We start from the raw sequence: 135,708 nt of genomic DNA, 5'->3' as shown, positions 1-135,708 counted from the left end.
TTGGCTGACTTTACAAATCTTCGCTTTTTTTTAGATTATACCATTTCACATTATCCTGTAGCCTAATTGTCACTTGTGGTTATGATGGCTATTATTCAGCAGAAGCCTGTAATTTAATTCTGAGTGACACTGAAAATGTGTCAGTGCAGCAGCAATGTGGGCAATTGTTTGTACAATGTTATCATCAATTTCTATAACAAAATCATTTTAATATTTACAGTCTACATCCATCTTTCTATTATCGCCCACTAAGTTTTGGGGTGATACTGAAATAGATAATCTAGGGTTATGAAAATGAAATCATAATAAACTGGCCAATATATATACAGTACAGGCCAAAAGTTTGGACACACCTTCTCATTCAATGCGTTTTCTTTATTTTCATGACTATTTACATTGTAGATTCTCACTGAAGGCATCAAAACTATGAATGAACACATGTGGAGTTATGTACTTAACAAAAAAAGGTGAAATAACTGAAAACATGTTTTATATTCTAGTTTCTTCAAAATAGCTACCCTTTGCTCTGATTACTGCTTTGCACACTCTTGGCATTCTCTCCATGAGCTTCAAGAGGTAGTCACCTGAAATGGTTTTCCAACAGTCTTGAAGGAGTTCCCAGAGGTGTTTAGCACTTGTTGGCCCCTTTGCCTTCACTCTGCGGTCCAGCTCACCCCAAACCATCTCGATTGGGTTCAGGTCCGGTGACTGTGGAGGCCAGGTCATCTGCCCCAGCACTCCATCACTCTCCTTCTTGGTCAAATAGCCCTTACACAGCCTGGAGGTGTGTTTGGGGTCATTGTCCTGTTGAAAAATAAATGATCGTCCAACTAAACGCAAACCAGATGGGATGGCATGTCGCTGCAGGATGCTGTGGTAGCCATGCTGGTTCAGTGTGCCTTCAATTTTGAATAAATCCCCAACAGTGTCACCAGCAAAACACCCCCACACCATCACACCTCCTCCTCCATGCTTCACAGTGGGAACCAGGCATGTGGAATCCATCCGTTCACCTTTTCTGCGTCTCACAAAGACACGGCGGTTGGAACCAAAGATCTCAAATTTGGACTCATCAGACCAAAGCACAGATTTCCACTGGTCTAATGTCCATTCCTTGTGTTTCTTGGCCCAAACAAATCTCTTCTGCTTGTTGCCTCTCCTTAGCAGTGGTTTCCTAGCAGCTATTTGACCATGAAGGCCTGATTGGCGCAGTCTCCTCTTAACAGTTGTTCTAGAGATGGGTCTGCTGCTAGAACTCTGTGTGGCATTCATCTGGTCTCTGATCTGAGCTGCTGTTAACTTGCGATTTCTGAGGCTGGTGACTCGGATGAACTTATCCTCAGAAGCAGAGGTGACTCTTGGTCTTCCTTTCCTGGGTCGGTCCTCATGTGTGCCAGTTTCGTTGTAGCGCTTGATGGTTTTTGCGACTCCACTTGGGGACACATTTAAAGTTTTTGCAATTTTCCGGACTGACTGACCTTCATTTCTTAAAGTAATGATGGCCACTCGTTTTTCTTTAGTTAGCTGATTGGTTCTTGCCATAATATGAATTTTTTAACAGTTGTCCAATAGGGCTGTCGGCTGTGTATTAACCTGACTTCTGCACAACACAACTGATGGTCCCAACCCCATTGATAAAGCAAGAAATTCCACTAATTAACCCTGATAAGGCACACCTGTGAAGTGGAAACCATTTCAGGTGACTACCTCTTGAAGCTCATGGAGAGAATGCCAAGAGTGTGCAAAGCAGTAATCAGAGCAAAGGGTGGCTATTTTGAAGAAACTAGAATATAAAACATGTTTTCAGTTATTTCACCTTTTTTTGTTAAGTACATAACTCCACATGTGTTCATTCATAGTTTTGATGCCTTCAGTGAGAATCTACAATGTAAATAGTCATGAAAATAAAGAAAACGCATTGAATGAGAAGGTGTGTCCAAACTTTTGGCCTGTACTGTATACTGTATATAAAACAGCTTAAAAGTAAATCTGTCTTATTTTAAATTATTAATCACATCACTAAAACACACAAAATATAGCATCTTACCATGAAAGTTATACTTAGGTCTAAATGAGTGGACAGCCAATCACATAGCTGGCTGCGCCCTATTAGTCTTTACTGACAGGCAAAAGGTCATGTATCATCATGTATCATTAGAGGTGTCAGTTTCTCATAAATTATCTTAAAAATGATAATGAAGGTGAGCAATTTATGCTTCAAGTTGGTTGTGATGGCATACTGTATTTAAAAGTATTTAAGAATATTTAAGAATTCTGTATTTAAAAATATTGTATTTCTATTTTTAAGAAGTTTTTTCTATGTTGGCCACATGTGCTCTTACACTCTTTTGAATTAATATTTCTATGCATGTCTCTATGTATTTTCTATGCATTTCTATATACCTTTTTCCATGTATTTTTTTGCCAAACTGGTTAATTGGAGATGATCAAAACAACACAAGTGTTTTTAATGTTTGGCCACACCTGTCATCACTTTGACAGCTTATTGGTGAGCAAAAAGATATGTATAAATATGGGTGTGTGCATCGTATGAGCACTGTTTGACCTGGCGAAGATCCAGAAGGGATCGAAACGTTGTCCTAATAAAGCACAGTTGTGACTTGGAGCAGTGTGCAGGCTTTTTTCCTTTTCTCTGACGCTTGTTGATAGCCTTGCACCTACCAGTGACGTGCATATATCTCCTCCTCCTCTACAGTGTATTTACTTATTACCATAATCACATCATTATATTCCAAAATACACATCCATTGCTGTAGCTGTGACTGTCCTCACATTGTTTCTGTCAACTCTCCTCTTATTTAGCTGTAACAAGCACCACATTTGTTGTAGCACCACTGCTGAAGAATAAAAGCTTCTGACAACAGGACACATTGGAAATTAATTTTCAGTTTGAAGTCAGATACTTTCACTGTAGCTGATCTGTTATCTAGCCCTCAGTCCAAAACCAGACCTTTCCAGTCCCCCCAATCTCTCTCCCTCCTGTCCAGTCTCATGTTCACCGTCTGACACTGTTGGTCATGTGATGCTCTGGAGCCCACTGTTACGTGAATCGCAGCATGCACAGAGAGGAGGTGAAGAGGAAATGTCATGGCAAGTTCACTCGTAAAGGTTTGAGCTGCCTCAGTTAAAGTGTACAGTTTTATCCCTCAGTAGCTCTAATTTTAGTCTAAATAACTGCTGTCAAATTTACCAGACAGCTTCAAAAGAAAACTATGTAATTATATTATTCAGTCTCAAGGCAATTAAACTGTTTATACAATACAAGAGTTGGTGATCAATAGTAATGATTAAACAGTTACTTCACCAGCTCTACCTTCAAATAGGTACTCATAGATACTCATATTCCTTTGTAAACAAATCAATAGACTTTTTTATGAAGACAGAAGTGATATAAAATTGTTTTGAATAGTTATTTTTACTTTCTGGCATGTGTTTCGTGTTGTTCTGTGATACCTGGAGGCCTGCTGGGTGTGTTTGATGAAGCCTAGTCTCTGTGTTGTAATCAAGGAGCAGTTAGAGCAAACACTCGGCTCCCCTCATACTGCGCTTTTTTGCAATAAGCTGTGCTCAGTCACAATAAGTGTATTTATTTTTCTGCTCATGCAGCAGTAACAAAAGGTCCTGAAGTGATGAAGACACTGTACAGGTTGTACAACAGTGAACAGAATACACTGTTGTGACAAATTCATACAGTACCTCTTTTTGAATCATGTCAAACAAGCCCAGTCTCCCAACTTTTAACAAGCAAGGTGATGTGGTGAAGTTAAGGTCAAAAGATGTCTAGATGTCGAGGTTAAAGCTGGGTTAAACTTGGTTGTGTACTGTTTTACAACAGACTTTAGTCTAGCCTATATCTATGTGCTCGCAAATCACCAAATCCACAACACTTGATTTAAATAGCTGCCTGGAAAATAATCATCTGCAAAATCAATTCATAAACAACCAGATAATTTTATTTCAGCGAAACCGAATGAGGCCGATGACAAATGATGTAATGTGTCTGTTGATTGAAAGCCCATGTCTATCTGAAGCCTCCTGTGTATTCTTCACAGAGACACTGTCCAAGTCTATTCTTGTATAATCAGTCTGCTGGCCAGATCTGCACAGATCATAACTCACATCCATTATAGTCTGTCGACACGCTGTTCAACACAATGGAGCAACATCTGTCCAGTCTATTATTGATGGTGTGGGCAGGGCAGTTTATTAGACAACATGGCCGAGCTGAGTGCGCCAAAACAAACTGAGGAGTTTTAAAATATCTCGTCATTGTTACACATAACATTTATTTTAAGGTCTTTGCCACACAGAACACAACCACAGACTGTATGAAATTCTTGACATAGCCACTGTGACATCCCACGCTGGTTTGTGGACTCGTGTTTTCAAGCCTTGAGTTTGGCATTTTGGCCGTCGTCGTCTTGGATTTGTGGAGTGGAAACATGTTTGGACGCAAGGGTGGAGCTCACTCCAATGCTACAGTAGCTGTGAGCTTGGCATGGTGCATATACAGTCAATGGTAAAATGTGCTAATGCTAATGCTAATTTTCGCAAGCAAAAAACAGGCTTAAAGCCATAAAAGCAAATTGTACTTAACAGAAAAACTGAATCTTTGAATCCTTAGAGGGTCTTTTCTCTACAATCACTGAACAAGACTTTTTTCAGCAACCAAAATGTTACAATGAAGTTAAAACACACTAAAATAGCGACAACTATGGCTATGCCCATCTATGAATCTGGGATTATGCCATGTTTACATTATCTAACCAACATTGTTACCACTTGTCAACAGACAGCACACATATGTTACTCAAAGCCACCACGCCCCATTCATGCAACTTTAATAACATTAAAACTATGAGTTATATAAAAATTCACCCCCTAACAGTTGTCAGAGCTGTGAAATTGGCCATAGAGACCAAAAACCACTTTTCTGTACCCGGCTGTAAACACGATTATTTCTGCTGTAGAGCTGGACATTTTAGGGATTGACTCTCTCTCAGAGCCAGCCTCAAGTGGTCATTAGAGGAACTGCAGTTTTTGGTACTACCACATTGGCTTCATTGAGATTGCCCCAGAGTTTGCTGCTTGAACTTAAAACAACTAAAGTCCATCATACAGTCAGTATCTTTTGGGCCTTTAAAGGAATACTTCACCCACAAAATGATAATTTGCCTATCAGTTACTCACCCTGTCTTACCTTAGTTTTGTGATGAAAAATTCTGGCATTCCTCCATGATGAACAAAGATTTCAAAACAGAAAATTCTAGATGAACTGGTGTAAAAGGGGGCAACAGCAAAACTATATCAAAACATCTGTTTACAAACTCTCACGAAACTCATACAGTATAATCCAAGTCTCATTTGCTCAATACTTCCCAAACACATAAATCCTGGCTAAAACCTTAGGCTACTTTTTTAAAACATTTCCACATATATGGAGCATACCTGGGTAAGCACTTGCTTTAAACGCTACTTGTGCGGTCCATTGAGCAGAGTTCAAATGCATACTCTTGTTCAGGTGCACTTCTGGCTCATGCATGAGACTGTTTGCTTTCTTTATGTTTCAACAATGCTGTGATTACCATGTGGTTAGGTTTAGGCACAAAAACTACTTGGTTATGATAAGAAAAGACCATGTTTTGGCTTAAAATGGTTGGTTTTGAGGGCACTATCTCCGCTGGAAAGGCAGCAATGTTTTGGGAACAAACAAAGGAACTTGTAACACAGTGATAACTGGCTAAAAAAACCCAGATTTTGTTGTTTGTTGGTCTCAAACAGTGGTCTGCAGCTTGGCAGGCATCTTGTCTTGCTGTCACACCATCCACCATCGCCTCAACCTCCTGATGACAGTCAGCTCATGCACTATGTCACTTTAAAAACCTTGATTTGATATGTATGACACATACAAATGTAACATATTCATGGTGCAGAACTCTCCCATGTTTTTCTATGGCTCCACTCTCATTTAGATATGGACACTTCTGGCTCCAAAAATCCAGGATGTTTCAAAACTGGAGTCAACAAACCAATTGGTGATGTCACAGTGGCTACGCCCATTACAGTCTATGGGGTTGGTACCTACACAGTGACTGTAAGTAGCAAAGAATCATTGTTGGTTTTGAGAAAACTATAGAATATTGCCAGACTTATCCTTTACAACAGACTCGTGACCAAGATTTTCGTCTACACCCTTGTAAATGAACAACATAAGCCATGTGTGGGATCCAAACCTGAGCCTCTTTGAGGCCAGTCTGAGTGCTCACAATGCTGCAGGCCAATGAACATACAGTTATTTAAGTCAGCCAGAGCAGGGTGAAGTAAAGGTTAGCCTATAAATATGACATCCAACCTTCTCATGCACCAAGCCTGAGCTCTCATCATATAGTCTTAATATGTCAAAGGCTGTGACATTTGGTGGGACGAAATGTTGAGCCGGGCATCACCGGTCAGGGTCAAAGGTCAACACTGTCAGGGATGAGAACGTCTGGAGAAGAAAATGTGACTGAAGGTTAGTTTGGATGTTTGACTAACAGCCCACAAAGAGAGTAGAAATACTGAGATAAGATAAATTCTAAGGTTCTTTTGTGTGCACATGCATGTTATGTTGTAATGGTGTACATATCTGCAGTTTATGTAAAGTCTAGCTTGAGAAACTGTCATTGTCATTGGTCAAGGGTGCATTCCAGCTGCACTGATAATTCCCATCATCCAGCACAACCATGCTCTATCAAAAAAAGGGAACCTGGTTGCTATGACAACTCCCATGGTTACACAGCTGGTTAGTAATTCATGTCTCACCCTCTCCTGTCTGATATTTGTCTTTCTGCTTCTCTGACTGTGTGAATGTGTTGGTTTCTGTTGTTGCTGCTGCTGTTGTTTTTTAATTACTTAACTGTTTTTTCTGAATGCTTAAAGAAATACTTCACCCACAAATCAATGAGTCATGCTGTGGTCCTTAAATTTGTGAAGAAAACTTTGTTTTTCTCACATGCCCTCACAGAAAACAGCAAACATATTGATTTATTAATTAACTGGGGCCATTATTAACAACAACAAAACTATATCAATCTATCTTGTAGAACACAGTAGTTGCTGGTCGACCACTGCCTTGATCAGTTAGTTAGTTTTTAGTTGGTTTGTTTTTAAGCCTCTGCGCTGTAGCTGGAGGCATTATGTTTACAAGTTGTCTGTTTGTCCCATTCTCTCCCATAATCTCTGAGGGAATTTCTTCAAATGATGAACTGATTAGAATTTGGTGGTCGAAGGTCAAGGTCACTGTGACCTTGTATCCATCTCATTCGCATGAAAGCGATATCTCAGGAACACCTTGAGGAAATTCCTCAAATATGGCACAAACATTCACAAATTAAACTGATTGGAATTCAGTGATAGAAGGTCAAAGGTCAAGGCCAGTGTGATCTCACAAAACATGCTTTTGGCCATAACTTAAGAATTCATAACCTAATTATGACAGAATTTCACACTAATAGGATAAAATGATGAAGTGATGACATTATATATCCAGAAGGTCAAAGGTTAGTTTCACTGTGACATCATAATGTTCTGCAAAAACGCTTCTCTGGCCATTACTCAACCCCATATCTCAGGAACAGAAGCAGAGACATTTGGTCAGATACTGAATTGGTGACTCTAATCTTGGGTGCCCACCCCGAGAGCACGGTTTCACTCAGAAGTCTTCGAAATCTGGCACTTGGGCAGTGACTTGCGGCGTCAGAAACCAATGAAAAAAGCCATCCTTTGACGTTGGCATGATACGTGGCCAGTTGCCGTTATACTTCAGCGGTGCCTGGCGGTGTCAGGAGGAAACGTGGCGGGACAAGGACGAAAGTTAAAGTGGCGAAAGTCCGAGTGGGGCAGGCGGGAGGGGTGGTGGAGGGGTCCAACAAACCCTGACTCTCACCGGAGAGAGCGGTGTTCGGGTCTCATAAGATTCTAAAGCCAAACTCTGTTCTTTTTTCCTAAACCTTACCACATGTTTTTGTTGACTAAACCCAACCATGTGTGTTTGTTGTTGAAGGGTAAAAACACATAAGTTGGCGGTGTTGTACCGACGTAGTGCATTTAACATACGAGGGACTGCATGTAAACGTTAAATTTCCTGTGAAAACGTGTATCTTGAAATAATAGAACTTGACACGCGCGGTGTCCCAGAACATCAAGAACCAATGCACCCAGGGTACCTTGCATGTCACATGTGGCCGTGGAAAGTCCATGACCAAAACATCAATGTGTGGCGAGGGTGGAGTGAGAATGTGTTGACCCTGAAACTGTGCTGGATGTATAGATCGTCTTAGCTGCTGGGAGAAGATGTGTGTGAAGCATCCATGTTTTCACAGACATGGATGTAAACTGTAAGAAGCTTGACTGGTGCATGGAGACATACAACAACAGTTCTGGTTTTTGCTTTTTGTTTGCTTGTTTTGTGTGATATTGGTGAATCCAAACTTACCCTTTAAAACACCAAATCACCCAATAACACAAATTAAGGAAGCGGCAGACCAGCAGCTCCGGTGTTCAGCAAGGTTATTTCACTATTTTTATCAATGGAGCCTGGCTTTGGAGAGAGTATATTTTCAGTTTCAATTTCAGTTCAGTTCCCTATTAGAAATGGCTGTCTGAGAGCATGGTAAAGTAGTAAAAATATTCTAAATATAGCATACAGTTAAACTAATATTGATTTTTTTTAGGCAGCGAAAAAATGTTTAACTGCTGCCCCTGTCCACGGCAGTGCATTGCTTAGCTTCCATGTTGGTACTCCTGTCTGCTTCTCCAAACAGGGGGCGCACCATCTAACATTCACTGTAGGTAATACACTGACTATCGATAAGTATCTTATACAGCCCCACTTAAAAAAAAAAAAAAAAAACTGGCTGACCGCATACTCAAGTGGCTTGTTTGCTGTCATATCAAACATGTTCCCATGATAAAGAAACCATTGCATTAAAGTTTACGTCACTGGTAACAGAAATAAGAACCCATATTCAAGAGCCAAAAGGTAAGTAAAAGGCAGTTTGAGGGACAAATAAACAGACTTACAGCTGGCAGTGTGCACACAGTCAGACCAAATGCAACATCAGTAACAGGTGATCAGAACAGGTAACAGAGTCAGACAAGACAGATGCAGGCAATAATAATAATAGGACAATAATTCAGTAAGATTATATAAAATAAAAATCTGCAGCCACAAAGTAGGAAATCAACTTAACTACTTTCATATTGCTTTCTCATTGTTCTCTATGAAATGATTGAATCTGAATCACCCTAGGAGGCTCAAACTGTTTATGGAGATGACCTTTTATAATTTCATATTAAGCTGATGGCATTTACTGTGTTTGTGCTTCATTAAAGAGTGGATGTGACAGTGGACGTGGGAGAAAGAAAAAAAAGAAGGACGCACCACAAAGGTCAAGAAGCAGATTTGAGTCTGGACGAAGGGAGTGGGCGATAAAACCTGCTGAGCCACCAGGATGCCAAAGAAAGATTCTGTTCTAAATGTCTGCTCACATCTCCATCTTAGAGGAAGAAGCATGTTGGTGAAGTGTGATAAGATAGGCATTTGAGTTTAAAGGAATCACCTGTGACTTATAAATGAACGTTTGCTTTTCAGTTCTCACTGTCAAGCTCTTTATTTGGTAAACACTTTCAGAATGCGTGGCTCTTTCTTGGTGGAAAAAAGTTGAAGAGATGACATGTTTTATGCTTTTGGGGTTTAAAGAACTAAAACAAGAAGAACTGGGTAGTTCAGTGACAGCCACCATGCCTGAACAGACACTGACACAAACTTTATTAGAAAATAAATGAATACGGGTCTATAGCCAAGCTGATTTAACAGGTGTATATTTTGGCGAGTGACAACCGTGACATGTTGGCGATAATACTCCACTCGTTTGCAATTCAATGAGCAGAAGTCAAATTGTGACTGACATTTCTGGTAAGTGCACAGTGGTCATGTTTCATTGGAGACAACACTACCCAGTCAAAATCTGCACACTACACAATAAGTACAGCAAAATAATTGGACACCTTAAAATTTTGACACATTTTGAGCCACACCACTAACAAAAACAAAATTTGTACAGTTCTTTTTAACTGATTAAAGGGATTAGAAAACATCTGATCTGAGTCACATTTAAGGGGAAAATAAGAATTGGGCTACTTTAAGTTCCAGTGTGAGCATCAAGAAAATAGAAGGCACAGCAGCTATCACACACACTTCAAGCTAAATTAATATTCCCTCTGCACTGGAGATTATTTCATTAATAGCTGACATGTGTGTTGACATGTGTGTTGTTGTTCAAACCTCTTTTTCAGTGTGTAGATGTCTCACATGTGATCTCACAACCTGAGGGATAAAGAGAGAAGAAGGCTCAGAAATAGGTGTGTGTGTAAGAGGAGGGAAGAAATACAAGAGGAGTAATGAGAAGAGAAAAGAGAAAAGAAAGATGCTGAGGACAGTAAAACTCTCTAACTGCAGACACTTGGTCTTCAGTAACAGAGACAAAAAGAGTCTTTCCAGTCCAGTTAGGTAAAGCACAGCATTCCCTCTCTCATTACTGAGTTGCGCCCTCTAGTGAAGACATCAGGAGACGTTCCATTAACAGTTTGAGCATGAAGTTCATTCTTTGTTTTAGGGAAAACAAAATGTGCAACAAAATAATCTGAGATCACATCGAGACTCAAACACCACAACTAAACCAGTCACAGCAGCAAATATTTAATCTTATGATACTTATGTTATTTGACTTCAAACCAAGGTTATTATTTTCACTAAAACTAGACAAAAAACTAAAACTAGGTGTGGAAAAAAACATTTTAGTAAAGTGAAATAAAAATAAAAACCAGACTTCAGAAAAAAACCCTGAAATGATATTGAGAACTTACAAAAGTAACTGAAATAAAACAAAACATTATACAGGAAATGTCTGGGACAGAAAAATATATGAAATTAATATTGAATCAATAGTCATAGACTCAGGTTCTTGGAAATATTTTCCCTGTCAGCAGCAGCTTTAAGCCATAATTTATTTATTATTTATCTTTTTATATATTACGTTATATGTGCAACAATAATTCAATTGTGCCATATTTTCTTATTTAACTCTTACCAGTTCCATTCGTGCATTTATATTTGGCACACTTATAGTTCAATACACTTCTTACATACACTGTGCTATATATAGTAGCATAATACACTTTATTTTCTTGCATACTTATTATTTCTGTTTCTATTTTCTCATAATTTCTCTAACATGTCTCAGTTTACATCAGGGCTTAATAAAGTACCTCTGATTTCTGAAATGAATAAAAACTAAACTCAAATAAAATTTTTTAGAAATAAACTGGAAAAGGTGAACCTTCTCAGGAATCTGAACTGAAAACAAAAGTTAAAAATGAAATAAATATTATTTTTAAAAAAAGAAAATGGAAAATACAATACCTTAGTTGTAACAGAGTGTATTTATAGTGCTAAAATAATAATTAATAATCTGAATACTAATACAACCAGGCAAAGAAAGAAAGAGAGAAAGATGTAAACAAGCATATTTTTTTCATTTCCAGAGGTCAGTTTACATTATGTTCTCACTCATGATAAACTGTACAGCTGTTACCATGGGGACAATAAAACCATGACATCATCTATTAGGTTGCACTTTGACATTTGGTGCTCTCACTCTCACATGGTCAAATAAGCCAAAATTAAAGTAAGACACAAACATGCTTAATGTGAGCGAAACAGACAATAAAACCACAAACTACAGCTGTTTGTGATGATCGTATTAAACAAAGTCCTGTGTGACTGTGACCTCACAGGCCGCCATTTTAACCCACCTTCTGCTGGCAGGATTAGACCATCCGTCTTCATCGAGCTGCAGCCTCTGCCTCGGCCACAGCAACTAAATCTAAGAGCTTTCCTGGCAGACGGAGAGGGCGTCGTCCTTGTCTTGTCCTCTGTTACAGGAAGGGGCCTCTAATCAGCTCTGCAGAGAGGACGCCGGGGTAACTGGCAAGAGACCAGGTGAGGAGAGGTAAATGAGATGGGATGGATGCTGCTGAGGTGGGCTGTGTGGGATTTCTCATTCATAATTCATTCACCAAGTTATTTGTTAGTTCACACTGCAAGAATGTTGTTTGTTAAATCAGTTTGACAAAGAATAATGTTTTTTTAAATTGTTTACTCGGATAAACAAGTGTTTTAAATAATCTTATAGTTAAAAATTGTGCTATACTGGTAAATTATGTTCTTGTTTACTCAAATTAAGCTTAATATCTTATCATTTCTTCCCCTGTTTCATTGGAGTCATTTTAAATCCACTCACCTTCCTTTCCTCTTATTCTTTCATCAATTCATTTGTCTTTCTGCTGACTCATTCATCATTTTATTCATTAATTCTGCCCCTCTATACTTAAGTGGCTGACACTTTTTGAGGTTATGTTAGGTTACACAAGGTTATCAAACAATTTAATTCTGCCTTTTCATTCATGAATTAATTCAACAGGGTAAAAAGAGGGCAGAAAAGCAGCTGATACTGAAGATAGTGGGGGTGACACTCTGTGGGAGAAAAATGTCATGAGGAGAAAAGTAGTTTTAAAAACAGATTTTTATCATGAAAGCTCCTGAAATGTATCAGGTGTAGTTTTAATGTCTCTGTTACTGAGGCGACTGAAAATTCAGATTGGCTGTAAGGTGAAAATAACTAAACACTCATACCATAAACAGCTCCTCCAGTAACAAAGTCACAGTTGTAGGTGAGACTAAATGTGGAAAGAAAAAAAAATCCCAACACAAGGTCTATTTCCTGGCTTTTTTTTTTTTTTTTTTTTACAGAGCTTGTATGTTTTAATCCTGATTTCAGTGCCTACTCTTCCCAATTCTGAGTAGTGATGCTGAAAACACTCATAATTAGACGCTCATCAACACTACACTGCAATCAGTTGTGTCACCCTTCTATTTTCTTAAGGTACTTAATCAAATAATTGTATTTTAGTCCCTTAAGTGTTTTGTTTTCTTTAAGCAAATGAATAAATATACCAGAGAAATGGCCGTGCACCTTACAAGTGTATTTATTTTGAGAGTGCTTGCTTGTTCCTATGTGATTTAGAAAATAAAACGGAACAACCTAAAAGCATCGAAAGTATTTTTCAATCTGCAATGTAACCGCTTGGGGATGTTCATGCTGTCAATATACGTCTACTAAAAGTGCTCAGATTATTGTTATTCATTGTTTCTGATAACATATTGAAAAGGATCCCTCAGTGGCATAAGGTAGCTATCATGGGCCCCAGTGCATGCATTTTTGTATAGCCTATGACAAAAAACAATACCAAAGAAAACAAGAAATGAAGAAATTATTAATTTGATTTAACAATCTTAATGTCATATATCATTTGTTATAGATGCAATTGACTGTTTTACAAATAACGAAAACATAAACATGACAGAGATGGGTTTTCAAGGTCATACATAGCAAATGGCACTGTTTTCTAATTTAATGACAGTTCTTCTTTGTACACAGGCATATTTTCAAGGTAGCAATCACCTGTAACACATTGTTGGAGGGTCCACTCTCTCTATGGCCCCCCCATCTCACGTGCCCCCGTGCAGTTTATGCCCCTGATCCCTGCAGAGAAAGAGGGACTTTTTTGTTAAAGATTAAGATCCTTTATGTTTCACCAGAAACAGCCCCAAAATCACCATTGCAAAACTTACCACACTCAACAGATGTATACTTGTTTAAAAGTAAGATGTTTCTTATTTAGCCAGAATCTGTCCCTAAATCACTATCGCCAAACCCACCAGACTCCGGGCCCAATTGTTGAAAAACGCACGCTAAAGTGTCCTCCTGGGAGCCAAAACGCACGCTAGAGTGCCCTCTTGGGAGCCAAAATGCCCTCCTGGGAGCCAAAACGTGCGCTATAGTGCCCTCTTGAAAGCCAAAGTGCCCTCCTTGGAGCCAAAACGCGTGCTAAAGTGCCCTCTTTGGAGCCAAAAAACACACTAAACTGCCCTCTTGGCTGGTTAAAACATGATAAACTGCCGTCTTGGGTGGTAAAAACGCGTGCTGAAGTGCCCTCCTGGTTGGCAAAACACACTAAACTATATCTCACAGAACCAGTTTGGATTATCTGGTGCTAATATGGTGTTAAAATGCACTAGAATACAGGAAATGGCATCTACTTAAATGAAAATGTTCCCCCAGACCCCCCCAGGGATTTATTTATTTCATACATCCATGTCTCTGTGTGTTCTTCACAGTCCAACATTGAATCTACACAGTTCTCGTGGATGCTGATCCTAACTACAAACTAACTTGAGTAGTCTGTCTAGTTAGTCTGTTTTAAGGCTATATAATGTGCCATTTGTATAACATATAAACATGTCTAAAGTGCCCTCTTTAGTGGCGAGAACATGCTATATGTGCCCTTTTTTTTCTTTTCGCCCCTGCCCTTCAAAAAGTCTGTGCACGCCACTGCTGTAACAACTGGGTGAATTAAGGGTTTAGTTCAACCAAACCAGAGTTTGTTATTGTGGGAACAGTTGGAAGAGAAACCAAGACAGCTTTAGTGAGTTGTATGTTATCTCTGTTGACTTTGAATGAAGGGTGTTTTATTACAGTAAAATTAGTGTTAATTTAAATGGAGTCTGGCAAGTTTTGCAATGATTTTGGGGCTGTTTATGGTTAAACAATGATGATCTCCTCTTTAACAAAAATCTCAGTCTCTGTAGGAATTCTTTCCATAATGTTGTCAGACACCTAGAATTACAATCTGAGCCTGTCCGTGGCAAAAACCAGAGCTATTGATGGCGCAAAAATGCAGAGTGGTTACATTGCAGCCTGTTTTGCATCTGCCAGCTGCAGCACTCTCTTCATACAGGGCCAATTTTAAAAATTGTGGTTCACATTTGTCACTTAGACACAAAAACATGGCAAAACAGGGCCCAGATTGAAGTTACCCTTAAGTATTTTGTAAAATCATGATTTGAGCACAGCTCAGATCTTTTAGCAAAATAATACTGAAATTGAAAATGTCCATGTTTATTTTTTCTGGGGCTTTTTTTATTGCATCTCTTGGTCTTCATTAGCAGATGGAGTTGGCTCAGCAGTTGTTATCTGGCCCAAGTGTGCTCAGGTTCACTTTTCTTGATTAAAGTGCCTTTCGTTCTTTCTTGTTTTCAGATATAGACAGTTATATTTAAAAATATGTTCTTATTACACTGACATATTTGTGGAAAATAAGGTTTAAAAAACAGATAATGACTTGCTTGTAGTGGGATGAAAAAGATAAACATGTGACTCCTGCAGACCTGACTGACCGGAAAGACAAAGTGAAAGACTGATGGGCTTCCAGACAACATGAAGAGAGTGAAAGCATCTCAGTTACATCATCTCTATGAAACACACACAGCTGCTTCTAACTGCCACTCTATATGTGTCACCTGGGCTTTGTGCTGTCTCAGACTCTGCCAGATTTTTCTGCTGAGGCGTCGAGGAGTTCGTCACCTCCACAGCTTATCTGCCATCCTCTCCTGACAGCAGAGACTCAGGGCTGATCTGAGGTCTGCTGTTGTCGCTCTGATCGCTGCTTCAGCTTCTGAGAGGACAAAATGAGAAATAAAACCTCTGGGGAAAACTGTTCATATATATTTCATTGTAATGAGAAGAAAAAATATTATTTCTCTTTTTTCCTGTTTTTTTCCCAGGCAGTAGTTTTAGTGTGTTTTAGAACAATAACAAACTGGGAGACAGAGGTCTCAGTGACAGTTTACCCTCCAAAGCTGCAATAAAGGCAACTTTGCAAACTAGTAGGGCCAAATATATCAAGTTTGAACTTTTTTTAAATGCAGAAATCCTGTAATACATTAAAAAAAAATATAATGCACACTGCAAAGTTATATTTGCAATGCCATAGTGGAAAAATATAAAAGAAAAATATACTGCATTCAAGAGTTACATTACTCGGAAATTGTATTAAAAGGACTTTGGAACAAAATCAACAGTCTTCATTTAGTACAAAAATATATTCCAATCATTTACATTAAATTCCCATTAGAAAATGATCTTTTGATGGCCACTATGAACAGGAGGAATAATTATAGCAAGCAAAACCTGCTTCAGTGCACATATTGGCATGTGAGCATTGTTTTCAGACAGATTTAAAGAAATGTGAATGCTTCCCCACAGTTTTCACAGTCTGACAGCTCACCTGTCTTTTGTGCCTGTAGCTCTAAGTGTGGGTAAAAGTGATGATGAGAGTGTGGAGAGAGTCGAGCTGATGTGATCGGATGTTTATTTCAGGAGTTATAGCTCATTCTGCAGTGTATTTTATTGATTGATTTACTGATGATGATTGAATGCTGATTAGTCAGACTGTTCATGTTTTTTTCAAGGGACCAACTGTCCCTTGAGTTAGTGACACACAAGCTCTTTTTACACAGATATTTAATCACAGAGCTGCTATGTAGTCCCTTCTTTATGCCGCCTTTGCATTTTTACACAGAAACAAACCGCGGCAGTGCTTTATTAACATTAACAATGGCATTACTTGTCAATAACAATCATTTACTGTCCCAGTCGTATGGCAGCTGATTTCATCTTCTGCTCAGACTGTAAGGAACTCCTGAATCTCATTGTTTTCTCAATTTGTGCACATTTTCGGTTGCTGTTCTTCTTTGAGTTAGCCGCTAACTGCTATCAGCTACCTTTTGAATCTCCTGCAGTGGGTCACACACATAACACGTCATCAAAACATCACACCCGTGCCACCCATGATTCCATCCATTTTGTAGACACTAGAGTAGACATTTCAGGGCTGTTACTACTTCCAATGCCACGAGACAACTCTGTCCCCCCAGCTTTGCAGTTGTACTTTTTATACAGAACTGCAAGGTAGCATAACGTCAGGAAATTCCTTCCTTGAAAGACAATGTACAAGGGGCTATGGTCTAAAAGTGAAAATGCTCCTCAATCCTCAAAATTAATTTTCACACATTGCAGCAAATACACCAACTGTTAGTCAATTGCATTTATTGTTTTTTTTTTCTTTAAAATTTATTTTGAGAGGTGGAGCTCTCGCGAGCCCATTTTATACAAGCTTATACATATATTAGTTAAAAAATATGACACATCAGAGGCATTAAGAATCATGACCCAGTATCCAATAGATGGAACCCTCATATGACGCAGCTGAAGAAATAATCAGAGCAAAGAAATTTAGTTTTTCTTCTCACCAGCTGAGCGCTCTCAGAGTTTCCATTACATAGCTGTGTTTTCCTGCTCTGCACAGAGGCAGTGAACTCGACCCTCAGGAGTCATTTGTTTAGGTTTCAGAAGCCTGGCGTGCAGCCTAAATGGGGCTTCAGAGGCCTTTTCACAGCAGCGGGGAGCCGAGCAGCGGGGCGACGCTGTGAGCAGAAAACAAAGAGTATCGATTCAGCTGGACTCAAGTGTGGGATCAATCGTTATGGCATTTACTGTGAGCTCTGTGAAGCCCCATGAGCTGCTGCAGGACTTTGTGTCTCCACGTCTGGGTGTGTGTTAGTATGTGACTATGTGAGGACGTCATCATTCACGTCGGGATGCTCCGGTGCTGATCTGATGTGTTTGTGTGTTTTTAAATAGTCACATTTGCACTAAAGTTGTGGCAATTACCGGCAACAGTTCAAACAGGGAATGACCAGGGTGTGAAGTGTCCTTTATAATGTTCTGGGCTTTTTTGAAACAACGGGAACTGTGCAGTTCTTCCAGAGAGAAGAGAGGGCAGCCGACGATGTTCTGAGCCGTGTTTATGATCCTCTGGAGCTCTTTCCTCTGAGCCACTGTGCAGCTGTTGTACCACACACATACAGTATGTCAGGATACTCTCAATAGAGCATCAATAAAAGGACACCAGCCGTCTCTGGGTGATGTTGCTCCTTCTGAGCACCCTCAGGAAGTACAGTCTCTGCTGGGCCTTTTTCAGCAGCTCAGGGGTGTTCACGCTCCAGGTCAAGTCCTCCTCAATGTGGACTCTCAGGAAGCGAAAGTCAGCCACCCTCTCCACACAGTCCCCGCTAATGAGTAAAGTTCTGGTATGTTGATATGCCTACAACAGCTGTTAATGTTTTCCCCCCTCTGCATCACTGCTGCAAACCCAACAGTAATGTCACAGAGTACTGACACACCCTTGAGTACATTTCTATCACTGCTGCAAAGTGAGAATGTTAAACCGCTGAACAGTAAAGACAAGCTCTTCAAAGTGAGACAGCTTTATATCATTATCAATATTGAATGTTACCATCACCAGATGTAATTGTAACTGAGTAATTACGTAACGTGTCAGCCTCTGCCCTGCCCCTCCTGTCCTGCAGAGGAAACCCTGTGTGTAGAGGCCTCTTTAAGCAGTCAGGGTGAGCAGTTAAGGAGTGAGTCCTCCTCTCTGGCTGCCAAGGACAGGATTACCCAGCAGAGAGCCACGCTGCTGCTGTCACCTCGTCCTGACCCGCCTCGCAACCACACACACACACACACACACACACACACACACACACACACACACCTGCACAGATATTTCTAAGGGCGGTCAACACCAGCTTTTACTCAGCACCACCTAACCTGAAGCTAATCCTAAAGCTAACCTTAAAGCTTCCAGATGGTCGCTAGAGGTGACTGTGTGAGTTTAAATGTCAGTCAATCAGTCTGTGATGATTTATCGCAAAATGAACAGGAAGATAAAACAAAGACTAACAATAGGGAATCCAGTCAAGGGTAACATATAATTTTGTACCAAATAAAGGTCCAGTGTGTAGGATTTAGGGGGATATATCGGCAGAAATTGAGTATAGTATTCATAACTATGTTTTCATTAGTGTATAATCACCTGAAAATAAGAATTGTTGTGTTTTTGTTACCTTAGAATGAGCCATTTACATAGGGAGCAGTTCCTCTTTCACTAAGTCCGCAATGTTGTCTCTACAGTTGCCCAGAAAGGATGAACCAAACACTGGCTCCAGATAGGGCTATTTGCATTTTCGCGTCAGCAAATGTAGTTCTACTACATGCTTGACACTCGGGAGAAGCTTCAGTTGGTTGCAGTCTGCAACCTTACCATTAGATGTCACTATATCCTCCACACTAGACTTTTAAGTGAGTTAGATTACTTTGATGTGGTAACCAGAATTACTGCCCTCACGGTTGTATGCCTCCGCACACCAGTCAAGTTTCTCTTACAGTTTACATTAATGTCTGTGACATGCTTCACACACATCTTCCCCCCACAGCACAGATGATGTAAACAATCAGCACAGTTTCAGGGTGGGCACCCAAGATTCGTGTCACCAGTTCAGTATCTGACCAAATGCCTCCCCTTCTGTTCCTGAGTTATGGCTTGAAAAGTGTTTTACGGAGAACATTATAATGTCACAGTGAAGCATACAGCGATACAAAATATCATCACTTCATCGTTTGATCCTATTAGATATCTGTGTGAAGTTTGGTCATAATTAGCATAAGAATTATTTTGTTATGGCCAAAAACATGTTTTGTGAAGTCACAATGACCTTGACTTTTGACCACCAAAATCCCAATTAGTTTATTCTTCAGTCCAAGTAAACATTTGCACCAAATTTGAAGAAATTCCCTTAAAATGTTCTTGAGATTTCATGCTCACAAAAATGAGCCAGATTCAAGGTCACAGTAACCATGACCTTTGACCACTAAAATCTGAACAGTTCATTGTTGAGTCCAGTTGGATGTTTTTGCCACATTTGAAGAAATTCCCTAAAGGAGTTCGTAAGATATTGCGTTGATGAGAATGAGACGGATGCAAGGTCACCTCTGACCTATGACCACCAACATCTAATCAGTTCACCACTGAATGCAAGGAGATGTTTGTGCCAAATTTGTAGAAATTCCTTAAAAGGGGCTCTTGAGATGTTACATTCACAAAAATGGGATGGATGGAAACACGGACGAACCAAAGATAGAATGTCTCCTGCTACGGCTATCACCGGAACAGAGGCATAAAAACATGATCATTTAGGTAAAGTTAGCAATAGTTACTTTCTCAAACCTACAATGCCCCACTGGACTTCCTATTTGACTTGATTGTAAGTTAAAGGTTCTCTAATGAGTTGCTTTAAATTAAAAGTACTGGACTGTTGCAACAAAATGGAGTACATTATAAAATATTTAATATATATATATATATTTCCCCTTCCACGGTTTAACAGACTGAATTTTGTCCCCAAGGTTTTCTTTGTCACTTTTAAAATCCATGGATAAAAACTGACAATTAATTAATCTGCCACTGAAAATAGTCCCCTAAAAATGCATTATTTACTCCTGTTTCTATATTTACTATATATTTGTCAGCTGTTTCTAAAGATTCACGTCGATAGAAGCTTCTTCTTTGTTGACAAGAAGCAAAAAAATATGTGTATATGCACCTGCCTTACTTCTGTCCCATACACCTGAATGATCGGTGATTTTCTTCTTCTTCTATCCTGGTGAGGATTCTGTTCTGCAGAATAAAGAAAGGACAAAATATATATATATATATATATATATATATATATATATATATATATATATATATATGTATATATATTCTCATTCTTGTGATTTTCCTGTTTGTTTCGTAACTAAAAGCAATTTAACAGCTATTGTCCACTGAGGAGCCTTTCATCATTTGCTTTTGTGCTCATATGTCTCCTCACAAACACACAGACACACAACCAACCAGCTGTACAATTATGCATTCGTGCACACAAACACACACATGCACACTCACAGCTATAAATAGTAAGCTATGTGTTTGTCTTCATATCCAGACACAAAACATTTCTCCTTCTTGTCAGCTCCCTCTATTTTTCCAGCTTCTTCCTACCTTACCTCACCCATGTCTCCCCCTCCTCCTCCCCTCTTGTCTTTCTTGTCTTTTGTCTCCACTCCCAGCCAGAATACTAATAAATCTCCTTCTCGCAGGCTCCCTCTTTCTCTCCATCTCAAGTTCTTTTTTATTCCTACAGAAGCTCATATTCCCCATAAATTTTCTCTGCTTGAATTCATCCTCATCTCTCAGTGTGACTCACAGACTTTACCCTCCTCCCTCCTCTTCATCCCTCCATCCCGCCACTCTATCCTGCAAGTTTTATTTGGAAAGAATCCATGGTTGCTTGGGTTTTACCTCCCTCTTGCTCTGTGTTTCTTCCTCCCTCCGATCCCTCCTTCTTCTCTACTCCCATCCCTCTTTTTTCTCTCTTTCATACAGACACAATATTACTGTAACACTGCCCACATGCTCTCCATCTCATCATGAAAGACAACTTTGAATGACTAAATCTGAATCACTGTTTTTACTGTGATCAGAGTGAATTTCTGTATTTGCAAATATTCACGGAGAAGCCATCAGTTGGGATCTCTGTCCTCAGCGCTACAGTACATGTATGCAGGACGTTGTCATGGTGACGCCTGTCTGTGAATTTAAATGTTCCATTCATCAACTCATGGACAGGAGGCCTGCTCTTGCCATAGGCTATGTAAAAATTAATGGTGTCCTCCCCGGATGAGCTGTAATGTTAGTGCTAGTGCTCGGCAAGCTAGCAGTAGATACACGTTTCCTTCTGCGCAGTGATACGGCTGGTGGGTGTAGTTTGATAGAAAGAAAATAGTTCCTACAGTGTATGAAACTTCTCAAAACAAGGTTTCTGGAAAGACATATTGCAGCTGATTTTTAAATGTATTTTTTGGTGCTGTGAAGTCGAGTGTCGTCTAGTTCCATTATATTGGAGAGGAAGCAGACATCGCTATGGTTGATACCTCCAACACTCGATGACTCACACCAAAACACTCTGGACTGATAAATAGCACTACAGGTAAGAGGACAAATATGTACATTTGATTTTGAGGTGAACTGTCCCTTTAAGGTTTAAAGTTATGCATAATTAGGGCCGTTGCTGCTTCGAGAGGCTGCCTGTGAGGCGTCAACAGTGGGTCAGATCCACCCTCTCATTCAAATATGGTCACTTCTGGCAAAAACAAGATGTCAAAGGCCAAAATGGAGGACTTGAGACTTCAGAACTCGAGTCTTTAAACCAGTTGGTGACATCACAGTGGCTACATCTATTATTTTATACAGTCTGTGGTTGCCATGTAATTCTAAGAAAGACTGCTTAGTGCTGTGCCTGCAATTTTCATAGCTTCTTCTTGGATGAGTGCTGCTCACAGGCACCTGGTCACTACCTTTTTATAAAGTCCCAACCTCACCAGCACACAGTGCACAGGAACGTCCTGAACACAGCCAAATAAATGCACCACCACACACTTCTAATGGGTCCTAATTGATGCATGAGAGGGATTACTTTTGTATGACTGTTATTTTTGTAGGAAATCCTGCAAAGTATACCTTTAAAAACTCACAAAATTAGTTACTTTAGTTTTAATTTTATCTAAATTGAGAGTTTAGTGTGACTTCACTTGGAACATGGAACACACAGCCCAGTTTAACAGAAATACATGAAATACACGCAACCTTTTAACAACATATTACGTAATGTTGAGCACAAAATATGTTAAAATTCTGTGCTGGCAACATGAAAACAAAGTCAATGCAAAGTCAATCACAAATTGTCACAGTTATAAACATGTCGTTAACGTGGTTAAGGTTCGAAAATGGTCGCAGTTTGGTTAGGTTTAATGAAAGAAAAACACTTTGATAGGTTTGGAGAACAAAGAAAATACTTGTGTATGTTTAGAAAAAGATTGTGGTTCCACTTAAAATAGCTACATTTGGAACATATGTGATATAAACTTACGTTCTTTGTGTAGTTATGTAAAGTAGCTACATAAAGTGCATTCTTAATGTCACGTGACTATACTGACTTTTGGTTTCAGATGGGACATAAGTATTGGTCTCCTGGTTGAAAGTCCATGTTTGTTTGACCCATCAACTGACAGTCTGATTCCTTGCTCTTGTTATTTAATTGTTTGTCCATCGCAACAAAACATCCTCACTGACTTTTCATTGGCATCGTTTTTGTGTGGCCAGCACAGAATTTTACCACATTTCGTGCCCACCATTATGTAATGTGTTGTCAAAAATGTGTGTGCATTTCACATATATATTTCCATAAGACTGGGCCTGAACACGTGTCACTACATACAAACATCTCTTTGATGATCTCTTCTGTGATTTTGATTGAAAAAAGAGGCATGCATTACCAATTTTTTGGATATTACCACTGGAGAAGCCGAAGTGGAAATTTCTAGTTTCTAGTTTCTTAAGATACAGTACAGGCCAAAAGTTTGGACACACCTTCTCATTCAATGCGTTTTCTTTATTTTCATGACTATTTACATTGTAGATTCTCACTGAAGGCATCAAAACTATGAATGAACACATGTGGAGTTATGTACTTAACAAAAAAAGGTGAAATAACTGAAAACATGTTTTATATTCTAGTTTCTTCAAAATAGCCACCCTTTGCTCTGATTACTGCTTTGCACACTCTTGGCATTCTCTCCATGAGCTTCAAGAGGTAGTCACCTGAAATGGTTTCCACTTCACAGGTGTGCCTTATCAGGGTTAATTAGTGGAATTTCTTGCTTTATCAATGGGGTTGGGACCATCAGTTGTGTTGTGCAGAAGTCAGGTTAATACACAGCCGACAGCCCTATTGGACAACTGTTAAAAAATTCATATTATGGCAAGAACCAATCAGCTAACTAAAGAAAAACGAGTGGCCATCATTACTTTAAGAAATGAAGGTCAGTCAGTCCGGAAAATTGCAAAAACTTTAAATGTGTCCCCAAGTGGAGTCGCAAAAACCATCAAGCGCTACAACCAAACTGGCACACATGAGGACTGACCCAGGAAAGGAAGACCAAGAGTCACCTCTGCTTCTGAGGATAAGTTCATCCGAGTCACCAGCCTCAGAAATCGCAAGTTAACAGCAGCTCAGATCAGAGACCAGATGAATGCCACACAGAGTTCTAGCAGCAGACCCATCTCTAGAACAACTGTTAAGAGGAGACTGCGCCAATCAGGCCTTCATGGTCAAATAGCTGCTAGGAAACCACTGCTAAGGAGAGGCAACAAGCAGAAGAGATTTGTTTGGGCCAAGAAACACAAGGAATGGACATTAGACCAGTGGGAATCTGTGCTTTGGTCTGATGAGTCCAAATTTGAGATCTTTGGTTCCAACCGCCGTGTCTTTGTGAGACGCAGAAAAGGTGAACGGATGGATTCCACATGCCTGGTTCCCACTGTGAAGCATGGAGGAGGAGGTGTGATGGTGTGGGGGTGTTTTGCTGGTGACACTGTTGGGGATTTATTCAAAATTGAAGGCACACTGAACCAGCATGGCTACCACAGCATCCTGCAGCGACATGCCATCCCATCCGGTTTGCGTTTAGTTGGACCATCATTTATTTTTCAACAGGACAATGACCCCAAACACACCTCCAGGCTGTGTAAGGGCTATTTGACCAAGAAGGAGAGTGATGGAGTGCTGCGGCAGATGACCTGGCCTCCACAGTCACCGGACCTGAACCCAATCGAGATGGTTTGGGGTGAGCTGGACCGCAGAGTGAAGGCAAAGGGGCCAACAAGTGCTAAACACCTCTGGGAAGTCCTTCAAGACTGTTGGAAAACCATTTCAGGTGACTACCTCTTGAAGCTCATGGAGAGAATGCCAAGAGTGTGCAAAGCAGTAATCAGAGCAAAGGGTGGCTATTTTGAAGAAACTAGAATATAAAACATGTTTTCAGTTATTTCACCTTTTTTTGTTAAGTACATAACTCCACATGTGTTCATTCATAGTTTTGATGCCTTCAGTGAGAATCTACAACGTAAATAGTCATGAAAATAAAGAAAACGCATTGAATGAGAAGGTGTGTCCAAACTTTTGGCCTGTACTGTATATTGATTTTAACCATCATTGCTACAACCCTAATGATAAAAGTGATAACATAAATATCGTATTGACTAACTCATGTGTTAATTAGCTTAATTATGATCTTAGTATTGCCTTAAATCTGATATATTTTGTATGGTGGAAAATTGTGCGGCTGAAGTGCATCTAGTTTGATTTTATGTTAATTGTTACAGGGTCTCTGTTGGCTCTATCAGTGAACAGCATGGGTGCCACTATGACGAAACTACATTCACAAGGACTCCATACAGTGTGGAGTGGGGCGGTGGGGGTTGGTATCCATTACTGTGCCCTGCTGTCAACATCTCAGCCATCATAATAAGCCGGCAGGGGAAAGCTGCGGCATCACAGGGCCAAGAATCCACGAGCAACTCTCAGCTGATGAATGTGTTGACTGTCAACTCAAAATAAAGACATAGAGACTGAGGACAGATACAGAGGACAGATACTGAAACAGACAAAAAATGATTTCTCCAAATGAGATTATGCACTGTTTGAAAGAAATAACCTCTACTCCTGAAATATGACTGCTGTCATGGAGGTAAATCAGAACTTTGGTTCATGCTGAGTCAATGGAGCAAAAGTAATTATCTTTTTTGTCCCCATTGGATGACGTCAGGATCACGGTGAAGACTGTAAATCTGTCAAATGTCTCAGCCTGTGCTGGTACAGCTGTGACGACAGAGGGAGGATGACACATTTTGGCACCGTGTGCTGGCGTTTAGCAGAATTTTACTGCCTGATCTGATGGAGCGGCTATAATTAAAAGTCAAGATGAAGAGCTGCCACAGCAACAGGCCGCTTTTAATAAAACCTGAGGGGATGATGCAGCTTTTTACTGTAGAGTTATCGGGGGAAGACGGGACTACTTTAAGACAGAACAGTTTGAGTCTGCTGAATTAAATCTTCAAAATTAATATTTTCTAAATGTCTATTTACAGTAAACACTGCAAACCATGTATCCATAACATTTGTATATTATTAGGTAGCGGATATGTTGAAACTTTATGTGTCTTCATGTTTCAACAACGCTGTGCCTCACGCTTGGTTAGGTTTAGGTACAAAAAACACTTGGTTATGTTAAATACAACAGGTTTTATTAATTGTTGATCTCCAACAGTGGTCTGCAGCTTGGCAGGCGTCTTGTCGTGGTGTCACGCCACCCACCATCCCCTCAACCTCTCTGATGGTAAATTCAGCCTATACACTATGTCACTGGAAATCACTAACAATACTTAGGAAATGTACAGTGTAGCATATCCATGGTTTGCAGAAATGCACAATGCTAAGATCTTCTTCTGGTGACTGGACTGGAAAATTTTCACCCTGGACAGAGTCTTACCAAAGGTCAGCTTTTGGTGACATGAAATGCAATTTGCTTGTGGACAAAAGACCAAAACACAAGAAAAAAAAATCCATTTTCAAAATGGGCCTCAGACACAAAAATAAGGTTCTAAGTGAATGGATGAGTCAACATGGCTTTCACAAACCAAAAAGCTTTTGTGCCCAAACCAGCCCAGTCACCAGAAGAAAATGTTGGCATCGTTCATTTCTGCAAACCACAGATATGCTTCATTTGTAAGTTTCATACATATCACATCAATGTTTCTTAAGCGATGTAGTATATGAGTTGACTTTGTCATCCAGAGGTGGAAGGGACGGTGGATGGTGTGACACCTCAGAGGCGCCTGCCAAGCTACAGACCAACAAAAAAAATGGTGCCACCAAAGCTGGGTATTTTAAGCCAAAACATGATAATTCCTAACTATAACCAAGTGTTTTATGTGCCTTAGTCTAACCACATGTTAACCACAGCATTGTTGAAATATAGAGTTTCAGCATATTCGATATATAATCGCATACAACTGTGATGCATCTGTGGTTTGCAGATATGCACAACATTTATTTTACTGACTAGGATGAAATTTTCAGAAATTTTGTTTGCAGTGTTTTTCCCTGTAGACAGGGAGAAAATTAGTTTTTGGCTGGAGACGTCAGAGTGTGCAGCATTATCTCCTTTATGAGGTGTTACAAAGGAGGCGAAATTTTGTCCAATGGCAGATGTGACTAAAATAATGCTGACTCTAACCTTGCTAACTCGGCAGCAGTAGCTCAATCTTTAGGGACTTGGCTTGAGAAGTCCCTGTACAGACCGAGTACGGAGCATGGACTAGTAGCTGGAGAGGTGCCAATAAGCTTTATGGGCACTTCTGAGGTGCCCTTGGACAAGGCACTAAACCCCCAACTGCTTTTCATGTTCACACATAAAGGTTCAGTTACTGTTCCATTATATTGAGGAACAGAGGCATCAGAATACGCTCTGGTCACTGCTCTGGGTAGTTTTCCGTAAATTTCCTTTTCCAGTCGTCTGATTGGCCAACATCATCTTCTTCCCTCCATGGACTCTTGACAGCGCAGTGACAAAGCAGTGATTTGACTTGATTTCTGAAGGCACAGAGAAATGACAAACAATGTATTGTAATTTGGAAGAATTTCAAAGTCGTTGTGTATAAAGAGAAGGAATTTTTGAAATGTTTTCAAGCTGAAAAACTCTGCGAGTCATTGTTGTGTCTCTGCAGCCGAGTCGTCTGTACATTTATGGAGTGTGCAGTTCACAGCGTGGAGTTCAAGGCTGTACTTCTGTTCTCCGTCAGAGATGGAGATCGAGTTAATAGAGTCTGGAGCGCTGTCCTTCCTTGCCTGCACTCCTTAGAGCTGAATAATCACTGTGTTTTCATATTCATATTGTGTGACAGCAAGATGGAGGGAGGCAGAGAGGAGGGCAGGCATGTTTGGAGGAGGAGAACAGCTGTAGTGCGTTGTTAGAGAGAGGAAAGCCCAGCTGCAGACTAAGACAGGCTGAAGTGTGATACATATTTACATATTACATGCATTAGATATCGCTCCAATCAACGCTTGCTTGCTTTTACTGGAGCAGAATAAAACATTCAGATCCTGCAGTGGTGAGTCTAAAAATTATACATCAGACAGATCATCAGGAGGCAGAGGCTGAGAGCATAAGATCTTGCTGTAGGAACTACTTTTCATGTAGTGGGACTAGTTTACAGTAATATGAGCGGATTTACATTTCAGGCCGTCGGCTGACACTTTGGCATGGTGATGAAAACGAAGGGTTCCTAAGAACACCAAACATCTAACTCACCAACATTACAAACAACTGAAAAATATGAGGGTAAATTGGTCAGATGTAGATGATGTGAAAAAACAGCTGATGTGAGACCCTCACCAACTGTCACTTGGAAACAAACAACAACAGCTTCTTTCTTGAATCACCATTTAGTACCAGGATTAAAAACCATCAGCCCAATTGCCAGAAAAAAAATGTTGGCATTGTACAAACAACGGATATGTTACATTTGTATTTTATTATGTTATTGATACTTTGAAACCTTATATTTCTTTACATTTCAACAACACTGTGGTTATGTAGAGGCACAAAAACCACTTGGTTATGGTTGGAAAAGATCATGTTTAAGCATAAAATACTCAGTTCTGGGGGCACAATCTCAGCTGAAAGCACAACAACATCTCTGTGAAAAACAACTGCTTTTTGTGGCAAAAAACATTCTGGTATACTGGTATCTTATTTTAAAGTTAATGCTATTAAATATCTAATTTGCATAGACTAACATTTGTACAGATTACATTTTGAGTTCTACAACAATCCTGTTTAAATGCATTGTGTATCTGTAGACTACATAAGTAAGGAGATCCATTGTTCTTCAAATAGGCTCATTGCCCAACACAAATATCATCACTTTTCCTTGCCTTCCTTGCCTATGTTCAAAATCACTACTTTTCAGGACGTGAGCAAAAGAACACAAATGAGACTTGAATTAGCCAGTTTGCACACCTCCCTACACCTCACTCCCCACTATTACAGGAGAAGAACAGACAGTAGCTCCGGTGATGGACCATCAGTAGCAGCTGTAAAAGCTTGCATACAGCCAGCGCAAACTTCAGCACTGGGGGTCACAGTGGACTGGTGGCAGAAAGTCACATTAGCCTTCATAAAGTTTTTCCTGAGCAAAGAAACCGATGAAAATGTCTGGTTGCTGTTTGCCTTTAGCTCCACTGTGTGCGGCAGGTGCTCTATCAAGGCACTTCATGCAGTGGAGGTGGGTGGAGATATGAGGTTTTGCAGACAGATTGAGGATCCACTGGAGTAACAAAATGTAGTCAAAAGCTCTTTTTAATACTTTTCATTGCTTAAATATTGACAAAACCCACAAAACTCCCAAACTTAAAGGGTGTCCAAAGACAGTGATTTATGAAAAAAAGACAAAAAAATCTATAGCTTATATTTGAAAGAGTACACTGTTAAGAACAAAACAGTCACTGGGATGAAGCCTTCTGATCTTAAAAAACACCACACAGAGGCCTTCCAGTAGTGATGGCCAAATGAGGCCTCATGAAGCATCTTCTTTACTTTATAAGCCCACTAGATGGTGCTTTTTTTTTCAACAAAAGGTTGAATCCTTTTTGAATCAAGACCGCCATCTAGTGGGCTCATAAAATAAAGAAAATGCTTCATGAGGCTTCATTTGGCCATCACTACCTTCCAGTATTTTTGATGATTTTTGCAAGGAGGGCCAGCGATTGTATCAGGGTGGCTGTAGCCCACCTTGGCTACCCTTTATCGGTACCACTGCCTTCATGAAGGAAGGATGTATTGAAGGACTGTTCTATCAGACTTTAGATTTTAGTAGGTTTATATAAATAATAATTAGGGGTTCAAGCTCAAAGGGCTGAATTCCTATTGTCTCTGCTTTGACTTTGTTTTTCAAAAAAAAAAAAAAAAAAAAATTCCCAAGTTTCTGCGAGATGGTTCATGCTGGACACATGACATTTTGAGCAGTGATTGTAAGTTGTGTGCAAATGCTGTTCAAGAAATATGATGCCAGTTGGCCATATGAGGGCACTATAATTAAGGCTCAAAATTCTATTTTAGAAAGGACGGGTCCCTCGCACCTTAAGTCTGGCTGACTTCAAATTTGACACACTAGTGCAGCTCTATGTGCTGTATGAAAAAGCCTCAAGAACCATAATGGCACCACTGTGAAATTTTCCGCCATTTTGAATTTTTTTGAAAAACACATTTTTTCACATCTTCTTCTAAATAATAGGTCCAATTCATAACAAACTGTCTGTGGATTATTACTGGTCCAAGCTTATGAAAAGTTAGCTCCATAACTGTTGAGCCAATCATTACAAAACTTGTAGGTAGCTAATGTTCACATAAAAACCTAAATCATACCCTAAAATTTCATTTAAATAGACCACTGGGGGGTGCTACAAATGCAAAAAGTTTATATCTCATAATCAGAAGAGACATTTGTAAGCATATCGGTTTGCATCATCTAGGGTCATGTAATGCATACATCACCAAACTTGGTGGATTTTTTAAACTGAGCCGTTGAAGCATCGCCCAAACTATTTCTGCAGTGACCAACAGGAAGCAGCAGTGTTTCCAAAGAAGTGGCCCTGTAGAGATTTGTACGTTCATAAATGAGCATCTGTCCGATCGTCATAAAACCTGTTGGTAATGCAGGCATCATGAACTGTCAGGGGTCTTGATACTACCCAGCTTTCAAGCTTTAAATGTTCATGCTGGTTTGAAACCGGAAATTGCTTTACTTTTGCAGAATTGCAGAATAACTTTATTTTTATTTTCTTGTCTCTTAGAGAATTTGTCTGTTGAGACCAGAGACAACAACTTGCAGGTAGCAACAACTTTTTGATGCACAGAGACATAAGATCTGAGGGAAATCAGTTTTCCATAACTTTATGAAAATCAGAGCATGTTTGATTGAACATCTGCAAGTAATAAAAAACAATCAAGAATGCATGATGTTATCAAATAACAGGACACACACAGCTGTGAAACTCCACCCAGTTTGTGTTCATGTTTTATTATGAGTGTATGTAATCTAGCTTTGACAGCTTGATTGTATTTATATGTGAGACCGTGCGTGTGTTCATACACGCGTGCGTGAGAGCCAGAAGAGGAGAGAGAGTGATAGAGGGAAACAGGAGTGTGTGACGACGGCGGATAGAGAGAAAGAGAGAGAGGGGGGAAGCGACGCGGATGACACGCACATACACACCCTCTCTGTTTCTCACATACGGAGGAGAGGAGAACAGTGAAGAAGAGACAGAGAGAAGGAGGAGAAGAAGAAGAAGAGGAGGAGAGGGGAAAGCGCAGAGAGAGAGAGAGAGATCCGGGGAGAAATGCCCGCTGGACGGATGGATTTTATTTTCCCCGAGCTGTTCGAGCCTCTGTAAAACAACATGGGCTGCATAGGATCCCGGACGATCAGTAAGAACACACCGCTTTATATTCTGCCATGTGTAGGGATGGATGGAGGGAGGGAGGGAATTAGAGACAGAGGGATGCGTGTCTGTGTTTTTGCATAGCGGAGATATTAAGAAAAGGGTCAGAAGAAGAGATGAAGCTGGAGCAACGAGGCACCGGCAGAAATAAACCTCCAATATTCCTGTAATACTTTTAGAATAATCCTGCAGGGAGTTGCAGCGCTGCAAATGTGATTTGCTGCTCTTTTCGGTGACATTATGAGTCTGTTTTTGGGGTGTAGTGTCTGCATAGTTTACTACAGGGATTACAGCTCAGTGTGTGTGTGTGTGTGTGTGTGTGTGTGTTTTGAGTGTGTGTGTTGGAGCGGAGACGCGGAGAGGGGAGAGGCGGGACAGACAGGCAGCAGGGATGTGAGCGGAATAAGATGCGGCTTGACGTCCTCGTGTCCACATGGATGACACCGGACAGGCAGTGTGTGTGTGTGTGTGTGTGTGTGTGTGTGTGTGTGTGAGAGAGAGAGAGAGAGAGAGAGAGAGAGAGAGAGAGAGAGAGAGAGAGCGACCTCCGCCTTGACATAAAACTAAGGTCATTGCATGCTGGGTGTCTGAGAAAATTCCCCTCCCTCCTTGCACCCTCACTCCTTTCCTTCCATCCTCTCCTCCCTCTTGTCTCTCGCTACTATGCGTCATGCAGCGACGTAATAAACTGAAGACGCAGGCAGTGCATACCGGGTATCACACACACACACACACACACACACACACACACAGGAAGCTCGGGGCATGACTCGTGCAGGATGAGTCAGAACCGGGCTCGGTTAAACTCAGGTGTGAGTCTGAATGCTCTGCACATGTAGGTCAGTTTTGCAAAGTCAACGGAGCCGGTAGCGACACACACGACTCTGTGCTATACTCGTGAAGACCATTGTTGACATAATGCATTAACTTTCAGTCCAACTGAAATTAGAATGTATTGTGGCTGAAGAATCAGTAGACTTTCTCTGTGTGTCTGACTTGAAAATTGGAATGACCTAAAATGAGAAATTTCAGTTTTAATTGTTTTCTTGAAGTGACAGCGCCCCCTACATTGGTGTTGGGGGAGTGAGCTTAATTCACTGAATTATAGGGTACTGATGATTTGATTGGTGGAATATCAGTATGGGTGGGTGACAACCCAATCTCTGTAGGAAAATGTTGGTGTTTCTGCAAACCATGGATATGATAAATTTGTACATTATTATTCAACTGATACATTGAAACCTAATATTCCAACAATGCTGTAGTTATTGTGTGGTTAGGTTTAGGCACAAAAACACTTGGCTACGGTCAGGAAAAGATCACGTTTTGGCTTAAAATAGCCAGTTTTGGCTGCACCACCCCGGCAGGAAAAGCAGCAATGTCTAGAAAGCAAAAGGAAACACAGTGATGACTCGCTTAAACACAACCGGTGTTGTTTTTTGGTCTCAAACAGTGTTCTGCAGCTTGGCAGGCTTCTCACTGAGGTTTACTACGTCACCTTAGAAACACTGATATGACACGTATAAAACAGACACATGTTACGTTTTCATGGTTTGCAGACAATGCCAACATTTCCTTCTGGTGACCAGGTTGCACTAAAATATTTGATAATATTGCTTAAGTTCCCCACAAGCAGTTAACCAACATATCCCCATGTCAAAGTGCCCTTGAGTGCAACATTGAACCACAAGTTGCTCCCAATGGTTTGGACAGCGCCTCGATAGCTTGCAGCCGTAGTTGTGAATGAGGAGAAAATTGTAACATTCTTTCGATCTCAGCACTGTATATAAATCTAGTCCATTTACCAAAAACAGCACTGAGTGTGCCGGGAATTGAAATAACATAAACAAAAGGTAGTGGGCATTAGTGCTAATGTTATCAAGCTGTGCTATGTAGTTTTCACCTTCTAAGTTAAATACAAGCTTAAACCACAAGGGAGCTTTCCAACTGTTGAATGTTGTAAAGAGGCAGATGTCCGGAGCTGCTAAAGGCACATTACCAACATTATAGACCAAGTCACCGCTAACACGGCAACAGCAGTCACTTCCAGGTAGACAACTGGCAATTAATTTCAACTGGAGGTATGCGAAATGGCCAACGTGTTTATTTCTGTTGTAATTTTCACCTGCAACTGTAACGTTTAAAGATAAATAGTTTAATACAGTGGTCCGACCTATCTGACTTTTCTGCTGTGCTTATCATATGTACTGTGTGACTTTGATGGCGTCCTGAGAAACTAAATCTACTAGCTTGGAAGCTTAACAATGTACTGATGTGGATGGGGGCTGCAGTAAATGTATTTAAGCAACCTAAAAAGACTTAGTATTAGATAAAGTGTATGCTACATTTGAAATACTTTCTCCACTTTACACACTACCTGATGGAGACAGTGGTAGACCAGCAACTCACTGTTATGTTCTGTGTTTTTGTCAATGAAGTCTGGTGGCTCGTCGGAAAGAGCTGTTTGACGACAAGGTAAAGTGGTGAAAATATTATAATTACAGCATACACTTAAACTGATATTGATATTTTGAATGTGGGCCTTGTTTTAGGGGGCAAAAACTCACCAAATGAGGCACTGTTTGCTCAGGGCCATTCCATTGTATGTATGTGAGGTAGGGATACTCTACATTACAAGTAAATGTAAACAAACATTGTTATTTGGTCTATAGGAGAAAAATAACCATCTTGTATCAGAACACAGCTTAGATGTGCCAGTCACCAGCACTTAAATCGGCGGCGCATCTCTTAAGAACGCCAGCTCTCAAACGTCAGTTAACCAGAGGCCTGAAGCTGAGACATGGTTTCCTCAAATATGTCCAAAAACTGTTCCATCCTTTACTGAATATTGGAAAATTACGCACAATGGCTGCAGTATTATTCTAGTTTATATTACTTCATACAGAAAGTCCCTTGAACCCTTGAAATAACCAAAGTCTTTGCAGGAGAACAAAATGTCCTCACTTTCCAACAATGTCCTCAGTCTCAAGGTCTAACACTGGTCCTCATAAAGATGGAAGCACAGCAGCACACATACACACAGCTTTAAACCTTCAACAGAAGCCTCTTCACTACAGACACTAAGACCCACGAGACATACTTCAGACTGTTGTGCTGTCTGTTTCAAAGAGAGCATGGTCACTCCTCTGTGTGTGTGTGTGTGTGTGTGTGTGTATCATCACTCTCCATCAAGTGAAACATGCAGCTGGTGCATCCTGCCTTCACATGCTCATGTATGCAGACACACACACATTGTACCAGAGGACAATCAACTCCCTCTGTCTTTTAAATGCCCCATCAAAGCCTCATCAGCTCCTGTGAGAGAACAGATAGAGGCTGCTGGGGATTTCACTAACTAAAGGGAGGGGACATTTGACCTTTGATTGTCATTGAGCCAGGCGAGCGGACAGAGAGGGATCAGAGAAGGGACAGAGGTGGATAGTGAGGAACGATAAGGACAGGGAAAGAGTGGAGGGTTTTCCGTGAGCAGGAGCTTGAGGTGTGAAGAGCCAACAAAAAAGTCCCGGTGTTTTTCTGGTTTCATAAGTGGGTGTGTTCCCTGTTGTGTTTCTCCTCTCATCTTATCTCCTCTGGCTGTCTCTCTCCCTCTCCCTCCCTTCCCCTCCTTCTCTCTCCATTATTTGCGGTGTCAGAAGTAGATCAAAGCATATTACGCTAGCTGTGTGCCGGGCACATTATCTCACTCTGGCTGATATTCTCATTTTTGTAAACGTGCTCTTCAGACGCCGCAAGGAGTGAGCTGAGAGTGAGGTCGGCTGAGTCTATAGCAACGCTCCAGGTTTTCTTATAAATCAGGACTAAACACAGGGGAGACAGAGCAATAAAGTGTGGTGTTATTTGAGGAGGGCAAAGTCAAAGTCAAAAAACAAAGCTGGTTGCAAAACATCTGACTATTTGTATCGGATCATAGGACAGTTGCTAACTTGACAATCCTGGACATTTCATGCAAATGTTTGTTTTGCTTCTACAGCATCTGCTTAATGGTGTGTTTGTTGGAAATGATAGTATAAACGGAAATGGATAGTTTGCACAGTTAGCAACAGCCACCAACTGAAACTGAACATTTAACAGAAAATCAAAATAAGAAGACACTCTTATATTGATAGATAGGAAAACCACATCACTGAACACTTTGTTAGAGAGATGGAGACATAAAACAACTTTTATAGATGAGTTTTATGTGACCTTGATCAGGGACACAGTGGCAACATTGTTGGAACCAGTTCATTAAAGAACTGAAGGAGAACACACATTATTGCAGTGAGGTGCTGGCGTGTTGCGGAGAGGGAAGCGGTCCATAAAGATATTGATATGAACATTGTTACCATAGTTCTGAATGGCTTTTTGTCGAAAATAAGACATGGATGAACTCCTCAAGGACACACAAAAACCCTCCGAAAAGTCAGGCAGAAATGTCTCTGCAAACCACAGATATATTACATTTGCATGTAATTATGTAGCAGATACATTTAACCTTGTCATTCCAACAACATTGTGGTTAACATTTGTTTATATTTAGGCACAAAACACTCAATAATGGCTAGGAAAAGATCATGTTTTGGCTAAACCTAGTTTTGATGGCACAATACCTGCCAAAAAAAACGGACAGTCACCCACATTTGATGACTAAAAAGCAGCTGGAAACACAGCAATGACTCATGAAATCACAACCGGTTTTGTCGTTTGTTGGTCTCGAACAGTGGTCTGCAGCTTGGCAGTTGTCTCGTCGAGGTGACTGACCATCCACCATCCCCTCCACATCCACATGACAAAGTCAGCTCATATACTACATCACTTTGGAAACATTGATATGATATGTATGAAATGTACAATGCCAACACCTTCTTTTGGTGACTGGGCTGAATGCTTCATCATCAGTGTGCTGGAGTACAGAACCAAAACAATATAAAACACATAACCTGCTCTGTACTTTGTGACTACCCAATATGCACTTATTATAAGGTCAAAATGCTAAAAGTCTCAGATTGGCAATATAAAAAGGAACGTGGGTCAGAATGTCCTTGAAAGTTCATAAAATGCCCAGTCTGCCCGGATTATTGCCTTTGTGAAATAGTGATAATTTATTTGGAGTGTCTCTATTATGGATCCCACTGTGTGCAGTGATTAGCCAGTACTCATCACATTGGCGCTTCAAGGTAAAAAGCGGCTAGGATTAGGACAAAGAGGTCATGGTAATGGCCAGTAATTGCCAATGTTGAATATTAAATTAACGATGTAAACTGACATCTAAAAACTCACAAATGTACGCCCAGAAAGTTAGGTGACGTAGTATAAAGAGCGACACAGTCCATGGCTGATGTATGACATGGTGGGTAAATGGGTCAAGCACAAGACATTATCCAGAAGGGTTTTGAGTCCCGTGTGACTCAATGTCGCCTTATTATTTTTAGACTTGGATGACGGTTATTTTCAGTTTTTAGGGTGTGTAAAGCTTCTGACTGCACACTGTGTACATACACTTTAGCAGAATAGCCAAATAGTTTGTTTTAACGTCATATTTCAGCGTTGCCAGGACACCCAGGAATACATAACCGGGTGTAAACAGCCAATACCCCCTCTACAGTTTCTCGAAGGCGGGAATTTCATGCAATTCTATCACTTTGTGGTTCTGTGTAAAAGGTACAATCAGGAATCAGGAGTTTTCTCTCCTTTAAACCAGCAGCGGAGATAGTAACAGCGCCGAAACAAGGTCTGTATAAAAGGGACAGCCTGCGGGATGGGATCACGAGTGAGACTGGTGTGACGTTTTGAAGACAGGTTGTGTGTGGGACCCATAGCTGGAGGTTTAAAAAGCAGCTAGAAGCAGTTGGCAGCTAACTTAAAGAAAAAGAACAGCAACCAAAAATGTCCACAAATAGGACAACAATGAGGTCCAGGAGCTTCTTACCCTCCGAGCAGAGAAACAGATAGGCCACCATACAACAGAGATGGTAAATAACTGTTATTTACACGTTATTGCGCGGCACGATCCCTCCGTTGTTTGGTTCTTTGTAGAGATGCAAATGTGACATAAAGATGGGACTTCATAGTGGCCTTATAGCACGATCCCTGTGTAAAAAGTAGTGATGGCCAAATGAAGCCTCATGAAGCATTTTCGTTATTTTATGAGCCCACTAGATGGCACTTTTTGTTCAACAAAAGGTTGAAAGCACACTGAATTGCCATTCTTTGAGCCTCTCTCTTTAAACCAAGAGCGCCATCTAGTGGGCTCATAAAATAAAGAATATGCTTCATGAGGCTTCATTTGGCCATCATTAGTAAAAAGGGCAAGTACTGTAGCTATTTACACCCACGCTGAAATAGCTACATTGTCTTTTCCAACCCGTGTACAAATAGCATTGTTGGCTATCAACACCTGGGCGCTACTAGCAGTTTAATTGTCGAATTTATTTGCTGAGATATTATGTATTCATATATGAATGCAACAAATGTCCTCTATGAGCCCCTGTACACAAGATACTGCACTTGTTAACTTGGTTAACATAGCACCATCAGATACAAAGACTGCCAAAAGACCAATAGGTTTTTTTATGGGTTTACTGGTAAACCAACTCAGGTGTGGTAAAAGTAATGATCAAAACAAAAATGAAGAAGAAAGGGAACATTCTTTCTGATTTATTCAGAGTGAGAATAATGGTTTATATTCAGAAAACAGGCAGCATGAAGAAATAGAGAAGACTGTCAGAGTGCAGCCAGCGTTACAAGACTGATGCTAGAACAAACCTCTGCATCAAAACAAACAATAACGTGAACTTGTTCAGGAGAGAAAAGGCGATAGAGCACAATCAGTAAATAAGAGGGAGTTGTTAAGCCTTTTACCGAAATCAATAAACTGCTTTATAGCTCAATAAAACCTCCTCTTACAGTCTAAAAATCAGATCAAAGTATTGAACAAAAGCGTTGCAGAGTGATGCATCGCGTGAAAGAACTAAAAAATTAAATCTTAATCTTTCAGGGTGATAGAAGAACAACCTACTGGCTGTAGAATATTTCCTGCTGTGTTTCTTGTGAGGAGCATCTATTCTTATATTAGGCCTGAGTGAGAGAGGCTGCTGCTAAAAATAGATCCGGGGTAAAAGAGGGAGGTCAATGAGAAACGGAGGGAGGCGAGGGGAGGGAAAATGTTACAGTAAATATGGGTCAACAGCTCTCTCTCCCTCTATTTCTTCTTCTCTCATTCTCGTCTCACCCTTGACTTTGTGCAAGTGGAAGTCAAATGTCAAAAGAAAGAAACAAAGTCTCTCTGTGGAAAAATAATACAGTGCATTAGAAATCAACCAAAGTTAAATATTTATTGTATAATGTAGTCTTTTTATTAGCTCAGTGATTCTGCAGCACTGTCATCGTTTGGTCTCTCAGTGCCGGGTTCTTTCCCTCAGCTATGCATTTCCTTTGGAGCGCTATTTAACCAAAGCATCACCACCTGCCATTACACTCAATTATCCTGCAGTTAGAGCAAAGCTGATGTTTAGCAGTCATCACTCAGGCAGCAGGACAGTCACACAGAGAGGCTCTCAGGCTGACAGTTTCATCTTCATCTCCACTATTCACTATCAGAGCCAGAAAGGAAGGAGATGATTTCTGCAGCTGACAGGAGCTTGTACCAATAAAAACAATCACAGAGGAAGATCGAGGCATTTGATGTGCTGAAAGGCTTATCACATCCACTCTGACAGAGATCCTCAGCAGATTTAAGACCTGGAAATCAAAATCCATGCTGCAATGCAGCTGAGTCAACTGTGCCTAAATATATCTGCTCAGTGCAGGCTAGCTATCAGGAATTGTGGACAGGGGGACAAAATTTTCCAAACTTGGCCCTTTATTCACACCCACTCCAGCACCATCACCTCAATAAGCTCCTTGCCATTAGCCTTGTAGTGACAAAGATGGAGTCTCTAATATCGTTTTTTCCATACATGCTGGCTTGACTCAGTTTGATTCGGCGTGTCAGCCTGGTGAGACAGGGATTTGAGTCTCAATGAAATCAGGGCTACCCTCTTGAAGGTGTGTCTCTAGCGGATGGCAGCTTGTCCTAGCTGATGACGCTAAAAGGCAGCAGGCTGATCCATGGCTGCCGTCACATTGCTGCAAGTGTTTTTCCATCACACTGCAGGGCAGGTAAAATAAGTTTACCTGCTACAGGTGAGCTGTTTGCAGAGGTGCAGTAAGAGCCTGTTGTCTGCAGCTCTTCATCTCACTGTGACTGTTTCTGCTTCACTCTTCCTCCCTGCTGTACTTGTTTTTATTGAAGAAAGGATGCGAACGAAGTCTTGCTAATTCGGAGATAAACACATTTCAATTCCTATAGATTTTTCACAATAAAAGTCCTCTGCTGTTTTGCTTTTCAAAAGCTTTTATTGTGAGGCAGCGAAATAAGGAAATGTCAGGTTTTTATCAGCAGTAACTAAACACGACTCCTACACGGCTCAAAGGTCCACCTCCAGAAATGGTCACATTTTGGGCATAACTTAGCATGTTTAAACTGACAGTGGAAATACAAAACCACAAGCTCTGTAACAACCATTTCCAAATCCACTGTCATAGACCCATGCAAGTCATGCTCTCTTTTGCATACATATACTTCCAAGGTAGCTAGCTTGGTAGTGGCTAATGGGAAGCCAAATAAAAACAAACAAAAAAAAAACCAAAACAAAAAGTACTCAATGTATTACAAAGCAGCAGTATTACAAGTCAGTTATTTCACAGATTTTTCAAAGATTTATTTTTTTTATTTAACTAAAAGTAAAATCATATTGAAGAAATTACAGTAAATGTTTAAATCATAAGATAAAATCATGAGAACAAAATTAATTTCATTTTCATTTATTACCATTTACAAATCCAATGTTTTTAGTGGGTTCATTTTTAACAATTCAAAGATTTCTGAGGAACCTTGGTATGCAGAACTATTCAAATACACCATTTTAAAATATAGCAATGCCATTTTTTCCCCTGTCAAAATTTAGGCTAACTTTGGAGCATTAAGTAGCACCTTCCCAACAATATAACATAACGTGGTTGAGACTAATTGATGCCTTAGATTGCCTAGTTTGATATGATACCGGTATTATACCAGCTGGCTACAGCAGATGTTATTTGCTAGTGGTGCGGTCGAAGTACACGGTAACTGCAGGGGGATGTGGTATCAGATGACAAGTTACAATCTGTTTAACAAGACAGTCATTTATCATGTAAATACACATAACTTGTATTGAAAGTAGTGATGGCCAAATGAAACCTCATGAAGCATTTTCTTTATTCTATGTGCCCACTAGATGGCGCTTTTGGTTTAAAAAAAAAAAGAGGCTCAAAGAATGTCAACTCAATGTGCTTTCAATCTTTTGTTGAAAGAAGAAAATCGCCATCTAGTGGGCTTATAAAATAAAGAAAATGCTCGATTAGGCTTCATTTGGCCGTCACTAATTGTAAGTAATACAAGTCAGTATGTGCATTGTTGCTACTTGATCCTCTTCAAAGGTCAACCATTGATCTTCATCTAATGATGGGCCTAGACCAATGCTAACCTCACAGAATTCAGCATATCAGAGATCTTAAAAGACCATTTGGTGTAATGTCTGTGAGACACCATTGGACCAAGTGGTGTAATTTCAGTCTTGAAAGAGAACGATTACTACAAGGCTTTCTCACATCAGAAAGTCTGATAAACAGGTGTGTCGGATCAATACTGATGGTTCTGACTGTGAAAGAACCACAGAATCCTGCACACAATTCATCACATCACATATGGTGGAGGAGTTTTTTTAAGTTTATTTCACAGACCTAAAAGGGGAGAAATAAAAGGATTACACCCTTTCAAGCATTTGCGGATAAATTCATATTGGACGTATTACTGAATGCAACAGAGAAGGATGTGATATTAAGATGAAGCTGCCTATTGAGGCCAGTTGGGCTAGTCACTGTAGAATAACCTATGCAGTCACACTGAAGATGTAATGTCGAGTCAGCGGTAGAGATTCTGATTGGTGAATGTGAGTAAAAGATTCAAAGGGAGTTTAAAAGTACATTAGGTCAGGATTATATAATCATGTCACCAGTCTGAGGGCTCAACAAATTCATGAGGCCACAAGCAAATTCATGAGGCCACAGCTTGAAAGCCACTGCTGGGCCTAATGAGAGATAAAATCATCACTTAAACATGAATACCGACACTCCTAAAAACACTCACACAACTTTTGATAATCAGACATTTCTGGAACTGCAACACAATTAACTTGAATTTCAGAAACAACGTACCACATGCCAGAATGAGAGTTCAGTTTTGACATTAGAAACATTAGTTTAATTGGAAAAAAAAAGAAAAATCTTGTCTCAAGGTATATCAACTCTATCAACAGCATCTCTGTTTTTCTCAGCAGATGGAGTTTGTGGTGTGAAATCAGGTGGTGATATATCAGGTCTATTATGATCCCCCCAATGTTGACCACTTAAACTCACATGATGGAGGTTCTATACTGAGGTCTTGTGATGCAGTTGAGGTATCTCTATGACAACTGAGCAAACACTTGTGACCTTTTAGTCAAAATTGACATCAGAGCTGAGCTATTATCGGCATGATATATGTACACTTGAAACAATATGCCACCTTTATTTTTCTACACTGCAATTTACATTTACAAATGACATTTCTTACAGTCTCTATTTAAATCCTCTCTGGTCCCCTTAACAACCTGCAGCTCAGTTGAAGTTTTACAGAATATTTGTCACAAGACTGTTGGTCTTAGCTGAGTCATTCATGGCTTCCCAGTTGCGCTGAGAGGTGCTTAATAATTTTTTTTAGTATTATTTTTTTTAAGAAGATCTGGTTAGTGTAGAATGAAGTGATTTTGATGAAATATTACTAAGCTAAAATGTAGTTGTTTCCTGATGAAAGTCTTATGAACTGTCGGAAATTTGAAAACCTGATCGTAATTTATGTTTTTATAGATTCTGGCTTTGATAAATGGTTTAATTGATTTTTTGTTTTAAGATAACAGGCGTGCACAGCAACATGTGGCAAAAAGCTTGTTATTTAGTTGCTTTTTTCATGTTGAGTTTTTAAATTTTATTTATTTGTAAACAGATCTGATGGGCGACCGAAATTGGCCTGCTTGTCAAACAGCAACTTAAAGCAAATGAGATTTGCAAGGCAAAAATAGGAGCCAAGCATATTTTTTGAAAGTCAAGCTGACACGTATGAAATGTGTGATAATACCTCTGTATCATTTAAAATGAAAATAATGCAAAAAGCTGAGATGACTGGTCGGCTGCTTCTCTCTGAAATGAATAAATATGTTAGAGGTGATTTTGTCGTTTCACTCCCTCCACAATCTGCTGTCATCAGAGCCTCTGAAAGCCTTTTTCTCTCGAATGAACAGCTTCCAGCAACTGCTTTCACTTCAACAGATCTTCCTCCAAATCCGAGCCAGTGGCTGACAATGAGCAGAGCAGCATGGAGGTTGTTTGAGGCCGCATGTCTTTCGCGCTGCTGCGGCTGCTGCTGCTCTTTTGTTTACAATAATTGTGCTGATGTAGTGAAGTGCAGCTGGAGTCGAGCACTGCAAAACAGAGTATCGGGTGTTGGTCACCGTCACATGGTTTCATTCAACATCAGAACATCTTTTTGTGTTTTTCAAAAAGAGATGCAGACCTGAAACAAACTGAAAAACAGCATCATACAGTGAAGCACGGTTGGACTGGTTGTTCTCACAGAGGGCCTAATAGCAGGTGTTATCACTTCACAGAGGAGGTGTTGTGAATGTCTTTTGTTGTTTACAGCATTACAGAAAAATGGGGTGTCTGCTCTTTGCTTGCATATATTTACTTAACACTTAAGCATTCAGTTTATAATGGAGTGTTTTGCTGCTGTCAAAACATGCATATTAAACACCCAGTCTAGGTAATCTGGGCAATTAACACAAATGATATGCTTTGACTAAATAAATCATTCATCGTATCATTTTAACTGCATTAAAGTCAAAAGCAGAGCTGATTAAGACAGCTACATTTATACTGAATGCTGCTCTTATCAATATGTTGACATTAGCTGGTTAATGGTGCATTAAGCTAAAGAGAGCCAAAGGGAGAGTGAATATTTGACTTACATTCAACAGGATGAGTAAACTGGTTGCAAACTTTGCCCTATCTTTGTAAGGTGAAAGTTAGTCAGCATTGTGTTCACAGCTTGTTTTGCTGCCTTCAAGTGGCTAAATAAATCAAATTTACATGTTTTGATGGATGGGATGCAAGCTTTAGATGCGGCAAAACTGGAAGAAAAAAAAAAAAATTCAAACATGTGAAAGGAAAAAAAAAAAAATCCACTGTGGACGACTCAAACTGAGACACTGAATCTAACTCATCATACATGAAGTAGGGGTGGGCAATGTATCAGTTATACTCAATGTATCATGGCTTGCTTTGCATGGGATTTATAAAATGACCATATCCCAAACATCAAGTGTAAAATGTCACGTCATTTTGGTAAGCAACCAGCATGACACTCGCTTTGGCATTTTGGTTCCCATGCACATTCCTATTAGTCTCTCCGTCTCACAGACACAGTTGGAAAAATAAATAAATAAATAAATAAAACATTCCACACATTCCCTAAACTTTGTAGTATCCATACTTATTAAAAACTTGATTATAACACCCCTGTATTTAACTTTATTATAACAGTAGCTTATTTAGCTTCATTGTAATAGTACTTTAACAAAAAAGTTAAATGAAGTGCTGTTATAATACAGTTAAAGTGTTTTATTTAACTTTATTGTAACAGAACTTCAAGTTTTTTAATACAATACTTACTTTGACTTTATAATAACAGTATTTTATTAAACTTTATTATAATGGTGGTTTATTTAACTTCCTCATAACACCTCGTCATCTTGATCTTAACTATTTTGTGCAGTACTTTAACTTTTTTTTATCAGTACTTTATTCAACTTTTTTGTCAGAGTATTCTAGTTAACTTCATTGCGACAGCACAAACAACATTTATTGTAACAGTAGTTAATTTAACTTTATTATAACAGTACTTTCTTAAACTTTAATATAAAAGTGCTTTATTTACTTTGTTTTAACACCACTACTAAACTTATTAGTAGTTTATTTAGTAGAGATTTAACAAAAAAAATCCAAGATATCTAATGTGTATCAGGATATAGACAAATATTGCAATATTATTAGTATGCCATGTGGCCCAGCCCTACATAGAAGGTGTTTTGTGATTTTGGAGAGGACTGTGAGTACACCACTGTCAATTCATTTTATGTTTTGCATTCTCCTTAATGTTTATGGACCAATATTGGTGCTGGAATGTGGAGATAAGCCTTGTGTTGCCACATGGTCTTGTCAGCGGAGGGGGCCCATATAACTCCTATATATAACACATACTATGTAGGAGAGGCTTTGTGGTTTCCTCTTATTTGGCGTGAGACAGTGTGAGACTGTGTGAGAGTGGGCAGCCCTGGTTTGAGGCTGAGACTCAACACACACAGCAACACTCCACACACACACATGATCAGTATGTACGCTGCCAGCTGCCTCACAGCGAACCTCTGTACAGGCTGTCCATTGGCTGCTTGTTCTTGTCATGTCTTAGAGGAAATCTGATTCACTTGATATTTATGATTCAGTCCCAGTGCAGTGATTTCTAATATGTTATGTTCTGAAACAGCTCCACATGTTGGTCAGACAGTCATTTGTCACTTGTCATTCCCAAGACAAGGGTAAGGTGTTTATCATCAGTTGTGTTCATCAGTTTCAGTATTCTGCAAGTGACTTTTAAAACGTTACCTGTGAAAATAAAAGGGATTTTGTTGGCTCTGAGCGGAAATCATGAATATTTTGTTCACATTTTAACCCCGGAGCCCTTAATTAACAGATTCCCTGCTTCAGCATGGGAATTATACAAAATCGGATGGCTCAATGAACAGTAATATTGCTACTGAGGTTTGCCGCTCGTCCACAATTTACATGCTCATTGTGTTGAACGCTGCATCAGACAAAAAGGCTCAGTGACACATAGATTGGAAAACTATGATATTCGTCTTTCAAAAGTTGCTTCCTGACCATCAGATTTAATGTTACAAAATATAATACAAGGATATTAATTACAAAATCTTTACATTATACAGACATTTGTTAGTCAATGTTTGTGCCATCTGAGATGTAACCCTGTCTATTATACTGTAAATGTACTCTTGTTTGGGCTTCTGTTTTTCAGTTGGCAGGAAGCAGCGACAGAGTGAGACGCTCCGACAGAGAGTAAAGAACAGACTCACAGTCTGGCAGACAGCAGCTCCATTTCCACATATATAAACACAGGTTAGATAATGCAAGTCGCATCTGATGTGACACTTGGCCTGTGCGGTCATCTGTGAGTGCAACGCGATCAGAGCGGAGTCCTGCCGTTTTTATTTTTAGACAAAATCGATTCAGGCCAGTAATGGAAAAAGAAGGTGATGCTTCCTCCAGGCTGGTCTTTTTTTTTTCTGAGTGTCTCGTTTCCCGCTTTCCCCTCTAAATTTACATCACAGTGACTCTGTGGCTTCATCCCTGCTCCAGGTTCTCAACGTGGAAGCCTGAAGCTCCCACGCCGCATGAATTTTTAGTAGAGATATGACAAGCAACTTGGAAAGTAAGAGCTGCACCAGGCAGTTTCACAATTCTCTAAAAGGCACTCAAAGGGAACTGCTTGAATTTTGAATACTTAACATACCTGTGAGGTGATATCAGTTAAGTGCACACCGCTCACGGTGACCGTCTCAACTGGTCTGCGTTGCTTTAAAAAAATGTGTTGGCTGTAATTTTTATTGCATACATTGCGAGATTCCGATCTGGCCTTCGGATGCACACTCTTTTGTTACAGCAGCAGTTGACAAGTGACAAAGCAACATAGTGACCTGCTACGTTTTCTCCAAGTGGCTGTTGAAGTATTGCCTCAGCACTTGTAAATGTAGTTCCATGGTCACTGGCTTGTGTGTGTCTGCTACCTGCAACAATGAACCTCAACTGAATGTGTCATCAATGTCTGAGCCCCATTTTAACATTGCATTTTGCTGCCCCATTGCATCCCCCTGCACCAAAATACACAGGAAGCTAGCATAGCATCAGCTAACTAAACCTAATAACAGAGTACCACGGCTAGAAACAAACCATTTGATTGGTTGATGCTTCGTCACATCATGGGAGCACGGGAAAAAAGTTGAAGCCAATTCAACATTTGGTTTGAGGGGCATCATGCTCATCCGCTGCGACAAGTATCGGGCGTGAGCTTGTAGCTTCACGTCACCGGCTTTGGTCAATGACTTATAGCCTGTTGCTGTGTCGCTTGTATTGTGAACACAGCATATGGATCAAAAGATGAGTTTACACATATACAAGATTTATACTAGAGCTGGGTCTAGTTGAACCAGCATTTTTAATTAACATTCTGGCAAAGCAAAAAGCACCCCACATCAGCAACCTGTGCTGACCGCATCACGGTACTAAATCAAACTTGTATTGCAGTAGTAATAGAAATATGACATTGTGATTAACATTATAATATTTTAGTTTATAATGGACCTGCATTTGTATAGCGCCTTTCTAGTCATCTAGTGACCACTCAAAGCGCTTTATACACTATGAGTCACATTCACACACTGGTGGCTGAGACTACCATACAAGGTGCCACCTGCTAATCAGTTTTTAAACACACTCACACACCGATGGAACAGCCATCGGGAGCAATTTGGGGTTCAGTATCTTGCTCAAGGGTACTTCGACATGCAGCCTGGAGGAGCCCGGGATCGAGCCGCAGATCTTTCGATTGGTGGACAACCAGCTCTACCTCTGAGACACAGCCACCCACACTAACAGAACCACGAGTGTCTGACAGACTGTGAGCCAAGCACTGGCAACATGAAGGGGATCAAACTTCAGTAGAGGTGGAATAGCAGCACATGTTGTGTTTATTTACCAGGAAGTTCATGTGTTTTCTGGGGTGTGGAGAGAAAAAATGGCAGTTAAGTCTCTCAAGGAAACTAAAACTGCGCCAATATGGCAACATTCTGGATTTAAAGCTAATGAATAAGGGGTAGTTTAGCTGATTCATGAAGTTGAAATGAAGAATTATCAATGCATCACCACATTAATTCACACAGAAAAATAAATAAGGTGGCAACTGGCTGACGGGAGATTGGCAGGAAGCTGAAAGCATCTAGTAAAATGACATCACTAATAACCTTCTTTCTGTTGGCTCTGTAATACGTTATTTCCAGTAAATCTCACAGTATATAAAAGGTATTTTCTGTTTAAAAAGTACAAATGTAGGAAGATAGCAAGTACGCTACTAACTCATTTTACAAATGGTTACATCTCCAGTCTGATCTCTAGCGCACAGCTGATAAGTTTGCAGTTTGTTTACATGATGTAACAGAAGCGCATATTTAATAGATTCAGTGCGGAGAGAGAGATCTGATGCAACAAAATAGTCAGACGCTGGTTTGCTGTTAGGACCCTGTGTCATGATGTTCCACTCGGGAGTGACTGCTGTGTCAAGGGCAACCTGTTCGGTCCAGTGTTTGGCTTAAAATCAAACTGGTTTGAAAATTCTTACACAGGCCCGAACCTAGTTTATACATCTAAATTGACAGATTGAGATGTACACATGTAAAGGACAGTACAGTCGTGGCTCTCGGGAACTGCCCATTGGTTCGACATCCCATTGTTCCGACCATATTAAACTCATTGTTCCGAAGTCCGTTCTGAAATCATCATGATGCCCTGTGGTTAAGATCTGGTTAGGTTTAGGCACAAAAACCACTTGGTTAGGGTCAGGAAAAGATCATGGTGTGGGTTAAAATGAAAAAGAAAGTGACAAACACATAAGCAGTGAGCCTGCTCCGCCTCAAGCTGGTTGCGGCGCACCATACGCCCGCCGCGAGCCGTTCAGCACCGCGGACAGTCGGACTAATGGGATGTCGAACCAATGGGCTGTCGAACCAATGACATGGACCTGTGGCTCTCTGGCAGGCTTCAGCAACCAGAACGGTCCTCAGACATTTGTTAATTAATTGTCTTAACCCACTTATTCTCTCCAAGGTCACGGGGGCAGCTGGAGTCTGTCCCAGCACACACTGTCCTTCTATAAAAACCTTTATCAACATGAGCGCTGGAGCTTATCTATTGGCTCTCCACATGCTTCGATAGCACAAAGTGTCTCGTTCGGTTGTACTGTCCGCTCTGTTTGTCACTTATTACCTCTGACAAGGAGACTCAGTCCCATTTGTCTGGTAGTTTGCAGGAAAACTGCAGAACAGATTTCAGTGAAAGTTAATGGAGAGTTCTGGCATCGGTCAAAGAAGAACAGATAAGGTTTTGGTGTGAAAAGCACCACAACAAAGGACATTTTTTCACCTACCTTCCAAACTGTGAGATGTAGAAACAAAGTCCCTGCTCCTGGATTCCTTTAATGCAAATGTAGAAAACACATATGTATGATCTCTGAAAAATTCTAATGGCTTTTCGCATAGGTGCCCCACAACAACTTGAGGAATAGGCCATGACTTAGAGATAGTGGCCAGATGAAACACAGTTCATGCACAAATATTCTCCAAAAGCTTCTTTCTAGTTAAACAATTTAACTTTTGATTGTGTTTGTTCATCTCTGTCGGATGTGTTTGAGGCATCACCTTACACAGGAAAACCCTCCTCCCTCCCCAACTCCAAAATATTGACTGTTACCTCTGCTGACGGACCGACTGACGGATGCCCTGTGCGCTAAATGGTGTGTGTGTGTTTAGATAAGCGCACAAATACACACACACACTGGTAGATGGATTGTGTGATATTGCCAGCAAGTCAGAGGGTGACGGATACAGGGAGTGAGGCAACTGGTCAATAATTTGATTGACAGGTGGCCATGAGCATCTCTGGCCTGCAGGGCCAAGAGAGAAAAAAAACAGTTCAATATCCAACAGATTCAGTATGAAAAAAAAATCAATGTATTTCATTTAGGAAAAAAATATGGCCAGACTTCAGTATAGACTCCATTACCAGCATTAATCAGACACTGGAACATTGTGCTCAGATGTTATTAGCATCTCATTACAAAACCATGTTCCTTCATGTGCTGCTTTAGCGGCCTCCGCTCATCTAGTTTCAGACTTTCATAAGAGTTCGGTGCTGCAGGGATTTGCTCCCGTTCAGTCTCAAGATCATTAGTGAGGTCCAACGCTGATGTTGGGTGTAGAGGTGTACAGAGAAGCCATAATCTGTGTCTGTTCAGCCAACAAAAACATCTGTCTCAGTATTCAGATAGAAGACTGTAACTGGCCGTGGTTTAAACCAGAAGTCACATTAAATCAGGCAAATGTTACATTTCCAACCTTAGATTCATTAGCAATGAAATTCAAAGCTTCAAATTAATTTCATAATGGAATCTTACAATGACGAAAACTCTGTCTGTCCGTAGGTGTGTGTGTGTCTGTTCCACATTTTTCTCCTCGCTGTCTTGGTCAATCCATGTGAAATTTGGCACAGTGGTAGAGGCTCATGGGAGGATGCGAATGAAGCAATATTACATCAATTGGCCAAAGGGGGGCGCTATAGCAACCGATTGAAATTGCAAACTTTGAATGGGCATATCTCATGCCACGTATGTCGTAGAGACATGAAACTTTGCACAGAGATGCCTCTCCTCATGAGGAACAAATTTGCCACAAGAACCCATAACTTCTGGTTATATATATTTTTTGCCATTTTGAATTTTTTGAAAAACACTTAAAATCGATCTCTTCCTAGGAAGTTTGACCGATCTGCATGAAACTGGGTGAACATAATCTAGGGACCAATATCTAAAGTTCCCTCTTGGCAAAAGTTGGAAAACTTACTAAAACTGAGCTTCTATAAGGCAATGAATATTGCGGAGGGCGTGGCTCATCACATAAAGGTGTATAACATCTCAAGGGTTTCACCGATCACCACGCAACTTTGTAGGCATATGACCACACACAATCTGAGGGGACCCCTCCATTATTGACCCCATCAAACAAAATGGGGGCGCCAGAGAGCTAATTTCTTATCTAGGCCTAACCGCCATATCGATTTTTACTAAACTTGGTAGATATGTAGAACAGGACGCCTCAAGGTGACTGGAGTAATTTAACTCTAATTGGCAACTGGGTGGCGCTATAACAACAGAAAAATGCTTAAAAATGGCTAAAATGTGACCGATCGCTGTGGCCCCCCCTGTGGCCCAATGTTGTTGGGGTTTTTTCCTAATTTTTGGTATGACTAAGTCATGGTATGGTATACTGTACATAATCACAGAAACTGACAGTGTGTCATTCTGTCAGTCAGTCATTCTGTCTGTCCCACGTTTTTCTACTCACTGATGTGGTCAATCTATGTGAAACTGCACATAGGCATTGAGGATTGGCATAGGTAGAAGGTGACAAAGCTACCAATGGGTATGGACTAGTATAATTAATTATGAAATATGTTTTTCACATCCTCATACTGTACTTTTCATCTCCCTCTGTCTCTGTCTCTCTCTCTTTTATTTTGAACTAAACTTAATTTTGACTGTCTATATGCCTATGAAAAAAAAATAAAATAGAAATAACTTGTGTTTTAATGAGGAAATAAATAGATAAATACATATAAATACAAATATATAAACAAGTCAGTATTGTTAAACGAATAAATGAATATGTTTTTATTTTTAAAAAAGCATGTATTTTAAAGGACTGCTTTTATTTATTACTTTACTTTCGTTTCCTACACACATTTTTTCCAGCTCTATTTAAATAACCATTAAATACTTGGTCAGGGTGTAAGTGGATGAAGTCAATATACTTTCCCGATTAATGTATTCTGGTTCATTCTTAGTTGGGTGATCTGGTTTGACTCACTCCAGTTTACCCCAGAGATGTTGGGTGGGGTTGAGGTTAGGGCCCTGTGCAGGCCAGTCAAGTTCTTCCTCACCAAACTGGGAGAGCCATTTCTTTATGGAGCTGTCTTTGTGCACAGGGACAAACACAGACTGTTGTCCTGCAATATAACCCACGTTGGGAGGCAGTCTTTGTTTATAGAACCCCACAAAATTGCTCAGCCATCAGCGTGTGGACTCTGAGTCTTCTTAAGCTGCTTTCCTGGATAAAGCTTTACTGTTTTTTGGGGGGTTTAAGAAACAGAATTACAGCACGCCTCGAGGAAGGCTGAACAGCAGGCTGAGACATCAACTTAGAAAGACAAATTTACTAAAACTGCATTTTCTCTCCCCTGGGTGTTTACAGAACCTCACACCATGAAGACTGTTAAAGATAAAATCAAATTACAGGAAGTAGAAACGAAAGCCATACACACACGAACACACGCACACGCACACACACACACACACACACACACACACACAGCTTACTATGTGTTTCTTGCTCTAAACAATCTCCTACTAAATAACATCGTCAGAGCAGAGTGAGCTCTGACACGGCAGTGACCTCAGCTAACCTGGAATCAACACACAAGACATTTCAATGATAGTCTCCAACTTTAAAAACAAGGCTTCTGTCAGTGTGAAAATGTAGATGTGGATCAAAAAAATCAAGTCAAGTGCTCATGGCTGCTCACATGCTGTCAAAGCTTTGTGGGAGCTGCTTGTATTTTACCATCTAGTACACACTCATATATGACAGCAGCAATCCTTTTATCTTCAGTCTTTGAAAGGTATCTATTATGTTTTACATTTTCTGTCATGTATATGACATTACACTGTTGGATGTTCATATTAAATGTGAACAAAGTTTCAAATAATAAGGTAAACATATGGAACAGAAATCAGAATTTAGGTTTCAGACCATTATGTATACCAGCTGATGTCAGCTCATAACAGATTTCATTTGCTCCAGGCACGCTACAGCAAACGTAGCCTACACTGCTACATGTAGCTACATGCAGGGAAACATGTAATCTTGGTTACCATGTTGTTAATTTCTTCTCAATTTCAGATCATATCCCTGCCAGAACAAATTCTGTTTTTAGAAGATTTGACTGGTGATTTTTCACAGAAGAAAGTACTGCTATACTGTGTTGCAGTCATTCTTCGGCTGCAAGTACACTGCTATATGTAGCTACATGCTAAAGTTGAGACCTGGAATTGCTGACCAATCGGATCAGACAGGGCTTTTCTCTTCTCAAGTGTTTGTTCTTGTTAGCAGCCTGTGTTGTTGGTTGTTTTGTTGTTGTTAGTAATTTTACACATTAGATTAAAGTACTGGAAATCACATTATGGAAAAAAATTACTGTTAACCCATTGCATCCTGTATTGAAAGGAAAAGCCCTGACTTGTTATGTAAACTCGAGTATCTTGAGTTACTGTGTTTAAGAGGCTGTGCTAGTGTAAAAGAAGCGTTATTAGGTAGTGATATTCTATCCTAGAAACGCTGCTGCATAAACCTGACCTGTGCTGGGCTTCTGCGACTGGCCCTTGGCCTCCTGTCATTTTGCAAAAGTGGCCGCAGGGCACCCTATGTTGAGTATCCCTGACATAAGGCATCCATTGGTACCAGTTATGTCATGCTAACTTGTTGGGTAAGGGTCTAAATTATGCTCCAAAATAAAGCGAAACTGTGAGGGAAAAACTGGCATAGCAACTTTCAAAGGGGTCCCTTAAACTTCCCCCTCAGGATTTGTGATTGAAAATGGGTTCTGTGGGTACCCACGAGTCTCCCCTAAACTTAAGAAGGCTTGTTTAAAATAAATGTTTTGCTCCTTAAAATCAATGTACCTTTTCAAATTAAAGCTTCATATTTGTCTTATTTAGGAAAAACCCAATCGGCTCTTTTGAAAAACAGTGAATTGCCTAACACGTGTATACACAGATACACCAATCAGCCAAAACATTAAAACTATTGGTGGGTGAAGTGAATAACATTGATCATCTTGTTACAGTGCAATGTTCTGCTGGGAAACCTTGGGTCCTGGCATTCATGTGGATGCTACTTGAGGTGCTCCACCTATTCAAACACTGTTGCAGACAAAATAAACCCCCCTCACGGCACTCACTTATCGATGGCAGTGGCCCCCCAGCAAGATAATGCACCATGCCACATCACAAAAACTGCTCAGGCATGACCCGAGGAACAGGACAAAGAGCTCAAGGTGTCAGCCTCACCTCCAAATACCCTAGATCCCGACCTGATCAAACATTTGGGGGACGTGCTGTTACTCCAGAGGTACCCCCTATCCAAGGTGGGTCATCCTTGGACCGGACTTGGCTCTGACCTGTCAAGGCATGGACAGACACCAACACATTCAGATCTTTTAAAGTCCTGTTGGTTGTGAGGTGAGGTACCAGCATGCCCCACAGATGGTTGAGCAGAAGGGGATCTGGGGAGGCCAGGTTGACGCCTTGAGCTCTTTGTCATGTTCCGCGCACCATTCCTGAGAAGTTTTTGTGGTGTGGCATGGCACAGTGCCGTTGCCATAATGGGGGGGTGCCTGGTCTGCACTGGTGTTTAGGTGGGTTGGAATGTGTCAGGTGGCATCCACACCAATGTCAGAATCCAAGATTCCCCAACAGAACATTGCACTGTAACAAGATGATCAGTACTGTTCACTTCACCTGGCAGTGGGTTTAATGTATTGGCTGATCAGTGTACATAACACATTAAAACAGGTTAGTTTTGGCACTTGTTGACTGTACTAGTATTAGTCTATGCAAATCAGGTAATTGGAAAATTAACTGCAAAATAAGAAACGAAAATATATCTGTATGTGATTTCTTAGCTGTCATACTAACTTAGTTTTCATGTAGCCTTTATCTAAGGCAGCATTAATAAACCCCTGAAATTCAGCTGTGGCCTTTGGTTTTGGCGACACCCCCACATTTTCAGTGGCCCCATCTGGTCACCCAAGTGGAAAAATTTCTGGGGGCACCACTGCTGAGGAAGAGTGAAGACATGCTTTGACACTACAAAAGTCCTCTTTTATTTATTCCCAGGGTTAGTTTTTTTTTTTTTTTTTTTCAAGAAAAATGTGATGTGCTCAAACATTACTTGTAACATCTTTCACATATTATTTGAACAACTAATGTGTTAAATGAGTTGGTGGTAGTGATGTAAACATTTCTAAGTATACAGGTTTATCACCTTAAGTAATTTTCAGAAGCACGTAAATAGAGAGGACACAGGAAAGAGAAAGAACACTGTGTTTTTCTCTGGATAATAAAGGACATCAAGTACCAAACAGAAACCTCCAGAAGCTCGAGGGAATGTGGGCTCGCCCAAGACATCTTATAAAATACTACACACACACATACACACACACACACACACACACACACACTCAGACAAAAGATTGGACGGATGGATGGATGAAGGTATTACCCCGACAAGCCGTAGTGAGCAGGACTCCCTTAGTGTTTGGTGTCGGCTCAGAGCGTCCGCTGCTGAAGCAGAGGTGAGTCAGACTCCAGACTTCACTTTGGATCACTGTCACAGCCCGTGTGTCACCTCACACTCACAAAGACACACACAAAAACACACACACGCACAGAGAAATACACACCCAGTGCCCGGAGCTATGGCAGCAGACAGGCGAGGGTCTGCCAGAGAGAACTGTCAGGACCTATTGTTGCAGCGTCCCACAGTGCCACTCTTCACAGACACTCACTTGTATGTATGTATGAATGTGTCAGCGTACATGTGCAGGTGCATGTGTGTGTGAGTACATCCATGTGTAGCATGTTGTGGAAATGGCTTATCCATTGCAGCTTCCTCTTTTTAGCCCTGCTACTCACCTTTAAGCTCCTTTCACCTTTTCTCCTCTCTCTGCTTTCCTTCCCCATCCCTCCTCCTCTTCCTCTGTCTCCTGTAATTCACAGCCTTAAATTTACCTCTCTCTCCCTCCCTATCCATTCATATTCTCTTTCTTTTTCCCTAAGCAATCAATTCCTCTTCCTTTCCTAATTTCCCCCACACTTCCTCTCATTCCTTCCCTCTTCATTACAGTCCTTACCTCCGTTTCATCTCTCACTCCCCTTCCCTTCCACCTGTGTCCCTGTGGTGCACTAATGCAGCTGTATTAGTCCTTGCGGAGCAGTTAAAGTGAGGCAATGCTTTGAACGTAACACATTTTCTGGCACAAATCCACCTTTTCAGTCTCTTCATCCCCTTCTCCTCTGGTGCCTTTCACCATCCTCCTTTCTCATGCTGTCTTTTTGCTCTTCAATAACCTGCGAAGTTGAAGCAGAACCAGTTTATTTTGTACAAAATGACATTTATGTTCACCAAAACAACTGCTCTCTGTTGCTCTCAAAGAGTACCAATACACTGAGGCAATTAATTATATGTTGGCAGAAAATGAATCAGCTCTTTTGGTAATCAGTTGATTTACTAGGTCATTTATTAAGTAAAAATGCAAAACACTGTCAAATGTAAGAATCTGCTGCTTTCTTTTTCTCATGATACGTAAATGTATCTTCATATTTATGCATTTTTGACTGTTGGTTCCACAAAACAAGCAATTTGAAGACGTAATCTTGGGAGTCTGAGATCTTATGAAAGACAGCTTTCACTACTTTCTGACATTATTTAGATTGATCAATCAGTAAGACAAACAAACATGAAAACCATGACATATTAATCATAAAGTCATCCACTTTAAATAACAAAAAACATATTTTGTTACTGCCCTCCAGAATGACACATACTTAAAGGGGACCTATTATAATTTTTCTTTATTCTTTTTTTAAATATTAAAATTGTCAGAAGTTCCTACTGAAGGCTTCAAGTACGTTTCAAATACTGAGATAAACATATGTAAGAGTTATCAGAGTGAGCAAAAACCTCAGGCTTCAAACCCTTCGGTCGAACAGTGACCACTGACGTCAGCTCATGCCGGATTTCTTTAATAATAATAATGATAATAATAATAGTACATTTGATTTATATAGTGCTTTTCAGGATACTCAAAGAGGCTTTACAGGGAGCAACAACAGCAATAAAAAAAAAAGCCATAGGGTGGTTATATATGGTCATTTGCTCCCAGCATGTTACTGCAGGTGTTTACATTACATACACTGCTACATGTAGCCTCATGCTAACATCAGGACAGACCAGCTGTCAGGAATTATGAACTTGGACACAAAATTTACCAAAACAGGCCTCTCATCCACACCCACTCACGCACTGTCAGTGGTGCATGGACCTTTGCATGCCCCCCCACCCTCTGATGTCCAGTTTGAACATTTAATTTGAAGCTCTGTTTGGTGATTTTTCAAGTTAGAAGAAGTGTTGTTATACTCTGTTACAGTCACTCCCCTGCTGCAATGATGGAGCAGATGCAGACATGTGAAAGACCTGGGAACACTGACCAATCACAGTAGACTGGGCTTTTTTTGGAGGGGGGCTTAAAGAGACAGCCGCTAAAGTGGAACATTTCAGACAAAGGGTGAACACAGGTCTTCCAGCACAGACAGTAATAGGAAAATAATTATGACCATCAAAGCATGTAAAGACGTTCCGGGAGAAACCCAAAATGACAGTTTGAACCTGAAAATGAGCATAAAAGGCCCCCTTTAAGGCATTTTCTGATCTAATGCACCGGACAACATCATCCATCCATATTCTGTAACCATTTATCTGTTACAAGGTCGCAGGGGGCTGGAGCCAATCACAGCTGACAGTAGTACATTTGATTTATATAGTGCTTTTCAGGATACTCAAAGAGGCTTTACAGGGAGCAACAACAGCAATCAAAAAAGAAAAAGCCATAGGGTGGTTATATATGGTCATTTGCTCCCAGCATGTTACTGCAAGTGTTTACATTACAAACACTGCTACGTGTAGCTACATGCTAACATCAGGACATCAATGCACCGGACTAACATCAATAACATCAATGCTAACATCAATGCACCGGACAACATCATCCATCCATATTCTGTAACCATTTATCTGTTACAAGGTTGCAGGGGGCTGGAGCCAATCACAGCTGACAGTGGGCAGGATACACCCTGGATAGGTCATCAGACAATCACAGGGCAGTCATTGTGGGTGACAGAGCTAACCATCGCACCACCATCCCACCCAGGACAACATCAGTGATCAAGGTTTAGTTAGGTTCAGGGAAAGATGACAGTTTGGGTCGCAGTAAGGTCTTGGTTAAAGTAAGATGAAAATTGTGGTTTGGGTAAAAATTAGCACCTTATTAAGGTTGTCGTCATGCTTCACTATGGGAAGCAAATGGGAAGTATCAAAATTGAACGTTTTGTTGACACATGCATTCACAGCAACCTCCTCTCTCTGCAGACTTTGTTTCTCTTTAACAACTGCACACAGTTTGCGTCTCATAATCCCACAGCCACCTGAAGGCTTTGTCACTCTGTAACAAATGTCATTTTGGTCCATTCAGTAAAATTTTTAATGCAAATGTTTTTTAAAGAGGGAAGTCTAAGATTAATTAATAATGAAAATAACAATTAGTTGCAGCTCTTCATCAAATATGTGAGAGGAAAGAGGTGACAATGGTTCATGAGTCCTATTTTTGTAGACAAACCAAACACATTTTTGATTTTTGGGTTTCAAGTTTTAATCCCCAACTTCCTGCGAGCAGAGAAATGACCACACAGTTCTGAAGAGCAAAATATTATTTGAGGGGGGAAAAAGATAAATGTGTAACAAGTGGAGATGGGACAGTCCTCTCTGCTGCTGCTTCTCTTCTTTAATGCTGATGAAACAGGTGTATTTCTACATAAATATCTTTGCTGTTGTCGCTTTGAAGACAGATTACTAAAACTGCATAAATCTCTCTTTCAAAGACAAATCTGATTATATCTAATTGGTTTGAAGGTAAAAAAAACACACAAAAAAAAAACACCACTACATTTGCTAAAAGAGTCGAGCAGATTGACTGAGGTAAAAACTCTGTTCTTGGCTAAATGAAGTGTGCAGCTCCAGCAGGCCATTTGGCAGGCAGCACTCCTCTGTCATACTTTGATGTCTCAGATTCATTTCCCTCAGACCTTTTGTTTCATTGCCAAACAGATTAGAGCGTGCAACACCAGCATCTACACCAATGGCCTCATAATCTGGAGACTACAGAAGAATAGCCTGAGGAAAATGTAGCAGAGGCTTTCCAAGGACAGCAGCAATCAAAAAAAGCTGCAGCTGTTTCAGATGGTTGGAAATACAACAATGGAGACTTAAACCTGCTCCCTTTTAATGCGCAGTCAATGAGGTTCAACTGCATTCAAACCTATCTCTGTTTTTTTCTCATCTACACAAAACCCGATTGTGCTTCTGTTTCTTTGATTTATTGGTGTGAAATTTCTGTGTGAATTAATGGACCATACTCCATTGTATCAGAATCCAATTATGTACTGTATGCAGACACTAATTATTTTCCAATTATAACAGAATTGATTACCACAGTTATTATAATAAGAAAAACAGTCGTTTTGTTTATACTCATTTATGTCAATAGCAATTTAAACTAGTGCTAAACAGTATACTGGTTTACCTGGTATACCAGTATTGATTTTTCATGTGATATGACTTTTTCATGTACTGTCATACCGCTGCATAGCTGAGACTGTTGCTGGAGAGCATCAATAAATATGAACCAGCACTAAGGTAATGTTATGCTGTACTGAATGGGAGAGGGGAATCCTGTCAACTGCAAACCCTGATTACTAATGATTATAATTTTAGAACAAAACAAATAACCCACACTAACTCTTTAACGAGGAAAACACCATGGCATAGTTTGAACCCAAAACCGAAGATAGGCAGGACAGTTTGTAATGTACTTAAATACTGCCTGTCAATCACAGAATGAGCAGGCAGGTAAACAACAGTGAAAGTTAGTTTCTTGGGTCAGTCCCTCTCCGAGACACAGGTTCAGTCCAATACTTTTAGGGTAGCACACTGAAGCAGAGGGCTGGTGAGTCACTGGCATCTGCTGTATGCACAGAACCAGCTAACACTTAAAAAGTTTGCTATGGTACCGTGAGGTAGCAGACAGGAAGTGATGTCAGATGAGCAGAGGGTCCGATACCAGGTGAACACACAAGGGAACACACCTGTGAGGAGCCTGCTGTAGGTTGGTCAGAACAAGCGAGAAGTTGAGGAACCAGCAGTGATGAGTGGATCCTGTGCCAGTCGCACACGCACAAATGCAGAATGTGCAGCCACGTGGTGAGGTCATTCTTAGCACAGGAAATCACAGGCAGCAAATCAGGTAAACTCACAATGGAGAGCTGACTGGCAGTCTCTCCACACAGTCACGTGGAACAGGTGAGCAGAAACCAGGAATGCGGTAGCAGAGCTTTTGGTCGAGGACAGAAGGCTGAGTGGTTTACAGGGGAGCAGGCGAAGCAAGAGAGTCAGAGACAGGTGAGGTCAGCAACAAGAGAGCAGTCTGGGAAAACACACTTTGTGGTGGCAGGGAGTTAGCTAGATGAGGTGGGTGTGGTGGGCTGGCAGGAGCAGGAGATGTGTGGACAGGTGATAGGCTGGCAGGTAGGTGTGGCTGAGAGGTGGGGTGAGTGGAAAACTACTGAGTGAGCTGAGAAGATGGCATGTATGGTAGATCTGAAGTGCACACTGTGACAGTGACACATAAACAATTTGTAACTTTTATGATTGTACATTTTCATTGAACTGGCAAGCTAGCCAGTTAGCACAACAGTCTGTTAACAGCTAACAGCTACATTACATTTAAAAGAACAGAAACCACAGGTGAAGGATGAAGAAACAGAGTCCGGATATACACAGAGATACTGTCTGGAAGTATATTTAGCTTTAGAAATGCCAATTTATTGTTAGTTTGTTGGGCCGCTGTTGCCAGAGGTGGTAATACTTACAACTTAATGTTACTTCATCGTCACCTCAGCAGAAAACATGTGTTGAAATAAGCAATTGCAGCTGGTGGATTCGAGGCAGTCAGTAGTGCCAGTTAAACGGTGAAACCAAATGGTCAAACATCGCTTTAAGCGGTATTTACTCAAGCATGTGACAGGAAACGCAAGTGGAAGAGCAACATTACAGACATAAAAACACTCCACCTATGTAAGGACATGATCTTTCTACAGGCAGTCGAGAAGGAAGGGCTCAGAGCAATGATTAAAACACTGGATTACAGGAAGGAAAATACTTCATAACCTAAAGTGAAGTAATGTTTGGCTTGTTTCTTACCATGTCATCAATACAACAGAATATTTGAGACATATCTCTTTGAAAACTTAAATACTTTGAGTATATATGTTTATTGTGGCTTATTTTGCTGTCAGGACTACATAAAACATAAACATATTTGATTACTGTGTTTCACAACAATCTCTCAATCCAATAAAAGGTGACAGTTGAATAAGCCACTATAAACCTTTATAAATGCCCAGTCATCAAAAAAAAGGATGATACAAATCTTTGGTCACACTGCCCAGCACTAATCTGAACTATTTTTAAACCTATATGACTGTAAAGAGCATCTAAGGTCATGACAAAGAAGGTCTTCCCTTTTATATCTGCTGGTCCTCTGTTTTTGTTCGACTCCACTGCAGAGACTTTGGTTACGTGCACAAACAGAAGTGACCTTTTCCTCAAAGGTCAGTAGCCTCACACACACTGTACCAAACCACAGACGCTCAGAGCTGCGTGTTTCACAGTCTAACAAGCAAACATTACACTGCAGCCTCCCAAAACACAATTTATAATCAGACTCTGAATCAGATTAATTACCAAGTACAATGAAAGGACAAGAATTAGCATCTCTCACATCAGAGTTATGCCCCACAAATGTTGTTGCAAAAACCATATAATTACACAGTACCCAAAACCCATTTGTCGGGAAGAAATCCTCTGCTGCACATGATTTATGTGGTTTGATTATTAATCTGAGACAATATTAATAATAGATTCATCATTTTCAAGGAAAAATGCAAAACATGTAATTCCAGCTTCTCTGTTGTAAGGATTTGCTGATTTCCTTTTTACAATTGTTTTTTATTGCTGATGGGTGAAAGAATTGAATTGTAACTTAAAAACAGGGACCTTCCCTGACTGTGACAGCCTGTGGACTAACTTCTATATGGAGAACTATGGACAAGTTTTTAGAAAAACGCCATGTGCCATGCTTCTCTTCAGCAGTGCCAACAGGGTGCTTCGCCAGCTAACATTAGCTTAGAAATGGAGTCTGCTAACTGTAATGGAAAACAAAAGCACAAAACCAGCAATTGCTGCCTACTAGCCAAGAGCAATGCAGGCACCCAAACTATGGTTAGCCAGCTAGCTTTAAAGCTAAGCTGCATGAATCAACCATTAGCTAAAAAAAAAATATTGTTGTTTGAAAACAGCAATGGTCCAAATGTAGGATCGTTACTGAGATTAACGTTATTCTTTCTTAATATGATTGCAGCCTAATTAATTTTTCAGTATTCTATCAATATGATATCAGTCAAGCATGTTCAGTTTCGCGTAAGTCACGTCAGTATTAATTTCGTTGACCAAAACTATGATTAAAGTTTTTTGTGAATTACCTTTTTTTCCATGTTGAAAACAAGACCAAGATGAGCTGAAAATAGATCTTATAATAAAAACAAAATCTATGTTTCATTGACTAAAGGTTGACTAAAATTTCATCAATATATGTCGACTGAATTTTGAATTTTTGTTGAGTAAAAAAAGGATTAAAATGACTAAAAACAGACTCAAAGGATTTTGTCTCAAGACTAAGACTAAATCTAAAATAGCTGCCAAAGTTGACTGCAATTCCCTCAATGGCCAACAGTGTCATATACACGGATTTTTTGAAAGTTACATACAAAATTTAAGTGACAGTGACAGTTTTGGATTGAATAATGGAGGAAAAAAACACCACATTAATTGACAATGAAAATAATTGTGGCTGTAGCTGTAGAACGTTAAAAAGTATTAGATGAGCATGAGAGTTTTGTTTTGAAAACCAAAATTGAAGTTAACTCACCATTACTTTAAGAAGTAATAGCCTCCATGCCTGAACAAACCAAAGAGCTCCACCTACAGAAATATAAACGTCAATTACAGAAAAAGGACACAGTCTGATTAACAGGTGAACCTTTGGAACCATGGGATGTGAAGTGCAGTTAAATGCACTTAACTGAGTTAGAATCACATCAAACTTCAAACACACCTCCAGAGTGTAACTGGTCATCAGGTTGACTGATACTGAGTGACAGTAATGACTGTGAAGCAGGTTGCTTTTCTTCCAGGTGCTGCAGGGAACTGTGGGTAAATGTCCATCAAATGGCAACCAAGCGATCAGCCATACTGCTAGCAGTTTGGAGTTGAACTTATCAGTCAAAACCATGAGGATTTAGATTATTTTACATTTTCACACAGTCTCCTCTTGTGCTGTTTTTCTTTTCTTACAATGCAATTTATAAATGCAAACATTAAAGGGCATATTAAGGTCTTTCAATCATCAGGATTTAATGTTGATATTACTAGTATGCTTTCAAATCAATTGCTGTATTCAATAAAATATTTGTACATTTAATGGCTTTCTTGGAAGGTTCTCTAATTTGTTTAATTAAATGTTTAGCATGTTGAATTATTTGACACCAAAAAATGAAAAATGTCACACTGAGCCTGTTTACACTTGGTATTAATATGGGTTATGGTGAGCCGAACACCAATGGACAGTCGAGACACATTGCCATCCACACCTGTGTCCATAGGCCCTTCCCCATTGCACAAAAAATCCACTAACACCTGCTAAGAGAGAATGAAGGGATAAAGATGGAGGGTTGAAGGGATGAAAGGATTGAGGAATGAAGCATGAAGGGATGAGGGTCAAGGGATGAAGGGTAAAGTATGAAAGGATGAAGGTGGAGGGATGAGGGGGTGAAGAGTGAGGGATGAATGGTTAAGGGTCAAATGGTTGAGGGCTGAGGGATGAAGAGGGAGGAATAAAGGGATGAGGGTTGAGGGATGAAGTGATAAAAGACTGAGGGCTGAGGGATGAAGGCTGGGTCTCTGGGTCGTGGGTATGTGCAATGATGAATGTGTTGGTGGAAGGCAGGAAAGCAGGAGGGATCCGGGGAGTTGAGACTGAGTGGGGGAGTTGTCTCTTTGTGAGCTCGACTTTGGATAGAGCCCCCACTGGTTCCTGTATGCAGAAAGGAGCAGAGAAAAGATGTAAAAGACAAGAGGGGATTGGACAGATGGGATGTGAGGAATACATTGAAGAGAGAGAGAATGGATCAGGTGTGCTTGAATACTTTCGGGTGGAGATGGGATGTGTTTTAGGTGTGGTCTTTGTTCCGGAACCCATTTACACCCAGGTCGAATGACTCTGCAGTAGCCATGGGTATCGGCTCTGGCTCCGATTAGCAGTGATGGAAATACAACATCTGACTGAACGCGCTAATTTTAGCCTTTTTAGTGGTGAGATGCAATGACGCACCCCCACAAAAGAAAGGCTTATTTGTCCACTGCAGAACTGTGTATACAACTCTCGTCTACAGTAATGGGAAAGGACTTTATCACCTATTTCTAATGTCATTTCCCGTGGTTAAAAAAAACAGTGTACACACACTAATTTTGGTGGAAAATGGTTCATGGTCTCAGCTGACCACTTGCATTCAGAAGTTGTCACTGCGTACGCCACTTATGCTCTGCATAGACACATTAGTGGTTGTGTTGGTACCTGGAAATATTGCTGTCAGCAGAATTCAATGTGTCTTTTTTTGCAGGGCAAACTAATAGTCGGTCATGCAACACCTTGTCCAACTAATTGTACAACGGTCAATTTACCATGTGTTAGTGTGCTGTCACCAAAACAACTACCACGCTCTGCTTTGATGACGTAGTCCCCAGCTCCTCCAGTCTGCATGTCATAGTGTCCTTGGAGCTCCAAATTGCTCCCAGTGGCTGTTCCATTTTGTGTGTGAATGTGTTTGAGCAGCAGGTGGCACCTTGTGTATGAATGTATGGGTGTATGTGACATGAGGTGTTAGGCGGTACACATGCCGCATCTTTGACCACTTGGAAAACGCAACGTCGGGTGCTGGGTGCTACTTTTGTACCTTTTTTGTGCCAGCTTTCAAGAGCACGGTGGTAGGTTGCGTCTGAGGTTGCTAAGCAACCTTAACAAGTACTGTATCATAGCCTATTTACCTGAAATCCTGAGTGCATAGCTGATCTTCTTCCAGGAGCTGTTTTTAAGTGTGTAGGCCTATTGTCCGTGGGACAGATGTAAAGCTCTGGCAGCTCTGCGCCAAAATGATCAACTTTTCCATATTTGCCACAAACTGATATTTATGGAAGAGGGGAAAGATATCTGTCAGCTGTGATTGGTTGGTCCTCATCACATGACATATGGTGTGCGCTGCTGCATTCCAAAAGTTGAACTGGGTTTATCTCAGAGCGCAGGGTCGTGCTGGCATTTGAGCGTACCTGCCACACGTCTGTATTGAAAACAATGAATCTGAGGGTGCAAAGAACATGTACGGCCCTTAAAGTGCTTTGAATGCTTGTAAGACTAGAAAGGCGCCATACAAATGCAAGTCCATTTACTATATGTCAGGGATACTCGGGATGCATTAACATTTACATAATGTGATCAAATGCATCCCAGACCATCTCAGAAAGTGGTGTTAGTGATCAGATCACATTGCGTTGGGATGGTCATTTACTCGTGTATGCAGGGCTGTGCACTTGTGATTAGAGAACACACGCACGCTTATATCAGTGGCAAACAGGGCCTTATTCCAACAGATGTGCCACTGATGGCATTGGTGTCAAGTAGATGTTACCTAAATAAAATGAAGTCTTTAATGATGAAAATGATATATTTTTTTGTTTTACGTCACTGTGATCACCAGCTGGAATGCTCTATTCACTACATATCTGCCCTTCCATTCTTCCGCTTCTCCTTTCACTCCTCCTTCTTTTCTAATCTTTCCAGTTTCTTGCTTCGTCTAATTTTTCCAGCAGCCCTTGTTGTTCTCTCCTCGACATACCCTCTGCCCTGCTGTTCTGTGCTTCGATCAGTCCCCCCCCCCCCACCTCATTCCCTCTTCAATATTTTCCCCTCTCTGGTTTTTTGAGAGTCTTCAGCTTCCCTCTGTGTCTCTCTCACCCTCTCCTTCCTCCCCCGTGGCTCCGGCAGGGAGCTTCATCAACTGCAGAGGCCTCTGGTGTGTGTGTGGGTGTGCATGTGTGTGTGTGTAGTTGACTTGCTTGTGCATGTGCCTCCATGCGTGTGGGTGTGTTGTGAGGAGTAAATGGCCTCCAGGATCCCCTGGGTCGCATCTCAAATGTACTCACAGAGAGCAGAGTCATGACTAAGACTGCATGCCTTTCATTACCACTGAGAGAGACAGAGAGAGTAAAGTTGAATAAGTCAGCTGAAATCACTCCTCGAGTGGAAATGTTGTCCTTCACCTAAAGTACTGGGTCAGGCCTGTAAAATGTGTCATAAAACATGCATGTGCGTATATTATACAGGCTGTTATTTTAAAGTTCAATCCAGTAGTCATTTTCAGTTGTGATTTATTTTTCTGCTGGATAAACTTTTTTTCTTGTTCAGCTAATCTCCTCAGAACAGCTTTAAACATGTTGCTTTCATTGGGCTTTAGAGATTGCCTTCAGTTAAGTTGCAAAGTTAGAAGTACTTTTTATTCTGCTGCAAAATAACTTGTACAGTGGAAACCCACTGAAAGCGAACAGAATGTATTACATCACCTCCATCTCATCTCACTCATTGTTGCTGTGAGAAGTCAATACTGTAAACTAGAAGGTAGCTTGTTTGGTAGCAAACACAGTGTAAAGAAGAAACCTGCAATATACACATACATATACATACTAGGCCTGTCAATTGATTAACATGTTTTATCGCAGTTTATCCCATGATTGCCCTTAGTTAACACGCGATTAATCGCAAATTAAGTGCATGTTTTTTATCTGTTCTAAATGTACCTCAAAGAGATATTTTTCAAGGTTCTAATCCTCTTGTCAACATGGTAATGGAAAAATATGCTTGCGTTAATGCCTCCTCCACTTTAGCTTTCTCATCATCTTACAAGTTGTGTATCTTGGTTACAGTTGTGGCTCTCGAAAGCAATTCATACACGCAGTCGTCGGATGCAATGCGATTTGCGTCAAGCAGATCCACATCCTCCACAATGTTAATCATTCTGCAAGCTTTCACCACCCATGTAGCTATAGATGTTGAAAGTTTGTCACTTGTAGAGTTGTCCAGGTGCAAACTGTCCAGCCTGGTCTGCCGTTGGCGAGGGGGATGGAGAGCTCTCTGCATCAGCTGTGTGCCTGGCCAGCAAGTGGTCTCGGAGACTCTAAGTACTCTGGTAGTTCTCCATTCACACTGTCAGTAAATGCAAATAACTTTGGTCTTGTGGAGAGAACCATCGGGCACGGCTTTGAAGCTGAACTTGCCATTCAAAAGACACCTTTCTTTAACCACTTCTGCTCACAGAGGTTTGTTGCTGCTTGCCATCCACAACGTTATGGCTGCATCGCTTCCTGCTTTCCCAAACTACGGCGTGGGCTGAGGGTCAGAATTACAGAACATGTGTGTTAATCGCGCATTAAAAAATGTGTGGCATTAAAAGGAATTTGCATTAACTCGTTATTAAAGGAGCTATATGTAAGAAATCTAAAGCAAATAGTCATAAAATCCTCCTAATATGTCACAGAGACTAAGGAATAATGTTCATATAACATACTGATCTCACCAACAACAATAGTACAGCCAGAATATTTGCATTTAAAAAAAAAATTACGGTCAGCAAATCATGTTTATGTTTTGAATTTGTGTTTTGGCCTCAATATCAGTTACAGTTACGACTGAGCTACAGCAGCACGGCAAGCAGCATTAGCAGTGTCCCGGTACATAGCATTAGCAGCCGGCTCCTCCTCCGCTGTATCCTGGCAGCAGCGTTAGCAGCAGAGAAGCCGGACTTGCTCGAACGGTCCACTGGAAAACTGAAGATCAAGGACGCGGCGACGCGGCCCTGCCACGGCAGCCACGCGTGGGCAAACAAATCAGTCTCCAGCGTGCCGCTGTCCAGCAACCTCGAATCTGTAGGGGAGGGGGGGCGGACACGACTCGCGGCAGTATTTTGAATTTGAGTGCAGTAACCGTTTTGGCCACATTCTTACATACAGCGCCTTTAACGTGTTAACTTTGATGGCCCCAATACATACATATATAACTACACTCCACTCTTGCTGCTATACCTTGCAGGCCTCAGTCTTACCCTAAGGGGGGCCCATGAAAAGGTCTATGGTTGACCTTTAAATTGGATCAAGTACAACAATTTACTGACTAATTTAAATCACTGACAAAACAAGTTATATATATTTACATGATACATAAATGTTGTTATCATTAAAACACATTTCAACGTGCCATCTTATACAGGTACTGTAAAATGTTGTGACAGGTCAGGTGAGTGCCACTGATGTAAACATGTGAGGTGGACTGCAGCCTGATTAGCTGAATCAAAATGCCTCACCAAAAATCAGAGGCTCCTAAAGGAAATCCAGGGTAAAGAGAGAACAAGACAATGAAAGGGACAGAGAGGGGATGGACAAATGTCTGACCAAAACGTGAAGAAGCAGCAGCTATGACAGACAGAGCTGAAGGTGAGAAGTAAGGAATTTTTAGCGAACAAAACCTGCTGCAGTCGGCTCAGTTTTAAATCTACAGTGAAGACATGGGTATCGTGTTAAACTAGAGGACCTAAGGCATCCATCGGTATCAACCATGTTATGCTGTCTTGTCAGAAAGGTGGCTGAATAACACTTCAAAGGGGAAATAAACATTGCCATTTTCAAAATGGTGTATTTAAGTATTTCTGCATATTGGGGTCCCTGAACAGTCTTAACATCGCATATATTGGGTATGACTGGAAAACTGAGTTAACAGCCTTATACTCTTTACACGGTTTCAGTTCTGCACACAGTTTGACCAATATTTGATTAAAGTAGCCTCAAGACAGAATGACTACATGAAGAAGAAAATTATTTGTTCACTCCTGATTTGATCTTGTGATTTAATATCTTGCAGTCCTCAGTTAATGTTTGATTTGACTTTTCTGTACTCATTTATCGCATGGTATTTTTTCAGCCCAGGACAAACATGTGACCACCTCTGCTTTTCGAAGGAAGAGAATAAGGTCTTAACACACAGTGGATACAAAATACATGTGGAAATATGACTAATTGGATTATATTTGCAGGAAGTATAAAATTTAGCACAGTGACATGTACAGTAATTAAGCCTCCCGCCCCCCTGATGGACATTGGTGACTTTTGAAAATGTTGTCCCCCTACCCATATTTCCTAACGGCTGGCCTGGTAACTTGTGTCACTCAGCTCCGAACACACACACACACACACACACACACAGAGCTGCATTTATTCTAACATGCATGACATTAACATGCACACATTTTTGTCGAACTTCACAAAGGCTTACCTTGTGACAGGCTCATAATTAAATGACCTGCGATGCTGATTCGCATAACCATAGTAACAATCTCCTGCCTGTCCACTTACAGTGAGAGAGGAGAGGGAGAGATGTTACTCTGAGCAGCCAGCTAGTTGCTAAAAGGGTGTGAAAAATCCGGGTTAAAAGTATTTTACTGACCTGCAATCTCTCTGTGCCTCCCCTGTGTTTTGTATCATCCATTTTGGCATACTTTTTGTTGCAGATGCTGATTACTGAAGGCACTGAGCCCAAAGGGAGAGAGGTTTAAAAATGTGAGCGGGCCAGCCCAGTGTCAATTAAGAAAATATAGGGCTGGTCAAACAAACAAACAACAAAAAAAAACAAAGACAGTTGTGTTGGCCCAAAAGGCATGTCGGCCCATGGGGAAACTACCAGATGGCCAGTCCACCCCTGCCCTGTTTCACCAAGAAACGGTGAGAAAAATGTGGCGTAACCTGCATCCACAACAAAAGAGAGGAACAGGGTGCACAGCATCATGTCATACCTTGATTGCCTACTTTCAACAGGTTAAATAGTAATATTCAGGTAATGATGATGACAACAACGATGATGTAATAGAGCATGAGAACCGCACATGAACAGAGAGAGAGTGACAGTGTGGAGACAGAAAGAGGATATCTTTGCTCCTTCAGGTAGCCGTGGTGCCAAATATAAGATGCAAGTAGAGAGTGGTGACAGACAGGGAGGTAGGCTACCTCCAGTGCAGAGAAGCAAGAGAAAATGTGTCTCTCTATTTTGCCTTGTACTGCAAATTTTTGCTGCTAATAGAGCAAAAAAGGCATTGGACTCAGTGTGGAAGGTTTTTGTGCATATTGACTTTTATTGGTTGACGGAATTGAAATTTGGATATAAAAAAACCAGACTTTGTGTGCAAACGCCTTAATTCTACCATCATCTGAAAAAAGCTAAAACTTTTTAACATCCAAACCCTTTATTCTCTTAAAGAGTAACTTAGGTATTTCTTAACCCTTGACCCTTTTTATGTCTAAGTGAGTAGTGGGAACAACAATTGGTCAAGTATTGAGAGAAAGCTGCAACCAGCAGCAACGAAACAGGCTGTAATGTAACCACTCTGGGCATGTTCACACTGCCAATTTACATCCACAAAAAGTGCTTGTTTTTTGCCACTGCCGGTCTCAGATTATTATTCTGACAAACGTCTGACAACATTATGGAAAGGATCAAGGATTTCCAAAGTTCCAACAATCGTCAACTCTGCCTTGGTTGACATAAACCCTTAATTTAACCAGTTAGATGTGAAATAATGCAGGATGTATACACACTAAAATGACTGCTTATTTAAATAGAGTCTGATGGGTCTGACGGTAGTGATTTAGGGGCTGTTTTTGGTTAAACCACAAAGGATCTTACTCTGTTACAAGAAGGTCTATTTCTAAGACTGTCAGTGGCAAACACAAACACTATTAGGGCCCGTCCCAATACCCCCCTTAGCACTACCACTACATTTGCGCTTTCACGCGAGGGATAGTGGTGTCCCAATTCCGTTCTTTTTGTGTGTAGGGGTAGGGGGCATAATGAGGGGTAGTGGATATGAAACTAGCCCTTCGGAGCAAGGGATTTCAGATGCTGACTTGCCAGCGAAGGGTAGACGTCGCCATGGCTACCACCGAGCAAGAGAAGGGGAAAAGCGTTCATACATAGCTAACATTACCATCGTCAGGTTGCTTGTTAGCTAGCTAGCTAGCTCACACTGTGTGGCATCTGTCATCTGTCCTGTTCTGCAAAATTGTCAGACTTTCCACATTACGATAACACGCCAGCTAGTATAACTATGCTGCCTCGTAATGTTAGCTGGTTAGCTAGCTAGCAGAAGTCCCCTGTTGTCTGTCGTTCATCAAACGAAGCATGATGAATGTGGCAAACGCGATCGATAGTTACGTATGCGTGAACATAACCGACGCTGTGATGTAGTGAGTGGTGTCCCAATTCCTAGGGAAAGATTTCAACCCCTACCCCTTGTTGCTTCATTTCGAGGGCCAAGGGGTAGTGGGCAAGGTCTAAGGAGTAGTGGACAAGGGGGGTGTGGACATACTTTGACAGGGTGCAAATGCCCCATATGGTTACATTGCAGCCTGTTTTCCCGCTGCAGCCCTGTCGCTCAATACTAGGACAATTTCTAAAATAGTTGTCTCCACAAGTCACTTAGACACAAAAACATGAAAAAATAGGTCCAGGTTGAAGATATTGAAGTTACCCTTTAACATCACTAGTGAGTTCCATGTCACCTGTCGTCCCACATGCTTTTAGAGGATGGAGTCACTTGTGTCAGTAGAAAATGAATAGGCTGAACTTCTTCCAATGAATCATCACGTTGCTCTGTAATTACTGGATGTGTAAATAAGCTAATAACACATTCACTACATCATCTTAAAAGTTCAGTGTTGTGTTCAAAACTTGTACTGCTGCCCACAGGTGGCCAAAAACAAACAAACAAACGAAAGGACAACAACAACAAACAGTTATTGCAGGTATGAAAATATCGATGAGCCAAGAGAGTGAGTTTAAAAAAAAGACTCAGCATGTCTTGGAGCTGCAGTGCATGCTGGTCTGCTTTCTGTTTTTGCCTCTGTTTACCCCCTGTGCTGATGGATTTCTCTGTTATTGATGTTAACTGGTGACTTAAGAAAGACACCCTCGCACTTTGATTCAGTGCGACTGAAACTGTTTCTGTCTATAACATTTTCTGTTATGAAACCCCTCTGTAGCTTTACCTAGGAGGACTCCCCTTGAGGAAAAAAATATCATAACTGAGTGGACCAGCCGAGGGAAATATACCTGAAATGAAAATGAAAATATATCAGGGCAGAGCAGCTTCACTGCTCTCTGGCTGCGTCAGCATGGCATTTAGTCAGCTATAAACAAGAGGAAGAAAAATGCACTGCTTAGAGACGACAAATGCAAATTTATATGCTCATTAGCTGTTGTTAAAAAGCATTCATTTCTATAAGGGTGTTTTATGTGTCTAATCTTAGACACTAGCAACAAGTAATTGGAGTGTTTTTCCTTCTAAATGGATATAAAGCATTTTAAAATCAAGCCTTGCTTCTAGCTCAGCTGTAGGTTCTTTTACTAAACAAATCGATTGCTCGGAGCAACTCTGCTACGGAGCTGTCATTTCTTGTCCCTTGAGATGAAGTACAACATCTCCAAACTGTATCTTCTGCCATCTACCGATGACAACTCCCCCCTCCACCACCTCCACCCTTTGCCTTGAAGGGTTTTATTGATATTGATTCAGATGGAAAGCTTAAGTAAGTCTCCATTGAAGGGAGAATGAAGGCTGGGGTATTTTTAGATGCTGTCAACTGGCAGCGCTCCCTTCAGCGGGGGTGGGACCTGGCAGAGAGCACCAAATCAATGTGAACAGCATCGATGAGGATGTTCGGCCATATGTTGAGAATACAATACATAAGAAATATCGGCTCTAAGTGTGAAGTAGACTGATAAGTGAGTCCGAGCTGCCTTATTGATTTCTTCTGTTAAATCCACTTCAATCAGCCTTTCATCAAAAGGGAGATGAAAGAGAGTTGGTGGGCTGAAGGAGGATTTCTAAGCTTTGAACAATGAACTGTTCCACTGATGAGAGCATAGAAAGCTCAAGATTATTCCTGCTTGAAACAATCTTAGAGTGATATTCAACAACTTGAGCAATTTTCTACATAAGCACCCTCATCTCGACTTATATTATTTGTAGATGAAGTTGGACTAATTTCATAGCACTTGACTTGAAGTATTTCAGTGTCTCCTGCAGCGTTTTGGATCCAACAGGAGCTGTGAGGAGGAGAAGCAGCGTTTTATCTCAGTTACCAGCACGAGATATTAGAGATGTAGGTTATAATTTGTGTTAACACGGGGGAGGCCTCTCCTTTCATCGCCACTTAAATCTAATATCCTTCAACATCTCAGGTCTCGCTGACTCATACGGGTCGTGCCCCCCTGTGCCGAGGCATGGTGTGGATAATTAATCTAATTTTAGCGCTGGCAGTGTTATACTGGACAGAGATTTCGTTTTCACTTGTGTTAATGATGCAATGAAGGATGGTGATTCCAAGAAAAAACACAGGTTTAATCTGAGTCTTTATGATCCACGTGAGAAGACCGAGCATGTGTCTGGATATAATCATCACATGGTACACAATGTCACAAACTAGTTGAGAAATTATGACACAAAGGAGAAACAATTAAAAACAAATTTTCAGCATTGAGAGCAGTGCATGTAGGGTTAGAATTATGATTTTGATTATCTATCAATAACTTAAGTCATTACTGCAAAAAAACAAAACAAAAACAAAACAATGATTTGCTGGTTCCATGTAAACAAAAAATATCAATTGATTTCAGTAATGGAAATAACTGTTGTAGCCATAGAATAATGCACATAGCCACTGTGACATCACCAATTGGTTTGTGGACTCCATCTTGGACCATGTTTAGATGAGAGGGTGAAGTTAGGTTGCCACATATGATTCGTGAAAAATCAGGACATTTGACCTGTGATGCAGGGAGCTAAACCATATTTGCAAATATACTATGTTAACAGTTGTAGGACTCCCTGTTGCCTCTCTTACCTCTATTTGTCCTGACATGCAGCCAAGCTGATAACACTCAGCTGTCAGATACAGCTGTTGCTTTCCTCTTTGACTGTTTACAGATATAAGCTTCAGTGCACCTCACCATTTACTGAAGTATTAAGAAAAGTTATTAATGTACGAGTAATGTGAGTATGCTGAGTTTGTACCCTGTCCATGACAAAAACAATCTCCATTCAGTCTTTAGTGGGTTAAAGAGACTGGTTGCCATGGACACAGATGCACAGACCGAGTACATCAGTAGCTGAGAAATAATTGACCACTGATCATAAAGTCAAAAAGCTTGCAGAAACCTACAAACTGGTTTTGTCAAGTGGTTTCAGGGTGATCCAGGCTTTTAATGCACGCAGTGATTTGTCAAAACTGGCGTTAGACATCTTAATCATTCCAACAGCAGCACAAGACACAACTGTGTTCTACTTATTTTTACCTGTTTACAGCGAGGGATGGGATGTCTAGATGCAAAGAGGAAAAAAACAGAATAGTTGTAGAAGAATCCAGTTTTATGTGTAACTTTGACTTCTAAACTGGAAGTACATTTTCACAAAAACAACGGGACAATTTGTGTCCCAGAAAATAATAGTTATTTTCTGGGGCAGTTGCTTGAAATTGACAACAATCCCGGGAAAAGAACATGTGGCAGCCCTACTGCAGCTTGCTAGCTGCAAGCTTGGTTAAGAAGAAGAGGCCATATACTTTATTAAACCCTGAGGGGAAATTTAGTTTTTTTTTTCACTCTGTTGTCATTCACACAGGCCCAAATCACCCACCCACCCACACACAGATAAACAGGACCTATACATGCATTAAATGAGATGTCAGAGTGAGGGAAGCAGTTGGAGGTTGAGTGCCTTGCCCAAGGGCACCTTGGAAGTGCCCAGGAGGAGTACCTCTCCAGCTACCAGTCCACACTCCATACTTGGTCCATATGGGGACTTGAACCAGCAACCCTTTAGTTCCCATGCCAAGCCCCTATGGACTGAGCTACTGCTGCTCAGTGCATTAACTGTGATAATGTTAATGCAAATTTTTGCTTGCACAAAAACAGGCTTGAAACCACTGAAACAAACTGAACTGACAGAAAAAAACTGAATATCCAACCCCTGAGAGGGTCTCGTTGTACATCCAAATGCTGCACTGGACTCTTTCAGTAACCAAAACTTGGTTGTAGCTGTTGCTATTTCAGTGTTTAGTTACATCAGTTTTCAAAGTATATTTTGTTTTAATGGTTTTAAGCCTGTTTTTGCTTGCCAAAATTAGCATTTGCATTATTACAGTTAAACAGTTACAGTTACATTGAGCGTAAATGCACCGTGCTAACCAAGAAAGCAGCTAGCATTAGAGTTAGCTCCACCCTTTCGTCTAAATATGGTCACCTCTGGCTCCTAAAATTTAATATGGAGACGGACGACATGCCAAACTCTAGGCTTCAAAACGGGAGTCCACAAACCAATTACTGACTACGTCCATGATTTTATGCAGTTGATGTGAAGTTTAAGTAAATACACCAAGATTATTTTGAGGAGTAAAGCAAGCCATTTCTTCATTTTTGACTATGATTACTTTCTCTCACAAATCAAACTATTTGTGATTTTACTACTACTCCTCTTTGTGTGACTTCCAGTACATACTTATGTGATCTTATACCAAAGTATTCCTGTTATTTATTGATGTATTTGTAATGGACAAGGTCAGACATTTAGGTTTATCAGACAGAATATCTGGGTTTAATGTTTACATGTGCAAAAATTAACACACTTCTACTTCGACAGGTTACCAGTGTGCACATAAACATACTTATTCTTTAATTTTCTGTCTCTCTTCATTCCTACACTTCATTTTTATTCAACCTGTTTTTAATGGAGTAAGGCAGACTGCGCATTAATGTATTTTTGCCAGGTATTTCTTCACATTCTCATTATAGTGATCTTTGGTTCTGCTTTACTGTCTCCTCCAACTTTTCCTGCTTGGTTTTAGAATATAACCAGTGACCTCAGACTCAAAATCCAAACTGCTCTACTGTCTGAGCAACCGTTGATGCCGTCTCATTATTTCTCCACCGCTAACACACACCAAACTAATCCTGCTGTCATTTTCTCCAGACCGAGCAGAATTACCCATCTGTCTACCATCTATTATGAGCCCACTGACAGAGAAGCAAAAATAATGCTGTCTTGTTTGACAAAAGCATACTTAATAGTATGTCGCTTGGCAGACTGCAGGGATGACATTTTCATATAGAAAATATCGTAAATCATAAATGATATAAATAAAGAATGCCAAAGATAAAAGAATAATGCACTAAAACCAAAAATATATCCATATATCTCAGTCCAAAATCAAACTGTATTAAACCCAGGCAACCCAGTTAGTTTGTCAGTGACAACTCCTACTGTTTACTTTGTGCTGCATTACACAGCAGCCGAAGCTGGGCAGCAAAGAGTAAACAAGGAACTGAACCAACATCCCGTGTAGCATCAGATCTCTACGAGAAAGGCAAAGGGACAAGGACAAATGGAAATGACTGATAGCTTGGCAATGGTATTTTGGAATAATAACGTCAATAGTTTGATAGTACCTCTGCATTAAAACATGACTAACAACCTGTAATTTTGTGTTTCAAGTGAAGTAATTACTAATGTAAGTCCATGGATTTTTAAACATCTGCTCACTCTGTAGAAATGTATTTTATATTGGGTTTTTTTTTGTAGGTGATGTAGATATAAATAACCCTGTACGGGGGATCAATATGTGGTATATGTCATCAAACATTTATAAAATGAAAAGATCTGTTTTCCTACTTTGAATAATGGACTACTATCAGTGAACTTCATCTCAGACGTTTTCAGAGATTCAAATACTGTAGGTGGGGTGTTGTGCTCATTAAAGGCTGTTTTCCCAGTTGGAACAACAAACAATTGAGCCAGTCAGAGCTTTGTAGGGAGGATTAACGAGGGGTCGTCCCCCCTGCAAGGACCAGGAAATGGCAACATTAAAAAACTGTGACGAGCTTGGATGAGATTCAAACAGCTGCACAGGTTGATGTGAGTCGACTTACAGAAATAAATCTTTGATCAACATGATGAACTTTAAAATTAACTTGTCTAGACAACCGCTTTTATGTCAAATGAAAATTATGCTGACAAGACTGACACCTCACTAGATACTGACTGATGATGTCAGAGCATCTGATTATCAGTGAACAGTGTTAACATGAACACCTGGGACAATAGTCCTGTTACAGAGATCCTGCAATAAGGCCTCGACTAAAGCCATGTTTACACAAAAACGATCCACTGAAAACAGAATTGTTTCTCATTTTCGTTCCGCATTTAGACTGGCATTTAGGCCAGTAGTTGGCGGTGTTTGTCTGGACGGACGACGTGGTTGACTTGCTACAGTAAATCTACACTTTGCTGGAGAAGCGTTGATAAATTCAACAGGGTGAGCAGCACAATCAGAGCTCGGGAGTCTGCCATTGTTGTTGTGATGGTCGACTTTCTCGCACATGCCTAGTGACTGGAAGGGTAATGTGCATGTACGAAAAGTCTCCTTTTTCAGAGGAACTGCATATTGCAAGTTTACATGACAACGAAGACAGTGCTGTTTTCAAAAAATTGCACTCTGGAACCTGTTTTCAAAACATTGCGTTTTCAGGCACCCAAAACGCCACTCTCGTGTAAACTATTGGCCAAAACACAACTAAAGTTTACCATTAATGGTTGAAATCTTTGTCGTATAAACGGGACCTAAGACCCTTCATTATGCAGGCTTTGCTTTTCACACAGAACCAAATAATGGCGGCATCATGCTGCTCCAGTGTGTGATTTTAGATAGCATGCTGGTGTTCCAGAAGCAAAAAACACATGACAGGCGTGACATGTAACAAAACAGTTTTGGACTCCAGTCCAAGTGAGACATGTAACACATACATTAGCAGCACATTCTAAACACTAACAATGGCGTTACATGGCAATAACAGTTGTTTACTGTTCCTGTTACATGACGGTTGATCTCGTCCTCTTCTCAAAGGGTAAGGAGTGCCCTGACCTTATTGTCTCCCTAATTTGCAGACTTTTTGGGTTGGTCTGTTCTTCTTTGTGTTAGCTGCTAACTGCTATTTTCTGCTTCTTAAATCTCCCAGTAGTGGGTTGCACACATAACGCGTTGTCAAAACGCCACCCCCGTCCTGCCTTTGGTCCCGTCCTGCTGGCTGTCCCTTTTACACAGACGTTGTTTCAGCGCTATTACAGCCTTATTTAAAGAACAGTGAGGCAGGATGACGGCAAATCATTCCCACCTTGAACAGGCTGGGTAAAAGAGGCTGATGATGCATCAGGGCAGTGCCTGAAACTCAGATTGCATTTCTATTTCTATACTCTCTAGTGGTCATCTATTTGAGCTGCATCAAGGCCAAAACACACTGATGTTTGTCAAAAAATACGCCCCTATCATTTTTTAATGTGCAGCCCCACACTGGTGGCGGCAAGCTGCGCGTCAGCACTCCTGGATGTACACCAATGTCCTTTTTCCAGCTTCGCCGCCCCAAGAACTAAATGCACCCCCCCACTCACTCTCTGCTTGTACATACCAGCTCCCATAGCAGCTCTTTTTCTCTGCTCCTACGGCAGCTTGACTCCTCATCTTACCACTGATACAAAGAGAACTCAGATGCTGTTGCTGTGTCTTATGTTTGACAATGAATGGATCAGGAGGGAGGGATCTAATGCAGCATTCTGTGTACACTCTGCCCCCATGCAAATGGCTGAAATTTAATAGACACTGATATAAATGGCTGCACGGTGTTGCAGTGGTAAGCATTGTTGTCTCACAGCAAGAGGGTGCCTTGTTCAAACCCAGGGTGGGGGAGTTGGCATGTTCTCCTCGTGGCAGTGTGGGCTTTCTCTGGGCACTCCAGGCAGTCCACAGCAGGTTAGGGTAATTAGTGACTCTAAATTGGCCATAGGTGTGAACGCTTGTCTGTCTCTATGTGTCAGCCCTGTGAGAGTCTGATAGCCTGTCCAGGGTGTACCCTGCCTCTTGCCCAATGACAGCTTGGATAGAATCCAGCCCCCTGCGACCCCTATCAGCATAATTGGCTATGGAAAATGAATGAACAATTGATATGAATGTGTGTGGCAATTAATGCTCATATATGCTTTCACAGGTTGCATTGGATAACCTAACTAACTAAGGTCAGACTCAAGGTCATCATGGGATGGAAGGAGAGTGTTATGTCAGTCATCATCAAAATCTCTCTGGTCAACAGCTCGTTTTCTTTTTTTGTGATTACCGCTAAATTATTAAATTTGCACCCCGTTACTTATAATGACAGAGAGGCTTCCCCTTTTATCGCCCTCAAATATTTCAGCATCATCTCTGGCCCTCGTGATTCATACTGGTTGTGCCCTCTGTGTGCCAAAGCTTGGCGTGGATAATTAATCTAATTTTAGCATGGTGTGTTTGTGTGTGTGTGACAGAGAGAAATACTGGACAGCATTGTCATGTTCCCTCAGCGGGCACATTGAAGGCTGCATCAGTCTGACATACTGTTATCTCCCTCTCTCTGTCAGTGTCCCTTGCTCACTCCTCTGTCTTCCTGTTTCTCCTCTCCTGTCATGGATGCTTGAGACAAAGCAATTGTGTATTCTGGACTGATATTTTGTGTCTTCTCGCATCTGTGTTTCCTGCCATGGTCTGATACCTGTAGCTACTGAAGCACCTATGATAATGAAATTATCTTTAATTCATCTCTCTCTGTTTCTCTTGCTGTCTCTCCAGCGGTGGATGCGGTGCCAGTACGGAAAGATGGGGATCAGGTAAAATGCTATTATCTTATCCTTTTTTTTTTCTTTTTTTTTTTGTAAAGCCTCTGTTCTTTCTGCATGCCTCAATCTATTTTCCCATTTTGCTGAAAGCCACTGTGACAGAATAACAAAAAGACACCAGTCCTGGTGTCCTCGGCTCTCCTCTTACATCTGAACAGTCTCCAGACAGAAATGGGAGTGGTGAGAGAGTGTTGCTCTTGTCTCCTCAAATCCTTTAGAGGTGAGAAAAAGAAGCACTGTTACTCACCCAGAACTGCCTCCTGCTGTTAGACGGCCAGACCTCAGCCCCAAGAAAGGTTGCCCAGATCTAAACTCTGAAAAAAGGATAAATGATTCACGATGTGTGGAGACTGTGTGTAGGTGTGTCTGTGTTGTCTTTTGTCTAGACTATGGTCAGGAAGTATTCGGACAACATCACATTTCTTGTTGGTTTTCTCTCTGTATTGCAGCACAACGGAACTCAATCAGTTTGACATCAAATCAAATTCATTTTTAAAGCTCATTTAAAATCAATCAGAGTTGACCAGTGTGCTGTACAATGAAATAAGAAAAATAATATCAGTGCAAAGTTGAGAAAAAAACAACAATTTTATTTCCTTACATTTCACCAGTGTGAATGATCTAGGTGCCGCACAGGCGTAGAGGAGAATGGAGTGGTGTTTACCAATGCCAACTGCACAAACATATTGCCCCAGTCTTGCTGTGGTCCAGGCCCCCAGGAAGTGCACCAAGCTTTGAAGCCAATTTTCTTTGTGGCCAAATAGTGGCACTGCAATTCTGAGGTCCGTTATGTGATGCCAGTGGGCCCAAAAAGACTTTTTCCCATAGACTTACATTGGAACACAGAAGTCTATAAATCGGTGGATACGTTTTTTTGAGCATCACAACCCCCCAAAAATGAGTCATTCCACTATCAAGATTTAATCCATTTGGTCCGATAAAGTTTGGAAAGTCTAAAAGAGCCACAAGATTAAATTATTTTATCCCCATTCAAGTTATTGGAACGCTACTCCGGAAGTAAGCTAAGAGTCCGCCACAAGTCGGATACGCTCAACGGCCATAAGCCTCTAGTTTGCCTGCTCTATGGACCCAATAATGCGGAGCAGTGCCGATCATCTGGGTAATTTCATATCATTGAAATAGAGCCTTTTTGGCTTCATGCAGCACTGAGCAACTTTTATGGGGATTAACTGGCCACTGCCACCAGTTCTGTATCCAGGTCTCTTAACACATCCATGCTGTGGTCAAGCCATAAACAGAAATCTCTCTTCTTCCTCTTTGGCAGTTGTGGCAGCACCTTTCCTGGAGCACTGCTATTTATGATCGCTCCATCACATTGGCTTAATGCCACAAATGCAGTTACAAATGACAGATCCTCCAAGTGCAGTGTTTTCCATTACAAAGCCTGTCAGAATTTTGTTGAGAACTGGAGGCAAGGCCTCCTTGTAATTCTCTATGCAGGAAATACCCTCGGACTGAACTGTCTGCATTTTGGGCGATGTAGGCGCTATGTTTTGACAAGGAGGAAGAATGCGTTGAATAAAAAAGACATTGGTTCTGCTGTATCCATTTTGATCCTTTTGTGATGTCTATTGCGAGTCTGACAATGTTACAGGAGTGCAATGCTAAATCGGTGGAGTACTTTTTTATTGCTGTATTTTAACTATAGTTTGACGTTGAGGGTCAGACCTTTAGTCCCCCGATTTTGAAACAATGCACCAGGACAATCTTTCTAACGAGGATGAGACAGCCAAAGGTTTTATGGCCAAACAGTGAGATGTTCTTGACTGGCTGCTGGCAGAGCTTTACAAGAGATGTCAGTGAGTTGTAGACTTCAGGCAGTCACTGAAATATTAAATATGATGGGAAGTCCTGGTGGGTGAGGGGTAAAGGCACACATCATATAACCACATACACTTCATCATCTGCTTCTACACTACCAAGTGTCTAATAAAGACAAGCATTTATTAAAAAAATGATAATCCAGAGAATCCAAAGAAGTACTACTGTATATATGAACACTTTAATTTTATGATGCTTTGTTCAAAATTGTTCATGTTAATTGGGTAGCTGTGTTGACTCACAGCAGGAGGGTGCTGGGTTTTACTCTTCTCTTTGTCCCAAGCCTGAACCAGTCTAGATCTGTCCCACAGTCTATAGTCCAAATTAATTAGTGACTTACCCAATGCGAGGAGGGAGAAGCTGAGGTGGAAGGATTTCCGATCATTTTGGCCCAGAGAGATGGGGGTTATGTGTGTTTGATCAATAAAAGGGGAACTTTTCAGCTTTTCAGGGAAATTTTCAGCCTGGACCCTATCCCACGTATTTGTGCCTAAGTGACCGGGAAACAACAAAATTTGAAATTGGTCAAGTATTGAAAGAGAGAGCTGCAGCCAGCAGCAGCACTTAAATTGTAACCACTTTGGGCAGGTGTGCCCTGTCAATGTACGTCCAAAAAAAAGTGCTTGTTTTTGCCACTGACAGGCTGCAATTGTTATCATGAATGCCATACAACATTACAGAAAGGACTCTACAGAGAAATTAAAAGTTTTATTCTATCTTTCATTTGTTCTGCTTTGTGTTGTGTCAACAAGTCTCGCTAAAAGAGAGGTCTCACTCTGAAATCTTGCAGAGTTTTTCATATTTTTGATTTCAATACAGCAACAGCTGATCGCTGACAATCAACCATAAGTCCTTGTGAGCGGCTCTCTTCATGCTCTCTCTGCCTGGTTAGCACAAGCTAACACAACACAACAAGATCTCATCACTACTCGTCATATTTTGCCACTTGGGCAGAAGCCTTGCAGCAGCAACAATCTTTTTCATTAAACCTGTTAGATAACGTTAGCCGCGTGATGCTAGCGGCCTGCACGGGTCCATTTTTGAAAACCAGCACCCACCAATACCCATGAAGCTCAGTACCAGAACCGACCTGTTAAGTCAAAGCTCTGGCTTGCGGAGCTGCATTTAGCTGATGTTGTCAGACACTCATAGTAAAAGTGTGAGCCTGTCAGTGGAAAAACAAGCACTTATAGTGGATGTTAATTGATGGGGTGCAGCTGCACCACTTGTTGTTCTCATGAGTGACTTTTACATAAAACATGTGGAAATAGGGTTGAAAAATACTTAAGTATAAGTTCCCCTCTAATTCTTCACTTTAAAGCAGTGATGTATCCCGTTAAAGGAATTTTTTTGAGGAGTTTTTCCTTATCCGCTGCGAGGGTCATAAGGACAGAGGGATGTTGTATGCTGTAAAGCCGTGTGAGGCAAACTGTGATTTGTGATATTGGGCTTTATAAATAAAATTTATTGATTGATTGATTGACATATAAAAGTTTTTGTTCTTACTGAATGGACGTGGTGGATAAGCCTACCTTATTTAAGATCTTAAATGTGTTCGTCTTGTTTCATTCAAAACTTTTTATTGTCACATGACGATCTAAATGCTTTTACAGAGCCAGACAAGAAGAACAATTAATGATAAGCACTGAATGTGTCTCAACATATGGTGAGAAAATGGAATCGTTCAAAGAAATCAGGACAGACTGAGGACATATTGGTATCAGCTTTCAGAGGCTCATATTAGTCAAACCTTTGTGTCCTCCTCTGTGTATGCCTGCACTCTCATGACTGGCTGTGCGTGACTGGGTGTGAAGGTGTATGTATGTGCGTGTGTGTGTGTGTGTTAGTCTCTTACCAAGGCCACAGAGCTGCTCTCCCCAGGGCTCAGACTATTGCTGAGCCATGTATCACTTCTCAGCTGTGGACCCTGGGGAGAGAGAGAGCAGTAGAAAGAGTGTGTGAGAGAGAAAGATGAAAACATCCGTCTTACTGTTTTTCCATCCCTGGCCGCTGCTTTCTTTTCTTTAGTGTTGCCATTCTTCCTCCTACACAAGGGTTGGAAGGCCAACATGCACCGCTAGTTTTATGACTGTATAAATATTTGACATTTGTTAACATTACTGCTAGGTTAATTACAGCTTACAAGGGAAAGAGCAAGAGGGAAATAACCTGTAGCTTCTTTCCTATTGCTTTCTGTCCCCTTGCCTCCTTTTTTAGATTTTCGAATGAGCGCCAACAGTTGGTGGCCATGGCGTCAGCAGTGGAATTTCTGATTAAGTGTCGCTCCTGTTGAGCGCTGATCTCACGGCAGCACTTGAGTTGTTTGCTTCCATAAACATGACTCCTCTGCGTAATTTATAGACCCACAGAGGGGAGAGGCCAGCAGGTGGAGAGGGATTTGAAGAAGAATAAAACCGGAGCTCAGAGATGATTCAGACTCAGAAACAGGGGGCTCTGGACCCAGTGCGACAAACAAAACAGCACAGGCTGACAGAGAAAGTAAATACTGTGCAGCCAGAGTCAGAAAAAGAAACACACTACTATAAAAGTTGAAAGGTACAGGCTGGGAAAATGAGAATTCTGAAGAGTTGCCAGAATAGCGGTTTAAGATTTGTATACTGAAAAATATGATCAAGGATTTTTTTGCAACATCTGTAGACCAAGCGTTCACCGTCCTCTTTTCTCTTTGTTCTCTTTTTTTTCTCTTTTGATATGTAGTTGCAACTTAGGAAACATCTGCTATATCTGGCAATAGCATGTAAGAGAAGTGGATACGGTGTCAGAAGCCGGGCCCCATTTCTTCCTATGAAAGTTGCTCAGATGTGCATGAAGCCAAAGAAGTTACTATACGTTCAAACCAGAAGCTTCCAAAGAGGCAAAGTCTTTCGCGGATGCCCAAGAAGCACGACTGTCAAAAATATTTGTGGCAGCTTTGGTCGCTCTAGTCGCTCATCACGTGAATCATTGAACGTTCGATCGTGCTTGTCAATTTAAAGGAGCTGCAAAGTGGACTACTGGCTTGAAAGCAGCGTAGTTGCTGCTTTGTTGTTGTCCCGTCAAAAAGCTCATAGTTGGCCTACACAAAGTTATGACTTGCATGCTACGTCGCAACATAAGCCTGCAATTTTCTCCTCTATTACTAACATTACACACTTTAAAACTCAAGAGACCAACCAGCTACCTCCGTGACAAGGTCCCAAGCCTCATTCTTTTTATTTTGATCTCTGTAACTGAACAGCGACACATTATTATGGACTGAGTGGGCGCGAACGCAAGTAATAAACTTCTCGATATACATTGTTGGAAAAAGTGTGCTGTAGGAACTAAAGTTACATGGCTTGTTCTCTGGGACCCGCTTCATCGAAGCATGTCAGCATTCCGACTGGTTGTCGCCGAACCGCGTCAGAGCTCATTACCATAAAGTTTTGGCAACAGCAGCTGAGGCTATTCAAAAATGCCATTCAATATTCACTGAATATTGACGCTAAATAATAATGACAAACCTGTTCGACGTCACAGCAACCCTGCTTGGAGGTGGGAGGGCACATTTTGACCCAACTCCAGAGATGGTTCATATGGGGCGCCACTCGGCACAACTCGGTACATTGAAAGTGGTAATGGTGATGCAAATCAACATTGCATGGTTTGACTCGGAGTTGCCAATGGTGACAATGGCAAAGCCCTAATGATGGCATCAGAGAGACAGTCAGGTGATAATTGAAGTCAGTGGGAATCATCTTCTGGTCACCATGAATGTCTGTAATACATGTCATGGCAATCCATCCAATAATCAAGATAGTTCAATCCAGACCAAGTGGTGGGCAGACCAATATCAGCATCCCTAGCATAAACTGACATTGCGGGCAGCTTGCACTAATAAAAAATCAGTTTATTGGAACATTTATCAGTTATTTAAACAGCACTTAACAAACTTAAGATATCACAGACACAAACTATAGCTCATGTTTAACTAACGAAGGCGGGAATCAGAGGTATGAGCTCATCATGCTGGACACACATTAGCACATTAAACACTGTCATGGTAATCGAGGAAACATCCCTGCAGCATTAGGCTCCATGAAAGGCACATTAGCTGAAACATCAGCCTGTTTGTGGTTCCACTAAAAGTCAGATCAATAGTGAGTGCTCCTATCAGATCTCCTCTGAAGATGTACGACTTTCAAATTCACACAAGTCTCACTTAAAGAGCGGAAAACACAAACAGATCTGACTGAGATTCAGGCAATCTCAAGACTTAATTGATTGCCATTAGTGTTTTTCCTTTCAGACGTCAAATGAGTTTCTGAAAGATGATACCACAAAGACATTTTCCTGAAAGCTGCTGCTAGATATTGAACCACTATTCCATTTCGTTATGTTTCCTCCTTTTAATGCAGAAACTCTAATGTTTCTCACCAGGATTTGAATATGTTAAAAGTGGAAAAGTGTCTGAAACTGCATTTCCACATCATGTGACGGTAAAATTAATGAAATTCTTTGAAGATTAGCAGCTCTTTAAGCAAGATGATCCCACAGCTCTAAAATTTAAAAGCCTTGAGTATCTTGCATGTCGTACAAAATCCTATCACTGGTTTTCTATTACGCACCTATTGTTCTTTATGTGATTTATTGTCCCACTGAGCCACTGATAACATTTAAACCCTCTAACCCAGTCAGTGGTTCTCAACCTTTTTTGGGCCAGTGTCTCCCTATCCATTATCCAGGTCCCTCACTGCCCCCATCAGTTAAAATGTCTGCTAAGTGTCTTCCCTGAATATTAATGTTGATTATTATTCTGTAATATCATTACAAAAAAAGCACGTCATGGAATGCTAAATAACAAATTTGATTAAACTGGACAGATGGAATACTATTATCATTAGTTCCTCAGGGAACAAAATAAGTCACGTGCATTCAATTATATTTATGATGTTAAATAAATCAGACAGTTAGAAATTTTTCATTTCAATTGTAATTATCTCTTGTTATTGATCATAAACAGCAGACATTTCCAAACAAAAAGCATCTTATAAGAAATTTTGAACATCAAACATAATTTTCTGTATTTTGGTGAATTTTTATGCACCAATTTATGGCAAAAAAGGTTTTTATTTATGTAATGGAAAACACTTAATTCAAAATATAAAAATATAATGGAATATAATGCAGTATGGCTCTCTTCATTATGTATTGCTTTCAAATATTTATTCTCCTGTAGACCATCTTTTCTCATTTAATATCAGCCGAGTAAACACACATGTTGGCATGATTTACTCTTCCCTCCTCTTTTGTAAAATCTAGTAAAATCTTTAAACGTGCTTATTGCACCAATTATTGTCAGTGGCATGCTCATTTATTTTAATTTCATTAACAAACTCTTGGACTTAATTAACTCAGAAGTGTTTTAAGATTTCTAATAATGTTCACAACTTTCTGCACATTCAAAACTATCCCACATATCTGTGCTCTGAAAAAGTTATATTCCTTTGAGGAAAATCAGTCCTGTCTTATAGTATAGCTGTGCATTACGTTGTTGCTCTGCACTCTAGTATCCCTGCTGTGTGTTGGTCTTTATCAGAAGTGGAAACTGAAACCAGACCATAAAGGGCCTAGTGTTGTCAAGATACTGGAATTTTCAGCTTTGGTACAATATGTTAAAAGAGATATCAATATTCAATACCATCTTTGATACCACAAGAAAAATTGACATTTACGATATAAGAGTAATTTTTTTTTATTATAGGATAGATGTAACAAGGCTATATGAAGTCACCGACAATTTTTCTTTTCTTTGTTAGTAGCAGGGAACAGCAGAATGACTGTAGTAAACAAAGAAAGAGTAACAATGTGTATTGATACTGCAGAAAATGTCAGTAAATCTATATTTCTGACAGCACTGGGAGAGTGGACTGTACAGACTACTTGGATATAAAATGCCATCACTTCATTATTTTATCCTATTAGACATTTGTGTGAAGTTTTGACACAATTAGGGTATGAATTCTTGAGTTATGGCCAAAAACATATTTTGTGAAGTCACACTGACCTTGACCTTTGACCACCAAAATCCAATCAGTTCAGTGTTGAGTTTACATTTGTGGCAAAATTGGAGAAATTCCCTCAAGGCGTTCTTGAGATACTGCATTCACAAATGAGACAGACGAGGTCACAATGTACTTGACCTTTGACTAACAAAATTTAATCAGTTCATTAAGACCAAGGAACGTTTGTGCCAAATTTAGAGAAATTCCCTCAAGGAGTTTTTGAGATATCACCAATGTTCACGAGAATGAGACAGACAAAATCACAGCAACCTTGACCCTTTACCATCAAAAACTGTTGTTGAGTTCAAGTGGACATTTGTGTCAAATTTGAAGAAATTTCCTCAAGTTGTTCTTATATATATTGCGTTCATGAGAATGAGATGGATGCAAGGTCACAATGACCTTGACCTTTGACCCTCTACAACCAAAATCTATTCAGTTAATCGATAAAATTATAATGATAAAATTGTGAAATGTGCATGTTGGACAAAACTGGCTTTAAAAAGAGACACCCAAACACCCCAAAAAGACACATCAGTGACTCCCTTTATATTACTTTAGCTGTTCCCCAACACTCCCCCCTGGGGGGGCAGTACCACCCCTGTTGAGAAACACTTCTCTAACCAAAGGGGCCCTCAAATTGCTAATGTTGTTAAAGAAATAAATAGGAAATGGAAAGCCCCAGAATTCATCCTCCACCCATGTAAAGGTATATCAGTTAGTGTTTGCAAAACAGATTGACTATAGTTTGGAATTTTGCCACCCTATATTTGAGTTTTTGCAGTGCTGTGTCTTGGATGCCTGCTGCTTTCGATCGGGTTGCTACCTTTTTATAGAGCCCCAATCACAACTGAGCACTGTGGGGGTGCACGCTCATAAAAGTCCCAAACACAGAAAATAAGAAAACCCAGGCAGAGTGCAGAGTTTCTGCAGAAAAATACATCGCCACACACTGAGAGTGGGTCAGGAGGGATTGCTTCTGTATCTGTATTCTGAGTCTTTCTGGGAAAATCCTGCCTTGTGTATCCTAAAACTATAAAATGCGTTTTTTTCCGTCCTTTCCCGAAGAAATTCTTAATTTCAATCAACAAGTTTAAAGTTTTTGTCACAAACAAAATATTACTGTATGTAGGGAAATGATTGGCAGTATTGGTATCTATGACTGTGCGATTTATCTAAACTAAGCACAAAAGGAAAGTTTTTTTTGGTAGATTATTGGGCGCAACCTACATACTCAGTTCTGCTGCTCATCCCACAAATTCATGTTCCTTACAAATGTGTCACCATTTAAAAGGGAAATAAACAGGCTTTCCAACGGTATAAGATTTATTACCAAGAAGCATTGTTACAACAAAAAAAATAATCTGGCCCAATGCATGCTTGGATATGTTTAAGCACCCTGCGAACCTGTGCTGATATGTTAAACTGAGAATGTCAGTTTACTGAGAGAGAGTCAATGTTATCATGACTAAATGGATTTTAGTTTCACCTCGCACAATGCTGTTGCGTCTCATTTCCATTCAGGAAAATACACCACTGGCAAGGCTCAGGGACAAGCTCAGCTGTTATAACTTTATAGAGTGTATTTGAACACAAAATATGAGCATGTGCACACACACACACACACACATACACACACACACACACATTACAAAGATAGTGATGACGCCTGATTTTTTTGTCCTCAGTTGACCAGGAGACCTTAACATTCACTCACTGAGGGGTGCTTCTGAATCCAAATCCTGCTACCTCTGACACAAGCTGTGTTAATAATACCCACACACAGTCCAAGGACAGAGATGACACCACTATTACCAGTTCCTACCGCATTTGATCGTTATAAATCATGATTGAAACCTGCTACACACACAGTTGATCTTTATGTGAGCTACATATTGACCCTGAACCCTGTTTTGTTTTTCCTGAATAATTTATAAGGAAATACACAATGTTTTCTTCTCTATAGCCTGCAAAGGGTGAAAGGGTCATTGATTGATACCAAGACTGACAGATTGACTGGACCAGCTGCTGAGATTTCAAGACTCACTGTGCTGTATATCAGACTTATGTTAATAGAAAACAATTAATTTTCTTGCCAGTGGCATAAACTCTACAGTTTGCTAAAAGGTCGCTCAGTCTACCACTGCAGTCCAGATAGAAACATCTTAAGAACTTTTGGATGGATCGCCATTAAATTCTGACATTCATGGTCCTCAGAGGATAAATTTTCCTAAGGTTCACCAGTGAAATGTCTTGACATTTATTAGATGGATTGCCATGAAATTTGGTTCATAGTCATGTCCCCCCTCAGGATGAACTGTACAAATTTAAGTGACTCCCTGACTTTTCATTTTGCACCATCATCAGTTTAAATGAACGGTGTTTAGTGCTAATCATCAAATGGTGGCATTTTATTACACAAAACTAAAAAAGGGGATTATAATTTATAGCATGTTTATCCTCCTCCAAAATGACTCTTGCTTTGTATTATTTTTTGATGTTGTTTCAGTTTGACGTCTTGAAATGAGCTATATAGCTGATATTTCAAAGGGAATTTTTTTTCTTTTAAGTTTCTAGTTTCCTTTTGTCCCTGATTTGTCTCCCTCCACCAATGCCATCTGGTTGCCTTTTCACAATCCACAAAGTGTAATTGCTGGTTTACTACAATTTTGTACAGTTATGGTTACAGACTCTCTCTCCACAACCTCCACCTCTCTTTTTTTCTCTAAATCCTTTTCTATGTAATAATATTGTTATTGTAAACTTTTTTGCCCACAATAATCATACAGTGAAAACTGAATGACTGTATCAAATAATTGCCCTAGCTACTGTGACGTCACCCATTTGATTATGAACTCCTGTTATGAAGCCTTGAGTTCGGCATTTCGTCTGACGCCATCTTTTTTTATGGGAGCTAGAAGTGACCATATTTGGGTAAGAGGGTGGAGCTGTGGAGGAGCGAGGGGTAGCAATGCCTTGCAGGCAACCTGTTACCCAAGTGGCCCCGCCCTTAATTATGCATAACTTTAAGCCTTAAAAAATTTACACGGATGAGTTACATAAAAATTCATGCCCCATACAGTTGTCATGAATGTTGAAATTAGCTATAGAGACCAAAATCTTTTTTTGTACCAGATGTAAACATGTTTATTTCTGCTGTAAATTTAGACATTTTAACATGAGGGTCTTCAAAGATTGACTTGCTTCTGGAACCTCAAGTGGCTATTCACAGAACTGCAGTTTTTGCCCCTTCTGCATTGGCTTCGTTTTTTCAGCTCTGGAGGATGTCATTTGTAAAAATCTAATATCGTGCCAGCCTTAGTGTGCAGAAACTGTAGGCAGCTGTACAAGATTTTATTATTTGGAGCATTCTGGTTTCCATATAGTCTGTAAGGTATTGACCAATCATGTTTAAGCGGCAGGTGAACAGTCTCTGTGGAGAGGTGGAACACACTGGCTGAAATGCAATCATGGAACCCATCAGCTGTCGTCTGATGACAGTTGATCTTTTTATTAGATTTTTATTAATTATTCTGCAGTCAAATGCAAATATCTGTTCATAGAGATAAACAGAAATGACTGGCACACGGAAAAGGAGGTCTTGGCCCCTGTACTCAATGGTTACACCAAATCTCCCAAAATATTGACTGTTGCCCCCAGAGATTGATTGTTGTCAGACAGATAGCTGATTGGTTCAGAGACCAACATTTATATGACATCTGCATGACTGATAGATCATTGTTGGGGCCTTTAGTAAAGACATAAAACAATCAGAGGATAGTGAACCTTATTTGAATAATATATTAACTTAAGTATTTAAGAGTAAAGACAACAAACATATTTCTATCACAAATATATAATAGATTACAAAACTCCAAAAATTGTTCTATTGCTCAGGTCAAACAGAAATGGAAGAGGGAATCGGGCCTGGAGATATCTTTGGATGATTGGAATGACACTGGGTAGGGTCAAGCTAGGACCACCAATTCAAGATCCTGGCTGGAGTTCTGCTGGGAAAACAACAGATATTTTGTGACTCTAAAATTGAAATTCATACAACAGGGGCAGGATGAATGCTGGAGGCCGTGTGGTAAATCAATGGCAGATCCCTTATATTTTTTGGAGATGCCAACTAATTTATCCGTATCGGCAAGAGATTGCAAAAGAAATAAGGAACATCTTTGGAATAGAAGTTGATTGTTCTTTTGTAATCTGACCCAGGACAAATATCTTTTGGCCATGAGCAAGAAAGTCATTACACAGAAGTGGCTACAGGCCAGCCCCTCTTCAAAGAATGACTGGATTGCAATTATTAATAAACTTCACTGTATGGAGAAAAGTACCTTTTCTTTAAGACTGCGACTTGATCATTATGTAAGTTATTGGAAAAAAATGGTCTGTATACACAAAGGGATGTAACCACTTGACCAATTAGTTAAAAAACCCAGCTAAAGACGTAAATAAGTTAGGGTTATCAATCTCAGCAAGTTGTTAGTAGACACATTCTTGATCGTAAACTGCACACTTGTTCTGGAAGGTAATTGTCAATTGTCAGACCATTGGAGGGGTCTTGATGGATGAAAGAGCCAAAAACAATAAAGCAAGTATCATTCTGGAAGAGAATATTAACCAGATGAAGAGAGTTTTTACAATCTGGCAACCAAACTTCGATGTTTAGTTGCATTAGTAAATGCTTTATTAACCATAAATATAGCCAATGGATATAATTTATAAACCCTTTGTAATTGGTGACTACTTAGAAGGTGATTCCAAAATGTTTATTGAATCTTTTTCAGGTCATAGTATTGTAGCAACTCTTGGGGAGTAACGGTTCACAAGATTCACGGTTTGGCTCGATATGATACAATGATGTCATGGTTTGGTACATTTTCAATACAGCAAGACAGTATAAATGCCAAAGAAATGTCCTTGATTTTTAGAATCGTCTAAGTATGAAAACTATTTTTTTTTTTTTTTTGTACAAAGCAGGAATTACTGCCTGGCTGTGAACTATGTAGTATTGCATTGAGGAGTTAGACCATTATATTGTTTTGACTCTATATTTTATTTCACAAATGTAATAGGATAGTTCAATGTATCATTCAGTTTGTAACCAAAGGCCTCGTACCGAACAGTTTAATACAAATGCATGTGTTGTTTCACCCCATAAGCAACACTAAGAGTTACAGGGCTTCCATCCAAAGAGGAGATCATTATATCATTAGAGTTGTTTGACTTTCCACATGACATCAACATAAGTCATAAAAGTGTTAATGTGCCTTTAACACTGAATACATTAACATTTAAGAAAATATTCATAAGTATAAAAAATTAAATTGCTGTTGTCGAGCACATTTCTCTCCTGAGAGATAACCAAATACATTATTTCCTAAATAATGATGAGATGGTTCCTCCTTGGTTAACTTTAGAAAGATTAATCTGTGTCAGTCCGAGCTGCACTGCCACTGCTGAGCACGTTCATTAGCTTTTCAGATTAAACAAACCATTATTCAATTAGTTCAGCTGTGGGAGTTTTACACAGTCAGTGCTGGTGATTAATACCATGTTTGCTGAGTTTGAAAAATGTCACCAAAGTTATTTATTAGGTCGAGTTGTGATGCAGGTGTGCCCGTATAAATTATTCCCCACATCTCTCCCTGTTCTTATTAATGTGGATCTGACACGAAACCCAGCAAGGCGACTGGTGACTGGTGCAGGGCTTCGCTAAATCCCTCTGCCATCTCAGCGGCTGCTTTGTTAGAAGAGGATTATTCTTATTCCTCATTCACTTGTCATGAAAATAAACATCTCTGACATGAATATTACATCGATGCTTCCCAGAAAGCGAAAGGGGCCTGCAGGAAGGCAGAATTAATTCTAGCTTTCAGTTTCGGCTCTCCTATGGTTTCAATTTGCTTACCCTTGCCTGTATTTGACACCAGATGAAAAATGTTAATCAGGGCAATAAGGCCTTAAACCAAGTCAGACCTAAATTCATATTTATTCATGGAGATATTTTAGTTATAGAGTCTCTGAGCCCAGCGGCTGCTGATTAAAGCATGAATTAATACAGAGACAGAGACCCAGCTCCATCTTAATGTTTTATCACCACTGGTATACTGCTTTCTGTCCTTACTCTTTCATTGCCAGATTTTAATGTCCATCTCCCACAGGCCACGTTACCTTTGTATTAGCATTTTTTTATTATTATTATTTGCTTTGTTTCTTTAGATGACCTTATGGGTGTGAATGATGCACTTTTACACCTGCACACATTTAGATTTTTATGTAAAAAACGCACCTCTTGTTTATCTGAAATCACACAATTCAGGGTGGAATAAGAGAAGAACACCTCCATCACAATGAAATCCTGTTGATTCAATCTGTCTGTTGATGGAGCTGTTATTACTGTTGGCCGTGGTCACTTCTCTGCTGACAGAAACAAATCAAGACATCAGAATGAAGAGACCGAGCAGTCCATTAGAAAGTGAAAACCCAACCATTAGTATACATCTTTGGTATAAAGCATCACAGACCAGTTAGGTTAGGGAAATGTGCTGTTTGCAGGTTTCTGATATCTATTACAGGACCACACAATGAATCTAATCAATCAGCAAAGTGGCTCGCAAAGCTTTACAATTTCTTTAAAGCAACTATGTATGCTGTAGAGGCAAGACTCCCTCAGAGAAGTAAGTGTGTCAGTATGGTTGGTGTATTTTGTCAGCATAAAAGCCCGTATTATGAAAAGCTTTTTATTCTCCACCATCCACTTGAGTGCTTGAAATTGGATTTTTATGCCACACCCTGCCCACAGATAAAAGCTTCTTTCTTCTTTAAATCCATTAGTGGGTGTAGGCGACACCAGAAGCCCTTCACTTACCATTATTTTCCTTTAAAATAGAGCAGACCTAAGGGGTTACTCCAGGTCTACGAAGTGAAACCAATGCCGAAGTAGCTTAAACCTGCATTCTTTCTCATGGCCAGCAGGGGTGACTCCAGTGGTTGCAAAAAAAGTCAGATTATATAAAAATCTATAACAAAATGAACCTGCTTCTGACTTGATTTATGACCTCTGTAATAGGGATGGGCGAGTACGTCATTATCTGTTGTTGTATTTGTATCTGTTCAACCAACTAAATTATCTGTATCTGTACAGTAGCTGTACTCAGAATGGGCTGGGTTTGAGCTGGAAGTGGGTGGGGTTTAATTCGAAAGAGGATGCGTCCTAACCGGAAGTTGTCATTTTAAGCCTGAAATCCATATGGCTTAATCAAAAGTTGCTAGATTTATTATTCATTCAAAACTGGTGTACAGATCAATCTCAGAATTAGGATTCAGATCTTGTTTGATCATATGTTTAAATGACCTAACATGACTTCAGCCAGATGACCTGATATGACTCTGACAAATCTGGGTAGGTGAGGAGAAGCAATTGTTCCCAGAACTGGTTATCTGAATAATAGGAAACAGCAGCTTAAGTGACAGGAAGTACCTACAGTTCCTACAATGCTTGTTTGTCATACTATAAATTGTCATGATGTACCAATTCTTTGGCTTTCTCACAAGTAAACCCTCAAATGTCCAATCTGATGTGTTTTGATTTTTTCTATTCCTCAACTATCACAAGACATAGAGAATAAACGCAGCTACCCAAATGAGGGTTTTCCTTGGTCATGAATACAGATATTGGAACATTTTACTCATATAATCCTTGTACTCTTAAGAAGTACATAATCTGTGCTGGATAATTGTTTCATCCGAGTCAGCTCAACCATACTCTGTAGGTCTTCAGTTTTCTTTTCCTAATGAGTTTTTGGTCTTAATGGCTGGTTTTCAAATTCAACCCAATTGCCAGGACTTGTGGTTTTGTTTAAGCACAACAAAACACTTGGTTATTTTTTTGGGGGAAAAAATCATGTTTTGGTTTAAGATGGCCTACCAGGTGTTAGTTACACAATCCCTGTTGGAAATGCAGCGATGTCTCACTAAAAAAACAACAGCTTTTTGTGGCACACTCCCAGCTGGAAACACAGAGTTGTCTCAGTAAAAAAACAACTGCTTTTCATGGCACTATCCCCAGTGGAAACACAGCATCACATTGATAAAAAACGCCTATGTTTGGTGGCTTAAAAGCTGCTAAAAACTCAGCAATGACTCGCTAAATAACAACCAGTTTTCTGCAGCTTGGCAGAAGTCTCGACTAGAAGTCACGCCATTCACCGTCCCCTCTACCTCCCGATGACAGAGTCAGCTTATACTTATACTACGTCACTTTAGAAACGTTAATATGATACATATGATACAAATTTAAGATTTTGTGGTATGGACTGCAGAAATGTACAATGCCAACATTTTCTTCTGGTGACTGGGCTAGTCATTTAAAATAAAATATACCATAATGCAGGGTACGTGTGGCTACCTTGTCCAAATATGGTCACTTTTGGCTCCAAAAAAACAAGATGGGGACAACAATCTGTAAGACCTCAGAACTGCAGTCTACAAACCAATGTGTGATGTCACAGTGGCCACAACCATTACTTTATAGAGTCTCCACAAAAAATAAAATAAAATCCAAACTGACACAATAAATGCTGATGTGCAGGTTAAAGTAAGATCAAATATAATCATCTTAGCATTTACAAGATGGCAATGAGCAAGGAAAGAAGAAATGACAATTAGCAAGAAATTAGTAAAAAGCAAAAATGAAAAACAAGAAAAATAGAAAAAAAAGAAATTACATGAAAAGAGTGCTTAAAAATTATAATTATTCCGTAACATAATTTTTCCCTAGCTTTTTTCTTTTATCTCTATTTAAAAAATAATTTTCTAAATCTATTATTTTTTGGATTTTTGGGGGGAAATTGTTCAATACCTTTTTCCCAAAGTTTCTGAAAGAAATGGCACCAATTTGCTCAAGGTTTGAAGGTTTAAATACATGCAGAAGGCATCTGGAAGCAGCACAAGAAATTACATATTTTAGTATCCTTTTTATGCTCACTAATGTCACATTTTATTGTAGGGAGGGTTCTGCTTTAAATGGTTAGCTATGTAAAAAAAAAAAAAAAAAAATCTCACTGAAGCTGTGTTAATAACCACCTCTGCAGCAGCAGCAGCAGCAGCAGCTTTGTGAGGAGAGGAAAAAAAGTTTGCCATTTACTTTGACATAAAGTTTAGGGCATTTTCCATGTCACCTCTCACATGGTCTGTGATCTGTGGCTTTGAACGGTACAGCTATGTTAACAAGCTTAAAGTGCCGGTGGAGAAACACTTTGGGGCACTGTGACAAAGAGCCTGATGTTAGAAAATAAAAAAACAAAAGAATCCTTTTTGACAGCAGTGGATTTAAATTCTCTGGAGCGACTTCCCTTCTCTGTCATTGTGCCTGTTGTTCGGTACGATGAATATGCAAGATTATCTGTGTGTATGTGTATGTATGTGCATGCATATAAGGACACACAATTAATCGTGTCCAGGCCTGGCCACCCATCAGATTTCTTGTTGCCCCTGGCAATTGGGTCACTGCTGAATGGTATCCATTGGTTACCTAAACATTCTGGGCAGCACAGATGGACAAAGAGAAACGGTGCAGCTGACAGCACACAAACACAACTGCACACAACTTAATGTATTTCCCCTCTGATTCTAAAAATTGCTTCTGATGTCCTCTGTCTCTGTCAGCGCTTTGACTCAGCAGCTGTTTCACTGTTGAATCAGCCAAGTGCATTGTATGTTTACATTCACACTGGACAGCTCATGTTGAACATGTAGCCTATCTACTGTACATGGTACAGTTTACTGGTTTAGGAGCCTGCTCGAATCCCACAATAATAATTCTCACGCTTACTGTTGTTGGACAAACACTATGTAAATTGAAAATAGGGAAACAAGAGAATGTGAAAGTATATCACACTCTGTAAGACAGGGGCACCATCTTTGAGATACGTGCTTGATTACATCTCTTACCAAAGTGTATGCATTTGGTCCAAAAACAAGATAGCTGACAATATCCAGGTATGTAAGTGGAGGTAGTGCATCAGGGTCTGTAATACAGCCATGGGTTGCAAAGTCATATGGATCTATGTTGTTTATTGATATTAGTTTGCCCTAATACTGTTGCTTGACCACTGTAGCAAACACAACGTGGTCCTCACGAGATGGTGTCCCCATCTGAAAAGTTTAATATGGTGTGACATGAACCTCACACTCTTCATAATTCATGGGAAAGTACAGTCCCATGAATTATGAAATTTCAGAATAATTAACAGGTCAGTGAAGATTCTCAGTCATCCAGGTCATGGTAATCTTAAGTGCTAATATCGTGGGCAAGCAAGTCCAGTTCCCCACGATATTAGCACTTAGGAAAACTCAATAAGGGTCAATCACTGATATGTTCAGGGTGTCTGAAGGTTTATCCAGACTTTAGACTTCAAGGATCGACTTTTTGACTCAATTTAAGACCAGATTCACATTTGTGCCTGCAACTGAAATTTTGAATTTCCTGTGGTGGAAGTGTTCTCTGGGCTAGCCTCAGCACAAATCAGTCAAACTGGCTTAAAAGTGAGTTTTTCCTTATTGTACAAATTTTTTTCATTGGGCAAATTGGACCACTGTTTATTTATATTTCGTTAAATTTCAGGAAAATCCATGTGCCCAAGGACGAAATAAAATATGAGAAAAATAACTGCAAGTGTTTAGTATCTATGAACTCATAACAAGCTGAATATCGATATGCACACATATGCAGCGTAAAATGTCTTCCATAGACATTCAATAAACAGCAACTTAGCGCCTTTCCTGATTTTCCTAAATCCTGACTTTGACTATTGATTACAGTTTGATGTTTTTTATAGATGTGGTGTACCTTCAGGTCCCTACCCAAAGAATGTCCATAACAGATTTCAAGAAGTTCTTAACTGCAAGTGAAAATGTTATGACCTTCAAAAGTGAATGTGCAATTTTAAACTCCACACAGAACTATACTAGGAAACTGATGACAACCTTATATGCAATATGGTAATGTTCACATTGGTATGGAAGCCATGAAAGGCAAGGTGAAAAAAAAAAAATTGTTGTGGGCATTGTTGGCCAAAAAAGTTTCTCTTTTGTACGTGAGATCTCTCCTACCTATCTGATGTTGTCTTCTAGGGTTAATTAGGTGAGAAAACCATGCAGAATAAAGCGCTTACCGCACAATGCAAAGGGCATTGAAAGTTCAGCCAAATGCAGCATAAAGAAAAGGTTTTACCTTCTCAGTTAACTAACTACAACTTTGATCTGTAAAACATAATGGAACTGTGCAGTGGAGAATCCCAGCAGATAACCCTTTGCTATTGATCAGAATATTGTTGCTACTGACAAAGAGCTGCAACAGTGATTATGTAAACCCAGTCTCTCGGCTGGTAATTGAAATGCATGTGGTAGGCCAGTCGGAGTTTCATTGTAACGTTAATGCTAAAAACATGAATCAAGCTCTTTCTCTTGCTTGCTCGGTGAGTAGACTGTGTATGTGTGCGCGTGGGAAACTATACATTGCAGGTAAGCGGTTTTTGTGTATCTATGAAATAAAGTCCTGCCAGCGCCATTGCACAGTTCCGTTTTGTTTCACAGTGGACATTGATAGTTGAACCTTTTGTTTATTCTGCATTTGGCTGAACTTTCAGTACCCTTTACATCATGTATGATATGTTCATTCTGCATGGCTTTGCAAGGCTCAACAAGCCTATGAGGGACAAAATACTTGATATGTAGGAGATAATATCTCCTAGGTGATAATAATAAAAGGTGGTCCTATGTAGGAGATAAACTTAGGAGATGATATTTCCTAGGTAACATAGTTGTAAATGACATAAATATAGGAGATAGTATCTGCTTTGTAGGAGATAACCTTAGGTTTTGGCTAACATTGCCATTTTTTTTGCCTTGCCTTTCAGGGCCTCTGTAAATTACTGTAATTCAGGACTAAGGCTTAAAACCAGTTTCTCTGTCCCAAATCTTCACTTCTCTCTTTTCAATCTCCCTTTCCTCTTCTTTCCTTTGCTATACTTGTACATTTCTCCTCCCCTCCTCCTCTCCTTCCCCCACTCTTCTCCCTCCCTGCTCCTGCCACCCCCAGCATGGCCGTACCGAGTTTTCCTGGGAAGGAATCAATGTAAGTCTCCTTGTTTAAATCTCCTTCTTTTCCTTCTTGTTGTTGTCATTTTGCCCTCCATCACTCACCCACTACCTTTGAGTACATAAGTTGACATCCTACTCGTTTATCCTTCCACCACTTCCTGCCACTCTCTGTCTCTTATCTCTCTCTCCCACTGCTGTACCTCTCTCTTATCCCCCAGTTTTTCTTTTTCTCCCCTCAAACTCTCCCTTCCATTCGTCTCCTCGCTTGGCCCTCTGCTAATCTACTGTACTGCAAGCCTCATGTATATACAGAGTCACAGATAACAGGCTGTAATAAGCTTATCTTATCCACAGCTGAAGCCTTCGTACAAGTCCCAGTTTTTACTGAAGGCGCTGCATGATGAAGTGCATCACTGCTCAACTGTTTCTGTACCTTCAGCAGAATTATTTGCACAATGTGAATTTTGTTGACTCAGATATGCCCAGAGGCAAATAATCTCACATAGGCACGCTTCTGTTTCAAGCAACAGAGTCTGGAGAAATGTTCTTATACACAAAGACCTTGCTAACCCAAAGGGAGCACTGTCTGACTTTGAGATCGACTTCTAACTCTTGTAATTGTGGTTTGTTTTCTCTAGCCAGGTGGACCAAGATTGCATCATGAATTTAGGGGAAATGCTTGCGAATTTGTTAGAAAATGAAATGAAGTTTTATTAAATTTGTCTTGCAGCCAGAGGAAATTTTATCATAAAGTTTGCTGAAAACAGCGTTCTTATTTGCAACTGGTTTGAATGATGATGAGAGCCCACAATGCTGTGGCACTTACTGTTTTATTTCTCCAGAATTCTTTTGTTTTACGCATTAGTGTGACTGTGCAAGATTCAAAGGCACAAAGGGATTTTGTGTTTTTTTTTGTTGTTGAAAAATACCATGGATGTGTTAAGAGGATACATGGATACATCATTGGCAGTGGGGCTCCGTTCATTCCTGTGCAAGTTGCTCTGTGGCGCATGGAGCCAAAATTGCTCTATTTCTGTGTGAAATTACCCAGAAGATTGGTGTTGTTTTGGCATAATTGGGCCCAGAGAGCAGGCGCACTAGCGCGGCCAAGCATCCAACTTCCATCAGCCAAGCGGCTGACATCCGGTTTAGCGCTCTGCTAACTTGAATGGGGATGAAATAATTTCATCATGACTTACTAAATGTTATCAGACCAAATGGATTAAATCTTGATAGTGAAACAAGTCACTTTGCGAGTGCTGTGACTCAGAAAAATGTATCCACTGATTTACAGACGTCTCTTTCCCAATGTAAGTCAATGGGAAAAAGTCTTTTTACAGTACCACTGTTTGGCCACAGTAAAACTTGGCCTCAAAGCCCAGCACACTTTCTGAGCCTGCAAAATACATATTCACCTCTGGATTATTACATCTGAGGCTTTAGTGCACATGAGGGGTGTAAATCACAAGTTTCATCATGTTATGATTATTTTTGATTCTTTGAACAATACAGTATTTGCTGACATCATAAAGCCTGCCACAATACAAATACAATCGATTTAAATAAGCAGCCTGAGACTGATACGAGACAATATCAGTAAATCACTTTATTGTTTTCTCTGGGCCACTTATCATTGGCTACCTGGCGCTAGTGATGGCCAAATGAAGCCTTGTGAAGCTTTTTCTTTTTATTAGCCCACCTAGGTGGCTTTTTTTTTTTCTCAACAAAAGGTTAAAAGCACATTGAATTGCCATTCTTTGAGCCTCCCTGTTTTAACCAAGAGCGCCATCTAGTGGGCTCATAAAATAAAGAAAATGCTTCATGAGGCTTCATTTGGCCATCACTACCTGGCACTAAGCTGCTAGTGCTCTTTCAATATTTAGAAAGGAGTTGTACTTGCAGGGAAGTGGTAACACAGATGTGCCATAGGAAATTCAAAATAAAGGTGCATCTCGAAGATGATAATATGTATCAGTGTTTTTGGTGTGCATCGATAATACTGGATTGTTGATCACTGAATCGATATATGGATAAGATTAATGTATCATTACACCCCTCGTGGACACATGACTGATAGAGTAGAAATCCATGATAATCATTTGCTATAATAACTACATGTGCATCCGCAGACTAACTGACTGTTGTATTACTACACCATATAATGTTGCTGTTACATGCAAAGGGTTTACAGCAGATGGGATAACACATCAGTGATACTCCACTTGTTCGCCACAGAGGGACCAGATAATATCAGTTTGCCTTCATACTGTAATTAATGCACTTTATCTCAAAATGTTACATCACCACACAATCCCCCAGTGGAACAGAGTCCACATGTTTTTCCTTCTATTTCCCACTGTAATTAGCTGTTGTGAAGACCTCATTAAGAGCCAGGCTCTGTCTCTGCGGTCATTCATTTGCTGGTTGCTCTGCCTTGAACACTGGTGCCAGGAAGTACAGGAGAAATCACACAAGCAATTTTAAGCTGGTGTGCTGCACCTCCATGTGTGCTTGATCTTAAGGTCTGTAACCAGATTCTTCTCTTTCTGGATTTAAAAGTAAATGTGTTTTTTGAAGCTGGGATAGGCAAAAACAACAACAACAAAAATGCAGAATTTGAAAATACTCCCTCCTCCTGCAGCTCTCCCCTCTCTGTCCTAAGCCCCTCCCACCAGATGAGCAGGGGGATATACACAGGTTCATATAATAACCCTGTGTTTCCCATACATTCATTTTATTAATTATTTATTAGAATTTCATTGTAACATTGCCTACAGCACATTCACTCAGCCTCTCCTTGCTCCTCTCTCTCTCTGTTTATCAGACCACAAATGAGCCAAATTAGCAAACTAATGTTAGCCACCCCATGTTTCCTCCACCTCACTTTCCGCCACTGTGGACAGCTTCGTCGGGAAGAGAGCAGGCCGCAACTATGGAGATGGGACTTAAGTCGATAGCCAGCTCAAACCCTCAGCGGGCTAGTGGACAGCAGCAGTGCTGGGTCTATGTTGGCATAGATGAGATGCATCACGTAGGCGGAGCCACAAATGGTTGCTGCCAGCTTCTCTGCGTGTGTATTGAGTTTTGCCACGTGATAATGCAGTTTGTTATGCACGGTTTGGAAGCACAGGCTAGATTCATTTATAATTAACTCAATAATTGGATCATTTTAACAACAAGATGCATTGATTTGATTGATTTATTTTAATGTGAAATGTAAAACCACCCACAAGGCTGCTCTGCTGCTTCACATTGCTTCTGGTACAAGGTATTTAACACATCGTACTTATTGATAACACAGTTCTGTGTAGTTCATACCTGTTAGTAGTGATGGCCAAATGAAGCCTCATGAAGCATTATCTTTATTTTATAAGCCCACTAGATGGTGCTTTTTTTCAACAAAAGATCGAAAGCACATTGAATTGCCATTCTTTGAGCCTCCCCTTTTAAACTTAGAGCGCCATGCAGTGGGCTCATAAAATAAAGAAAATGCTTCATGAGGCTTCACTTGGCCATCACTACCTGTTAGAGGGTCACAGAGCCATACAAAGAAAAAAATAGACTAGGCGCATAAAAATAACGTCGAGCAGCACGTACCTGTGCAGGAAAGCATGGCTTCCATGGTCAGTGTAGCAGCTTGAGTTGATTATAATGGATGAGCTGTGGGCATGTGGCGGCAGTCGTGCCACGTGGGGATTGTGTATCCCATGCATTTTGGCTGTAACCTGTGTAACAACAGCAACAGAGAATTTGCTGATCTACCGGGGAGTTGGGGCTATCTGGTCCCCCGGAGCTTGGGATTGCGCTGGCTGGATTTTGCTTTCTGCAGCTGCTGACCAGATGTCCATCTCAACAGCGTTGCCTGCTTTCCTCCCGGTGAGGTGGTCTGTAGCAACGAGAAGTAAGACAGAGACCACAATGTTATTCAAAGCTCTAGCTAATGCAAAAGTCTTCCACCATGGGCTAGATTTTCTAGGGCCTGAAAACAGAGCCAAGAGGAGGTGCAGAAGTCTAGTTCTCTCTCAGTTTTCATGAATTAAATTATGCTCAAAGGTTGTTTGGGTTTTTTTGCCCAGTGATGCCAAATTCAAACTGCCTATCTCAACTGTCATTTCCTCAAACACTGATTTTGCTCTTTAAGTGTCCTGGAGAGGAAAAACATGTGGAATACGATGACCTTAACTATAGCACAGCTCTAATATTATGTCATGTTACCATGTATGGACTGATAATGCTGGGAGGGTGACATGTATTCATGTGAGCTCTTACACTAAAAAGGTGAGAGATACCCAAGGACATTTGAAATGAGTAAATGAGCCACAACAAACCAAAACATGGTTTCAGAGCAACAGGATGGCCAAGTGAGAGGGACGTCTCTTAAGAAGCAACATATTCTCTCATTATCTAAACATCACCTGTTAAAATGTACCTGTCTGAATAAATCCACCTCTTGGCTGCTGTTTACCCTACCCCGCCATCTAATCTTTGAACCATATATGACAAATGTTACTAGTAAAAACACGACATCCATCAGTGCATGTTTTTCATGATGATTTTACCAGCTGTTGTGTTAACCAAAGACTCCCTGTTGTCCATTTAAAGTGCTTTTGAATCACCACTTAAGTATCATTTTTTTCCATCTGGCCATGGTATATCTATAATTCTCTTCTTTTCAAGCAATGATCCCTGCAAGCCATTTACAAGGTGTTTGAGTAATTAACCCTCCTTTCTTATTCCCTCTACTACAACCTTCCTTTTCTTCTTCTATCTCCCTTAACTATTCTCTGAATCTTCATTCATCTGCTCTCTTCACCTCTATTTTTTATTCCATTCTCTCCTATTCTCTCTTACATTTATATCTTTCTCTTTGATCTCTTTTTATTTTTTCATTTTCCCTGTCACGTCTCTTCTTTTCCTTTTCCTTTTATGCTCCCTCCTCTTGCGTTTTCTCGTCTCTCTTTATTTTTCTGCTCACCCTCTCTGCCCACCCCCCCTCTCTTCAGTTGTCCATGGAGGACACTACTTCCATTCTGCCTCGTCTCAAGAGGAAGCCCGCCCAGACCTATGGGATCGGTGCCCTGGCTAAGTCCTCTCTGACAGGTGTGTCAGGTGTGTGTCTGTGCTGCTAGATGGTAAAACAGCCCCCATGTTGCCTCCAGGTGCTCCACAGAGGGTCGAGGGTGAAGTTGTTGTTGGGAACAGACGGGGATTAAACTTCCTTTTTCCCTGCTGTGTAAAAGATACTTTTTGGTTTCTTTCAGTGTGATATTCAGATGGTTACTTGGTGCCAGAGCTGTGCAGCAACCATATGATCAGTGTGTGGTTTGGTTTAACGGTAATAGCCAGACAGAATCAGCAACTCATTTTAACCAGAGCTGCCACAATATAAATGACAGTAAATGTGACATACTGTATAAACCAACTTAAAGACATCTCAACTATCTGATTGTGACTGAAATTAAAATCTGATTAGTGTTACCACTCATGTAGCATTAGCTTAGCAATGTTCAGGTCTGTACGGCTGTGGCTAAACAACCAAACCAGTCATTTCACTTTGCAGAATGGAGTTTAACAATCAAACATACACAGTAATTTGGCCCAACTTTACCGCAAGGCAATGTAACAGCAACCAGCAATAAATTGTACTGTCATTTCAAGTATGTGAAAGTGCACATGCCTTATAGATTAATCAAATCTGTCCACACTCTATTAAATTCACTTTTTTCCTCTGCGACTTTGACTCTTTTTGATTTAAAATCTATTACTAGCTGAGCTAGGAAAACGAAGACAAGCCACTGCTATTGAGGTTTGGCGAAATTTAGTGGATAAGGTGCCAGACAGCAGACATATGATGTGCATTTCAGCCGAAGTTAAAACTTTTTTTAATGCAGTCTATAGGCTACTCATTTTTACCATTGGAGAATTTAAGTTTCTCCTTAGGCCTGCAACAACACTAAATAAAAATTAAAATCTAAAAAAAGAAAAAGCCTATTCATTTCCATTTGATTTTCTTTTTGTCAAAGCCACAGAAAGCCACTAGAGAGGGGCAGCAGAGCTGCATGTGGCTCTGGAGCAGCAGGTTGGCTAGGCACGGTCCAGTAGGAAGAAGAATTTGACACGTAAATTCCTTCGTCATAGTATTACAAAGTGCTGTGCAACGCTTCCGGTCTCGTAAGCCTTTGAACTCGTCAGTCTGTTTTTGAAACCGTCGCTCCTGGGTTGTATTTAATAGTGTAATCTGTACCCAACATGGTCACAACAAGAGAATCTTGCATGTCAACCCAGTCGCCAGGTGAAAATGTTGGCATCTTAGGTTTCTGCAAACCATGGATACGTTACATCTGTATGTTTCATAAATATCAGCGTCTCTAAGGTGACCCAGTATATGAGCTGACTTTGACTTTGGAGCCGATGGTGGATGCCATGGCACCTAGGTGAGATATGCCTGCTGAGCTGCAGACCAATCTTCAAGACCAACAAACCAGTTGTTTTTTAGCAAGTCAATGCAGCATTTCCAGTGAATTTTTAGCAACCAAACATGAGTGTTTTTTAGTGATCCACTGCTGTTTTTTTTTTTTTTTTTGTTTTCTTTTTTACTGGTGATAGTGCCAGCAGTATTTCTTGTTTTTTTGCATCGCTGCAGGCATCCAGCTGGGTTTTGCCACCAAAATCGGATACTGTAAGCCAGAACATGACTGTTTCCTAACCATGACCAAGTGGTTTTTGTGCCTAAATCAGTTTCATCTATCCCCTACATAATAACATACAAATGCAATATATCTATAGTTTGCAGAAACTTACGATGCTTACATTTATTCTGGTGACTGGGTTGTGGCATTTTTCAATACCCTACATTTTTGGTCTGAAAACCCCCAATTTAGTAGCCTAAAAAACAATGTAACAAGTTAAAAGTAATACAACGATAACACAAGAAGCTTACTGCTTGCTGGGGGGAAAAAAAAAAAAAATCTGGACTATCTTACCATCCATGGTCCAAATAGTCATACTACAGTAGTTTACAGCTATCAAGACAAACTAACTAAGAAACCAATTATTAGATTGCTGATTTTACAACATCAGGAACGCCATGGTCACAGTTGAACATAAAGTCTTTATCTATGAGCATTTAGATTATATGTATCATTCAAGGTGGCCATTTAGGTAAGATTCTTTGGCTGCAGTGATTTTTTTGCTTATTTTATATTTTTATTACACAGTAGAAAGCTAACAGGAAATCAGGGCAGAGAGACAACAGAGAGGTCCTGGTCAGACTCTAACCATCAATGTTTCCATTTTATGCTTTATGCTTAAACCCCATTAGGGTGCCAAAGGCTCCACTTAGGTTTAATTTCTGTGTCCAGAGCAGCTCATCCTTTGAGATTTGTTTGTATGATTAAAGACTCCATTCTGCCTGTACTCTCAGTTGGTTTCTGCACTGCTCTCAGGTGGAAGAACCATCTGATGCACTTGGGAAAAAAACAGGAATTATCTTTTCACTTTTGCCATGAACGACACATTTCGTAATTAAAACCTCAACAGACAACTTCACTCTGGAGCAGGAGGAGAAGGAGGAGGAGGAGCTTGGAACCAACATGGCCGCCCCTGTGGGTGCCCCTTCCTATATCACTCTCTACTTTCCCTTCTTTTCCATTGATATCAACAGCAAACGTCAATGACAGACACATTTCGCGAAGTCATTGATGGAAATCCAATCAGATCTTTGATTTCAAAGAAACTAAAGTAAGTGAGATTACTTACTTTAATTAATGACTGAAGCATCTCCACAGGCGTGTTGGGACATGTAGTGTATCTGTAAAGTGGCAGTGCTGGTGCTGGTGCTGGTGGTGTGGCCGATATTTGTGAAATAGTGACTCCTTTGTGCCATGTCGTGACTTCAAGTGGCTGGTGCCTCTTGTGTGCTATCTTTGTGCTTTAAACTGTAGTGCTCTGTGCTTTAAATGTAGCACCTCAGAGTGTCTGTGTAAAGAGTGTTCTTTGTTGTGTCTGGTGCACTTTAAATAAATCTGTTGGTATAATTTAACAGTGTATAGAATTATTTTTTTGAGCCTTTGAATAGCCAAGACCCCAACACCCGCCCTCATCCTTCATCCCCATTCTTTCCACTCCTATTTCCATTCCCAATTAGACTCTGCAGGGAGTGTTTGATTTTCAAATGAGATTGCCTCTCGTTGTCTTTGGGGGAAAACTGTTTCTATTTATAACTCTGCCTGTAACTTGCCCCATGGACCGGGGGAGCAATTTCCGAAGCTCTGTCTCTGTTTATTCATGCCTGTTTGGTTTTAATTTAATTTTTTATCGATCAGCCTCTCTGCAAGCATTTGACTCAGAGTATATGTCCCTAGTTTGAATCCTGTATTTGCATCTTAATTGGGCAGAGATTTGCCAGTGGACCCTTCTCCACATTGTGTTTACACCCATGGATTACTTTCCCCTGCCTCTTTCAGTCTCTGTAACACGTTTCTAATTACCCAAAGTCTAATGAATCTCATTTATTCTGTTTACCAAGAGATGAGTAATGGCTTTAATCATTAATATGGGTTTGTCAGCGTTTCGGCCGTCATCCTCGTCCCTTTCTGTCCAATTCAACAAACTCTAATGAGCACACAGGCAACCCTGTCCAATTTGTCACGATGGTCCGCTCTTCTCATCTGACCTGTGGCCTGTTCTGCAAAGGTCTTCATTATTACATTACAGATTCATCAGTTAATTCATTTGATTATTCAAGAATTACTCACCGGATCCTCAGTCATATAAATATCTGAATATTTCACACTTTTAGTTAATGAGATCCCAGAGAGGTTGATACGTTGAACTCAAAAAGGCATCTTTGTCTGAATGCCAAGTGGCCGGCAGCCAGTTCTTATCATAATTAATATTTTTACAAAATGTGTTGAGTTCCAGGAGAAAAACTCTCTAGAGTTTGAAAGCAGCAGTGGTTTAAAGGGACAGTTCACCCCAAAATCTAAAATGCATAATTTTCCTCTTACCTGTTGTGCTATTTATTGATCTAGACTGTTTTGGCACAGGTTGCTGAGTGTTGGAGATATCGGCCGTAGAGATGTCTACCTTCTCTCCAAAATAATGAAACTAGATGTCACTATGCTTGTGATGTTCAAAACACCAAAAAAAACACCAAACAAAAAAAACCATCTACCTGGTTGAAGTTTTACGCTGATGAATCCCCAATTTACCCCTCCTGATAACTGGAGGAGAACTATAGTCTTGGATCTTGATCAGTACCTATGTCTGTTCCACAAGGTTTACAGATCCAGTGTTTAACCTCCCAAACTGCTCAGAGACTCATCAGGGCCACCCAAATAATTTCAAACGTGTTCCATATTTAAGTTTTAAATCTTAATGACCACAGTTATAATTACGTCAGTACGGAGCAGCTGATGGTGTTGCCAATCAACAGTAAGAAATCTTACCCTTAAAGCTAGCATACGACTGTTGACAGATACTAAAACTGACAGTTATAATCTTACCTGCATTTCTCACTGAAGAATAGACTGTATTGAAGTATTGACTGCAGTTTCTGAAGCATTATCTCATCCACTGAACTGTTAAACCTCCTGCTTGTCTCTGTTTTGTTAACATCTGCTTTCCTATGAGATCACAGGATGTGGTGCATTCATTCTCCCTCTAGCACGATAATTTCAATAATATCCTGTAGTGATTGATGCATCATTATTTTCAAATTTTGTAGTTTCTGCATTATTGAGATTTGTGGGAAGAACATCTGTGAAGGTTCTCCTTATGTTCATGATACAACACAATTTCAAAATCAGTTAGGATTTTAGAACTCCTGTAGTCTAAGCTTTACACAAGATAATCCACAAAATGTGTTGTGAGTAGTTTCATGTAGGAACTATTTTCTTTCTACCAAATGACTGCCACCACTGAGCTAGCTAACATTATAGCTCAGGAGAGGAGGACGCCATTAACGTTTACGCTCTGTCACAAGCACGAGCCTCTCATCCATGTGTAGATGAACGTTTTCCTTCTGCATGGTGATACAGTTGGCAGGTGTAGTTCGGTAGAAACAAAGTGGTTTCTACATGAAACTGCTCACAACAAGGTCTGTGAATTAGCTTGAGTAAAACCAGGTCATGATTTGTAGCCCTGTCACCAGAAGAAAATTTTGGCATTGTAATTTTATGCAAATGACAAGCATAATTTGCACAGTTCTTACACATTATATTGTGACACCTAGGCGAGGCGCCTGCCAAGTTCAGACCACTGTTTTGAAACCAACAAATAACAACAGTAGCCCTTTTTAGATAGGAATTGTGCAAATTTTCAGGAAAGCCCGATCAGTCTTCTTTCAGCATTGGCACTATAAACAAAATCGGGGAGTGCAGCAAAATGCCGCCTGCCTAGTTTTGTTCATACAGAATGCGTCTTTTTCTGGGCAATGGGGGGCGTGAGCAAGTAACAAAACGTGTAGCTCAGCGTGTGACGTAAACAGTGACATGGGACGGAAGCCGCGGCTGGTCAGTCCTTCTGCGATTCTCTCGTAAGTCGGCCTGTTCCTCACCGTCCCCGTCATTTGACGGTTAATGGCGTCTTCGTTTGTGAGGGCAAGGAGGGCGCGCAATTCCTTGTCTCCCCAGTTGCTCATCTTAACAGTGTCTGTCAGGTTTGCGTTTCCCTCTTGCTACTAGTTGCTCGCTAATTCCTGCTATCAGCTGTTTCCTGTTTATCCGCCGCCAGTGGTTTGCACATGCAGCGTCATCAACAGCTCCTCCCACAAGTCTTCAACAGTCCCTCCCGTTGCGGAAGGCCGCTTCAGTCTGTTTAAACTAAAAGTGTTCTGCCAATATGACTACCCTATGAGGCGGAAAATTGGGCACCTCGGATCAACTCGCCAGTCCGGCTTTTTTTTTTGTGCCTAAACCTAACGTCTCCTTCACTTTAGTGTCATGTAGAAATGTCAAGTGTCAACATATCTGCTACAATATAGTGTACAAATGTAATGTATCCATGGTTTGCAGAAATGTATAATGTGACCATACTGTCTGGTGATTGGGTAATTATTCCTGGAAACAGACATTGCTGAGTACCATCTTGTTCCATTACACTAGAGAGAAGGCAGTAATCTCTATTGTAGATATCTCCAACACTCTGCAACTCACACCAAAACAATAGCACTACAAGAAAGAGGAAAAATATGTATTTTTGATTTGGGACAAACCGTCCCTTTAAAGGTTCCACAGACAGATAAACTAAACTACTGCAGCTGGAGGGCTCATTCAGTGAGACAGAGGTTGTTCTGAGCAGATGTGAAAGCGTGAAAATGTAGCAGATTGTTGCTCAAAAAGACAAAATGTGCTCAGCGAATCCACCTTGAAGAATGATTTGTAAGAAGACATGAAATTTGAAAGTGTAAATCCATTACGATTTAGAGACTACTAAATGTATTTTAATACATTTTTAATACATTTTAATGCAAAGTAGCTGCAAGGTCGTTGCCATGTTCTCATCCCCAGTCACTCTGAAAACATTCATACCTGGCATTTATTACCCAACTGGCATTATTTATTATACTTTAACGTTTAACAGTTTCCCTACAACATAACACAGTTTCTCATTATCATTCTACCCCCCCCCCCCCCCCCCGAGCCTCAGTTGGAGGTGTCATCAACTGCAGAAACCAGAAGTAGTTCTGACAGTGTTTGTGTGTGTGTCTGCTGTGTGTTGTGTGTGTGTGAATGTGCCCCTGCTGCTGCCCACATACCTGCTTTAGGTGTAACTCGCTCCATGAAGGACAAAGTGACCAAGCCCACCGCCATGGCCCAGGGTCGCGTTGCCCACATGATAGAGTGGCAGAGCTGGGGCAAACCATCCGCGGGGCCCATGGGGAGCGTGGGACACACCAACCTGCAGAGGGAAAAGGAGAGGAGGATGGAGAACGACGCTTACAGCGACCTCAGTGATGGCGAGAAGGAGGCTCGCTTTGCTGCAGGTGAGGGTCCATCTGAGTACTGCATGTCCAAGAGCTTAACTGTCGGAGAGGTATGAATACAACATATTAGAAAACAAGTCCTGCTCATGCTGAGTTTATCTGTGTTTTACACCAGTAATCTACATGGTTTGACATTTCAGATCGCTCAAATAATAATAAAAAAGTTGAAATGCTTTAATTTATCACAAGGAAGACTCTCCCTGGTGTCTTTTTCTTTATAATTAATGTTACTACCTGCTGGTAAACCATGTTTCTTCACTGAAGTTTGGGGAATCTAATTGGTTCTGTCCCATCTGGTACATCTAACAAAGTCAAATTAAAATGTTGTGATCATTTATACACATTTATTTGTCTGCAGCATTTACAGATTTCCCGCTTGGAACAAACACTCTGTATTCTCCTGCATTGCCTAATCCCTAATTAACTTCTGTCTGTGTTAGCAAAGCTGGGACAGGGATTTTTTTTATGCTCTGTATCTTTAATTGTGGTTCAGCAAAATAAAATTGCTAATATCAGTACTACTGCACCTCAGCTAAGGGTGTAAATCACTAGTTTCATGTTATCTATCTCTTTTGGCAGTGATACAAGGTTTGCCACAATATGATTTAAATTCCATTTAGTTCAATTCAGAGGCCTGCGAACAATATGAGACGATACCATCTGCCCATTTAATGCAGTGAGTTGCAGGAGAAGCTGGCATCCCTTTTTTTTCCTTTTAAAAGAAACAAAACAACACATTAGTAAATGGTAAAAACAAGTATAAAATTTAGCTTAATAATAACTGTCAAGGTTTGTAGACAAAACAACTGTTTTGCTAATTACCATTATTAGATTAAAGGTCTAGCATGTGGGATCTATGGTTTATTCATACTCCCTTTACATTAGAAAATAGCAGTGGCGGCTGCTGGTCTTTCAAACAGGGGAAGCTCACTTTAAATTTACATCATAAAATTTGTCATATTGTAGCGAGGCAGTAACTTATAAAAGGAACATTTAATTGAAGCAGTTTTTCAACCACACTCATGCCATAGAACCACAGCAAAACACACCTCAAAGATTTTCACATGGGTTTAAACACCTGAACTGTTCTGTACAAACGGTGAAAATGAGCTATATCGCTTATGGAAATAAGCAACTCCAGATGGCACTCTGTCAGAAGACTCCACTCGCAAATATCTGCAAGGGACTGAGCTCGAAATGTGAAGCACCGTCAATCACAAAGGGGTTCAGCCTTGTAGACAATTCCTCCAATCATCATGCATACACCGAGCGTCCTCTCACGCATACCGTTCCATTAGGACCCAGGGAAGCTGAGCCTCCCTGACAGTGACAATTTTGTCGCATTTATCCAATGACCGTCTCGCTTTGCTGCATGAAAAAAACCTGGTCAGTGCTGTCTCATAGGAATGCATGGAGGCTCCGTGTCCACCGTGCTGACACGAGAATGTATGACAGGGAGGTCGTGTTTGAAAACTGGTGATAAACAGCTGACGTTTGAACATCATCGTCATGATGTGAAACGCATCCTAGTGCATGTTTAATGCAATGTAAATTCTTGTTTTAATGTAAATTCAATAGTGCATATTTGACCATTTCTTCTACGAAATTTTAGGGGAAGTTCAGCCTCCCTTGTTGTCTCAGAGCAATCGCCCCTGGAAAATAGATATGTTTCTTTCAGACTATCACTGCTCACAAACTTCCATGTGTCCTTTATGTTGGCATTGATACGGCAGCGGTTGTCTATGAGGCTATTACATACATTGCAACACGTGAACAAATTCTTTTCTCTATATATTAGCAATTTGTTTGGATTCACCATTTTTAAAATGTCTTTGTCCTGTCGCATGGTTGTATCTCACTTGCACTAAGCTACGCTGCCCCCACAATCTCCAGTGGTACTGCTCTGTTATGTAGGAATCCGCAAGCTTTCAGAAAATGTGCACTAATATGAACAAAATATACACAGATTATGGACAGAGGGCTCCATCCGTGTTGGTATGCTTAACTAACGTTTAGTATAAATGAGCCGTTAATGGCTCTAGCAGTGATGTTGCAGGTAGTGATGGCCAAATGAAGCCTCATGAAGCATTTTCTTTACTTTATAAGCCCACTAGATGGCGTTTTTTTCAACAAAAGGTTGAAAGCACATTGAATTGCCATTCTTTGAGGCTCCCTTTTTAAACCAAGAACGCCATCTAGTGGGCTCATAAAATAAAGAAAATGCTTCATGAGGCTTCATTTGGCCATCACTAGTTGCAGGTTGCAACCAACTGTAACTTCTCCTGTGTGCCAAGCATGTAGGAGAACCACAGTGGCTAACAAGAGCACGCACAAGGCCTTATCTAGAGCCAGTGTTTGATTTGTTCAGTCTGGGCTGCTGCAGAAACAACATAGTGGATTCAATGGAAGAGGACCCACACTGTAGGTGGATAAAAACAGCTCACTCTACGATAAGGAAAACACGCTGATTCTTGGTTTCAGATGATTATACACTAATGAAAACATAGTTATGAATATTATATTCCAGTTCTGCCAATATGTCGCCCTAAACCAGTCACATTGGACTTTTGCATTGCATTAGTTAGCTAGCGGCAGCTGGCTTTTTCTCTATTCATAGCTTAACAAGTGACATGTATTATTTATACATGTTTTTTACTAAGTGCCGGTTAAAGTCACTGCATCTTCCAACAGAATAGCACAGTTAAAGTTCAGAGTGCATGCATGTTTTTCAGCCGAACATTGTTGTAACAGAGCAGCTAATATTACCATAATGTGACCAACAATTTAGCAGAGTGAGAAGCCCGGCCAGGTTCATCCTGTTTCCAGAATATTGAATATTATGACAGCATTGTTAGCAGGTGGCATGTGCTTTGTCTGTTAAACCATCTTTTCTCCTATCTATTTGCAAGAGAGGAGTAAATATCCTTATTGTCTTTTTCTTGGCGGCTTGTCATTATCTGCCAGACGCTTTTTGGTAGTGACACAGATGTTCCATGGGAATTAATAAAATGAAGATTCATGATGGTGTAGATCAATGTTTTCACTTTGAATTGATTATATTGGATCGTAGGTCACTGAATCGATGAAATTGTTACCAGCCTCAGCCAGCACTGACACTACTCTAACTTCCTCCTCAGGCATCATGCAGCAGTTTGCGATATCTGAGGCGACTTTGTTCGGCTGGAACTCGATGGATGGGGAGAGTATGGGAGCTGGCTCCAACCAGGGCAGCGTCGCTCACCTCAGTGAGGTCAACCAGGAGAGCATCACCAGCAGAGGTACTGCAGTTTAATCCTTTCTGCAAATAGCTACTACATGACTACAAGAGTCGAAGGCACTAGAACTGTCATAAAGCTACACTTAGAGGTTTAAAATAAGAAGGAGGATTTGTGTAGTTGTACTCATTAAACACACTGAAGCCTAACTACAGATACTGTGATCTCACTGTGGACTTCAAATGTTCCCAAGTGTAACAGCTCTAAACACTTCCCACTCACTCTTTGACCACACAGTAAAATATTAGGTTTTGCACTGTGCATAGATGGACAGTTTGGGAAAATTAGAGCCCAGTTGGAAACTAAAAACAGCCAAGTCAGTTATTCTGCCGACCAGCTGTAAAGGACTTTTGGAGGGCAGGCACACAGCTGCACATTTCTGCCTTTCACTGCTACCGGGCACTTACTCAAAAACTTTCAAATGACGAATCCAGATGACAGCCTGTCATTTCTGAAATATCAGAACACACTCTGATGGAGAGCCTCGGTCAGAGAATTCAGCCAAAATCTGGAAGACGAGCTGTATTCAAATGAGGAAATGAACGGCACGAAAAGCAGAGTTATGAAATGTACACTTGGTTGAATAAAACAAAAACAGTTTGGGGAAACAAACTCATATCCTGATTTGTGGTTTGAGCCTCAGGTGGTAAGATGTCTGTTCAGTTTAGTTGCACAGAGGATGATAAAATACAAAGAAAGGAAGGGAAGAGAGCAAATTGCTCAGGCAAGATTAGGAAACCCTGTCTGACCTCACAGGAACAGCCAAATAACTTCATACAAACCTAAACAAAACAATTCTGTAGCTAAGTCTCTTTTTTCTGGTTGTCTAAAATAAAACAGAAGCCATTTGAAACCTGGACTTGTGTGTTCACTTCACAGAGTGACAACACTGTGAACTGCTTCTTTTTTAGTTCTTGCTGCTGTTAAGCAAAGCAGAGCGCTGTCCAAACCCTGAGGGAGCCTGTAGGTTAGCACAAGGACTTAGCCCTGCTCTCATTAACAACACCATATGGGCTCTGCTCTGTGCTTTATCTAGCATGCAAAACCAACACACATGTACAGTACACACACACACCCACACCCACAAACCCACACACAGAGCGACGATTAAAACGCTTCTTGATATCAGCATTAGGACTGAGGGGATGTTTCTCCTCCACAGTGTGTGGAGTTGGTGTTCTTTATAATAACAACACTGCTGCAGATCAGCTATTCATACTCTTATTAAAGTTATTACAGTTTGTTGCTTCGGGATGAGGTCAAGTTTATCTCTGTGTTTGGTTCAGAAGAGCATCTTAACTACACTGCTAATGACTAAATGAACAGCTCGAGGTCTGAGGGCAGATTTAAAGGGGCAATAAGCGAAATCGTTTCACCGCTAGGTTTGCTGTTGTGCACTGCCTGTAGAGCAAAACAAAGTGTGTCATGAGCCACTCCTCCCTCTGCCTCTGCTCTCCAACACCACGCCGGGCTACATTTTACAATGTTAATTGCAAATGTTAGCTGGGCACAACCGAAACGCTTGACCCATTGCTGGGACAGAGCCGCTAATAACTCAAGCTCCCGACATTAGCCCATGCTACCATTGTAACATTAAATTTAATTGAATTGACATAGCGACATGTGCCTAACGTTACTGTAACACTAATTAAAACAGACATTTGACTTTATGTTGTACCTGTCCAGGAGAAGAAGAGCTAGCTCCGAGTCAAATTGTAGCCCCTTTAGCTCTTGCAGTGCTCTCCACCTTGGAAATGCAAGGCCAGTGTTAATCCGAGTTCTGTCCCTTTTCTTCTTCGCCAACAGCCATTGTTTCTTTAGCGGTAATGTCAGATCCTGGTCGTCTTCAGGTGGATGTTCTGCTCTCTGCCATTTAATTTCGAAAATATGCGCTTCGTATTTTAAAACGCACCAACTATCTTAAAATTAAGAAAGATTAAATTTAAACCTCTCATTAAAGGTCCAATGTGTAGGATTCAAGGCTATACATTACAAAACAGACCTGACCAACCAAATTCAAGATGGTTCAGAGCCAGGGACAAGAGATCCTAGCTGAAATCTCTGACAGAGCCGGTTTTTGAAATTAAACTTAAATGTTGTCAAAGAGCACTTTTTGGTGGCAAGGAGTAGCAGGAGTGATATAGGTCATCACGGCCTGGACCCTTGGCCGTATAGCTTAGGCAGCTATACAAATGTTAACGATAATGACTGTGTATGCAGTGCTCTTAGATGCAATGTATTGAGCCTGTTTTTATTTTATGTTACTGTATTTTATTATCACTATCATTGTCAATTTCTATTTCCATTTTTAATTGACTGTTTTTATTGTTTTAAATTGTGTCTTGTTGCTTTTAATGTCTCTGTAAAGCACTTTGAATTACCTTGTGTTGAATTGTGCTATACAAATAAACTTGCCTTGCCTTGCCTTTCCTTGCCTATATAGGCAGAAATGGAATATAACATAATAAGATCTTTCCTTTAATGTATAGTCACCTGAAAATAAGTGTTGTTGCCATGTTGCATCTCTATGCTTCTACAGTAGTCCAGAATGGACAAACCAAACACTGGCTCAAGATGGGGCCACTCCTGTTTCATGTTGGCCACAATAGTTAGCCTCAACAAGAGTGTCGGAAAAACACATGAAACGGCTTCATTCCGTGTTTTTACCGATTTAAATCACCTGGTCTGTTTGTTTTGGAGAGGAAGAGACCTCTGCAGATAATTTGTCTCCTGGTAAAAACCTCCTGAATGTCTGGATCTTAAGCTTTCAGAAAAAAAGGTGAGCACACATTAGCAGCTGGCGGGCCGTCTCTTACTGGTCCAACAGTATTGGACAAACACTAATTTTCTTTATTTACTGTCTTACTGTCAACCCAACTGAGTTCTTTCATGCTGCTGGATTTCTCTTAGATATTAGTTCAGCAAGGAAACTGTAATGGAGCTGAAAGGAAAGATTGGAACAATTATAAAACATGACAGTAAAAGAAAGAAAAGTGTCTGCATACCACTGCCAGACAGTATCTTTTTGCCTGTGCTGTTGTCCATTTTTTCTCTTCTATTTTCTGACTATAGTGCTCGATTAATTTAACAAACTGGCTTTTCTCAAAAGAGGAGAAATCAGAGCTTATCTTTTGAGGCATCATGAGTATCGTTGGGCTTACCAATACCCCTTTTCCCACATCCTAGCTCTGGTTCTGGTTAGCTTCGGTTCTGTTCAGGATTCTTGGAACCTTGGTGCTATCCGGTAAACCACTTTCTCACTTGATATCTCCATTGTTGCATTCTCCACCCCTTCTTTCCAACCTGTAGAATATACAACGCCCACTCATGTCGTCATGTCACACTTTAGGTCAAGGAAAACCTGTCATTTTTTGGTTCCAGCAGAGAACCAACTTTTCAGGTTCTGAACCAGTTTGTATTTGGTCAAAATGCTCTGAACGGTTTAAAATTAGATGCGTAAACCAGAACAGAACCAGTGCCATGTTGGTGGAAAAAAAACAACATTTTAGCTAGCTAGCAAACACAATAAAGTTTCATAAAGGAATACAGAGCAGCCTAATGTTGACAGCTCATTTCCTCTTTTACAGCCTACTTACTAGGTCCTGATATTGTGCAATTAATTTTTTCATTTTATTTTAATTTGGGTAAGCGAGCACCTCCATATTGATCAAACTCAAATCAAATTTTAAATTGGTTTACATCCATAAACTTGCATTTACTAAACAGAGATTGGTTTTTAATTGTGCAACAGAGTTTTGTTTAATTTTCAATGTGGATTTTCTCACTTTAAACTTAGTTTTGCTAAACATGAGTAATGAAAATGGCTCAACTCGAGGGGCGGCACCAAGCATGCATTTGTAAATATCACTGCATGCAATTGGATAACACTACGACCAATCAGAATAATACACGGGGTGACTTAGCTACCAGCGGAGCTAACTGGTAGATTAGACTCTTGCCGTATCCGGTCGGCAAAACAGCAAAAACGTCCTTCTTGCAAAGAAAAGAATATCTTAAGAGCGCCGTCTTCTGTTCCTCTTTTAGAGAAAAAGCCAAGTCTAACTCGTTCATTGTAGTGGCCAATGACGTTTCAAACAACTGGTGTTCATCCGTAGCCATCTTGCAATGTTTACTGACTGATTCCGGACTTCGCTGTCGCAGCGTTGTTGTCATCTGTTTAGCTTGCCTCTGGCCCGCCTATATCAGATACACCAATGTGATTGGTGCAGCTCGGTTTCATGGGCATCGATAATGAGCATCATTACTGATTGCCAGAGTGACTCGCTGAGCAAATTCAAATTGTGCTCTTGTGAGAACTCAGAATTTCCAGGGTAACATTTATTATCTAAAAACTAAAAACATGCCCATTTTGAATTCTTGATTTTGACTGAACAAGAAGAACATTAATGAAAAGTTTTTAAATTGAATCTAATAGTGAGCAGGGACATCTTTGAAATTCCTCTGCAGAATGTTATTGTGGAGAACTTCTTTTTGGTTTAAAGGTGGACTCTGTGATTGTGATCCAATACACGTTTGTCAAAGTCAGCGAATATATTCTCCTCACAGTCTGCAAGATGCAAAACACTATAGCAAAAGGGAATGTTGGTGCTTGTCCACGGGACAGGGGAAATACCGTGGGAAAGCAGAAGGCAGCTGGCAGCAAGAGGAATAGTAAATCTGGAAGCAGTAGTGCTGAAATTCCCAGTGCATTATCAAGGAGAGATGGCCAAGAAACAGCTACAGAGGAGAGGGTCAGAGAGACAAAAAAAGTGCAGTCTCCTTTGTCTCACTTCCCCCACCTGTCTGTGTTTTCCCATACAGACCAAGTGCTCCACCACTCCTCGGCGGATGTCTGGCCTCACACCTATGTCTCACAGGGCCTGTACTGCCTGTCATCTTCTGACGCCTGGGACCCAATCACCAGCCAGCCCTCGGGCATGGCCTCTCCTGCTGCAGGCTCCTATATCATGGCTCCAGGTGGGGACTGAATCTCTTCTCTTACTCTGCCTCTAAACACCAGACTGTCTCTCTGAGCGCTAAGTGTTTTCTCGTTGCTCCAGGTGGCAGCAGTGGAGCAGGGGGAACACCTGGTGAGTGCTTCGAGGGGACGGTAGGAGGTTACCTTCAGCAGCACCACGCTCATCTCGCCCTGCAGCAGCAGAGCCAACTCCAACAGCTCCAACAACTTCACCAGTACCAGCAGCAGCAGCTTCTGCAGTACCAACAACAACAACAACAGGTAGGTGGTACTACGACTGTTCATTTATTCAGTGTGTTACTAACAACTCTGGCACTAACAACAAGCAAGATGAGGTCTAGCAACAACAGCTGGGAATCTAAATCTGACCAAACAGCTACTTGAGAGGCAGCATATCAGTAGTGCTAAAATACTAGCACTGCATACATATATACAATAAAGATCATTAACTTAAGAAACACATTAATAGTACTGCTACTGGACTGTATTCATAGAAAGTTTCAGTAATAGCTCGAGCACCGACTGTGTCTCAAATTTTGTTTACAAAGGTAATTTTTATCAAATAATACGTCATCGTGGGTTTTTTAATTGGGTTTTTGGTTAGATGCCTGAAATAAGGTTTGTGGTTAACAAAAGCTTTAAGTCCAGGTAAAGCTATATCAGTGATGTATTTTTAAACAAATTACACATGTCAAATACTATAATAAAAAGATTGCAAACTATACAGTACTGCATTGTGGAGTTGGGCCATTAAACTCTTTCACCATTTTTGTGTCCATGATTTTTCAGGCAGGCTAAAAATCATGGCTCACTGACGCAGTGGAGCCATTCTTATCGTAAACCCCTCCCCCACCATGTCCACCTAAGATCCTGTGTCCTCATATGAGGACATTACATTTTGGGTTAACTGGACCTTAAACTTCATATAGCTAGCAACAGCTAAATACACTAATCCATGTAAAAACAAGATGGCAGCCATCTTTGCTAAGTCAGTCTGCAGCCAACCCCGACACAAAAGTGGACAAGATACAAAACCTGATCACATTTAATGGTTGAAATTTGTGATAAATAATGTTTGTAGTTTGATATGCCATTGATATGCAATTTGACCAATTTTAGCAATGATAACAAGCTAAGACACTATTAATTAGAAAGTAGTCATTTGAAGACATTGGGACTTTATTATCATGGACTTTATTATTGTTGACAATATTTAGTTTTTCATACTCATCAGGTCCTACTGATCCCAAATAGCTAGGAGAAATTAAAAAAGCATACCAAACAAAAGTTTGGGTCTCACAAGGATGTAAAAACTTCAGTACTACTAACATTAGAGCATAGAGCGTCAGTCTCATCTTATTCATCCTCATAAAAAGGCGGTTGCTAAAAAGTGGCTAAATGAAACTACAAAGCATCATCATCATTAGCAGAGCTTCACAGTGTTGTTGTTGTTGTGGTGGCATTGAGCTTATGTAACCGTGGTGTTGTTTGTATACAGCCTAACGTGAGCTTTTTACTTCTGGTAATTGCATTTACAATTCAAAAATCACAAAGTGGTGTTCATTTGTGAAGATAATGTTGCTGAGCAAAATATGAAAGTATCATAAACTTGTGTTTGCCACAGAACTTATTTTTGGCAATAATCCAAAATCCAATGGAAAAATCCCATTGGCTTTTTGTTTAGGGAACCATAGCGATGTTAGTAACTATAGGGTTGTCCTACAACAAAAAAAAACATTGCCTCTGCATCACTCTATCCCCATCAGTGTCAGCTGTGCTTCTATTGGTGCTAATAAGCAAAGTTTAGCATGCTGACATGCTAAACCAAGATGGTAAACATAATAATCATTATGTTCGCATTTAGCTGAAGGCACAGATTTGCTTTTAAGCTTCTTCAGTAATGGAAACAACAATACAGTGAGCGATCTCTCAGGTTAAAAAGCCTTGTCATGCCAAAATGTCAAAAATGATGTGAGCAGCTCTGCAGAGCAGCTTATTAAATCTGATTGAAAGTATGTAAAATGTAAATTGTCTATGTTTTTTTTTTTTTTTACTGTTTTTCCTAAGAAAAATAACTGTCAACAACTTTGATAATCAATTAATAATTTAAGCAAATTTTCAAGCAAAAATGATCAAGCATGTACTGGTTCCAGTTTCTTAAATATGAGAATTTGCTGCTTTGTGTTGTTATTTGTGATAGCAACCAAAGAGTCTTTGGGTTTTGTTGGTTAAATAAAAGAAGAAGAAAAAAAGATGTCACTTTGGGTTCTGGGAAATTGTGATGAGCACATTTCACAATTTTTGGACATTTTATAAACTAAATGATTACTTGATTAGTCAGAAGAAATATAGAGCCTGGGCTTTTTTGAGGTGCGTTCACCTGTTGCTTTTTTCATTGTGGAAAGAACACAGCAGGCATGTTTTACTGCAAGAGCCAAGTCTTTGTCAAAGCGTGTCATTTTCAGTGTGTAGGTTGTTAACTTGGAGGATGTTGTTGTTTCCCGTAGAGATGGGGATTTTGAAAATTGTAACTCACAGGGAGGGGAAGGCAAGGAGAATGCCAGGTTGAATAGCCAGCTAATGGCAGGTTTATAGCCACAGTCTACACCCAGTGAGTGGGACTACTCAGAAACCAATTTATGATTAAGGTTTTTATGGTTATGTTAAAGAAACTTAAAGTGAGGTGAGGTTAGGGGCAACATCCTGGTCTAACATATAAAGCAGTTCTCAGGACACAGGGTTGCCAGCTCTTTTGTCTCTGTTGTTGGCACCAGTACTAACATGCTGCAACTGGTGGAAACAATAAAAAGTCACGTTTCAATGACAGGCCTCACCTCCTGTAATCTGGCTCCACGTTGGGTCTGTGTGGCTTTTATTGGTGTAAATCAGCCGCCAACTTCCAGCTCTCAGGCTGCTGGGAGGTTTTCTGCAAATGTAGTGAGTCATGATGAACTGTGACACACAAAGACTTTTTCGGCTTTGCTGGCTGCTCTCGCATTGGTACATCTCAGAGCTCATTAAGTGACTGAGGGTTATGAAATAATAACTTGAAAAGGTCAGAGACTGTGTCTCAGAAAAGGTGTACTGATCCGAAACCACAATAGAAATGAGCTTGTTAGCTTTACTGTGTGTATTATATGGCTTCCCTTCTGAAGGAGACTATTGAATAGATTACATTACATTTATAATAAAGCTTTTCAATCAGTCAGTCAATTTTCTGAGCATGAGTGCCAGAGACATCTCCCCACTGTTCCCTACAGCATCATCTCTGACTCATATTTAAAAGGGTTTTCAGAGGAGATGCAGACCATAATCAGTGACGGGAAGGAAGTGAAAAAAAACTAGCAAAATATCCCTCCATAGAATCTCCTGTAAAGACTGCTAAATACTACAAGAATATAACTGCTTTGTCATTTGTTTTGGCATGATGAAGCTTTTCCAACCTCCCTAGCTGAAATGTGTTGTGATGCAGTGTCTGACTGAGGCATTGTTGTCCATTACACCGAAGAAGCTGAAAATGTCAGGAGCTGTGGGGCTGTGGTGTGTTCAAATCTCTTGTGGGTGATGATATTTTTATTCCATGGAAAAACAAAAGATTTAAAATCAAGAGATGTGGCCACTGGCCAAAGAACTGTTGAGTCATTGTTTTGAATCAACACCCAAATCAGCCCCTTGAAAATATATTAAAGGAAAACTTCACCCACAACATGATCCTTTGTGTATCAATTACTCATTCCATGTTATGTTGAATTTGTGATGAATACTTTATTTTTCCTGCATGCCTCCACGGTGAACACAGAATCCCCAAAAGGAGAGCATTTTAAATGAATTGAATAGGGGGGTCCATGTTTACCAACAGTAAAACTATATCAAAACATCGTTAAACTCTCACACAACTTGTGCAATATAATCCAAGACTCATTTATTCAGTCATATGCTCAGTGCATCCCAAACAGACGAACAGGAAACTGAACTAAAAGTGTAACTTATCTATGCTGTCTTTAAAGCCAGACTCCACTGACAAAAACAAGAATTTTACCTTGCGGAACACAGCAGCAACAATAATAATAATAATGATAATAATAATAATAATAATTATTCTCCTTTTCTGGATTCTTTTTTTTTCACCGTGGAGGCATGTGAGAAAAGCAAAGTTTTCCTCACAAATTTCAAGTAACACGGGGCAAGTAAATGATAAACAGATGATCATTTGAGGGGTGAAGTATTCCTGTAAGCTTATTTTACTGTAAATCCTCATTAATTCTCTGTCCTTCCTTTCCTATCTCTGACTACAGTCTATGGAGCAAAGGCTACATAGTGCCTCCCCTTCCCTCCAAGCCACTCCCAACAGCACCATCCACAGTCTCGGCCCTCCCACCCACCCTCGGCTAGCTGACCTGTGGGGAGCTGCGCAGGTTGAGCCACACCACGTAGGCGCTCCCCTGCTGAATCCAAATGGTCGGATTACAGACTTTGCGGACTAGACGGTGTTTTAATATATTCTGACGGAGTTTTACAAGGGCACAGGGGTGTGTGACTGTATATACAGCTACAGGCAAACAGGACAGGCACCTCCATTTAGTTATTGTTACAGAGTGAGTGAGACTACAATCATCATAACAATGACAGCATGTCTTATGCCTTAAATCATTTTTTCTTATTATAAGAAGCCAAGGTTTTTCTTCTTTGGTCTCATTTCTCAAGCCCGTGTCTTCAGAGGTGACAATACTGCAATAATCATCGTAATATCAACTTAATGTTAATGTTCTGCACAGGAATAGCCTTTTTTCCATCATGTTTGACACTCATCTTGGCTAATTTGTTTTGGCTTTGTTTATATCAGCAGGCATATTTAGCACACATCTGTAGTGCAGTGAATGATGGGAGAAACTGCCAGGCAAGTCGGCAAGGTAGGAGACAGGCTGAATGTCTGCATGGAGCACTGCCAAAAGTCTGCATGACAGCCTTTAGCGGACCTGATGAATTTTGACAAAGGACAATCTGCCTGGTCTTCAGAGTAGCATGCTGTGAAGTCCGCAAGTTCACAACTCTAGGCATTTGGATTCAGCATCTGTGTGTTGTACATACCTAAGTATCTGTCTTGTCTCTGATGTCCTGCATAGGGAAATCAAGCTGGGGTCAGGACATGGGAAATCACTCTCTGCTTTTCCACCTTCCCTCTTTCCTTCCCTCCTTCCTTCCTTTCTTTCTTCCTTCCTGTCTCTTTCTTTCTTTCTTTCTTTCTTTCTTTCTTTCTTTCTTTCTTTCTGTGACTGTTACCAGGAACTGAAATTGAAGGGTTGATGTAAGTCTGTGATCTAACAAATCTAACTAAAGACAATTACTTAAATCAGTAAACGTAACTGATTGCAGGTGGAGATTGTTGGGCAGCTGAGCGGACAAATGGCTGATATGGTCGGAGGAGTTGTGGAGACAGTCGGGGAGGAGTCGGAGTCTGGAGGCATCCCTGAGCAGCATGAGGAGGAGGAGGAGGAGCTGACAAAGGTGAGTTTTTTTAACTGAAGCAGTTCGAATCTCTTTGGTTGTGGTTTCTGCCACAATCCCAGAGTCCTAAAAACTGATGCGTCAATGAGATTGGATAAAGGGCGTTTTCTAGTGATGGCCAAATGAAGCCTCATGAAGCATTTTCTTTATTTTATAAGTTCACTAGATGGCACTCTTGGTTTAAAGAGAGAGACTTAAAGAATGGCAAGTCAGTGTGCTTTCAACTTTTTGTTGAAGAAATAGCGCCATCTAGTGGGCTCATAAAATGAAGAAAATCTTCATGAGGCTTCATTTGGCCATCATTAGCGTTTTCACACGTTTGCTTGTGTCATAATTAGGGACCAAACTGTTATGATGTCGCATTTTGCCTTGAGTTTGGTTTGTGTTCACTTGGCAGCATTTATAAGCATACCATAATTTGCCACGCGCGAAAAGACTGCTCTCTAATTGGTCAGAATATCAATGCAGGAAAACTCACGGAAGTAATCAAAGAGTAAAAGAAGAACAAACTCCTGCACTGCTCCAGAAACAACTTAATGCACCACTTTCCTATTTAACATCACAGGGACACATTGCAGGTGGATCTTGGCCCTGGGTATTTATTACATCCTGTGTAACATCATTTCAGGCAAACAGTTTAAAAATAAGGCATAGCTGCGGCTGAGGCTGTTAAATAATGTGTTGATGCACTGGAGTCTCTGAAGGCAGATATCAAGACAGTTCATGATGAGGCTTGTATTAATCGTCCTGAACTGTGACATGCTCATCAGCCAAAATTATTTCCAAAGACGCATCAGGTATGCTCGCCTTCAACACAGCCTACACCTGTTTAGCACTGATGTGAATAGAGGGCAAGCGGAGGCTCTTTTGTAGCTGAAGCACAGACACAAGCACAACGCAGCTGACTATGGGAGCTGGTTTATCCAAAAAAGGGGCAGTGCTTCCTCTGGTTGGGTGGGATTGAGGTCAGATTATGTTCTCGCCACATATGGACTGCAACAAACACTACTAGTTGATCTGTAACCAGACCAAGTGCACTTGGTGAGTTTACACCTGAGTTCATGTTGACTAATGGCCATATTTTTGCAGAACATTATGATGTCACAACAAAGGTGGTGCAATGGCTAGCATTGTTGCCTCAGCAAGAGGGTTCCAGGTTTGAACCCAGGTTGGGAAAGCCCTTCTGTGTGGAGTTTGCATGTTCTCCCCGTGTCAGCATGGGTTTTCTCTGGGTACTCCGGCTTCCTCCCACAGTCCAAAGACGCAGGTTAACTGGTGAATCTAGATTGCCCGTAGGTGTGAATGTGAGTGTGAATGGTTGTGTGCCTCTATGTGTCAGCCCTGCGATGGTCTGTCAGCTTGTCCAGGGTGTACCCTGCCTCTCACCCAATGTCAGCTGGGATAGGCTCCTGCACCCCCGCGACCCCTCACATGGATAATGGGTTACGGACAACAAATGAATGAATGAATAGTGTATGAACTCTTGAGTTATGGCCAGAAACATGTTTTGTGAGGTCACAGTAACCTTGACCTTTGACCACCCAAATCAAATCAGTCCACTGTTCAGTCCAAGTGGATGTTTGTGCCAAATTTGACAAAATTCCCTTAAGGTTTTCATGAGATATCACATTCACAGTAATGATACAGATGCAGGGTTACAGCAACCTTGACTTTTGACCACCAAAATCTGATCAGTTCATCCTTGACTCCAAATGAACATTTGTCCCAAATTTGACAAAACTTCCTCACAGTTTTCTTGAGATACTGCGTTCATGAGAATGTGACAAACGTAAGTTCACAGTGGAATTTACTTTTGACCATCAAAATCTATGCAGTTCAGTTTTTAAATCCAAGTGGACATTTGTCCCAAATTTGAAGAAATACCCTTGATATATTAATTTTTTTATTGACCACCAAAACCTATGCAGTCCATTGTTGAGGTGGATGTTTATGTCAGAGTTGAGGCATTCTTGAGATATTGTGTTCATGTGAATGGGAGGGACAGATGGATGGACCATCTGAAAACATAATGCCTCCGGCCATGGTTATCACTGGCACAGAGGCATAAAAATAACAAAGTCAGATGATATATGTGAAGAAACACTTGGCCTAATAAAAAGAACAGAGCCGTACTCGCCTCTGACACAACACAACTGTAGCATTTCAAACTGTCTTTTAAATGCTTCACTTCCTCTCTTTACAGATAGAAGAGGTAACATTAACCTTGGAGCCGGAGCCGTGCTCTTTGACCCCGTCCCCACTGAGGGAGGAGGGCCCCTCGACCAGAGGCTCAAGCCCCGGACTGCCATCACAGACTGCCGAGCCTGCCGCGGAGAGGATACCGTTTGACGTCACGCCCTGCGTCGTCCAATCACTAGAGGAGAAGGATGAAGAGGCGGACGAGGGCTCCGTTGTTATCGTTGCGACCAACTGAATTATAAAACTGACAAAAACAGGAAATAAATACTTCAATAATCAATCAAGCTATTCTATCCCAACCCCAACCCCCTCCCAACTATTTACCAACTTTGAGTGTGAGGAAACACAAGAAGACTTTTTCAGATGAAAACGTGGGATGTAATGTACACAAACTAAATGCCAAGAAGCCCCCAAAGTAACTGCGGGATCTGTGGAATATTATGTATGTGACAATGAAAATTAAAAGTAGACAAGAGACTTGAATTCAGTGACTGCTGAAACAAGCTGTGTGAAGATCAGATGGGTTCACAACAAGTTTGGACCAATCGGACCAAAGAACCAGGACTGAGAGCCGAACAGTAGGATGGATGTAAAATCCTCAAATGAAAAAAAAAGAAAAAGGTAGGACATGAGGAGGAGAGAAAGGGCCTAGTTAAAAATCAGTATCAGCGCAATACAACAAACATGGACACAACAAGGTCAAACAGTATCTGCAAATAACTCTGAGCAGTTGGTTCAGGTGTAGCGTGTCACATCGGAAAAAACCCTGTGAACCAGAAACTTCACCTGGTCACAGAGTTTGACTTGCTGAGTGATGTATTTGGCTTTGATTGACAGCTTGTCTGAGCCCAAGTTGAGACGTTCTGATGAGGTAAATACATAGTGACCTGTGGCACACACTTGGAGTTATTTGCAAACATATTATCTGGACACAACCAAAAGAAAGTGCATGCTTTTTAACAGTGACCTAGCCCTAACAGTATAACACAGTATACAAAGTAATAATATATCAAATTGCTTTTTCTAAAAAATGAAAAAAAAATCCAATAAACTGATATGTATTTGTATGAATGTAAGACTGTATGTATGTATAGTATGTATGTATGTATGAATGTAGCTTTGTTTGTGTGTAAAATATATTTATTCTGGGAAACAGATTGTTCTTGGTGCTGTTTTGTTCTACCATGTGTTGCAAGAGCACCCACACATACACACAAACAGTTATACTTCTAGTGTTGCGATTACCTTCACAAAGGTAGTGTATTGCCTAACATACCTAACTAAACCCTAATGGTAGATTTAACCTAAACTTAAGCTAAGCTTAACCCCAAAACCAAGTTTTAACTGGTGACTGGTGTTGTTCAACCTGGACCTTATTACTAGGGGTGGAGGAAAAAAAATCGACACAGCATAGTATTGCAACATTTTTGTGTGGCAATATTGTATTGTCACACAGTGCAAAGTATCGATTTTTTAATTACAAAAATTATTAATATTATAGATTGAAATCAAACTAAAGCTACCCTACTCGAAAAATATAATCAGTTGCTTTTTCAGTCCACTAGATACATTTTACTGCAAAAACTTTAGTGAGATGGACAGACTGAAAACTTTATCTTATTAGATCATACTGGTGTTGACCAAGTTTTCCTTTAGGGACATTATTTACAGTTGAAAACAGGTAAATAATCGCAATACGCGGCATATTGCAACACGTTTAAAATCACAATAATATTGTATCGTAAGTAAAAGTAAAGTAAAAGTAAACAACAACTTTTGAAATTTGTGCAATATTGAGCAAGAGGGCTGCATCCGGCATTCCAGCAAACAGGCTACAAAGTAAACACTCAGGGCATGTTCATACCGTCAATAAATGTCCACTAAAAGTAGTTGTTGTTTGCCACTGACAGGTTCAAATTGTTATTCTAAGAGTCTGACAACATTACAGGAAGGATCCCTAGAGATACAGACCTATTTGTTAAAGAGTAATATCTCTTTTGTTAAACTAGAAACAACCCCGAGATCGCCAATGCCAAACCCATCAGGTTGTATTTAAATGAACAGTAACTTCATAATCATAAAACACACTTCATTCAAAGGTGACTGAAACAAAATAAAACTCATCTTGCCATCTTTGTTCTTCTGTCCATCATTCCAACTGTCACCGACTTTAATTTGGTTGCGATAAACCCTTAATTCACCCAGTTAGATGTGAAGATACGCTGGATGTATATATGAGTCTTGTTTGCCACTGACAAGCTCATATTGTTACTCTTGGTGTCTGATAACATTATGGAAAGCATCCCTACAGTGATAAACCTTTTTGTTAAAGAGTAAAATCCTTTTTGCTAGCCAGAAATGGCTACGAAATTGCTATTGCCGAAGCCACCAGACTCCATCAAAATAAACTGTAATTTCAGTGTGTGGCCTATAGAGTCTGCATAATTTCACATCTAACTGGGTGAATTAAGGGTTTATTTCAACCAAAGCAGAGTACATTGTTGTTGACAAGTGGAAAGACAAACGTACAAGGTGTTTGTGGATTTTATCTGGTTGCGGTCTTCTTTGAATAAAATGTGTTTCACGATGATAAAATTACTCTTCACTTAAATGAAGTCTGGTGTGTTTGGTGATAACAGTGGCTGGGCTGCTTCTGGTTAAACTAAAATGATCTTGCTCTTAAACAAAAATGTCTGTCTCGGTATGGATCCTTTCCATAATGTTGTCAGACACCTACAGTAACAATCTGAGCCTGCTAGTGGCAAAAACAAGTTATTTTACTGGACACACCCCGAGGGTGTGTATGTCCCAAGTGGTTACATTGCAGTTTGTTTCACAGCTGCTGGCTGCAGCCCTCTCACTCAATACTGGTTTAATTCCAAAAGCTGTTGTTCAAAGTCACTTAGACACAAAAACATTAGAAATTGGTTACCCTATTAGACGCTAGGGCTAGACAAATTGTTCTCACACTTAAGGTCACATATTGGTCTCTCACAGAGACAGAAATAAAAGCACACAATACCAGTAAGCTTGAGATACTGCATTCCCAGGACCCACTCACTCAACATTTGGTACTCTTAAAAGTACTCTTAAAACAGTAGAACAGCCAAAAGTCTTCAAATTCCTGAAAAATAAAAAATAAAATCCTCACTCTCATGGTCTGAAATACAAACAGGTCCTAAAAAAAAATTTTACAAGAAAGAAGAAGAAAGAAGAAGACACACACAGACAGCAAAATGCTCTCTCACATTCAGTATGCCAATTATGAAAAATACAGAGGTACAAAGAAATGCCAAGACTGGACATGACCTCGGGTCTCCTCGTGCTCCCTGGGCCTGGGGCGGCATGGCCGGTCCCCCCTGGGGGGCTGTTTCCGCCCCTGGTGGTGCGGAGTGGGTGGGCACCACATACACTCACTCTCCGGGGTGCAGACCACGGATGGATTGGGGGGCTTCATAATGGGGCAGGCTATGGGACAGTAATGTCCGGTAGCCCTCCATACTGCCCCCCGGCCCATCCTTATCTGTTCTCCAATTTTAAAGCACCACATACACCTACATCTTGGGGGACAGATGGGAACAGGTTCCAGGTGCCTTATGGCTGCACGGGCTGCAGGACAGCAGTGTGCTGTAGCCATCAGCCTTGCCCCCACCTGTCTCCTATGTCCCTCAATTTTAATGCATCACATCACACTTATGGGCACTCACATTCACATTCACGGTGTAGGGTTAATGTTTCTCCGTCAGGGATCGGAGAATCATAGTAAGAGGGGGGGTGGTGGGTTTACACACACTGTAGATACGCATGGCGTGGCTAGTGGGGCCCGGCCCTCCTGGGCTGAGGGTTGGAGCCAGGGAGCCCATTTACATCATGGTGGTTTGGCTGGGTTCCCGGTGTCGGGGGGGTCCCGTGGCCCTGTGGCGGGTGGGCCGGGTGGCGCCCTGGGGGCTCTGTGGGTTCCTGCCGGGGTTCTGCCTCCTAACCGGCTGTGGTTTATGGGCCCTCTGCTAAGAGGTCCCGATGGGGGATTGACTGCTCGTGGCAGTCCGCTTTCTCCTGTGTGTTGGTGGGGGTCCATCCTGGGGGGTTCGGGCGGGTGGCCCTTCGCGGTCCCCTGGTTCCCGATGCGCCGGGGACATATGCCTTGCAGTATCACCGCCTCCTTGCCTCCCTCGTCCGCCCGGGCCTGGGTGGGCTTTCGTTACTGTCCGGTCCAGCGTCTGCTGGTGGCCGGCGCCTGGTGCGGGCCCGTCCGGTGCGGTGCTGGTTCTCTCCCCGGGGGTGGTGCCGGGCCCCCGCGCCTGGCTCCTTGGGTCGGGGGCGGTCCCTGGGTGCGTCTGTGGGTGGGGGCGGGCGGGTGGTCGGGTGCGGGTGGTGGTTGGGGGGGGTGGGGGCGGTCCGCATCGGGCGGTGGGTGGGCGGGCCTGTCTGGGGTGTGTCTCTGGCTCTCTGGGGGTGCCGGCCTTCGCCGCCCTGGGTCCTTGGGCCTGCGTGGTGTCCTGCAGCCTCTGTGGCTCCATGGTCTTGGGGTCTGGGCGCTCCTGCGGTCTTGGGGTGCCATACCGCCCCCCTTCCCCCGCAGGGCTGGCCCTGGACCCTGGTGATGGTTCTCATAAACACATTGGGAGGGTTCAAATACACGCATGCATGTTTGATACTTCAGCTCCATGACGCATCGCAAAGAACCGATGGGATCACTCCAAAGGGGCCCACTTGCTTCTCAAACTTACCACACCGCGCTGGCAACTCTTCTCTGCAATCGGGCTTTCCCCCTCCACCAAGACTCTCACATTTTTGGTGTTCAGTATAGACTTCTCTTTTGTTTTTGTTTTTCAGTACAGTATAGTAGACATGTATATGTTTATTTTCGATAATCTGCATGGAGCACAACCACCTCAAGGCCACAATACATCAGCTACACTGCCTGTTTCTCCTCTGTTTTTTTGTTTGTTTGTTTGTTTTTTCCTCCTTCTTCTCCGCATGCACTGTCGCTATATAACTCAGGACTTAAGCACCTGCCCCTCAATTCCCCCTGCTTGTTCCTTACTTTCCCCTTGACACATTTTGGTGTATCACGGCCCTCTCTGACTCATATTAGGAAGTTTTTCCAATAAAGGCTGTTAGGCTAGTCTCCAGTGAGGGTGGGTGACGGTCACAACCACGCACAGTATGGGTATAAAATACTTGACTGCAAGATTAACAGTGCATCAATCTTCACAAGAAGCTTACACTCTTTAGTGGCGCTAAGCTATGAAGACCAATGCAGACAAAAAAAAAAAAAAAAAAAAAAAGACTGGACATGACCTAAATTACCTACTGTTTATTGTCCAAGTGGCAGTGTGAAGGTGACAGGTTTTCTTGTAGTCATCAATCACACTAAAACACTTGAACTGTTCTGATCACTACAATAGTCTCATTCATTAAATTGGGCCATGTAGACTTTATCATTGTCTGGAGGTAGAGAATTGTCCCTTGTCCACTTGGGTGCTATTACCCTTTGAGTTCTTTTGAAGGCTTTCTGTGTGTGTTTGGCTGTTGAGGTTGGTGGCATAATCACGCATCACTGTGACATCATTTTCAACATAATCTCCTCTAAAAGTTCCTGCCTACAGGTGCTACAGAGGACAATTCACTCTTACACTGCAGTGATCAGGACCCGTGATACCCCTGACCACTGTGATAATCATCTGTCCTCTGTTTGTCCTCTTGCTGCTCAGAGATATCCTCCTGTAAATCCTTCAGTGTCCGAGCTCTGTTTGAGTTTTTAAAAAAGTAATACCTGATTGTAGGGAACCAAGGATGTCACAAAATTAAAAAGGGAAGGGAAAGGGTTCATCCCCAAATTCTGAATATCAGTAGTGTCCGTTTGTCAGTCTAGGTTGTTGTGTGAGTTGCCATATGTTGGAGATACTCCAATATAATGGAACTAGATGACACTCAAAGCGACAAAAATCTGCATTTGAAAAACTCAATAGCAATGTCTCTTTGCCTCGCTGTGAGCAGTTTCAAGTAGGAACTATTTTCTTTCTATTGAACTACACCTGCCAATCACAGCACAGAAGGCAGAGTGCATCTACTCATGGATGAGTGGTTCATGCTTTTGACAGTGGGAGATGTGAACATTAATGGCGTCCTCCTCGACTGAGCTGTAACATTAGCTAGCTCAGGAGCAGATGCACACTGTCTTCTGCATGGCGCTGTGGTTGGCAGGTGTAGTCTGATAGAAAATAGGGGTGAAAAATGATCTCTTACTTCTTTAGTTTATAAACAACAACAGTAACTCAGTGAGATTCAGGTTCTGTATACAATATTCGTAGTTCAACAAAATCTACCAGAAATTACACATTTAAAAAGCTCACAAATACATAAAATGTACCCTGGGATCTATCAGTGAACAGGTTATTTCCTTCTCTTTTAGCAAAATCCCAAATGACTGAGTTGGTTTTTTTTTTCCACCTGGACCTTTATGCTCTGCCATTTCTCCTCTAATCATCACGCTGTAACCTGTGACAGGCTATTATGATACAATAACTACTGCACATTCACATATATGTAGTCGGTTTACATTACTAAAGGTTTATGACAAAATCACTTGACGTTACTGACTCCTGTGTACACATGGGGAGAGAGAAGAGGGAGAGACGCTGTGCTGCTGCCAGAGGAGCCGCTGAATGAGTTCCCTCTGAGCAGTAAGTCAGTAAAACAGTTTGAGAAGTGCGGGGCTGTTCATAAAACATTCAGGACGCCACAGTTTATTCCACACTACTGAAGCTGCTCCTCTTTTCAGAACCACCATGGAGTCTGTAATAGTTTTGTTTTCGGCCATGCTTGTTGTTGCCACCTGTATACATAAACTGTGACGTCAATATGTCAACAAGTCGAAATATTGCGAGTATCACAATATAAATTTTTTGATCTCCTATAAAAAACTGCAGTATTATCTTGAACAATATGACATAGCACGCCCCTGGAAGAAAAAAAAAAAGTTCCTACATGAAAATGCTGTGGATCCCCTAATCCATAACCATTCATAATGTATCACACAAACATCGCTTCATCTAAAAAAAATGCAGCACAGTTTAAAAGTATTAGCAGGGACACAGAACAAGTATGGGAACTTTGAGACTGAAGACCCTACCTGTTAAATCACACTGACTGTCACATTATTTTCACCTGTTTACATATTCATGCTTGCTGTACTCATGTATTGGCTTCATAAGGGTTAACGTCACTTACAGTGATGAGTGTAGCTGCCGTCAACTCCAGTCAATAGCCATGTTTCCATCAGCCTGTTTAGATGCGCATCTAGAAGTATTGCATCGGAAAATTATGATGGAAACGACAAAATTCGAATTAAAATCCTCTGATTCACACAAACTAAAATACGCTCGCTTTAGCCGGGTTTTGGTTGATTCGAAAAAATGTTGATTGGCAAAACGGGGAATGGAAACAGTTATGTTTGAATTAAGTCTGACGTAGCGCACCTCTCTCCATGGCGATATCCACACTCCGGGTTGGGAAGGCGGCAATGCATTTACAAGCTGGTTGCCAACCGCCAGAAAACGTAGAAGAAGAAGAAGAATTTGTTTCCATCGCGGCCGCTTGGCTGTGCACGGGTTACCGTGTTGCATTGATGTATGTGTGGATGTGTGTGTGTGTGTATGTGGAGATCAGCGCCGGCACAAAAGAACCAAACGGAGTGAAGCCTATAGAAATTAAATAAAGTTTGTACCAGTACCAGGAAGTGCGGAACGCTGTGAGTGTGTGTTCCACCAATCAGCGTTCTTCAGCACACAGCCCCGCCCCTCAAGAATTCCGGGTAATCTGAAAAGTCCTACCCCTCTACTAGGTACTGTTTTCAGGTTAAATTTGGAGTTGAGGGAAAGTTTTTTACCCAGGTAATTTCGGTGGAAACGTGCAGAGGTTTTTCAAAATTCCAGGTAATTGATGAAAGTCCATGTGGTGGGAAAGGGGCTAAAGAGATAAAGTATGTACTTTTGATTCTGGTGTGAACTGTTCACTTAGGGTTTTTTGAGTCAAAGTAAGGTAATAAAAAGTTTTCTTCCAAAATGAGATAGCCATCATATTAAATGCCTCACTGCACAATGGTCTGCAGAGGAGCAATAACTGAATGCTGAAAATGATTTTCATTTTAAAATGAGAATTACATGAGAAGTGACACCCACTCTTACAAAAAAAAGAATGACAGGAAAAAAGGTGCAGATTCAAAATGCCTGTCATCCTTTTGGGATAAAGTTTAATATGCAGTCGATCCAATTTGCTGTTGATGTGTTACATATGCCATATCCCAATTAAAATAAATTCAAATTTATACTATTTTATACTGAACAAGAATGGGAAATGCTTCTTTTGGCCAAGTTTGTTCTTGGTATACTTTTGAAGAAGGAGATATTTTATATGATGACGAAAACTCTGACTGTATGTGTGTCTGTGTGTGTGTGTGTGTGTGTTTCTGTTC

General features: G+C 40.7%; 1 protein-coding gene across 6 annotated transcripts; it reads left to right on the top strand.

Moving 5' to 3' along the window:
• Positions 1 to 31,103: 31,103 nt before the first annotated feature.
• Positions 31,104 to 128,382, top strand: LOC117263852 (protein FAM131B-like). Of its 6 annotated transcripts, none has more exons than XM_033637530.2 (11): positions 31,107 to 31,292; positions 79,240 to 79,277; positions 99,285 to 99,320; positions 104,290 to 104,386; positions 111,054 to 111,272; positions 114,410 to 114,550; positions 119,369 to 119,524; positions 119,608 to 119,786; positions 123,821 to 123,955; positions 124,899 to 125,030; positions 127,234 to 128,382. In XM_033637530.2, exons 1-11 carry the CDS (start codon positions 31,265 to 31,267, stop codon positions 127,462 to 127,464), a joined length of 1,392 nt encoding a protein of 463 aa, XP_033493421.1. In that variant the 5' UTR covers positions 31,107 to 31,264; the 3' UTR covers positions 127,465 to 128,382. The 6 variants fall into 6 exon arrangements, with proteins under 6 accessions (XP_033493423.1, XP_033493421.1, XP_033493420.1 ...); XM_033637529.2 differs by having other exon boundaries at positions 104,290 to 104,395; XM_033637532.2 differs by lacking the exon at positions 123,821 to 123,955 and having other exon boundaries at positions 31,104 to 31,292; positions 104,290 to 104,395.
• Positions 128,383 to 135,708: the final 7,326 nt, after the last annotated feature.

The sequence above is a fragment of the Epinephelus lanceolatus genome, chromosome 16 (assembly GCF_041903045.1).
Source record: "Epinephelus lanceolatus isolate andai-2023 chromosome 16, ASM4190304v1, whole genome shotgun sequence".
In the NCBI taxonomy this organism is placed as follows: Eukaryota; Metazoa; Chordata; class Actinopteri; order Perciformes; family Serranidae; genus Epinephelus; species Epinephelus lanceolatus.
This window is presented reverse-complemented; position numbering and strand designations above follow the sequence as displayed.

Bases quoted from the DNA above. Each gene is read 5' to 3' on its own strand.
- LOC117263852 (XM_033637529.2), top strand. From the start codon at position 31,265: ATGGGCTGCATAGGATCCCGGACGATCA. The intron at 99,321-104,289 runs GTAAGTCTCCTT...CCCTCTCTTCAG, and splicing joins TTTCCTGGGAAGGAATCAAT to TTGTCCATGGAGGACACTAC. The intron at 114,551-119,368 runs GTACTGCAGTTT...TTTCCCATACAG, and splicing joins GGAGAGCATCACCAGCAGAG to ACCAAGTGCTCCACCACTCC.